Source organism: Balaenoptera acutorostrata, chromosome 2 (genome assembly GCF_949987535.1).
Source record: "Balaenoptera acutorostrata chromosome 2, mBalAcu1.1, whole genome shotgun sequence".
NCBI lineage: Eukaryota > Metazoa > Chordata > Mammalia > Artiodactyla > Balaenopteridae > Balaenoptera > Balaenoptera acutorostrata.
In genome coordinates, this window is record NC_080065.1 from 180898593 (window position 1) to 181005819 (window position 107227).

Consider the following 107227-nt stretch of genomic DNA (forward strand, 5'->3'; position numbering starts at 1 on the left):
CCAATGAAGTGCAATAAATCCTCAGAATAACCCAAATGAGCTTGGTACTGACTGAGGCATCCAGAATTTAAGTTGCATCCAAGGTTTATAAGAATAGAGTCAGGATTCAAACCCAAGACTATCTGATGCTCTAATCCAGGGGTTGGCAATTTTTTTCTGTAAAGGGCCAGATAGGAAACATGTTTGGCTTTGTGGTGAGATGGGGTCTGATGCAAATACTCAACTCTGCCTTTGCATTGTGAAAGCTGCCGTGTAGACAATACGTAAATGAAGGGGTATGGTTGTGTGCCAATAAAACTTTATTTGCAAAAACAGGCAGCAAGCAGGCTGGGATTTGCTGGTCCCTGCTCTAAGCCTGTAACCACTGTGGGGCAGGTCTCTATCCCCAGAAAGGGCTTGGGGTCTACACCTGTCAAGAGAGGCACTGCTGGGGCTTGGACCTGATTAAGGATATTTCTCCCCATTTACTGGGTGACTTCAGGCAGATGTCAAGTCACCTTCCTGAGTTTGACCCAGAGGGTGTACCCTGCTATGAATTGAGCCCTTTGCAATGATCTGTTTATACCTCACAATGACCCTCTAAGGGAAAATCTGCTAGTGTCTCCATTGACGGCTGAGAGAATGGAAATCTGGGGAGCTGAATAGACTTTCTCAAGGTCATACATCCAACACTCAAACCCAGATCCTTGGGCTCTGGCGCCTGCCATCGGCAATTAAGGGTGATCACGTTGATCAGAGGTCATTTTCTGTGAGGGGCCAGGGAGTTCATATTTTCAGCTTTGGGAACCGTACAGTCTTGGATCAACTGCTCAACTCTGCTGTTATAGCTCCAAAGCAGACACAGACAATATGAAAATGAATGGGAGTAGCTGTGTGCTAATAAAACTTTATTTACAAAATCAAGCAGTGGAATGGATTCAGCCTGCGGGCTCTAGTTTGCCAACCCCTAACAGAGGTTGTAGCAAAACCGTCCGACTTCTTGGAACTTTGAGGGAGAGTCATCCTGTAACCAGGTGGGCAGAGCTTGGCTTCCCCAAGCCAGAGAGGACAGATGGACCTCTCTCTGTTGATCCTTCCTGGGACCACATCTCTTGATGTCCAAATATTCAGCTTTGATGATGATTTAGAACTGAAATCTGCAAACTATCATCTGTGGGCCAAATCTGACCCTCGGCCTGTTTTTATATGTCCTGCAGAGCGTTGTCAAAAGAAACAAGGAAAAATGTGCACCAGCGTGAGTCCAGTGGCCAAGCCCAGCATCAGTATAGGAGGGGAGCCCTCAGGGGTGTATAAAGAGAGACATGATTCATAGAGAGCCATTATTGCAGAGTTTATTTAATATCTTATCCCATATATATCAATCCCATATGTTCTAAGGAAATAATTCAAATTTGGGGTGGTGGTAAAGCTTTATGCATAAGATTTTCACCACTAGCAAAAAGTGCATGCCACTAGATGTCTGTCCATTGGAGAACGGATACATAGAGGATGGTATATCCATGAAACTCGTGGATGTACAACCCTTTAAAATGATGTTGGGGGTGACCATTGTCCAGTATAATGTAGAGGTTGAGATTACAGGCTCTGGATTTTAGATCTTCCAAGCTGTTATTCTTCATCTTCCACCAGCAGCCAAGAAACACCGCTGCCCCCCCCCCCCGCCCCATCCAAAGTAGCTTATGACAAAAGGGAAGCTTATTAGCTCCCATAACTGAACAGTTGAAGGAGATCAGGCAGAGCTGGATCCAGAATTCCTTTGGATCTGTTGCATCTCAAGGGGTCCCTGCAGTGATCCCAGCAGCTCCTGGTTGTCCTGTGATTTTAGTGGTTCCAATCTTCATATCCTCTCAGTGCCAAGCCTAGAGGAAGAGAGAGTCTGTGTCCCAGCATTTCCAGCCATGCTGAGGTCACGTGACACCCAATCATATGACCATGACAGTGCTGTGTGCTGATTGGCTCAGTCATGAGGGTTTTAAAATAACAGCTTAATTGAGGTACATTCACATACCATAAAATACACCCATTTAACACATACAATTCAATGATTTTTAACATAGTCACAGTTGTGCAACCATCACCACAATTTCAGAATATTTTCATCACCCAGCAAAGAAAGCCCACCTCCTTAGCCATCAACCCCCAATCTTCCTTGCTTCCTACTCCTCCGGCCCCTGGCAATCACTAATCTGCTTTCTGTCTCCATGGAGACAGGTCTCTGCTACTGAGGCCAACTCATCCCCATTTGCCTGGAATTTCCCAGGTTTGAGCTTTGAAGTCCTGCATCCCAGGATAATCTGGGTAAACTGGGACAGTTGTTACCGTACTGGCATTGGACCCAACCCTAACTTCTTGCAGCCGCCTTCACTGGCCTGCCTCTCTCGTTCCTGTTGCCAGTAGGAATCCTCATCACCAATCTCCACCATCACCTCTGCCCTGCATAGCCCGACCCTGATCCTAGACAGACGAGCCCTATTTGGTCTTTAGGGGAACAGAGGGATAGAGGGAAAATTAGGAGTGAGAGGTTACAATATGTTAAAAGAAAAAAAAACTTATAAGCAAAACTGGGCGATTATCTCCATTTTCCATAATTGTCTAACATCGCTTTGATAAAGTAAAAAGTAATATTAAAAAACTATTTTTATACCGTTTGTACTGCTGGGATATGATTTTGCTAGTTTTACAAAATTCTCTCCAGCATTTGGTGGGAGGTCCTTTTTTCCCCTTATTTGCTAGTTTAACAGCCAAAATCACCTCTAGCTGCATTGTTTTTGATTCTGCCTCTCCTTGAACCTTGCATTTGAGTCATTTTCCCCCTCACCACTTCCCTTCCCACCTTGGGGGACCCTGGTACCAGGGACCACCCCCATCCTGGAAAGAGAATCGATTTTCAGTTTTTGTGCACTTATATCCTTTGCTTCAGTACGTTTTTGCAGTTTTGAGCTGTTTGTTTTTTCTTTTTTTCTCTTGTTTGCACAAACTTCTATAATTGGCTTCGTCACTCTTCATCAGATTTGCTTCTTGTTTTGCTTTTTTGGTGTCTATGGAGAGAGCTGCCTCTAGATCCTTCCATCATGCTCCCTTCTCCGTCCCCACCCCTCGAGGTACATGACCAGCACTGTAGGATGTATTTCCCCTTTATCCCGGATAGTAGCTACCTTTGGTTTCTATATTTGCTTATTTGTCCCTTTCCACTTGGTGACTCATTCTACTTGGAAGAACCTTTGGACTAGACTTCCCCACCCCTGCCGCCAGCACGATCTGTTTTCTTGCTGTTATTGTCACATGATAAGCACGGGAGTTTTTATGTTTCTCTGTCTCTCCACTCCTTCCTGAAATTTTCCAGTCCAGTTCTCTGCATGCACTATTAGCCTGGAGCTGTTTTGGAAAGTTTTCAAAATCTGGCCGATGTTTGCAGGTTTCGTGGTCATATTTCCCAGTGAGCCTCACGCCTTTCCTAATAAGCTCTGGGTTTCTTTCTTTTTACATGTTTCTTGCTGGGACATGTATGCTTTACTTATCTCCTCTCTTCTTGCCAGACATTTAAGTAGATCCCAACTCTTTTAATGATGGTAAAATAAATCAAAAGGCTAGGAAGGTGTTTTAAAATTTGTCCTTAAGACATTAAGCCCATGTAACCGGTTGGCTCTTAGGTGATTTAGGTGATCTGGGTCCCTTTTTTTCTGACCTTCTGGAGTCCTGGTGAAAATACCCCATGGTGGTTTCAAGGAGAGGTTTGGAGCCAGACAGTTTTGGGTTCAAGGGCTTCCCTGCCACTTACCAGCTATGAGATCTGGGACAAATCATTTCAGCTCCCCAATCAGGGGAGGGCAAACTATTTATGTAAAACCTGTTTTTGTGCAGCACGTGAGCCAAGAATCACTTCCACATCTTCAAATGATTGAAAAGAATCCAAAGAAGAATAGCATCTCTTGACATGTGTAAATTTCTACGAAGTTCAGCTTTCAGCATCCACCGTGTTTTGTGGGCACACAGCCACGTTCATTTGTTTACGGATGTTATAGATTCAGGATTCAGGATCCATCTCTGGCTGCTTTCGAGCTATGATGGCCGGGTTGAGTTGGTGACAGTGACCGTCTGGCCCCCTTGAAGCCAAAAATATTTACTCTCTGGCCCTTTACAGCAAACGTTTGCCAGACCTCCACCCCAAGCCTCAGTTTTCTTGTTTCTAACATAAGGCTAAGCATGAGGTGGTTATAAGAATTAAATGACATGATCTGAGCCACATGCTTGGCTGTGGTTTAGGAAGATTGGCTGTTATCACGTATCATGTATCAATGGTAACCTCTCTCTCTGTGCCTTACCCATAGAGCTAAGGTTCTGTAACTCCTCGAGTCTCAAAGTCGCTTGCCTATTGCAGTGTTTGTGCCTAACTCCGTCCGTGTCATTTCTGAGTGGGATCCTTGTCTTCTAGGAGCTGCATCTCTGCGTCTCCCGCAGGCATTTTGCTCTGGAGCGGGGCTGCAGGCTGCGTGGTCTGCCACCCGGGAATTACAGTGTGCGAGTTCGGGCCACCTCCCTGGCGGGCAATGGCTCCTGGACGGAAGCCACCTATTTCTACGTCACAGACTATTGTAAGTCTGCACGGCCACTTCGACTGGTAGGGTCTGTGCTTGGTGCTGAACACGGCAGAACATTTCAAAGGATGGTTGGGGAAGCATGGAGGCTGTGGGTACTGGCTCTGTCTTGACTCCTGGGTCCAACGGCTGCTGCTGTGTGACCAGGGCAAGAGGCATGCCCTCTCTGAGCCTACACTTCCTCATCTGATCATGGATATAATACTAGGACCACCTCTGGAGGTGAAGGGATGTTTCAGTGACATCATGAATGTCAAGTGGCTGGCACAGGGCATATCTGGTAAACACATTAGCTCCTGTTACTGGTGTCTTCATCTTTGTTTTTAGGTAGGCCATGCCCTCCAAGGGAGGATGTGGGCGCTTATCTGCTCAGCCTTGGGTGTGCTCTTGGCCTGCAGGCAGGAAGTGCTGCCATTGGGTGAGCTGGACATGCTGTGGACAGTAGGGTGAGGAGAGGTGGGGAGAGCTGAGCTGGTTAGGGAGTGCTTCCTGGAAGTGGTGCTATCTTGGCAGAAACTAGAAGAATGTATGAGTTGGGGCAGAAGATGTTCAGCCCGACATGCGGTAGGAACCCAGACACTTGGAAGGAAGGGAGATTCTAGACCAGGAGGAGTGGGAACTTGGGTGGGAACGTCAGTGTTCTGACACCACCCAGATACATAGCACTACAATTCTGATGCTTTCCACTGGAGTTAGCACAGACTCTACAAATTAAAAAGAGCATAGTTCCCACCAAGACTGCCCTCACCTCAGATGCCAGATGCAAGTTTTGGGGGTTCTCCAGGCCACCTGCACTTCTGACTGGCTGGCTACAAATTCGGGTGTTATCACAGCCCCATCAGATTTGATCATTTGCTAGAATGGCTCACAGAACTCAGGAAAATGCTATATGACAATGACAGTTTTATTACAAAGGATGTAAGTCAGGACCACCCAAAGAAAGAGCCACATAGGGTGGAGGCTAGGAGGGTCCTGGACACGGCTCCTGTGTCTTCTCCCCATGGAATCAGGACACATCACGTCACCTCCTGGTATACTGATGTGTTCACCAGCCAGGAAGCTCCTCTGAGCTTTGGTGAACTGAGTTTTTATTGGGGTTTCACTACACAGATGTGATCGGTTGAAGCACTGACCACATGCTTGAACTCCATCTCCAACCCCTCCCCCTGTCTGGAGGCCACCCCACCCCTCTAATCACACACTTGGTTTTCTGGTGACCAGCACCCCCATCCCGAACCATGTCATGTCTTAGCATAAACTCAGGTATGTTCCAAGGGGATCATCAATAACAAAGACATTCCTAAGACTCAGGAGTTTTCAAGGATTTGGAGGGACACCATGAATAAAATTCAAAGGAACATATCAAAGTGGGAAAAACATTTGTAACATCATTGACAGAGTTAATATCTTTCATATAAAATGAGTATGTATATATGTCTCCTATGAGTTAAAGATATATGTCCTCACACAAAATAAGCAAAGGATGTAAATAACCTATTTAAAAAGAAATAGAAAAAATACAGAATGTAAGGAAAAAAAGGTCCAGCCTCACTCAAAACCACACCAAAAGAAAAAAAAAGCAAATCAGGGGCTTCCCTGGTGGCGCAGTGGTTGGGAGTCTGCCTGCTAATGCAGGGGACACGGGTTCGAGCCCTGGTCTGGGAGGATCCCACATGCCACGGAGCAGCTGGGCCCGTGAGCCACAATTGCTGAGCCTGCGCGTCTGGAGCCTGTGCCCCGCGACGGGAGGGGCCGCGATAGAGAAAGGCCCGCGCACCGCGATGAAGAGCGGTCCCCGCACCGCGATGAAGAGTGGCCCCCGCTTGCCGCAACTGGAGAAAGCCCTCGCACGAACCGAAGACCCAACACAGCCAAAAATAAATAAATAAATAAATAAATAAGAAAATCCTTTAAAAAAAAAGCAAATCAAAATGAGATACAATTTTTAGCTTATCAAACTGGCAAGGTTTTTGTTTGTTTCTGTTTTTTAATTATGTACTTAGTGTTGTCCAAGAGTGCAGACACACGGACATTCTGTCTCATGGTAGACGAGTCCTAAAATGTAGTCCTTTAATAGTATGTATCAGAAAAGCTTACAAAGGCTTTTACTATTTCAGCCAGCAGTGCTGGCTCTAGACATTCATCCTAAGAAAGTGATCAGAGATGTCCAAAAAAGATAAATGTTCAAGGAAATCCAGCACTGCTTACTAACAATAGCAAAAAATCTGGAGAATTAAATGTTTGACACATTAGATTACTTTAAAAAATTCTTTCTTAAATAACAAGGAGGCAAGCAAGACACCTAGGGTACAAAATTTAAAGAGGCACTCACCCTCAGGCGCTGACTCTGCCCTGGCATGGCCAAGCGCAAGAGTTCCTCTCAAATTTTGCACTCTGGATGCTTCCCTTCCCGCACCCTAATTCTGGTGGCCACTGGAATCTAAGGACTGTGGGATCTGGGACACAGAGACGGGGTGGGGCAGGCAGCATGGATCTCGGATTCTACCCTGAGATGTGTTGGGTTCCGAACAATCAGTAGCCTCCAGCTTCCCCTGCCAAGGGATGGGGAGGAGGGACATTGCCGACCACGGCATGTGACCAGACGGTTTCCATTTTTCATGTCCCATTCAATCAGCAAATATTTAGGGAGGGTTTCTCCATGCCATGAGCCACCAGAGGTGGGAGGAGGAAGTTTGCTGTCAATTCAGGGAGGTCCAGGAGGATGAGATGTCTCTGGATAGAGATGGCCACCAAAGGCAGCATGGAACGGTAGTCAAGAACTTGCTCAGATGGCCCGAGTTCAAATCCCTGCTCCACCGTGGATCAGCTCTTGGACTTGGGCATGACCCCTCACCTCTCTGAGCCTCTGTTTCCCAATCTGTTAACTGCCGTTGATCATAGCACCTCCCACCTCGGCTTATGGGATGATTAATTAAGATCTCCCAGGCAAAGCACTTCAAACAGTGCCTGGCGTGTTCCCAAGTGTTCAGTAAACTACTATTATTAAAAACCTGCAGGACGAGGTTCCTTCTCTGGCTTCCCAGAACTCACTTTCTTCCTTGGCTTGGAAGAGTCAGAATACGTGGATGCATTTGTAATTATAGACAACTCAGCCTTGTGTGTGAATTAAAAAGAATTAAGGCTACATAGCATTTCTTTAGTTGGTTTAGTTTTTTGGGACGACCCCCAGCAAACACAGGGCACTTCTGGTGAATTTTTCATCTGCCAGAGGTGCTGTTGGGATTAAAATAAGCTATTTAATTTGTAGGGTCCAGTGCAGAGTGAAAATGCAGGGCTCCTTCTTTAAAAATTATTAAGACTTTCCAGACAGGGACAATAGAGCATTAAACAGAGAGCAGAACCTTCTGAGTGTGGGGACCTGCCTGATGGCTTGGGTTGTGTGCCTGTGAAGGTGGCCTTCGATGGTGAAGGGAGAAAAGCTGGTGATGGGCAGTGGTCTGGGGTCACCGCAGGAGGGGTTCAGGGACTGGAGAAGGGGGGCAAGTGTGTGTGGCCCATTGGACATGTAGATGTGTTTTCCGGTGTGACCTTTGATGTGAACACATTTTGATGTGAAACCTGTATTTTCTTATTCTATTTCAGTAGACGTACCATCAAATATTGCAAAAATTATCATCGGCCCCCTCATCTTTGTCTTTCTCTTCAGTGTTGTGATCGGAAGCATTTATCTATTCCTGAGAAAGAGGTGAGCACGGAGGTGTTCTGGTAAATGGTTAACAACCAGCTCTCTCGGGGAAAAGTAGGCCTACACGTAGATAGAGTTATATCTAAATTTCCTGTAGGTACTTCCCTGGTGGCGCAGTGGGTAAGGCTCCACGCTCCCAATGCAGGGGGCCCCGGTTCGATCCCTGGTCAGGGAACCAGATCCCACATGTATGCCGCAACTAAGAGTTCACATGCCACAACTAAGGAGCCTGCCTGCCTCAACTAAGACCCGGTGCAACAAAATAAATAAATAAATATTTTAAAAATAAATAAATAAATAAATTGACTGTAAATCTTACTGATCTAAAGGATGCATAGCATGCAATTTACAGATAATGATCATAATACAATATACGATACTCGCTATCATAAATTCCCTACAGCCAGTTGATCCTCACCAAATGTTTTTGTCAATTTTTTCCCCCTGAACCTTTGTATCTATAACCAACCTATGAGTGCAACTGATGAATGGCTGTAGTTCCAAGATGAATGTTGATTTTTTGTTTACATTAAAGAGCAAAATAAAAATGAAATAAGGCATATACGTTTATCGACAATAGGAATGACTTTTGCAGAATCAGATAATAATTTTTAAATACTGAAAGCACATTTCCTCAATTTTTGTGCCATTGGCAATGTCATGGCTACAGAGATGACACACGTTTAAGCTTAATCCGCATTACTGACATTTTTGCCATCACTTTCTCAAGCCTGGATGTACAGCAGAACAATAAATCGGTCTTGGTATGTAGCATTTGCCTATTTATCCCCGCTGTGAATATTCCCACCATGGCCAATTGCAAGCTACAGACATGACGTCACTGAACGCAGAGTTGGGAAGAGATAGGCAGTCAATCACAGATATATAGTATTTCTGCCATATGGATGCAATCATATAAATAAATAAGGTACAGAAGGGCTGAAGAGTGTCCAGTCCATCAAAGTAAGAGGTAGTATGATAATTGGTTTTGAATATTCATTACCTTTGCTTTGAATATAATGTATTTAACTGTAAGCCTGTGTAATTTAATTTTAAATGGTGGTTGTATTTAACAACTGGCTTGCAAATTTCCTGAAAATTCAACAGTTGTTTCTTATAAGCTGGAACGAGATGGTTCCAGAACAGCAGTGGATGAGCAGTTTTTAGATGTTATATTGACAACCATAAATTGTAGTTTATGAGTGAGCAGTTCCATGGTGATGCACTTAAGTAGCCATCTGATGGGCTTCTGCTAAAAAAAATAAGGGTCTCCCATCCTCACCCCAAACTGTATCCAGGATTACATGCATGCTGTTAATAAGGGTGGCTGTTTGCACTGGGGAGGCTGTAACCTCCCGCTAATGACCCACAGAGTTCTGTAAGGATATCAAGATGGAATGTTTCCATTTTTCTCATCCAGGCAGCCGGATGGGCCACTGGGACCACTGTATGCTTCTTCAAACCCCGAGTACCTCAGTGCCAGCGATGGTGAGTATGATCCTCTCCCTTGTGGGTGACCAGAATCCCGCTGTTCAGTTTCCTTTGCCATCACTGTCAAGTGACAGTCAAGGGTTGATACCCTGGGGGGCTGAGAAGAGTCCTTTTGTTCAGTTGAGTCTGCAGACCTGCCCCTTGCTGCAGAAACCCTGTTACCGGGAGCAGTCGGACACCTGCCGTCTGGCACTTGTTTGAATGGGCTGACCTAGCTGATCTGGGACCCATGCGTGGGCTTGGCTGAGAGGCCATAAACTTGGTGCCCCAGCTGTGGGGGTATAGAGCTTGGATCCTGTGCCAGAGAGAGTGCCGAGGGTCAGAGCCAGAAAGTGGTGACCAAACTGGTCATCCAGGCTCGGAGGTGGGAATCAGAAGCCAAGGTGAGAGACTGGGGATCAGGGATGGGGCAGGCAAGAAGCAGGGACAAGATGGGGAAGGTGAGAGACTGGGGATCAGGGATGGGGCAGGCAAGAAGCAGGGACAAGATGGGGAAGGTGGGAGACTGGGGATCAGGGATGGGGCAGGCAAGAAGCAGGGACAAGATGGGGAAGGTGGGAGACTGGGGATCAGGGATGGGGCAGGCAAGAAGCAGGGACAAGATGGGGAAGGTGGGAGACTGGGGATCAGGGATGGGGCAGGCAAGAAGCAGGGACAAGATGGGGAAGGTGGGAGACTGGGGATCAGGGATGGGGCAGGCAAGAAGCAGGGACAAGATGGGGAAGGTGGGAGACTGGGGATCAGGGATGGGGCAGGCAAGAAGCAGGGACAAGATGGGGAAGGTGGGAGACTGGGGATCAGGGATGGGGCAGGCAAGAAGCAGGGACAAGATGGGGAAGGTGGGAGACTGGGGATCAGGGATGGGGCAGGCAAGAAGCAGGGACAAGATGGGGAAGGTGGGAGACTGGGGATCAGGGATGGGGCAGGCAAGAAGCAGGGACAAGATGGGGAAGGTGGGAGGCTGGGGATCAGGGATGGGGCAGGCAAGAAGCAGGGACAAGATGGGGAAGGTGGGAGGCTGGGGATCAGGGATGGGGCAGGCGAGAAGCAGGGACAAGATGGGGAAGGTGGGAGGCTGGGGATCAGGGATGGGGCAGGCGAGAAGCAGGGACAAGATGGGGAAGGTGGGAGGCTGGGGATCAGGGATGGGGCAGGCAAGAAGCAGGGACAAGATGGGGAAGGTGGGAGACTGGGGATCAGGGATGGGGCAGGCAAGAAGCAGGGACAAGATGGGGAAGGTGGGAGGCTGGGGATCAGGGATGGGGCAGGCAAGAAGCAGGGACAAGATGGGGAAGGTGGGAGGCTGGGGATCAGGGATGGGGCAGGCGAGAAGCAGGGACAAGATGGGGAAGGTGGGAGGCTGGGGATCAGGGATGGGGCAGGCGAGAAGCAGGGACAAGATGGGGAAGGTGGGAGGCTGGGGATCAGGGATGGGGCAGGCAAGAAGCAGGGACAAGATGGGGAAGGTGGGAGACTGGGGATCAGGGATGGGGCAGGCAAGAAGCAGGGACAAGATGGGGAAGGTGGGAGACTGGGGATCAGGGATGGGGCAGGCAAGAAGCAGGGACAAGATGGGGAAGGTGGGAGGCTGGGCGTGTACCAGGGGCACATCTGCTATTGCTGGCAGCTGACCATGGGTGTGACGCTGATGCTGATATGGCAGGATCAATGGCCGTATTCCCCTGGATTGTACCAAAAGGCAGTGAGTGACCCCTGAAGAAAAGGCTTGGCTGTTCCTTCAGATGCGAAGGCAGCGGTTGCACTACAAGTTTCTAAAATGCTTCATGCAGCAATTTCAAAAAGCCACTTTCAAGGCATGAACACCATCGCCTGGCAGGATGCTGCCTTGGGGTACAGGGGGGGTGTTTTTAAGGGTACCTGGGATTTGTTTTAAATAAGTCTGATAAGAAAGACATGCAGACCTGCAAGTGACTATCGTGAGGAAGAAGTTTAGACTCACAGAGTCCGGAGAAACGGGAGGCAGGGCCACATGGGGAAGCACCAGGGTCGGCAGAGGGAGAGGAGGGAAAAACGTGGGCAAGAGGCTTTATTGTCTTTTCCATGGGAAAGGAGAGGTCAGGCAGGGTAAGACATAGGATGAGCTAGTTTGAACTGTTTCAGCAGGGTCTGGGGCATAGGGGCTGCCCTTGGTTGTCTGCAAACTGGCCCTGGGGTGATCAGGGCAGGGGGAGAGTGGCCCAGAGTGTGAGAGCCTGATCACGGAGGCGGTTGGGGTGTGGGCTGTGGATTGGTCGGGTTGCATATGAAAAGCGGGCTCACAGGCACGCCATTTACTGCCTGTAGGAATTGGCCACCCCTGGGATGGGCGGTCCTGGCAGGCTCAGCAAGACCTCAAAGCATCAGAATAGAGAAAGTAGACAAGGAGTTTATTCCAAGTGGGAATATGCACAGAGCCCAGGAGCAGGGCGGGGGGGGGGGGGACGAATGTTGATCCAGAGCCTCCTCTGCCTGTTTGAGAATGGCATTGTTAACCGTCTCGGAGATGGGGAAGCTGAACCTCAGGACCACCTCTCCACCCTACTGTCCTGCTTCCTTCCGGGGATGCAGCAGTGGCTGAGAGCACAGGGGTACTAAGTGGAAGCTAGAAATTGGGGCTCATGGGTCTTTAAGGCCAGGAAGTTCTGGGCCAAGGGATACACACAGGGAAAGGTCCAAGCTCAGAACCCTGAGGGGCCCCCAGTGAGCATCTGTGAGTTCATTTGGGTGCAGAAAGCTCGTCTGATCCAATGTCCTTGAAAGAGCCATTGGTGACCGTATCGTGTTGCTCAGACTGCTGTGATCAGACTGGGTGGCTTAGTAAACAGTTTGATTTCTTCACAGTCCTGGAGGCTGGAAGTCTGAGATCAAGGGGTCAGCAGGGTTGGTTTCTCCTGAGGCCTCTCTCCTTGGCTTGTAGACAGCCGTCTTCTCCCTGTGTCCTCACATGGTCTTCCCTCTGTGTGTGTCTGTGTCCTGATCTCCTCTTCAAGGACACCAGTCAGAGTGGATTAGGGCCACCCTAATGACCTCATTTTACCTCAATCACCTCTGTAAAGACTCCATCTCCAAATACAGTCACATTCTGAGATACCAGGGTTAGGATGTCAACATATAAATTTGCTAAGGACACAATTCAGCCCATAACAGGTGCAGAGGAGGGCAGAAAACATCTTGGCTTTTCTTATGAGGACTTTGCGTATTTGTCTGCAGATTATTTGCTGCGTAACAAACCACCCCAAACTTAGTGGCTTAAAACAAACACCATTTGGTGGGTTTGCCACCTGGGCAGTGCTTGGCTGGGTGGTTCTTCTGGTCTCACTTATGTGGCTGCATCCCATCTGCAGATCCACTGGCACTGGGTGGTCTTGGGTGAGCTCACTCACCTATCAGATAGGGTCATCCCCTATCCCCTTGGTACTTTGCAGAAACAACAGGCTCAGATGGGAATTAGCATCCTTTGGTAGCAGGGCTCTGAATCAGACAGAAAGGATGGAGATGCAGGCTCAGCTCAGCATTTACTGGCCAGAACCCTGGACTCCTTCCCCAGTCTCTGCCTGTCCTGTTCCTGGCTCTGTGCCCACTGCCCGGCACAGGGTCTAGATCACAGGAGTCACTTAGTGAACATTTGGGAGGGGGAGCAGGTGGGAGATGGCCAGGGACCCCTGAGGGATCCTCCAAGGGTACTGTGTAGATAAGTGAGGTGTAGTGTTTCCCTGCTCTGTGTACGTGCCGGATGAGTGGGAGGTGCCTCGAGAGAAGATCACGCTCCTGCGAGAACTGGGGCAGGGCTCCTTCGGCATGGTGTACGAGGGCAACGCCAGGGACATTGTCAAGGGCGAGGCGGAGACCCGAGTGGCAGTGAAGACGGTCAACGAGTCTGCCAGCCTGCGAGAGCGGATCGAATTTCTCAACGAGGCCTCGGTCATGAAGGGCTTCACCTGCCACCACGTGGTGAGTCCCGAGTTGGCTCCAGGAGCAGAAAAAGTCTTCCTTTAATACCTGTCCTTCCTCCTATTGCATAGAGCAATAGAGGTCCTATTGTGGACCTCCTGCCCAGCCCCGACTCTGCTGAACATCCAAAACAAGGGTGACCCTTCCCTTCTCATTTCTCAAATCCCATCCTCTCCCACCTCACTCAGAGCAAGAGCCTTTTCACTGTCCCATTGCTTTCCAGAATCTTCCATCTCTTCCCTCTTCCTGGCTCCTTTGTAACCTTTAAACACAGTGGTCCACTCCTTCCCTGCTCCCCCAAGTCAGCACAGACTCTCCCTGCCTTTCTGCTCCCACCACGGTCCCTTAATTTCTCCTTGAGCCTGTGTCCTTTCGTCCTTGCCCCACGCATATTCAAGGAGCACCTGCTCTGTACTGAGCTCCATTCTCCTCTCCGGGATGCAGCAGACGTCTGCCCTCCTGGAGCTCTCAATCCCGCGGGTGGAGACAGACTCTAAACCCAGTAGATTAATGATGTTGTCCACAAGGATATGATACTATGGCAACAGGGGAGCGGAGGGCAGAGTTGGGGAACTGGGAATGCAGCAGTGGCGAAGGTATATTTGAGCAAAGACTTCAGAGTGTAGGGACCGAGCTGTGTGGACAGATCAGCTGAGGACAGTCAGCTCAGGCGAGGAGACAGAGGGTCAGGCAGTGGAAACAGCTATGTGAAGGCCTGGAAGTGGGCCTTTGCATTCAGAGATATGAGGGTTTGCCTTGACATGTTGTGCTGTGTGGGGGCAGGTCTGTCTGCTTCCCCCCCTCCCACCAGACTGTGAGTTCTGAATTCTCCCACTCCCCAACCCAACAAGACATGGACCTTGGTGTTTCAGCCGGGCAGACCAGGGCTTTCCACAGTCCACTCAGGAGCAGGGTGCTGTGTGTGATGTAGGTCCCAGACAGGGAGACCCGGGTGAGTGGACATCTTCCCACAGACCCTCATCCAAGAACCACCCCCCCGCCCCTCCCCCCCATGCTTGTTCCACAGGTCCGCCTCCTGGGGGTGGTATCCAAAGGCCAGCCGACACTGGTGGTGATGGAGTTGATGGCTCACGGGGACTTGAAGAGCTACCTCCGTTCCCTGCGGCCTGAGGCCGAGGTGAGCTGCCTCCAGGTGCCCGGTGGGGTGTCCGCTGCCGGCCTCGGGCACTGGTGTCGCTGAACACGACCCCATGTTTCGACTTTAGAATAACCCCGGCCGCCCTCCCCCTACCCTGCAAGAGATGATTCAGATGGCTGCGGAGATCGCCGACGGGATGGCATACCTGAACGCCAAGAAGTTTGTACACCGGGACCTCGCAGCTCGAAACTGTATGGTCGCCCACGATTTTACTGTCAAAATTGGAGGTGCGTCTGCCTTTCTGCTTTGAAATGTCTGGGCCAGGCCTTCCGATTTCAGGAAGAGTTGTCTACAGCAAGTGCTTCAGTCTTTTCTAATATTGGGAAGGGGCAGGGTTCGGACGGGGACCTAATCCTCATGCTGTAATTTAATTGCATTGGTTCATTAATTCACTCGTTCACCTCTTTAAGTAGCGTTTGTGCCAGCCGCTGCAGGAGGTGTTACGGGGGCGAGGTTGAATGAGTCGCCGTGATTTTTCTGCTCTTGTGCAGCTTGCAGTTCTTATTTGCAGCTTGCAGTTTTTATCTGCACCATCCAGCACATTAGCCACTGGCCACTGTGTTTAATGTAAATTCAGTAAAATAAAATAAAATTTAGTAAAATAAAATAAATTAAATTCAGTAAACTGATTTAAACTAATTTAAATTCAGTAAAATAAAATAAATTCAATCAAATAAAATATATTCAGTAAAATAAAATAAATTCAGTAAAATAAAATAAAATAATTAAAATGTAGTAAACTAATTTAAGTTAGTTTAAATTCAGTAAAACAAAATGAAATTAATTCAGTAAAATAAAATGAAATTAAGTAAAAATAAATAATTTAAATTCAGTAAACTAATTTAGATTAATTTAAATTCAGTAAAATAATTTAAATTAATTTTTTTTAACATCTTTATTGGAGCATAATTGCTTTACAATGGTGTGTTAGTTTCTGCTGTATAACAATGTGAATCAGCTATACATATACAGATATCCCCATATCTCCACCCTCTTGCGTCTCCCTCCCACCCTCCCTATCCCACCCCTCTAGGTGGACACAAAGCCCCGAGCTGATCTCCCTGTGCTATGCAGCTGCTTCCCACTAGCTATCTATCTTACATTTGGTAGTGTATATATGTCCATGCCACTCTCTCACTTCGTCCCAGCTTACCCTTCCCCCTCCCCATGTCCTCAAGTCCATTCTTTACGTCTGCATCTTTATTCCTTTCCTGCCCCTAGGTTCTTCAGAACAATTTTTTGTTTTTTTAGATTCCATATATAGTAAAATAAAATGAAATTAATTAAGTAAAATAAATAAATAAATTAATTAATTAATTCAGTAAAGCAAAATAAAATAACTAAAATTCAGTGAACTAATTTACATTAATGTAAATTCAGTAAAATAAAATATTAAGTCCATCAGTCGAACTGGGAACCTTGAACAATATTGGACAGTGTGGTGTAGACCACGTTCATCATCACAGAAAGTTCTACTGGGCAGAGCTGTTCTGGGTGAACAGTAAAATAGTTGACGTGTAAATAAGATGATGGAGACTGGGAAGAGAGCGCTGAAGGAAGTAAAGGGTTCAGTTCCATGATGGAGAGGAAAGGCCTCTCTCTCTGTAAGGAGGCAACGTTTTAACCAAGACTTGCAGGGTCAGAAGTTGCCCCGAGAGATGGCGTCTCAGGGGGAGCTACGGCACGTGCAGAGGCTGTGAGGTTGGAAGGATGGCTGATGCGGTGTGAATAAGGTGAACGCAGAGGGGAGCAGAGCAGTGTGAGATGTGAGGTAGAGGAGAGAAACAGGAGCCACACTGGGAAGGTCCTTGTCGGTCATGGTAGGTCATCTCGATGTTATCCTACGTAGCCAGTGTGAAGCAGGAAGTGACATGATCCTATTTATGTAGCTTCTCTTGGGCAGTGGGCTGTCAGGGTCAGGATGGAGGGAGGGTCCTGCAGGTGAGAGATGGTGGCGGGCCTGGGGGCATCCAGGGCTGTGGAGAGGAACAGACCAGAGGGGGATGTGGAGGGCGAGGGGGCAGGACTCGCCACTGTCTTTTCTGTGGGGTGTGAGGAAAGGGGGTGGCCAAGGGAAGACCCAGCACTGGGTTTCTGGCTGGGCAGCTGGGTGGGTGGTGGGACCAGATCCAGTGGCGAACAGTAGGTTGGTTGCAGAGCGTGAAAAGTTCAGTTTGGGATGCCTGTGAGGTCATGGGTAGGAAGGGAGCATTGCTGAGGGTGAGATTCCCAAGCTCCAGGTCAGAACATCACTTCTTTGCTACTTGGTGGTTCTTTTTCTTTCCCTTTAAATGGTGACCCATCCTCTCCCTCCACATCCCCATGAGTACGCTCAGAATCCGTTCTCACTGGATCTGGATGTGACCCAGGTGAGCACACACCTGAGGCAGGTGAGCTCACACCTGGGGCAGGTGCCTTCATCTGAGGGCTCTACGAGGGGTGGGGCAGAAAAGATGGCAGACAGCTGGCCACAGGCGGAAGGCTAAGAACATGTGAACTACTGTTTGTTGTCAGACTTTGGAATGACCAGAGACATCTACGAAACGGATTACTACCGGAAAGGGGGAAAGGGTCTGCTCCCCGTGCGGTGGATGGCACCTGAATCCCTGAAGGACGGGGTCTTTACCACTTCTTCGGACATGTGGTGAGTCATGTGTGGGTTGGTGGACAGAACACTGCACTTGAATTCCAGGTTGCTCTGCTAGTATGACCAGTGCAAGAGGGGTCACTTAAAAACTGCCTTCCCTCAGGGCTTCTCCATCTAGAAAAAGAAGGGATGGCATGTCTGGGGACCCTTGCACAGCTACTGTGACATTCCAGTGGACACTAATCTTATAGGCATTTCTGAGCTGCAGCATGAATTGTTTCGTGAACTGGCCAACCAGGTTCTAGTAAACCAAGAAGGGGTGTGTGTGTGTGTTGTGTGTATTTTAACGGCTTCTTTGTTACTATTCTCGACTGTCATTGGCAGGTCCTTTGGCGTGGTCCTTTGGGAAATTACCAGCTTGGCGGAACAGCCTTACCAAGGCCTATCAAACGAGCAGGTGTTAAAATTTGTCATGGATGGAGGGTATCTGGATCAACCCGACAATTGTCCAGAGAGAGTGTAAGTGTAGAAATGGGGTACAGCGTGTGAGGTGCTCATTCAAAAGTCTTTGCCCTTTTGCCTGGATACTCATGTTTGTGTATCGTATGTCTACATGTCTTTGTGTTTGCAGATTTTTTTCTTCGCACGCACACTTGTGTTTGTATTCCATTTATGATGTCTGTATGTGTGCTTGTGCTTGCCTGCTGCATCTTTGCATGCACGCTTGTGTTTGCATATTGTGTCTACATACATACTTGTGTTTGTGTATTATATCTTTAGATGTATGCTCTATTGCGTTTCATATTTTTGGAAGGTTGTATAGGAAATTGCACAGCAGTGGTTACTTTGGGAAGGAAACTGGGGAGCTGGAGTGGAGACTTAGGTTTAGCTCTCTATTCTTTATACACTTAACATTTTTGTCAGGAAAATAATACAGTGGTATATGTCAATTATATCTCATTAAAAGTGGAAAAAAGAAATCACCGAGCATAAACACTAAAAAAAAAAAAATTGTCAGGGGTATGTATGACATATTCCCCTCCCAATATTTGTCTTAAATTTTTGTTGTAGGAACAACTGTACAACACAAACACCAAATGCACATCATTAAACACTTACCAAATTATCCAGCGTCATAATAGTCCAATAAATGTAAAGTAAAATAAAGAAAGTACTATCTTCCTAAACTAGCAATAGAAGGAAGGAAGAAAGGAAGGAAGGGAAGGAGGGAGGGAGGGAGGGAGGAAAGAAAGGAGAGTTTCAATATTCAATTCTGTCAGTGGTATGGTTAGATAATCTTTCTTATCACCCTGTTGTCATAGCTACTCACAGCAATGTTATTTAAATCTCAAAAAAAAAAAAGAAATGATCAAAACATCCAACAATATGAGAATTGCCAAGTAAATTGATAAAATAATACGATACAGAAATTGACATTTCAGATGATGCTTATGATATATTTTATAACTCAATGGATTAGCTTATGTTAAAATAAGTGTAATAAATGTGTGTAAATTACATTTCCAAATGTATCCAGATAGAAAAGACAAGAGGTTATATCTGAAGCAGAGTTGTGCACAAGCTGTATTTTCTCCATATTTTTGGGTGTTTTCTAACTTTCTACAATAAGCATTTACTACATATAAATTCCCTTATCAGTGTTTCTTAAGAAAAAACTTTGTCCTCCTGAAAAAAATCCATGGAGGGAGGCCATTTTGATGCTTCATCCTCAAAAGAATAAGATAGCTGTTTAGAAACGTAGTTTGAAGAAACCTCATATGCAAAAAAAAAAAAAATATGAAGCAGAGTTACTTAGAAACTCTGAGTAAAATATTTTTAAGCATCTCTTCATGAAGGGTCTTTCCTTGCCAAGCCAATTAGCAGCTAGGTGTAGTTCCAGGACCAGGGAAATTACATGTAGACCCTAGGGTGGGGGGCCTGCAAACTTTTTCTCTAAAGGGCCATAGTGTAAATATTTTCAGCTTTGTGGGCTGGGTGGCTCTCTGCCTTGTAGCTGGAAGCAGCCGTGGATGATGGATAATTGGATGGGTGTGGCTGCGTGCCAATAAAACTTTATTTACAAAAACACTCAGGGGGCCATATTTGGTCCAGGGCTGAAGTTTGCCACCCCCTGCCCTAGAAGAAGTTACAGTGGGGAAAGGAGGAGGTAAACTGGAAATCCCAAGCCCTCGGGGCCTGTCCTAGGTAAAGTCATAGTCTCCACCCCCCCGCCACCCCCCACCCTCCAGAGAGCGGGGGCTGGGCCTGCAAGACAGCCACTCAGAACTGGCCCTCTAGGGTCAGTCCACCCAGCTGCCCTCATCAGGTGCAGGGATGTACATATAGAGTGAGGAGCCGACAGAAAACAGACCCACAGACATCGAAAACAAACTTACAGTTACCAAAGGGGAAAGGGGGAGGAGGGATAAATTAGGAGGTTGGGATTAACAGATACACACTACCATATATAAAATAGATAAACAACAAGGACCTACTGTATAGCACAGGGAACTATACTCAATATTTTGTAATAATCTATAAGGGAAAATAATCTTAAAAAGAATATATATATTCTTTTATATATATGTGTGTGTGTATATATATATATATAACTGAATCACTTTGCTGTACACCTGAAACTAACACATCATTGTAAATCAATCATACTTCAATTTTTAAAAAAATGATGGGGACTTCCCTGGCGGTCCAGTGGTTAGGACTCCATGCTTCCACTGCAGCGGGCACGGGTTCGATTCCTGGTCGGGGAACAAAGATCCCGCAAGCCGGGTGGCGCGGCCAGAAACATAAAAATAAATAAATAATACAAATTAAAAGAAACAAACGATGAACCCTGGTCTTCAGCATGTAGTAACATCAGGAGAGGCCCTTCTGGATCTGGTTTGGGGATGAGACAGCCCCCTTGACTCTCGTTAGAAAACCATCTTTCAGCGCCCCTAGAATCGCTGTTTCTGCTTGACTGTCGCCTTTCCGGTGCTGGGCACTTGTCCCCGTGGGTGTGGGCCACAGGCGAGGGGTGGGGAGGTGGCCGGTTGGCGGGGGGCCCCGCGCCTCACTCCCCACGTGCCCTCTGTCCTGCAGCACCGACCTGATGCGCATGTGCTGGCAGTTCAACCCCAAGATGCGGCCGACCTTCCTGGAGATTGTCGACCTGCTCAAGGACGAGCTGCACCCCAGTTTCCCCGAAGTTTCCTTCTTCCACAGCGAGGAGAACAAGGTGCCCGAGAGCGAGGAGCTGGAGATGGAATTTGAGGACATGGAGAGTGTCCCCCTGGACCGGTCGTCACATGCGCAGAGGGAGGAGGCCGGGGGCCGGGATGGAGGGTCCGCGCTGGGGCTAAAGAGAAACTATGAGGAGCACATCCCCTACACCCACATGAACGGGGGCAAGAAAAACGGACGCATTCTGACTCTGCCCCGGTCTAATCCTTCCTAACGGCCCCTGCTCGGGGGAATGGTTCCTGTGTTCACTTTCCTCTGGTTTGAAGGCCTTCAGAAAACTCAGGATTTTCACACGACTCAGCCGCAGTGTCAAACGGAGCTCAGAGATCATACCTATCCATTTCTATTCCTCTTCTGACTTAAGACACATTGGTTTGATTGCCAATTTGACTAGTCATCTGAGAACTTAACTGTGAACCTAGATGGGAAAGGGCTTTCCACGGCTGCTGTCCTTTTGGACCACCGAGGTTTTAAGCCCGGATGTTACTTTTTTTTTTTTTCCTAGCAGATTGAAAGAAAGCACCTGTTTTTACAAAGTTTTTTTTTTTTTTTTTTTGCTGGTGTCTGAGCTACAGTGTAAAACATAAATCTTGTTTGTGGAACAAAAGTTAGAAAGAAAGAAAACAAACAAACAAAAAACAAACCCCCCCCCCCCAAAACCCTGTCCTAGTAGAATTCCAAACTTTGCAGAGTGGGCTTCAGGAAAGTTTTTTTCATCCAGAAGGATTTTTTTTTTTTTTTCCTTCACAAAATCAGTTCCTCAAATTGACCAATAGCTGCTGCTTTTGTACTTTGGATATAGTTTTGCAGTCCTGGGGTGTGGCTCACGTGCGTACTCGTGCGTGTGCATGTGTGTGTGTGTGTGTGTGTGTGCAAATCATGCGTGCTGAGTGGCCGCTTTGGGGGTCAGCCCATGAAGGTTCTGCTCTTCTGGAGTGTGTGAGCCCCTGATCTGCTCCCCCCCCCTTCCTTCTTATCTACTGGGAGACTGTGCCCTCAAGATTCTCCTTCAGTCCCAAGTTTAGCCTCAGGAGTCTTCTCTCCCTTAACTTTGGTGAAAAATGTTTTCCAGGAGACATGGGAGTCGTTTGGAGTGATAATGGATCTTTTCAAGACCAAACAAAGCCAGGACATAAAAAAAAAAAAAAAAAAGAAGAACTGAGATGATGAAGAGTTTTGAGAATATATTTGTAACATATTTAATTTAAAAAAAAAAATCTCCAGCATCAGCCTCATAAGTTATTGACCAGTTCCCGGGGGGCGGGTAGGGCATGGGGCTCTGTCTGCCTGTGTGGGGAGGCGGAGCCAGGAACCAGTGGCCTCTTTCCTTGGTCTTCAAGGCATCCATTTTTCTGGGACTAAAGCCACGGTAGCTGCTAAGCCTTCTGGACGTCGTGATCAGGCCACGCTGAGCATGTGGGTGATGGTGTTTGATGGATGGTTTGGTTTCTGGTAAGCTGAGCCCTGCCTTCGAACACACTTGTGGCTCTTGGATCTTCTGGTTCCCTGTATGCATGTACCTCTCGAGCTTCCTCAGCTGTGTGTGCACGTCCTGCGGGGATCGTGCAAACACAGCACAGTCAGATCCCAAAGTGGGACAGCACAGGGGGACTTGGAGAACACTAGCGATGTGAAGACGTGCCTGTTGGTCCCCTCCGCCCTCAGGGCATCCGACTGTCCTCAGAGCTGACTTCCCAGAAGCTGCTTTGTGCCCAGTGACCTCAGCTGGGCCAGGTGTGGGGCCTGAGCTGAATTCTCAGGTACTTACCGATCTTGCAGTCCCTAAGAGAGTACAGTCTGGAGGAGAAACTGCTAAGGACCTTCACACTACCAAGAACTTGCGAAGGAACGTGATGCCACAGTTGCTTCCCTTTGGGGAAAGAACTACAGCTGCTCAAATAAAGACCACGGTGAACTCATCACTTTGGTTCATCCAGATCATCACCCATGGGTTATCCATTGAGTGCATTTTCTCACAAGTTTTTGATTGCTTCCTTCTTTTCTTCTCTTAAGAGTTGTGGGCTTAAGAACAGGATAGAGATGCCATGGTGACCTCCGAACCTTCTCAATTCTTGATGAAGAACACAGGTAGACACACATCCTAGTTGCCTCTGGCTATCTTATTTATATGATTTGAGAAGTGACAGCATGTCAGACTATTTCTGGGGAGCCTCAGTGATTGGGTACAAGGAGCACAGAAATTATTTTCGCCAAATTTATTTTGTACATAAAAGAGGGTCTGTACGTAAATTAAAAAGAAGACAAAACACGTAGATCTAGGTATTTTGTTCTTTTCGCAGTAAATTTGTAGTGGCCATATAGTACACTAGCAGCAATTTTCACATTTTTCTAATTCAGAAAGGTTTTCTTATATTAGGGGAAAATTATTTATTTTAATATATAAAAATCACTGTAAAAAATCACTTTCGTAAGAAATGGAGTGCATGTAAATTTTTTTTTTCAAAGAAAAATAAACAGGTGAATGTGGGGTAATGATTTTTTTTTTCCCAGCACAATCTACCTCAGTGTATTGTTAGGATGTGATTCAATAATGGACATCTTTGAGACTTCAGAATTCTGCCTGGATCCGATCTGAATCAGGGAAAATTTGTATCAGCTGATTCTGAATGCCAGGGACCAGTAAGAATTTTGAGGGAGGGAGTTGGGCTGAAGTATGGCTTTCATGTGAGCATAGATCCTTTTTCTGGCTGATAATATTCTCCTCTGAATTTAATCTTCCTTTTTTTTTTTTTTTTGATGTTCCATCCATTGATACCGTGGCCCTTGAAATGAACCAAGTTTCAGGCCATCACGATGTATCTGACATAGGGGGGGCATGCAGTCCTGAGTTACCCTTCTTTGGTGAGGGAAGTTCCCCTGTTGGGGCAAAGACAGGCTTTGGTACAGAGCCAGTGTCCCCATGGTCCCATGGCATCCCCCTGGTGTGAGCACCTAGGTGCCCTGGGCTCTCCATGGTTTATTTCCACTCCTTTCAGATTGAGATGCTTTTCTGGGGGGGTGGGGGTGGAAAAAATCACTGTCATGGGCACCTCGCACACAAACACCCAATGCAGAGTCTCTTTTTATTCTCTGAGTGGGAAGGGAGCATGTTGAGAAACCTCAACCCCAAACCCACCAAGATGCTGAACACATCTTTTAGCAACAAAACCTTGGACCCCCCTGTGTTTTGGTTCGGTTGACCTCAAGCTGATACTGTTTGACCTTGGGGCACTTTGATAACCCGTGTGTAAGTCTGGGCAGGGCCAGCAGGAGTGGTGTCATACTCAGCAAACCTCGCTGCCCTTCCCATACCTATAGGCACCACCCCTGCAGAGTCGCCTTTCTTCCACTTGCCCTGGAGAGGTACTGTAGAGTGCTGAGCCCGCCCGTTGTAAACTGGAGTTCCCCAACTTCACTTAGCTGTCTCTGCTGCTGCAGTGAAAGAGGAAGCAGGCTTGGGTCACAACCTCTTTTTGCATCAGATAATGTTGACTCTGTCACAACAGAACTTTAGTCCTAGAAATGGATGTCCTGGAGGATTGTAGTGATGGGTTACAAAAAAAAGCAACAAAGCCAGCTTTGGATGACACTTTTTGTTGTTTGTGTGGAAAGGTGTCTCAGTATTTTAAAACCCCTTTTTATTTATGTGGAAAATCCACATAGTTGTTTCTCTCTGGACCAGTGATGTCAAACACACGTCTGGAAATGTTTGTATTCTGGGAGCTGTTCTGGGTGATTTTCTGTCCTTTTAAGCTAGTAAGAAGCAAGAAGTGCTGCTGGTTCTCTGGATAGACGTTGAACACAACTGAAAGAAAATGTGGGAATTGGTGCAAAGATCTGCACCAACAACGCCGAGACCATTGGAGACTGCCTCTAACTGATGGACAGGTCTTCCACTCTTCTCCAACCAGAGTGGATGGTCTGCCATGAAATGTGCTTGTTGGGTTGGGAGGTGTTTATTTGTAGCCGTCATAACATTGGTCAGTGGGCAGGAAGACCATCAGGGCTTCTTGGCCCATGCTCGCCATCTGGGTACATGATGGGATGTGCTGTAGTCCCCCAAACGACAATCTTTTTCTACTTTGTGGCGGGTGGAAGTTTGGGGTTCGGATGCCACTTGGCACATAGGCGATTCAGAAATGATGGTTTTGTTGGGAGTGGGGAACAGGGACATGCTGACTGTATATAAATGATACCTGTAGAATGGTGTCCCTTCAGAAAATCTGGAATGTTCTTCAGAATATTGATTTATACCAGAGTTGAGGTTGGATAGAAAGAACAGATGGGCACTTGTTCTTTCAAAGACATGAGAGAATGCAATGGACATTCAGAGGCTGTGCCTGGAAGTGAATGTTTCCTTAGGGGTCTCCCAGAAACAGAGGGAAACAATGACTTTTTGAGCTCGCTGTCATCTTCTCATACCAGCCAAGGTCCAGAACCAGCCTCCAGCCGCGTTTTAATCTGGGTGTGGGCCCTAAAAATCCTTGTTAAAACTCAGACCAGGGATCTGGGGCTCTCGGTCCCGTTTGAGAAGAAAGGAAGAGCCTCCCCCAACCCAAAGCGTGTGTGTCCACACACACATTCAGGAATGGCTTATTTACTCTCTGCCTTGTGGGCCTGGGGGTCCCAGGCCCTGCGTATCAGCGGCAGACACCTCCCGTCCAACATCAGCCATGCAGGATCAAATGTGCCTCGGCTTATGCAGAAATCAACTCGGAGACGCAAAACCCACCAAGAGATCAATTCTTATTTTTTCAATGTTTTCCTACAAGAGCCAAGTACCACCATGTACAGAATTTGCCTTTTTTTTTTTTTTTGGAATATCAAAATTGCTCTGCATGTAAAATATGGGATAATTACCTGTTTATATGAAAATTCAGAATAAATTATCTGAGAATACTCTTGTTTCTGTGTGGTGTCCAAGCGAGGACCTATGAACTGGGTGGGGTTGTGACTATGGGGTGGGTGAAGGGAAATCTCCCGGGATGTTGTGGGGATCTGTTTTGAGAGGGAACAAACCTCCAGGTTCTTCATAACAGTGAAGCCGGAGGTTAAATATTGTTAGCAGCAGGGCTGATGATACACTGATACACACCTGTAGAGCTGAACCAATGCTTTAAATATTGAACTATTTCTATACTATTTGGTAAGTTACTGCTACCTCAAGGACCCAGACCTCCCCAGGATCCAAATACTAAGCAGCTCACTGCAAGAATACAAGGGGACCCCCAAGACCTTGCTGCATTCCACCATGCTGGAGACTTAGATGCTAAGGTATTGTAAATGTCTTCCTGGGAACATGGACCTGCCCCAGGGTGAGTGGTCAGTGCAGTGTTTGCTACTGTCCTGTTGCCCAAAGGAAGTCACGTAGATGACCCCAGAGTCAGCATGGGGGGAGGGGAGGACTGCCCGAGGGTTTACATTCGGGGAGGTGGGGGAAGCGTGAATGAACCGAGAGTCAGTCCTGCAACAATTGCCCACACGTCTCACTTTACCCTTCTATGATTGAGGATGATAGACCTTCCTTCATATGACCATAGTGAGGATCAAATGAAGTAATGTTTATCCTCCATGCTCCCTCCAGGGTGTCCTTCCCACACCCCCTATATCCCTCCAGGTTCCCCGTCCTCCAAAAAATTGACGCCACTGCTAGGTGGTAGCCTGAATTGTGCCTCCCTGGGCTTGTGAAATTCAATAGAAGCCTTGTGGAAAAGGGAAAATGCTTTCCTCCCCAGGAAAGAATCTCAAGGATGCTTCAGCCTCAGGTGAGCAGGTGGGTGGGTGGTCTCTTTGCCCAGGTGGGCCACACAGACTCCTCAAACTTGTGGCCAAGTGACGACAATGCAGCTTAGGGTCCCTGGGGCCCTGGCCCTGGCTCCGACTCAAGTGTGAGCAGCATGACAGATGAGACGGTTGTCACCAGCTTAGTACACAAGCAAAAGGAAGCACATGGAAGCTTTGGTATCTCTGAAGTACTCAACAGAAGAGGGAGGTGATACTCTTATCAGGGATAACAGGGTTGGAGGGTGGTCTAGACTCTGAGATGTGATGAGATCCAAGTTTTCTAGCTCTTGATCTCCAACCTCCTTGACGGCTGCTGACCCAATCCCCTGGGGCATGGTTTCACCCCTCCCCCTGCCCCATGAAGCTGACTGTTCTGCCTGGGATTGGGTCCTCAAGGTGACTCACCCAGAATCTTCCACCCCAGGCACCTCTAGAAGTCCTCGTTACAATCAGAGACTCACAGGGGGCCACCGTGGTTGATGCCATGCTGTACCGCCCACGCCATCTCTTTGGAACCCAGGGGCTCACTCTTCCAGCTAGCAGGGAGGTTGTCTGCTGGGGGCTCACAACTGAGTCCTTTTTGCCAGAACTTTCCTCAGCTTAAGGGAGATGCTTGGTCCAAGGTTATGTCCCCTCCCTAGGGGCGGTCACATCTGACAACCGGCCAGGGGTACAAATGCCTGACCCCTGCGGCTAAATGCATGTTATGGGTTCAATTGCGCCCCCCTCCCCACAAAAAGATACGTTTAAGTCCTAATCTCCAGTACCTCAGAAAGATGATCTTATCTGCAAAGCAGAAAGAGAGACACAGACGTAGAGAACAAATGTATGGATACCAAGGGGGAAAGAGGTGGGAGGAACTGGGAGATTGGGGTTGACACATATACACTACTGATACTATGTATAAAATAGACAACTGATGGGAACATGCTGTATAGCACAGGGAACTATACTTAATGTACTGTGTGACCTAAATGGGAAGGAAATCCAAAGAAGAGGGGATATATGTATATGTATAGCTGATTCACTTTGCTGTACAGTAGAAACTAACACAACATCATAAAGCAACTATACTCCACTAAAAATTTTAAAAAAGAATGTGACCTTATTGGGAAATTATATTGTAGATGTAATTCATTTGGTTAAGGTGAGGTGGACCTGGAGTAGCCTGGGCCCCTAATCTGATATGACTGGGGTCCTTACGAAAGGGGGAAATTTGGACACAGACATGCACACAGGGAGAACACCATGTGAAGATGAAGGCAGAGATGGGGGTAATGGGTCTGCAAGCCAAGAAATGCTAAAGATTGCCAGCAAAAAGTCACAAGCTAGGAGAGAAGCAAAGAACAGATTCCCTCTCACAGCCCTCAGAAGGGACCAACCCTGCAGACACCTTGATCTCGGACTTCCAGCCTCCAGAACTGTGAGACAATAAATGTCTGTTCATTCCCCCGGTCTGTGGAGCTTTGTTACAGCAGCTCTGGTAAACTAGTACAATGTGGGGCAACTCTGATGAATCACCACCATTTTAATGCTCTGCAGGAGATCAGGTAAGGTGCTGGTTGCAGCTGCTTCGAAGTTTAATCCGTCCCTCGTTCAGACTTATTTCCCTTACTTATGTTGATCCCAAGTTATCCCAGACAAACCTCCTCCATATAAACCTCCATCTCTGTTTATTGCTGTGTAACAAACACTCCAATACTTAGTGACTTAAAACAAGCAACAGTGATTATTTCTCACTACTCCATGAGCCACCCAAGCAGTTCTTTTAGTCCAGGCTGCCGTGTGTGATCTCTTGGGTCAGCTGATGGCTTGGCTGGGTGAAAGATTTACCCATCTGTCAGATGATGGCAGGCTGAAAGATCTCAGAGTCTTTTTCTCAGAGAACCCAGTCTACCACAACCAGAGATGTTGGGACCTCAAGGAGCTTCTTCTCATTGGCAGATTCAGAAATTGAAACAGAGAGGGACAGTGAACTCCCAAAGGTCACACAGCAAGTTACTCTGTCTCACACTGGGCTGTTTGATACACCTATGGGTAAACGTGGCATTCCAGCATTGGGAGAGACAAAGAGATACCCTTGTGAGATTTCTGAGCATAGCCCCTCCCTGGATGTCCTGGAAAATACAGAATGCTGAACAGTAACCCACAGAGGAAGGGAAAGGAAGTGTTCCCATGGTTAAGGGTATCACAGAGGTATGAACTGGTTCACCACAAGTCTTTAAAGTCAGAGATCTGTGAATTGCCTGGTTTTTTTCACCAGGTGATCTTAGACAACTCATTATACTTCTCTAAGCCCCAGTTTCCTCATGTTTTAAAAGGAGGTCATCATAGAACCTCCACTGTAGGGTTGTTATGAGATTAAATTGGATAAGACAGAAAAGGCATTAAGCACATTTTTATCATTGATAAATACATACTTTCAAGCCTCAGGGAACGAGTACCATGGTGTGTGAGGTCGTTGCATGAACCGCGCATGGTGGAATGCTCAGGACAGCCCTGTGTTCCACAGATGGGGGACCCCAGCCTCAGAGAGTTGAAAGAGCATCACCAGGACACCCCTTTTCTGTGTCCTGTCACGTTGGGGATTATAGCTGTGATGGACACACTTTAAGGTGACCTCCGATCAATAATTCCCACTTTCTGGTATCCACAGTTTGTATAATCTCCTCCCATTGAGGATGGGCAGCATATATGACAATGAACTGTGGGAAAAATGATGAGATGCCTCTCTCATGTTTATGGAACATTGTATGAGTCTAATCTTAGCAAGTTGGACACAGAGATTTTACTGGTGGCCTTGAAGAGGCTATGAAAAGGGCTACTCGTAAGGAACTGTGGCAGCCCCAGGACCTTAGAGTGGCCTCCAACGAATAGCTGGTACAAAGCTGGTGTCATCTGTCCCCAAACCAGGGGGTAATGAACTCTACCAACAGCCTGAATGCACTTGGGAGCCTATTCTTCCCCAGTCGAGCCTCCGTATGAGGATGCAGCCCGGTGGACAACTTGATTGCAGTGTTGAGAGACGATGAGACCTAGCTAAGGGGTGCCCAGATTCCTGCCTGGTCCACAGAAATTGTGTAACAATAAATGTGTGTGTTGTTTCAAGTTGTTAAATTTGTTACACAGCAATAGGAAACTAATACCAATTAGGAGTTTGGGATTAATTCCTAGCGTGTATACATAGATACACACGACTATGTATAAAATAGATAACCAACAAGGACCTACTGCATAGCACAGGGAAATATACTCAATATCTTCTAATAACCTATAATGAAAGAGAGTCTAAAAAGAATCTATCTATCTATCTATCTATTACCTATCTATCTGAATTATTTTGCTGTACACCTGAAACTGACACAACATTGTAAATCAACTCTACTGCAATAAAAAATTTTAAAAATTTTCATGAGAAAAAAAGTAGAAAACGAATACAATAGCAGAGTTACCCGATTCGAGGTATCGTGTAGATTAAGAGTTATTTTGTGTAAGGGGCATAGAGGGTCCTTGCTAGGTGTTAGCTAATATTCACCACCAGCGTTGATATTGTCAAGATGCTCCTGGCAGAAGAAATCCTCATGTGCCAGTCTTTTTTTTTAAAAATGTGAATCCTAGTTTTCTTTTAAATTGATGTATAACTGACATACAGCATTATGTTAGTTTCAGATGCACAACATCATTGTTCAATATTTATATATACTATGAAATTATCACCACCATAAATTTAGTTAACATCTGTCACCATACATAGTTACATTTTTTTTTTCTTGTGATTGAGGACTTTTAAGATCTCCTGTCTTAGCAACGTTCAAATATACAAGAGTATCATTAACTGTATCACCATGCTGTACATTACATCCCCAGGAATTATTTATTTTATAGCTATAAGTCTGTACCTTTTGACCCCCTTCACTCATTTCACCCACCCCCACCCCTTTATAGGTTATTAAAAAATATTGAGTATAGTCCACTGTGCTATACAGTAGGTCCTTGTTGTCTATCTATTTTATATATAGTGGTGTGTATATGTTAATCCCAAACTCCTAATTTATCCCTCCCGGTATCTTTGTTTTAAATTTTTTGCTTTGTCGTCTTTATTATTGCCCTCATTCTACTTGTTTATTGTGTTGTTCTGTTTATAATTTCTTAAGCTGGCTATTGGTCTCATTTGTTTTCAGCTTTTTTTTTCTTTTCAATTGTAAGCATCTCAGGTGGTACATTTCTGACTATGAAACCAGAAATAAGAAAGTTATATACAGTATGTTAGAAGTTATCTGTTCTAGGAGAAAAATACAGGGAAAGTGGGTATGGAGTGTATTAGTTTGCTAGGGCTGCCATAACAAAATACCACAGACTGGGTGGTTTAAATCACAGAAATCTTTTTTCTTACAGTGTTGGAGGCTGAAGGTCCCAGATCCAGATGCTGGCTGATTCAGATCCTGGGGAGAGCTCTCTTCCTGGCTTGCAGACGGCTGCTTTCTTGTTGCATCCTCACATGGCCTTTCAGTGGTAAAGAAAGTGAGCTATCTGGTGTCTCCTCTTATAAGGAAACAAATCCTCCTGGATTTGGCCCCTGCTGACCTCATTTAACTTTAATTACTTCCTTAGAAGCACCATCTCCAAATACAGCCACACTGGGGGTTAGGGCTTCAACATATGAATTCTGGGGGGACACAGACATTCAGTCCATTACAGCGGGGCCGAGGGGTTGCCGTTTTAAATAAGATGACCACAGAAGCAGTGACTGTTGGGCAAGTGATCATGATTTTCACAAATGTCAAGGCTATAATGTTTGTGATGTTTAAGAAATTTCCCTTGTTCTGAGTGAATCATTTTGTAGTTGGATTCTAGAAGATCAATTTATGGTTCTAAATGGGAGGATGAAAGAAATCAAGCGCTAATTGACTTAAATGTCTAATTGGTGATGGTGGGTTTCAGAGGATGGACATATGTTAGTCATCAGGGGAGGCATTTTAACAAGAGCTTGAAGCCACAAAGAGATGAAAAGATGATTCTGCTGGCCAGCGCCAACAGAGAGTTCACTGCAATCATTAACTGTTTTTGCTCTCTTATCTAGGTTGTGAACAAAGAAATGAGCCTGAAATGTAGATGCTTCTCATATATTGTAACCAGGCTGTTTGACACCATACTAGGATCCCAGTTTCTTTTTAGCCACCCCATGTCCATGGGGACCACCTGTTACGGGAACAAATGTGAATTAACGTCTCTCATACTGATGACTATAGAGAGCATTCCCATTTCTTGCTTTTACTTTGTTGCTATTTTGTAAAAGTCACAACCAGTATTCTGGTGCACAGAGAGATGAGGGGGATGGCAATTTCATCTGGCATTTTGTAGCTCTGGGTTTGGGTCCTCTGGTCAGTTGATACATATGCTGAAAGAGAAAGAAACTCATTCCTGGGTTAGTTAACCAATGTGTACTCTACAATCAGTATCTGCAGGTTACAAAACAAAGTACTGCCTCACTGGTTACTACCCTTGGTTCTAGAAACATTTTGGTTTGTGGGTTTAGAGTGGTGAAACACTGCCATCTTCAGGGCGTATTTTGGAATTAAAAAGCAGGATGCTCTACAGGTGTTTTTGTTTTTAGCCTTTGGAAAAATGGATCAAAGTAGCAGAAAATCCTAATTCAAATGGGCTAGAGAGATTACAAAATCATGATGATAAGGAGACTTTCAGATGTTTTGCTTCTCTTCTGTTTCTCTCTCTTTCTCTTTCTCTCTCTGTCTCTCTGTGTCTGTGCCTCTCTCTCGTAGCAGAATGCTTAAGAGTACTGATTCTGGAGTGAGATTGTCAGATTTTTAATCTCTTAGGAGCTGCGTGACCTTGGGCAAGTCACTTAATCCCTCTGTGCCTCCCTGTCTCGGTTTCCTCATCTGAAAAATCGCATCCTAACTCAGGTTCTCTGAAAAGCGGACACCAAAACAGACTCAGATGTGTGGATAAATGGGAAAAGGAGCTGTCAGCGCAGTGCTGAGAAAGTCTCTGTAAGGCCATTGGGGTGCCCCAGGGCAAAGAGTGCCTGTCAGAGGGGTCCTGCATTGGGCAGAAATGACCTGGCTCTGGTCCTCCCATCCATCAGGCTCAGGCATTAGTTGGGAGCAGCCCAGGGACAACGTGGCTTTGGTGTGAACCCTGAAGCAGGTCTGAAGATGCAGCAGCTGGAGGTGGTCAATTTATTGTATCCCCATGACAGGTTCTCAAAAAGGGAGATCTGAGCAGCGCATGACGGCTGAAAACAGGGATAATGATATCTTCCTTATAGGGATCCTGAGAGGGTTAAATGAGTTAATACCTGAAAGCCCTTAGCACCATGCCTGGTGACTGAAGTGTGAATTTATATGCTTTTCTAGCACATTGGGGAAGTAGTGCAAATTCCTATTTTATTCACTGTTTGTTTATCAGGAAGGGAGTTTGGATTTGGATCAAATGCTAAGCTGATGGCTTCTGTTTGTCCCTCCCCAGGACCACGCTCCATGCAATTTCACCATGTTCTCTGCCCACAAAGGCCGACCTATGTGAGCTGCAACAGGCACCCTTGCCCTCTGGCTTCAGTGTGTTCTGACAGTAACATTGCCCTCATTGCCAAGGTGGAGACCTGGAAGGGTGGAGAGTGGGGAGAGGGAGGAGAGGGAGGGCGAGGTGGTTATTCCCTGGGCTCATTTCTTGTGTTACCGAGTCCAAGCTCATACTGCTTGCTGCACGGCAGGCCAAAAAAATCGAGAGAGGAGGTGTTGGGTCAAGGAATAGCGACTTTATTCAGAAAGCCAGCAGACCGAGAAGGTGGTGGACTAATGTCCCAAAGAACCATCTTGCCCAGGTTTGGATGTTAGTTTGTTTTATAGAACAAAGAGTGGGAGGTGAGGCGATAAAGTAAAAAAAGGCAGTAAGTTGTTGCAAATATCAACATTTCCTGGTTCTGGCCAGATTCCTGAGGGGATGTGTTAATTTCTTCCTTCCTGAAGCCATTCACGGGTGAGACTGGTCAGGAGGTTTCCTGTGAGCTTAAAAAAGAGGTAGAATATTTTGGCTTACTGCTCTTCACCTGGGAAGCAGGGTTCCTGGAGATGGGCCATTATGTATAATTTAAGCTTATAGGCAACATCCCTTTGTAATAGAATACAAAGGTTCTTCCCTATTACGACACTGAAGCTTACTCTTTGGTCTCTTAAATTGCTGCCTTTCTAGGAGAAGCCATCCACCATGCCATGAAGATACTCAAGCAGCCCCAGGGAAAGGTCCATGTGGAGGGGAACTGGATTAATTCACTTCCCCCCTTATTGTGGTATGTGAGTGCCATTTTCCCCCACATCCTGGCCATTACATGATCCTATTAAACTTAAAAAAAATTCTCATTGATAAATGATGAAAGGAATTTTGGTCTTTCACTTTATATTTTTCTTTTTACGAGAGCCATTTGAATTTTTTGGTGAATTGTGTGTTCTTAGAATTTGCCCTTTTCTCTCATGGATTCTTGGTCTTTTTCTTATTGCTTGGTTCATTAATATTAATAAGTTATTAATATTAACTTATTAATATTAATAAGTTCATTAATATTAATAAATTAGCCTTTGTGATGAGTTGCATTTTCCTCTATATTTTGTCTTTGCCATGTGGGGTTTTTTTGGTTTGTTTGTTTGTTTGTTTGTTTTTTAAACATCTTTATTGAAGTATAATTGCTTTACAATGGTGTGTTAGTTTCTGCTTTATAACAAAGTGAATCAGTTATACATATACATATGTTCCCATATCTCTTCCCTCTTGCATCTCCCTCCCTCCCCCCCTACCCATCCCACCCCTCTAGGTGGTCACAAAGCACCGAGCTGATCTCCCTGTGCTATGCAGCTGCTTCCCACTAGCTATCTATTTTACATTTGGTAGTGTATATATGTCCATGACACTCTCTCACCCTGTCACATCTCCCCACTCCCCCTCCCCATATCCTCAAGTCCATTCTCTAGTAGGTCTGTGTCTTTATTCCTGTCTTGCCACTAGGTTCTTCATGGCCTTTTTTTTCTTTTCCCTTAGATTCCATATATATGTGTTAGCATACTGTATTTGTTTTTCTCTTTCTGACTTACTTCACTCTGTATGACAGACTCTAACTCCATCCACCTCATTACAAATACCTCCATTTCATTTCTTTTTATGGCTGAGTAATATTCCATTGTATATATGTGCCACATCTTCTTTATCCATTCATCCGATGATGGACACTTAGGTTGCTTCCATGTCCTGGCTATTGTAAATAGAGCTGCAATGAACATTTTGGTACATGACTCTTTTTGAACTATGGTTTTCTCAGGGTATATACCCAGTAGTGGGATTGCTGGGTCGTATGGTAGTTCTATTTGTAGTTTTTTAAGGAACCTCCATACTGTTCTCCATAGTGGCTGTATCAATTTACATTCCCACCAACAGTGCAAGAGTGTTCCCTTTCCTCCACACCCTCTCCAGCATTTATTGTTTCTAGAATTTTTGATGATGGCCATTCTGACCGGTGTGAGATGATGTCTCATTGTAGTTTTGATTTGCATTTCTCTAATGATTAATGATGTTGAGCATTCTTTCATGTGTCTGTTGGCAATCTGTATATCTTCTTTGGAGAAATGTCTATTTAGGTCTTCTGCCCATTTTTGGATTGGGTTGTTCGTTTTTTTGTTATTGAGCTGCATGGGTTGCTTGTAAATCTTGGAGATTAATCCTCTGTCAGTTGCTTCATTTGCAAATATTTTCTCCCATTCTGAGGGTTATCTTTTGGTCTTGTTTACGGTTTCCTTTGCTGTGCAAAAGCTTTGAAGTTTCATTAGGTCCCATTTGTTTATTTGTGTTTTTATTTCCATTTCTCTAGGAGCTGGGTCAGAAAGAATCTTGCTGTGATTTATGTCATAGAGTGTTCTGCCTATGTTTTCCTCTAAGAGTTTGATAGTGTCTGGCCTTACACTTAGGTCTTTAATCCATTTTGAGTTTATTTTTGTGCATGGTGTCAGGGAGTGTTCTAATTTCATACTTTTACATGTATCTGTCCAATTTTCCCAGCACCACTTATTGAAGAGGCTGTCTTTTCTCCACTGTATATGCTTGTCTCCTTTATCAAAGATAAGGTGACCATATGTTCGTGGGTTTATCTCTGGGCTTTCTATCCTGTTCCATTGATCTATAGTTCTGTTTTTGTGCCATTACCATACTGTCTTGATTACTGTAGCTTTGTAGTATAGTCTGAAGTCAGGGAGCCTGATTCCCCCAGCTCCGTTTTTCTTTCTCAAGTTTGCTTTGGCTATTCGGGGTCTTTTGTGTTTCCATACAAATTGTGAAATTTTTTGTTCTAGTTCTGTGAAAAATGCCAGTGATAATTTGATAGGGATTGCTTTGAATCTGTAGATTGCTTTGGGTAGGATAGTCATTTTTACAATGTTGATTCTTCCAATCCAAGAACATGGTATATCTCTCCATCTGTTTGTATCATCTTTAATTTCTTTCATCAGCATCTTACAGTTTTCTGCACACAGGCCTTTTGTCTCCTTAGGTAGGTTTATTCCTAGGTATTTTATTGTCTTTGTTGCAATGGTAAATGGGAGTGTTTCCTTAATTTCACTTTCAGATTTTTCATCGTTAGTGTACAGGAATGAAAGAGATTTCTGTGCAATAATTTTGTATCCTGCTACTTTACTAAATTCACTGATTAGCTCTAATAGTTTTCTGGTAGCATCTTTAGGATCCTCTATGTATGATATTATGTCATCTGCAAACAGTGACAGCTTTACTTCTTCTTTTCTGATTTGGATTCCTTTTATTTCTTTTTCTTCTCTGATTGCTGTGGCTAAAACTTCCAAAACTATGTTGAATAATAGTGGTGAGAGTGGGCAACCTTGTCTTGTTCCTGATCTTAGTGGAAATGGTTTCAGTTTTTCACCATTGAGAATGATGTTGGCTGTGGGTTTGTCATATATGGCCTTTTTTATGTTGAGATAAGTTCCCTCTACCTACTTTCTGGAGGGTTTTTATCATGAATGGGTGTTGAATTTTGTCAAAAGCTTTTTCTGCATCTATAGAGATGATCATATGGTTTTTCTCCTTCAATTTGTTAATATGGTGTATCACATTGATTGATTTGCGTATATTGAAGAATCCTTGCATTCCTGGGATAAACCCCACTTGATCATGGTGTAGGATCCTTTTAATGTGCTTTTGGATTCTGTTTGCTAGTATTTTGTTGAGGATTTTTGCATCTATGTTCATCAGTGATATTGGCCTGTAGTTTTCTTTCTTTGTGACATCTTTGTCTGGTTTTGGTATCAGGGTGATGGTGGCCTCGTAGAATGAGTTTGGGAGTGTTCCTCCCTCTGCTATATTTTGGAAGAGTTTGAGAAGGATAGGTGTTAGCTCTTCTCTAAATGTTTGATAGAATTTGCCTGTGAAACCATCTGATCCTGGTGTTTTGTTTGTTGGAAGATTTTTAATCACAGTTTCGATTTCAGTGCTTGTGTTGGTCTGTTTGTATTTTCTGTTTCTTCCTGGTTCAGTCTCAGAAGGTTTTACTTTTCTAAGAATTTGTCCATATCTTCCAGCCTGTCCATTTTATTGACATATAGTTGTCTGTAGTAATCTCTCATGATCCTTTGTATTTCTGCAGTGTCAGTTGTTACTTCTCCTTTTTCATTTCTAATTCTATGTATTTGAATCTTCGCCCTTTTTTTCTTGATGAGTCTGGCTAATGGTTTATCAATTTTGTTTATCTTCTCAAAGAACCAGCTTTTAGTTTTATTGATCTTTGCTATTGTTTCCTTCATTTCTTTTTCATTTATTTCTGATCTGATTTTTATGATTTCTTTCCTTCTGCTAACTTTGGTGTATTTTTGTTCTTCTTTCTCTAATTGCTTTAGGTGTAAGGTTAGGTTGTTTATTTGAGAGGTTTCTTGTTTCTTGAGGTAGGATTGTATTGCTATAAACTTCCCTCTTAGAACTGCTTTTGCTGCATCCCATAGGTTTTGGGTCATCGTGTTTTCATTGTCATTTGTTTCTAGGTATTTTTTGATTTCCTCTTTGATTTCTTCAGTGATCTCTTGGTTATTGAATAGTGTATTGTTTAACCTTCATGTGTTTGTATTTTTTACAGATATTTTTCCTGTAATTGATATCTAGTCTCATAGCGTTGTGGTCGGAAAAGATACTTGATACGATTTCAATTTTCTTAAATTTATCAAGGCTTGATTTGTGACCCAAGTTGTGATCTATCCTGGAGAATGTACCATGAGCACATGAGAAGAAAGTGTATTCTGTTGTTTTTGGATGGAATGTCCTATAAATATCAATTAAGTCCATTTTGTTTAATGTATCATTTAAAGCTTGTGTTTCCTTATTTATTTTCATTTTGGATATCTGTCTATTGGTGAAAGTGGGGTGTTAAAGTCCCCTACTATGATTGTGTTACTGTCGATTTCCCCTTTTATGGCTGTTAGCCTTGGCCTTATGTACTGAGGTGCTCCTATGTTGGGTGCATAAATATTTACAATTGTTATATCTTCTTCTTGGATTGATCCCTTGATCATTATGTAGTGTCCTTCTTTGTCTCTTGTAATAGTCTTTATTTTAAAGTCTATTTTGTCTGATATGAGAATTGCTACTCCAGCTTTCTTTTGATTTCCATTTGCATGGAATACCTTTCTCCATCCCCTCACTTTCAGTCTGTATGTGTCCCTAGGTCTGAAGTGGGTCTCTTGTAGGCAGCATATATACGGGTCTTGTTTTTGTATCCATTCAGCCAGTCTATGTGTTTTGGTTGGAGAATTTAATCCATTTACATTTAAGGTAATTAACGATATGTATGTTCCTATTACCATTTTCTTAATTGTTTTGGGTTTGTCATTGTAGGTCTTTTCCTTTTCTTGTGTTTCCTGCCTAGAGAAGTTCCTTTAGCATTTGTCGTAAAGCTGGTTTGGTAGTGCTGAATTCCCTTAGCTTTTGCTTGTCTGTAAAGGTTTTAATTTCTCCATTGAATCTAAATGAGATCCTTTCTAGATAGAGTAATCTTGGTTGTAGGTTTTTCCCTTTCATCACTTTAAATATGTCCTGCCACTCCCTTCTGGCTTGCAGAGTTTCTGCTGAAAGGTCAGCTGTTAACCATATGGGGATTCCCTTATATGTTATTTGTTGTTCTTCCCTTGCTGCTTTTAATATTTTTTCTTTGTATTTAATTTTTGATAGTTTGATTAATATGTGTCTTGGCATGTTTCTCCTTGCATTTATCTTGTATGGGACTCTGTGCTTCCTGGACTTATTAACTATTTCCTTTCCCATATTAGGGAAGTTTTTAACTATAATCTCTTCAAATATTTTCTCAATCCCTTTCTTTTTCTCTTCTTCTTCTGGGACCCCTATAATTCAAATGTTGGTGTATTTAATGTTGTCCCAGAGGTCTCTGAGGCTCTCCTCAATTCTTTTCATTCTTTTTTCTTTATTCTGCTCTGCAGTAGTTATTTCCACTATTTTATCTTCCAGGTCAGTTATCCGTTCCTCTGCCTCAGTTATTCTGCTATTGATTCCTTCTAGAGAATTTTTCATTTCATTTATTGTGTTGTTCATCATTGTTTGTTTACTGTTTAGTTCTTCTAGGTCCTTGTTAAACGTTCCTTGTATTTTCTCCATTCTATTTCCAAGATTTTCTATCATCTTTACTGTCATTACTCTGAATTCTTTTTCAGGTAGGCTGCCTATTTCCTCTTCATTTTTTGGTCTGGTGCATTTTTACCTTGCTCCTTCATCTGCTGTGTGTTTCTCTGTCTTCTCATTTTGCTTAACTTACTGTGTTTGGGGTCTCCTTTTTGCAGGCTGCAGGTTTGTAGTTCCCGTTGTTTTTGGTGTCTGCCCCCAATGGCTAAGGTCGGTTCAGTGGGTTGTGTAGGCTTCCTGGTGGAGGGGATTAGTACCTGTGTTCTGGTGGATGATGCTGGATCTTGTCTTTCTGATGGGCAGGACCGCATCTGGTGGTGTGTTTTGGGGTGTCTGTGACCTTATTATGATTTTAGGCAGCCTCTCTGCTAATGGGTGTGGTTGTGTTCCTGTCTTGTTAGTTGTTTGGCATGGGGTGTCCAGCACTGGAGCTTGCTGGTCATTGAGTGGAGCTGGGTCTTAGCGTTGAGATGGAGATCTTGGGAGAGCTTTCACCGTTCGATATTTCATGGAGTGGGGAGGTCTCTGGTGGACCAATGTCCTGAACTCGGCTCTCCCACCTCAGAGGCACAGGCTTGACCTGGTTGGAGCACCAAGACCCTGTCAGCCACACGGCTCAGAAGAAAAGGGAGAAGAAAGAAAGAAAGAAAGAGGAAAAAAAGAAATAAAATAAACTTATTAAAATAAAATATAAAAAATAATTATTAAAAAAAATTAAAAAGTAATTTTAAAAAAAGGAAAAAAGAAGAGAGCAACCAATACAAAAAAACAAATCCATCAGTGATAAGAAGCGCTAAAAACTATACTAAAAAAAACAAAGGACAGACAGAACCCTAGGACAGATGGTAAAAGCAAAGCTATACAGACAAAATTACACACAGAAGCATACACATACACACTCACAAAAAGAGAAAAAGGGAAAATATATATATATATCGTTGCTCCCAAAGTCCACCGCCTCAATTTGGGATGGTTCGTTGTCTATTCAGGTATTCCACAGATGCAGGTACATCAAGTTGATTGTGGAGATTTAATCCGCTGCTCCTGAGGCTGCTGGGAGAGATTTCCCTTTCTCTTCTTTGTTCGCACAGCTCCTGGGGTTCAGCTTTGGATTTGGCCCCGTCTCTGCGTGTAGGTCGCCTGAGGGCGTCTGTTCTTCGCTCAGACAGGATGGGGTTAAAGGAGCAGCTGCTTCGGGGGCTCTGGCTCGCTCAGGCCGTGGGGAGGGAGGGGCACGGATGCGGGGCGAGCCTGCGGCGGCAGAGACCAGTGTAACATTGCAACAGTCTGAGGTGCACCGTATGTTCTCTCGGGGAAGTTGTCCCTGGATCACAAGACGCTGGCCGTGGCGGGCTGCACAGGCTCCCGGGAGGGGCGGTGTGGAGAGTGACCTGTGCTCGCACACAGGCTTCTTGGTGGCGGCAGCAGCAGCCTTAGCGTCTCATGCCCGTCTCTGGGGTCCGCGCTGATCGCCGCGGCTCAAGCCCGTCTCTGCAGCTCGTTTAGGCAGCGCTCTGAATCCCCTCTCCTCGCGCACCAGGAAACAATGGTCTCTTGCCTCTTCAGCAGCTGCAGACTTTTTCCCGACTCCCTCCCGGCTAGCCGTGGCGCACTAGCCCCTTCAGGCTGTGTTCACACCGCCAACCCCAGTCCTCTCCCTGCGATCCGACCGAAGCCCGAGCCTCAGCTCCCAGCCCCGCCCGCCCCGGCGCATGAGCAGACAAGCCTCTCGGGCTGGTGAGTGCTGGTCGGCACCGATCCTCTGTGCGGGAATCTCTCCACTTTGCCCTCCGCACCCCTGTGGCTGTGCTCTCCTCCGTGGCTCCGAAGCTTCCCCCCTCCGCCACCCGCAGTCTCCGCCCGCAAAGGGGCTTCCTAGTGTGTGGAAACCTTTCCTCCTTCACAGCTCCCTCCCACTGGTGCAGGTCCCGTGCCTATTCTTTTGTCTCTGTTTTTTCTTTTTTCTTTTGCCCTACCCAGGTAGGTGGGGAGTTTCTTGCCTTTTGGGAGGTCTGAGGTCTTCCGCCAGCGTTCAGTAGGTGTTCTGTAGGAGCTGTTCCACATGTAGATGTATTTCTGATGTATTTGTGGGGGGGGGGGGAAGGTGATCTCCGCGTCTTACTCTTCTGCCATCTGAAGATCTCAAAGGTATCATCTTTTAAGAGATACACTGCAATAAATGAGCAATTATAGCTTAAGATTCCAAACTTTCCCTCCGTAATCCAATCATGAGATTCTAGACACCATCATCAGTTTAAAATGCAAACCTAATCAGTTACCTTACTTTAAAAAAAAATCTTAAATATCTTTTTAAAAAACTTTTAATTTTACATTGGAGTATAGTTGATTAACAATGATGTGTTAGTTTCAGGTGTACAGCAAAGTGATTCAGTTATACATATACATGTTTCTATTCTTTTTCAAATTATTTTCCCATTTAGGTTGTTACATAATATTTGAGCAGAGTTCCCTGTGCTATACAGTAAGTCCTTTTTGGTTATCCATTTTAAATATAGCAGTGTACTTTTAATCTTTCATTTCTGTCTTCAACACATATTTACCCTGTTGTCCTATCATAATTATTAATACTGCCCTTTTCATTCCCCAATATATCCCAGTTGAGAGGGACAATTATTTGGTGTCCCCTTTTATAGAGCACACACATTATGTGCAAACTCTGGGGTAAAATCTGTGACCCAGAAATAAACTAAAGAGACTCCCTGCCCCTGTTGAAGTTAATCTTACTGAGAGGAAAGAGTTATAAGGAGCACACAGAATTTATAACATGCTATATAGAAATAACCTCTGTGATGAACCGCAAGGTTTTATCCAGCCAACAGCAATAGAATTAGAACAACGTGGCCTACATAATTTTAAATTTGGTAGAACACACATTGAGGAAAGTAAACACGAATAGAGGAAACTGTTTTTTAACCCTTTTATTTAACTGAAGAAATTTAATATTATCATTCCAAAATGTAGTCCCCATCAGAATGAAGCACAAGATATGTTATATCCTTTTCTTGTTTCTGAGCCTTGAAATAGTATTTTAACATTACAGCCCATCTAGTTCAAAAGTTAAATTTGATCTGTATCTAGATTTTATAAGATTTCCAGTAGTAAGAAAGATTCACACAAAGTATTTTTTAATCCTCTTTTATGGATGTCTATTCTAGAGTTTGACTCATTTTTCTAGAGCAGTTTTAGCATTCTGTTTCATGACAGAATTACTATATTTATATAATATCTTGATGTACTTTACCAGATGAGGTTAACCCAGAGAATTCCCTGGCGGTCCAGTGGTTAAGACTCTGCCCTTCCACTGCAGGGAGCATGAGATCAGTCCCTGGCTGGGAAACTAAGATCCCACATGCCGTGCAGTGCAGCCAAAAAAAAAAAAAAAAAAAAAATAGAATGTGATTCTCCAGATGTATGTAACTCAAAATTTTTTCCCACTCATATTTTCCATCCCTTCTGTCTTCCTAGTAAATTTTGGTGAACTTTGACTCCGAACATAGCTTAACGTGATGGAAGTTACAATTTTTTATTATCTGTTTGCGTTTAATTGTATTAAAAGGAATAATTTACCCCTTCATTGTGAAACTGCTCTATCTTTTCTTTAAAAATAAAGCTATATATTTTGTTTTTGTTAGAGTGAAATTAAGCATTTAAGTGATTATGAAGGTGTTGATTCCAGCAAGAGACTGGATTAAAACTGCAAGAGAGTTCAAGAGCAAATATCCTAACAAAAGCACAGTGTGAACAATATTGGAAAACTCAGGACAGAGTTTAAAGAGAAGTGGGATGTGATTAAAAGGGGGAGCAGAGGGAATTTGATGAGGAATTGATATCACAATGAAAATGTACACAAGCATGTTCCAAACGGATGAAAGACATCAACCCACAGACGCAATTAACTCAACATTCTTTAAGCAAAGAAAATATATGGGAAACAATAATGAGCTACACTATGGTCTAAAAATCAGAGTCAATATCAAAGATTTTAGAGAATGCAAAGGCCAAATAAGCAAGAAAATGCTAATTGGGGATGTCTAAACATAAATAAGATAGAGATCAACAGAGTACCATTTTTAAAGTGGTCAGAAATCATATCAAATCAGAATTCTATACCCAGCATCAATATTGCCCCAAATTAAGATTCTTTAAAAACTTAAAGTAAAACATTTCATTGTTAGTGGTCTTGAATTAGACAAAATACTAGAGTGAGTTATGAAGTCCAAAGGAAAATATCTCAGATCAAAAGCCAGGAATGCAGGAGGAAATGAAGAGAAAAGGAAAGAATAATTTAGAAATAAATATAAGTGAAGTTTGTTTCATAAAGCAATTCTGGAACTCTCTCATGGAGATTAAAATACATGTAGAATTAAGATGCATGACAACAGTAGCAGAAAAGTCAGGAAAGCTGAAATGGAAAGTGTTCTAAGGTATTAGCATTTGGGAGAGGTGGTAAGAGCAATTAACTGTATTAGTCTATATTAATTAAAGGAGTCAGAATTTGATCACTAAAGTAACTTCACAAGTTCTGTATATGACTGCAACTAGCAAGTTTATAGAGAGAAAATGTAAAAATAAAAGAATTAAATGATAGTGAAATAAAGACAGTAAAGAGACTGTTTATGTCAGAGGGTAGGAAAGGAGTAAGATGGTTGAAATAATCTCGAATTTACCGGTAATTAGGTGAAATGTAAATATACAAAACATTGAGTTCTTTTCAATGATTCTGTGATATAGACTTCATAGACTTGTTAGTAAATGTTTTGGACACTCTTTATTGATAAACGTTTATACACTCTGTAGTTTTTTCTATGAAAACATAAGTTGTGTGGAAATTTTAGCATATAGAAACGTCCATAACTATTTTTGTAGAAGTGAAAAAGGAAACATTAAATTATTGATAGAAAGTACAAATAGCACCCCCATTCACAAATGTATTAAATTTTTTCATATAGTATTTCATATTATTCAATAGTGTCTAATATTGTCAATAGCCCCAAATTCTTGTGTTTGTGTGGAAAGATTTGGGAATCTCTCCAATGCCTCTGATCTGAGATACAGTGCGTCCTCTGGATTGGGTTATCCCCTGATTGGGTTGTCCACTCTCTTCCCCTATAAAAGGGGGAATCAGATGCAGAAGTCACTGCACTTTCCAGCAAGACACAGGCTGTCTGCATCTCAGGGGTGGGTCCGAGGACAGCTCTCAAAAGATGGGGGAACCTGAATGGACCAGTTTTCCAAGCCAGCCTCTTCTGGTGAGTGTGGAATCCATACTGATGGCAAGAGTGTCCATTAGGATGTTTTTTTCTTCTGTAAAATCTAAGTTAGCAGAATTTAGCTCTAAAAACAAGAAGGTATCTTATTGAAAGTTATTTCCCAGGTCTTAATGTTTCTTAAGAAATAGTCAAGATTGTGTATATTTTTGTATATGAAGCTTTTTTTGGATAATAGATGAAATGTGTGTGTGTATGTTTTTTTTAACCAAAATCACTAGGTAGTGGAAGTAGTATTTGGCCGTAGAGTGTTTAAATCGTTCTCCTCTATGGACAATTATTTGCCCACAATGTGTTTGGTCTTTTTTTCTTCTTTTTAAAAAAATTCTGTTCTCTGCTTCAAATAGGGCTCTCCAGTTTCTTTGTCATCCATCATTGTAGTTAATTTCTTTTTCTTACTCTCCCTTCTTACTTCTGTTCCTGTCCTGCTCCTTCCCTCTCTGTCTTTGTGTTGGCCTTGCTGTTTATCATAGCACCTAATTATACCTAACGCTATTACTAGACATTCCTTAGTCTATAACCCTTTTCTCTCATCAAGATTAAAATAATCTAGGGCAATAACTTTGTTAAGTTAAATTCCGAGTAGTGTGTTTTAGTACACAACTTGGCATATAACAGCTGCTCTATAAATAGGCAGATCAAGTCATTTTTCTATCAAGCATTTCATTACATTTTGAGTAATGAAAGAGGTAGTGTTAATTATAAAGTCAGGACAACAGGAATAAAGTGAGTTTTATGTTTTCCCTTTAAAAAAATATCTTCAGAAGACAGAAATGTGAGATTTAAAAGGAAAGGTGCACTGATTAGGTTTACAGTTTAAACAGTTTATTGTGAGGAGACTTATAATCGATCACAGAGAGAAAGGATTGAAATCTTAGTGACAATTGATAGCAGTCCACCACAAAAGATAGTAACTCATTTTATAATTGTAGTTGTGTGCATTTATTAGAAAAATTGGGAAAGTAGTTTTTGGAGTTTGCATAACTTCTCTTAAAAAAAGATATCTGAGCACCTTGGAAAGCCAAAGCAATAAATGACTATATCAGTGGAAATATTAAAATTCTTATTATCCTCTCTTCATTGAGTACCCAACTTAGCGAGAAAAGCAATCTCAAATAAGTAGATAATATTACACATAAAATTAAAATTAAAAAAATTTACACAGAGAAAATGTAAGATTAATTTTTATATGGGAACAGGAAGGGTCATTCTGTGGCATTTTGTAGGTCAAATGAAAGGTGCTCAAGAATTATTCAAAAGTTGGGAATCTTCAGGTGGATTCAGGAGGGCAAATGGATGGCTAATTGGTATAAGAATGTGGGGTGGTAGGGCGTCCAGAATGCCATTCAGGGGCAAATGCGATATTAGTTCCAGCAAGTGAGTTTGTGGAGACATTGAGATAAGGATGAACTATTTGGGGAATTGGCTGGTTCAACTTGGGACCTGGTCACGGTGAGTTGAGTCATAGATATTATCACTGATATGGTGGGTAGGCAGGTGGATATTTGGGTCTTAGAGTTGAAGCCAGATCGGTGAATCTGTGAGCATTTCTAGTTCATTAATGGTATTTGAAGGCAGGAGAATGGATGGGATTGCCTAGAAGAAGGTTTGGATGTAGAACAGATGTGAGAGCAGGACCGACTTCTAAGAAGCATCGATTGTTGTGTTGAGATAGTAGAGAGAGGAGTAGGAGGAGGGGAGGACGGGAGTCAGGGAGTAAAAATTGTCATTTACAGTGGAAAAAAGGAACTTTATGATGAGAATGTGGTTTTCCTAAGTTATGTTATGAGCAGGAGAATATTTGAGTGAAGATGGGACTTGGCTTTGAAAGAAAAGTATCAGAGTATTGAGAGGTACATGATCTCACTGAAGATGAGGCACTAAAGAACTATGAAAACTAGGTGATTGCATGTCTTAAAGCAAAGTAAAAAAGAGATAGCAAAGTAAAAAAGAGATATCAAAAAATTTAATGTCTTGGTATTCAAAGAACCCTGTGATCTCTTTGTCCAGATAATGTTGGATTAGGGGGTACCAGCATGTGCGGAGTTGACAGTGTCAGGTATGGTAAGAGGAAAACATCCTCAAAGGAGGATGGTGGAGGGGAAAGTCTGGAATTGATACTGGGTAATGACCTGGAGCTTTCTGTCCTTGACTCCTATCTGTTTGATGTCGCAGGCTTCAGTTCTCAATGTGTGGTATCTGTACTAGCAGCATCAGTTGGAATCACCTAGAAATGCAATTTCTTGTCCCCACCCCAGACTGACTTGCATTGAGATCCAGAAATCTGAATTCTAACAACCCTCTGAAAGACTGTCATGCACAGAGTAAATTGAGATTCATTTCTCTAGGGAGAGAGGAGGGTGGTTATCCAAACGAGCTGAGAACATTCTCCATGACTGGCAGTGGTTTCATCCCCCACTTTGTTCAAGTGTTACATTTCATTTTGTTTTCATAGGGGAAGAGCAAAAGAAATATGATGCCTGAGACGTTGGAGAAGAAAAGACAAGACCATTTAGCCAAGGCCAAGCAGAGACATCGTGACGGAACTGCACTTCCTATGAGGCTGACCAGCTGCGTTTTCAGGACGCCAGTCACAAAGATAACTTCTCATCCTGACAATGCGGTCAGGCGCCGTCAATGTGAGGGGACCTTGGAGAAGCCCCAGCAAGTCTGTGCATTCAGGAGACTGCAGGGGCTCCAGGTCTACAGCCCTGAAGGAGAACCTTTCAGCACGTTGGACAGCGCAATTATTTTCGGAGCAATTGCCCTGCGTGGTGCAGGTGAATCCCTGGGCCGTGCTGGTGCCAGGTCTCTGCACACCAGCCCTGAAGCCATCACTACCCAGTTTTCAGACGGGGCAGAGATGATCCCAGGATTGGGTCTCTTCCTCCCACAGACCCTCTGCAGGCAACGAGTAACATATGCAGATATTCGCCGACAGTCTCGGAAAGTGAAAAGAGCAAGGGAGAGACTGGATATGGCCTTGAGGGCAGACAGGCTTGCCAGGAAGACAGAGAGAGCCAGGAGCCCTGAGAACTAGGTGAAAAATGGAGAAGACTGTCCTGAAGAAGCCGAGCGCTGCGGCCCCTGGGAAGTGGTTCACTGCAGGACAGCCCTCTGTTCTACTTGCCTCTTTAAGTGTCAACCCTGTTTCTGGAGTGAGATGCTTTGTTAGATTAACATTGTACTCTATTAAACTCTTGGTAGACAAAAGCGACAAGAGTAAACGTTTTTGTGAGTGAGAGACTGGGTTTCATGTGGCAAGAAAAATGATTTTTCCTTATCTTTGTACACTTCAATCTCTGTCAGGATTTCTCTATTGAATTCTACAGAGGTAATCTAGTCTGGGGGGATTACTTAATGTTTTTAGTTACAATATTTTCTTACATTGCTTACACTTAGGCAAGAAATGATACCTAATCTAGAGATTATTTTTTAATATTAATGCTATAAAATTTTATTAAGCTTGCTTTTTACTTCTCATTTTAACATCTTTTTTTGTCATTATTGTGTCAAATGCTAAATCAGACATAAGACTTTTTTTTTTTACATCTTTATTGGAGTATAATTGCTTTACAATGGTGTGTTAGTTTCTGCTGTACAACGAAGTGAATCAGCCATACACATACATATATCCCCATAACCCCTCTCTGTTGCCTCTCCCTCCCACCCTCCCTATCCCACCCCTCTATGTGGGCACAAAGCACCGAGCTGATCTCCCTGTGCTATGCGGCTGCTTCCCACTAGCTCTCTATTTTACATTTGGTAGTGTATATAAGTAAGTCCATGCCACTCTCTCACTTCGTCCCAGCTTACCCTTCCCCCTCCCCGTGTCCTAAAGTTCATTCTCTACGTCTGTGTCTTTATTCCTGTCCTGCCCCTAGGTTCATCAGAACCTTTTTTTTTTTTTTTTAGATTCCATATATATGTGTTAGCATACGGTATTTGTTTTTCTCTTTCTGACTTACTTCACTCTGTATGACAGACTCTAGGTCCATCCACCTAACTACAAGTAACTCAATTTCGTTTCTTTTTATGGCTGAGTAATATTCCATTGTATATATGTGCCACATCTTCATCCATTCATCTGTTGATGGACACTTAGGTTGCTTCCATGTCCTGGCTATCGTAAATAGAGCTGCAATGAACATTGTGGTACATGACACTTTTTGAATTGTGGTTTTCTCAGGGTGTATGCCCAGTAGTGGGATTGCTGGGTCGTATGGTAGTTCTATTTGTAGTTTTTTAAGGAACCTCCATACTGTTCTCCATAGTGGCTGTATCAATTTACATTCCCACCAACAGTGCAAACGGTTCCCTTCTCTCCACACCCTCTCCAGCATTTATTGTTTGTAGATTTTTTGATCATGGCCATTCTGACTGGTGTGAGATGATGTCTCATTGCAGTTTTGATTTGCATTTCTCTAATGATTAATGATGTTGAGCATTCTTTCATGTGTTTGTTGGCAATCTGTATATATTCTTTGCAGAAATGTCTATTTAGGTCTTCTGCCCATTTTTGGATTGGGTTGTTTGTTTTTTTGATATTGAGCTGCATGAGCTGCTTGTAAATTTTGGAGATTAATCCTTTGTCAGTTGCTTCATTTGCAAATATTTTTACATACTCTTTTTAAATGTACTTTTTAAAGGTTCATTTTTTTCCCTAGAACTTGATTTTGAAAATATTACTGATGAGTTTGCTTCTAGTAAAACAAAGAAAGTAAAATTTTCATAAATTCTGGTTAAGGGATAAATAAAATATTTAAATTTGAAATAATATTTTACATTCTAATATCCTTACATTTCAACTTTTCAATTTTTTTTCAACTACTTTAATGTTCTGGTGTAAGAAGGCACATTGTCAGTGGTCAATAAATATTTCTTGACTGGATGGATTTGTATTTTGGTGGCGGGGGGAACACCATAAATTATTTGGATTGTAAGAGGACAATGTTATTGCACTTTATGGGATTTAAGAACTATGCAGGTTTTATCCTGAGTCTCTTTTCTCCCTCTAGTGGAGGCATATGAGACATGGGGGTGAAGAAATACACCAAGCTTGATGTTTATAGTAAGAAAAAATCCTATTGTGGAGATCACAACTTTACCCACTTACTTTAGAAATATAGGATTCCTGAAGGTGACTGTATTTTAGACCAACATGTAACACTGTTGCAGAAACAGATAAAGCCTTGCACAGATCTTCTTCAGAAAGAACTTTAATTCAACCATTATAGATTCATAGATCCTAATAACTAAGAGGAAATGGAGATCCAACCTCTCTGTCTATTTCAAGTTGTTGCAATCAAATGCCAAAGGTTGACAACCCATTGGCTACTGTATCAGTTGGGGCAATTGCCGCAAGTAATGTTTCATAGCAAACCACTTATGAAACTAAGTGTCTGAAGTAAATGAGGCATGATTGTTGCTGCTAAGTCTGTGGGTTGCCTGGGGCAGTGTGCTGATCTTGGCTGGGCTCACTCATATGACCACAGTCAGCTACAAGTTGGCTAGGTGGCTGATTATGGACAACCTCAGCTGGTATAATAGGATGACTAAACTCTCTTCCATATGTTTCTCACATACATCCAGCAGGTTATCCTGGGCATATCCTCATGGCAGAGGCAGGGATGCAAAATCAAGCAAGATTAATCACATAAAGGGCAAAAAGGATGGCACACTCACTTTTGAAACCTCTGAGTCACACTTGCTAATATTCCTTTGGCCAAAGCAATTCTCAAAGCCAAGTCTGAGTCAGAGTGGGAAGGAGTTACAAAGTTGCAGGGAAGGGGTGTGGAGACATGGAGACCCATCTTGAGGCCACTGATGCAATCAATCTACCTGTATTGGCTAAAGGTAAGAGCTGTGCAGTCTCATTTCAATACCCCCTAGAACTGTCACCTCTGTACTGAACACTCTGGATAAGCCAAGCATTGAAGACCCACCTATCATAAATGAACCCTTGTTTGTAAACATGTGTCAGCTCCCTCCCAAGTTGTGGCTGCCACAAATAATAAAAACCAAGCCTCTGACAACGAAGTTTAATGTTGCTATCAAATTGTCCAACACATGATTATTACTGAGCGAATTGAATCCTAAGTGGTAAGTTGATTCAAAGTAAATATTTAGTCTCTTCTCTGTGTCCCCAAGAATTCCTGTGGTCAAAGGAAGAGAAGGCGAGGGGCCAGGGGTCTGGAAGTGGAGCTCTGTTATCAAGAGCTCAAAGCCCATCTCAGCCACCTACACCTGTGTAATGCTGAGAAAGGTACTTAAGCTCTCTGGGTCTCAGGTTCCTCAGCTTCAAAATGGAGAGAATTCATTCATTCTCTCATTCATTCAACATATTTATGGAGAACTTACTAAATACAATTCTCTGTACGGATGGAGTTCAGAGTTTGTTGGAGACACCCAAGAAAAAGGGAAATTATAGTACAGGGCTAGAAAGCATGAAGTTGTAAAAAAAAAAAAATTAATAAACAGAAAGCTAAAGTAAATAGATTTGGGAGGTAAGAAAAGGGAGTTCTCAAGTCCTGTGTTGATAGCAGAGCCCAAGCAGAAGAAAGACTTCTCTTCTTTCCTGGCAAGGACTCAGCCAATAAAAGCCTCGGACTCTTTGTTTACTATAGCCCTCTTAACTTCCTTTTCCTCTTTTTAAAAGAGTTCTCTTTCCCTTGCCGTACAGGAACTTGCATGTGGCTCACCACATGTTGCATGTTGCAGACCCTGAATTGCAATTCTCCACTGATACCAAATAAACCCATTTTTGCTGGAGAAATATCTGGCAGCCTATTTGTTTCAGCTCAACAAAGCCTTAGAAGACACACAGAGATGATATCTAATCCTACTTCAAGAGAGTCAAAGAATAATATAATATAGTAAATCAACTATACTTCACTTTTTTAAAAAAGAGAGATTCAAAGAATGTTTCCTAGTGGAAATAATGACTAAGCTGAGACTCAAAGAGAGGATAACAATGAATCAGATTTTGAGGAAAAATGTCATAGGAAGAGGGAATGGCAGGTGTAAAGTCCCAAAATAAATGTTTCCTTTCTGGCTTTAAAGACAAGCTGAGCTATCAGCATGGCAAACAGAAGAATATTCTAGAATATTCTAGAACATTCATGAGTACAACACAAATCCCCTGGGGATCTCATTAAAATGCAGGCTCTCTGTGCTCTAGAGCCGGCAAGCCACAACTACTGAGGCCACACACCACAACTACTGAAGCCCACGTGCCCTAGAGCCCGCGTGCTGCAACTACTGAGTCCATGTGCTGCAACTACTGAAGCCCGCGTGCCTAGAGCCCATGCTCCACAACAAGAGAAGCCACCGCAATGAGAAGCCTGTGCACCACAACGAAAAGTAGCCCCCACTCACCGCAACTAGAGAAAGGCCGTGCGCAGCAAAGAAGACCCAACGCAGCCAAAAAAGAAATAAATAAAACAAAATAAAAAGTAAAAAAAAAAAATGCAGGCTCTGATTTGGCAGATCTGGGGTGGCACCTGATGTCCTACTTTTCTAACAAGATGAGGCTGATTCTTCTGGTCCACGGACCACACTTTGGTTAGGGAGGTATTAGAGTGGTCACAGAGGGGAGATCTACATGTTGAATTTTCACTTCCTTCTTTTTTTTTTCAATTGAAGTATAGTTGACTTACAGTATTATGTTACTTTCAGGTGTACAGCATGGTAATTTGATATTTTTATAGATTATACTCCTTATAAAGTTATTATAAAATATTGACTATATTCACTGTGCTGAGCCTTACATTTTTGTCACTTATTTATTTTACACCTAGAAGTTTGTACCTCTTAATTCCCTTTGACTGCTCCTACTTACCAACATAACTGTTTTAAGCGTTTCTGCCTATAAGTGTGTGTACTTTATTTATCCCCTGAGGCTCTCCTTACAATTTTACTGACCATTTCTATAAAAGCAGGAGGGTTCTTTGTTGAAAGGTAAGCCAGTCAGTCAGAAGACACATCATTTATTGAGGGCTACTCTCTGTGTCAAGCATGTGATAGATGCTGGAGAGGCACTCTTGAAGCCACACATCAATGGACTTAGGACAAAACAAAATGGTAGCCAGAAGTTCTTGGTCCAGCCATTGCACTGCGATCTGTTATCTCCGCAAAAGTCTGGAAAGTCAAAGAGTTGCAGAACACAGAAGATAAAATGGTAAGCTGGAACAGAACCTCTTGTTTCTCAGCAGGGCATGAAGCCATGGAAAGACCATCCCACATATCTGTCCATGATCCGAATTTCCCAGAGAGTTCTGTGGCTGGCGGGATCCTGTATATTCATATTAAGCCGAGAAGAGGAGATTTCAGAGAAGGCTCCTGCAGGCACCTGCTTTCCTGAAATGTTGTTTCATAGTGTATTTGAAAGCAAGAAAGGACTTCAACCCTGTGAGAGAAATTAGAATCAGAAACAGTGGCAGGATTAGTACAAATGTGAGTCCAGGGGTCAGATCTATGTGGGCATGGGTCTTATAAATACAGACAGAGATAAATATGGCAACAAAAACTAGAAGGATAAACATTTAAATGTTAACAGTGATTACGCCTAGTGTGGCAGGCACTGTTGGCAGACTCAAAAGCTATTCTCAACCTCTTTACTATTGATATTCCCATTCTAGAAGCTAGAAAGCAGAATACTTGTTTTTTCAAATTCCTTTGTAACTATGAGTGGTCATGTGATGCAGTTCTGACCAATTAGGTGAAAGGGAAATTTGCTAAGGGGCTTCTGGAAAAGCTTTTGTTTCCTGTTAAAGGGAGAAGGTTGAAAGGAGAGTTTACCACTCTGCCCCATCCCTCTTCTTCCTGCCTTGAACAAGGTCACAATGTCTGGAGCTATGGCAGCCATCTTGCAACCATGAAAATAATTGATGAAAAGCCAACATGCTGGGCTTCCCTGGTGGCGCAGTGGTTGAGAATCTGCCTGCTAATGCAGGGGACACGGGTTCGAGCCCTGGTCTGGGAAGATCCCACATGCCACGGAGCAGCTGGGCCCGTGAGCCACAATTGCTGAGCCTGCGCGTCTGGAGCCTGTGCCCCGCGACGGGAGGGGCCGCGATAGAGAAAGGCCCGCGCACCGCGATGAAGAGCGGTCCCCGCACCGCGATGAAGAGTGGCCCCCGCTTGCCGCAACTGGAGAAAGCCCTCGCATGAACCGAAGACCCAACACAGCCAAAAATAAAAAATAAATAAATAAATAAAATCAAGTAAAACTTTAAAAAAAAAAAAAAAAAAAAAAAAAAAAGCCAACATGCTGTCAGTGGAATGGAAAACTAGGGAGAGCTTAGATCATTAACAACACCACTAAGCAACAGAACCAATACCAGCAACACCTAACTCTGGGCTTCTATTCTTGCAAGAAAAAGAATTTCCTATTTATTTAAGCCACTGGATCTTAGTTACTTGTGCTTGGAATACATCAGTGAAAAAAAATAAGACATTCTAATGGGGGATGGAAGACCATAAAAATTAAATGAGATGAATAAGGAAATTATAGTGTTAGAAAGTGGAAAGCATGGAAAAGAAAATCAAGACAAGGTGCGTGGAGGAAGCATGAATACCAGGGTAGGGGAATAGGAGGCTGCACAAAATACAGGTGTCAGAGGAAATTTCATTGATAAGAAATGACTGGAACAAAGATTTGAAGGATGTGAGGGAAGTGAGGGAGTTGTCCATGCAGGTATCAGGACAAAAACATTCAAGGCATTCAAGAGCATTCAGTTCAAGGTTCCTAAGGAGGAAGTGAGCCTGGCATGTTTGAAGAATCTTGAGCAGGCCAGTGAGGGTGGAGCAGAGTGAAGTGAGAGGTCAATTAATAGAAGACAAGGTCAAAAAGGAAAAGAGAGTCAGATCAGACAAGGCCTTGTGGGCCACCCGGAGGACTTTGGCTTTTACTCTAAGGTGGGAGCCATGGAGTGTTGTAGGCAGAGAAGGAATGTGACCTGACTCAGGAGTTCACGAGTGCCCTCTGACTTTGGCTTTTACTCTAAGGTGGGAGCCATGGAGTGTTGTAGGCAGAGAAGGAATGTGGCCTGACTCAGGGGCTCACGAGTGCCCTCTGGCTGCTGTAGGGAGAATAGACCAAAGGTAGGGCAGGGAAAAGGCAAGAGAGGCAGCAGGAAGAACGCTTTTGAGGTTATTTCCATCATCCTGGCTAGAGACTTGTACTTGGACCACAGTGGAAGGAATGAAGGGAAAGAGAAGCGATCAGACTCTGGATCCATTTTGAGAAAGGGTCATCAGGATTTGCTGATGAATCAGAGATGGAAGAGAGTGAGAAGAAAAGCAGAGTCAAGGTTAACTTCACACCTTCACTCCCGAGCAATAGAAAAATAGAGGACCCTATGCGGAAATGAGAGGTGGGGGAATCAGAAGCTCATTTGGAACATGTTACGTCTGCGATATCAGACGTCTAAGTGGGGGCATTTGGTAGGTGGCAGGTTATATGAGTCTAGAATTCAGAAGAGGGGGCTAAACTGCACATTATTTATAATTTGGGGGTCATTGCTAATAGATGGTGTTTGTAGCCATGAGATTGGATGAGATCCATTGTGTAGAGGAAAATGTGTGCTTCAAACAAAAATAATGCGTTGTTAGAGGATACCCCTTTGGGTATTATCTGATCTATGGTGGAGCTATTTTACAATTCTGTAAATTTTAAATAACTGACAGTGATGGAAAATAATTTCATGGAAAAATCTGTTTTTCCTTTACTTGCACTCTCATTTCAATATTATCGATATTATATATGTATTTAATTCACATATATTAATGCATAAATAATACACATATATGAATTTTAAATATATTATATAATACTAATAATTATATATGTCTGTATATTTATAATTATATGTATGATTATATTATATAATGTTAATAATTATATATAATTGCTGTATATAATTATGTATAAAATACAATTATGTATAAAAACAATTATGTATAATTATGTATAATTTATAGATATTATATATGAAATTTATATATAATATATATTTATATATTATATAATATAAAATTTATATATTATAATGTGAATAATTGTATATAATGTCTGTATATTTACAATTATATGTATAATTATATAATATATAATTATATGTTCTATATATTACATATAATTATCAATGAGGAAACCAGGCAGATGTTATAATTGGTTCAAAAGAGAACACAAAGAACATACATATATATAAAGTAATAATATTATGTATTATGTATACATTGTGAACATTGTATACATTATATGTGTGCTATGTATTATGTGTACATTATATACATTGTACACATTATATGTATGATGTAATACACATACACGTCTGTTCTTTGCATTCTCTTGCGAACCAGTTATAACATCTGCTGCTTTCCTCACTGATTAATGAGCAGAATAAAATCCTTGACATATGCTTATTTTATATCTGTGAGTCATGATTTTATCTTTTTTAGTTTGCATAGCTACTGAGGGGCGGAGCTGGCGTTTAAACTTCCCTCACTGATTAATGAGCAGAATAAAATCCTTGACATATGCTTATTTTATATCTGTGAGTCATGATTTTATCTTTTTTAGTTTGCATAGCTACTGAGGGGCAGAGCTGGCATTTAAACCCAGGCAGCCTGGCTCCCGAACTCCCACCCTTAAACCCCAAACTTTATCAAATGAGTTAATACCCGTGTACGTGTTTAGCTCACAGTAGGTACTCAACATACAGTGCTGTCTAGTATTGCTAAGAAGCAGACATTCTGTCTGACCAGAACCTGCATACAACATGCAGACTCTCACCGTTTTGGAAGTGGAGGGAACGGATGACAGTACGATCCCCGAGGTCTCGGACTGGGAGCTGGGTTTGGTCTTCCTGGTCATGCATCTTCTGTATTCTTCCCGTACCTGAAGGTGGAGACATATCATGGGGAGACGAATCACTCTTAGATGCAGGGGCATGTGTGGGCAGAGGCATGAGCCCTGGAAGGAGGGGGGCTGGGAGGGAAGCAGCTACGTACCTGGCGGTTGAGCAGACAATGAATGAGGAAGATGAAGGCTCCTTGCAGGCTGTTGATGATGGTGAACAAGTAAGCCATGATATTGGCCATGGGTCCAATCTGGAAAATGCCCAACACCCAGGAACACCCCAAGATGAAGATCTGGGCAAAGGCTTTGAATGTCAGTAACCTGGAGGGGAAGATTTGCAGAGGATAAGGTTCTAGGAGGTGGCTGTTGTCCTCATGGGCCACCACTCTCCCAGGTTTAGCCTGAGGCTGCCACCATGTGACCCGTCACCTGGGTGAGAATAAACATGGAACAGAGGTTCCAAGCCTAGAGGTAGGAAAATCAAATCCTACAGACGTTGAAAAGGCAACTGGCCTACAGATACACATGGACACAAAGATGTGTGGACACATGTATTTAATGCAATATTGTCTGTAATAATAAAAGGTTAGAAGGCACTATTTACAATAGACAAGACATGGAAACAACCTAAATGTCCATCAACAGATAAAGAAGATGTGGTTTGTGTATATATATATATACACATACATACATATATATCTCACATATATGTGTATATATACACATATATGTATATATGTGTACATTTCTATGTATATATATATACACACACACACAATGGAATATTTACTCAACCATTAAAAAGAATGAAATAATGCCATTTTTATCATACTAAGTATGATAAAGTATGTAAGTCAGAAAGAGAAAGACAAATACCATATGATATCACTTACATGTGGAATCTAAAATATGACACAAATGAACTTATCTACAAAATAGAAACAGAGTCACAGACAGAGAACAGACATGTGATTGCCAAAGCGGGGGGCAGGGGAGGGATGGATTTGGAGTTTGGGATTAGCAGATGCAAACTATTATATATAGAATGGATAAACAACAAGGTCCTACTGTGTAGCACAGGGAACTATATTCAATATCCTGTGATAAACCACAATGTAAAAGAATGTGAAAAAAGAATATATATATATATAAAACTAAGTCACTTTGCTGTACAGCAGAAGTTAACACAACATTGTAAATCAACCATACTTCAATAAAAATTTTTTTAAAGGCTAGAAGGACCTACCTGTCCAAGAATTTGGGACACATTAAGTGAACCGTGAAGCCATCATATGAAATACTATGAAGTCTTCCTTATTATTGGAGGCAAAACTCACATACCATAAGATTAACCATTTTGGCCACTGAAAGTGTGCAATTCAGTGGCATTGAGCACATTCACAACGTACAAACATCATCACCATCCGGTTCCAAGACATTTTTTTTTTAAGTATTTGTTTATTTATTTATTTATGGCTGTGTTGGGTCTTCGTTTCTGTGCGAGGGCTTTCTCTAGTTGCGGCGAGCGGGGGCCACTCTTCATCGCGGTGCGCGGGCCTCTCACTATCGCGGCCTCTCTTGTTGCGGAGCACAGGCTCCAGATGCGCAGGCTCAGTAATTGTGGCTCACGGGCCCAGTTGCTCCGCGGCATGTGGGATCTTCCCAGACCAGGGCTCGAACCCGTGTCCCCTGCACTGGCAGGCAGATTCTCAACCACTGCGCCACCAGGGAAGCCCCCCAAGACATTTTTATCACCCCAAAAAGAAACTATGTACCTATCAAGCAGCCATTCCCTATTTACTTATCCCCCAACTAAGACAACCCAAATGTCCATCAACAGATGAATGGATGCACACAATGTGGTCCATCCATATGGTGGAATATTTTTCAGTCATAAAAAGTAATGAAGCACTGACACTTGCTACAATGTGGATGAACGTTGAAAACATGTTGCTCAGTGAGAGAAGCCAGACACAAAAGGCCACAGAGTGTATGATTCAATTGATAAGAAATGTCCAGAATAAGCAAATCTATAGAGATAAAGAGTAGATTATAAAAACAATTTTTAAATGAGATGAGAGTCACAATGTACTAGAGTGGATAAGGATACAGGCTCTGGGTCAGACTGCCCACAAATAAATTCTGACTGATCCATTCACTAACTTTATGGCCTTTGTAAGTTACTTAACTTCATTGTGCCTCAGTTTCCTCAAATTGATATAGAGATAATAATACAATACCTATACAGGGGTATTGCTTGCTCTACAGATTAAATAATGAGATGGGAAGACACTAAGGGTGCTTAGAACAGTGTCTGGCACAAAATAAATATTTTCGTTAGTTGTTTTTTGTTTGTTTGTTTGTTTTTATTTTTTGGCCACGCCATGTGGTTTGCAGGATCTTAGTTCCCCAGTCAGGGATGGAACCCGTGCCCCCTGCAATGGAAGCATGGAGTCCTAACCACTGGACCACTAGGGAATTCCCTTGTGTTAGTTGTTTTTAACCTTAAGTATTGATATGATTTAAGCTACATAATATGTGGAAAACACAAAGTGCAGAATAATACGTACAGTATCCTATCATTTATGTAATGGATATATAAGTATAGAATATTCTGGAAGGAAGGTCAACTTAAGTGATAATGGTTGCTTAGGGTTGGAGGGATCTGGGGACCCAGGGGGTCAGGGGAGAGATAGAGAATGACTTTATATGTGTTCCCTTTCTCACTACTTAGTTTTTCTTACCATTGTATGTATTAACTTTGTTTTAACTTTTTGCACTTTTAAAAAATAACTTTAAAAAAATATTCAAGATGAGTGAGGGATTGGACACTGACAGGAAAATAAGTAAAGGACGTCATCAGTTTACTGATGATAAAAGCTAGACAATGTCTGGTTTTAGTAGGTTCTTAAAATGAACTTTAGTTGAATGATGAAGTTAAGAAAACAAATGGCCTATAAGAATATGAAAAAGTCCCACATCTGTAAGATAAAAAATATATATATGAAACTAAAATAATGAGCTTGTAAAATTCATATATTAATTCAGCAAAACAATAAAAATGATAAACACTAGTGTTGGCAAAGCTGCAGGTAAACAAGCACTATTGTAAATGGAAACATTTTCTGGAAAATGATTTGCAATATATACTAACAGTGTTACAATCCAACCTACTCTTTGCTCAGGCAATTTCATGCCTATTATTGTATTTTTTTTGAATTTATTATTTTATACAGCAGGTTCTTATTAGTTATCTATTTTATACATATTAGTGTATATATGTCAATCCCAATCTCCCAATTCATCCCACCACCATCCCCCCCCAACTTTCCACCCTTGGTGTCCATATGTTGGTTCTCTACATCTGTGTCTCTATTTCTGCCTTGCAAACTGGTTCATCTGTACCATTTTTCTAGATTCCACATATATGCGTTAATATATGATATTTGTTTTTCTCTTTCTGACTTACTTCACTCTGTATGACAGTCTCTAGGTCCATCCACGTCTCTATAAATTACCCAGTTTCGTTCCTTTTTATGGCTGAGTAATATTCTATTGTACATATGTACCACATCTTCTTTATCCATTCATCTGTCGATGGACATTTAGGTTGTTTCCATGACCTGGCTACTGTAAATAGTGCTGCAATGAACATTGGGGTGCATGTTTCTTTTTGAATTATGGTTTTCTCCGGGTATATGCCCAGTAGTGGGATTGCTGGGTCATATGGTAATTCTATTTTTAGTTTTGTAAGGGACCTCCACACTGTTCTCCATACTATTATTGTATTTAATAACAACAGATGTGTAAGAAGATTTGCCTACAAGGGTATTTCAAGATAGGATGGTTTATAATAGTAAAAAAAAAAAAAGAAAGGAAAAAAAAAGAAACAAATGTGCATAAATAAGGGATGATTTAAATAAATTGTGCTAGGTCTTTACACTGAAACACTATATATAAAAAAAAGAGGGCTTCCCTGGTGGCGCAGTGGTTGAGAATCTGCCTGCCAATGCAGGGGACACGGGTTCAAGCCCTGGTCTGGGAAGATCCCACATGCCACGGAGCAAATAGGCCCGTGAGCCACAACTACTGAGCCTGCGCGTCTGGAGCCTGTGCTCCGCAACAAGAGAGGCCGCGACAGTGAGAGGCCTGCGCACCGCGATGAAGAGTGGCCACCGCTCACCACAACCAAAGAAAGCCCTCGCACAGAAACGAAGACCCAACACAGCCAAAAATAAATAAATAAATAAATTGTTTTAAAAAATCAAAAAAAAAAAGATATTGTCAACAAATTTCTAATTAAATAGAAAAATATTCATTACATGTTGTTAAGAGAAAAATGGTTATAAAAATAAAATAGTATGATTCTGGTTTTGTAAATATGTACATATAAGTATGCACAGTAGAAGAATTAGAGAATATATTAATAGTTCTAATACAGGAAACACTCACTCCTCCTAGGAACTGTACTAAATGCTTCGTAGGCCACATGAAATGGGCAGTGTTAGCATCCCCATTCTACAGATGAGGAAACTGAGTTTCAGAGAGGTTATGTAACTTGCCTAAGGTCACACCGCTTTTAAGTGCTGAGGTTTGAGATGGCCTGATCTAGACACTGTGCTATTCCATTTGGGGCACAGGACCAGGCTTACAAAAGGTACTCAATGAACATTTGGGGAAAGAAGGAAAGGAGACTAGAAGAGGATGGGAAAGGAAGAATGGACAGTACCTGGTGTCTTTGAGCTTGGAGACTTCAGCACTGACACTAGAAAGCCTCTGCCTCAGGATCCACAGTGTCCCAGTCAGGAGGATGGAATTGATCTACAGAGTCAAGCAGAAGGGATGGAGAGATTGGATATATAAAACAGATAATGGCCAGACCATCTATAAAAATAGAACTCTGACCCACAGTCTACAGTAACCACTGCAGGAAGCCACACAATACTTGACCCCAAATGACCAGGACTTGACTAATAATTGACAGCCTCCCTCATTTCTGCCCCTGCTTCCAATTTAGGGCCACAAGGAGAAAGCCAGTATGTAACCCTAACCAATCACATAGAATGCCTTGTTTTTAGTTAGCCTACCCATAGGGTCCCCATGCCTGCAGCCTCCAAGCAGGGCACACATGAAACCTTCCCTTTTTTCCTCTATAAAGCTTTCCCACTCATCTGCCTGCTTTTTAGTCTCTGACCAATGCAAGAGATTTGACAAATGCAAGTGGTTGACTCCCTTACCATAGCAATCTCCTAATAAACAGCCTTTGCTTGCTCTTGGATGATCTTGGTTTATTTCCACTGGATGCATCTGGGAAGTTAGTATCAAGACCAGTGCCCCATCATGGGTTGAATTGTGTCCCCCCCCCAAAAAAAGATATGTTGAAGCCCTAACCCCCAAGACCTCAGAATGCTACCTTATTTGGATATAGGGTCTTTACAGAGATGATCAAATTAAAATGAAGTCATTAGGGTGGGCCCTAATCCAATATGACTGGTGTCCTTATAAAAAGGGGAAATTTGGACATAGAGACAGACATGCACAGAGGGAAGGCAATGTGAAGAGATACAGGGAGAAGACAGACATCTACAAGCCAAGGAATGCCTGAGACTACCAGAATTTGGAGAGTAGACGGGAAAAGATTCTTCCCTAGAGCCTTCAGATGGAGCATGGCCTGCTGACCCCTTGATTTCAGACTTCTAGCCTCCAGAACTGTGAGTCAATAAAACTCTGTTGTTCTAAGCTACCCAGTTTGTGATACTTTGTTATGGCAGCCCTAGGAAACTAACACATGGACCCCCAAAACCTGATAGAAGTAAGCAAAACCCCTCTGGAGGAATAAAACCTCAAGAATTCCCAAGATTTAGATCAGTCAAATATGAGCTCACAATTAACAATTACAAATGACTCAAGGAAACAAGCCACCATGAGTGAGAGTCAGAAGACTCTCATCCTGCAGGACTGTAGAATCTAGATTGGAGGCAAGGAAGCAAGGAGATGGTACTCAACCTCCCCAGGCTTCCCAGAGAGTAGAATGGTGGCTCCCAGGGGATGGGAAGATGTTGGTCTAAGGGTACAAAGTTTCAGTTATGCAAGGTAAGTTCTAGAGATGTAATGTACAGCATGGTGACTTCTGTTAACAATACTGTATCATATACTTGAAATTTGCTAGAAGGGTAGCTCTTAAGGGTTCTCACAACAAAGAAAGAAAAGGGAAAAAAATGGTAAGTATGTGAGGTGATGGATTTGTTAATTAGGTTGATTGTGGTGATCATTTCACAGTGTATACATACGTCAAAACATCAAGTCGTACACCTTACATATATATAGTTTTTGTCGATTAAACCCCCATAAAACTTTTTTTTAAATCTCCATGGGGCTTCCCTGGTGGCGGAGTGGTTAAGAATCCGCCTGCCAATGCAGGGGACACGGGTTCGAGCCCTGGTCCGGGAAAATCCCACATGCCGCGGAGCAACTAAGCCCATGCTCCACAACTACAGAGCCTGTGCTCTAGAGCCCGCGAGCCACAACTACTGAGCCCGCGTGCCACAATTACTGAAGCCCGTGCACCTAGAGCCCATGCTCTTCAACATGAGAAGCCACCACAATGAGAAGCCTGTGCACCGCAACGAAGAGTAACCCCCGCTCGCCACAGCTAAAGAAAGCCTGCGTGCAGCAACAAAGACCCAACACAGAAAAAAAAAAAAAAAAAAAAACTCCAGGCTTCCCTTTGCCTCTTTCCCGCCATTTCCCTCTCCAACCCTTCCCCCCCACCAACCAATTGTTCTTAATTTCTTCCTATCTTTTCTCTTATTCAACATCTGTACTCAGAAGAGATCAATAGACCCATTCTTACTGAAACACAAAGGATTGATAAGATTGTGGTCCCTTCCAGGGGATTTGCATGCTGGCATTTAAAAAAATATATTACAAATCAAAGAAATTACACTCTAACTTGGAAATCTCAGGAATCAAGGATCAGAATGGAGAACGTTTTTGAGGAATAAGTGACCAGAGCTTTGCAATATCCACTGGCACTTCTAGATCCCTTGGGTCTCCTTGATCTTCCTCCAAAACACACTGCAACAAGCAATCAGCTTACCACTATAATTGTGCACACTGGCCCCAGGAAACTCCAGATGAACCCTGTCTCTGTATTCAGCCAGCAGCTATGGAGAAAAACAGGAGTCAGTGATTGTCTCAGAGTCCTGACCCTAAAATTACTCACACCCTGCCAGATGTGCTAATGGGAGAGAATATTGGGAGGTGAGACTGACATGAAAAATTTTCATGATGGACCAGGTCACATTTCAGTTTTCCTCTTTCAGACCTTCTTCCTGGGTGAATGTTCCTGAAATATTCACTTAATACCTTGTGTAGAGCTCATTTCTCAATTCATAACCTCTGTAACCCCTTTATCCAGAACTCTCCACTAGTATACCTTGTCATTCAAATCTCAGCTCGAACATCACCTCTGAAAAGCCACTACCCTGGTCCTTTCCTAACAGAGCTTGCTGCTTTTTTAATAGCACCTATCATAAATTATCTTGTTCAGTTGTTTATTTATTATAAATTGTCCTTCTTTCCCTACTAGACTATGAGCTGCATGAGAATTTGGACTTTGAACGTTTTATTCATCTCTGAATACCCAGCACTCAGTGCGAATCCTGGCATGGATGAGGCATTCCATAATTATTTGTTAATAGGAATGAAGCAATAAAGGGAGGGAGGGAAGGAAGGAAGGAAGGAAAGAAGGAAGGAAGGAAGGAAGGGAGGAAGGAAGGGAGGAAGGGAAAGGAAGGAGGGAGGGAGAATTAATTGCCTTTTTCCATCATGTCTCTAGTAGATATTTGCTGTTTTCACCACCTGACAACTATTCCGCCATGTTTCGTAACAGCACCCCAATATTCCTTTAGCAGAAGTGTGCCTTCCCCAGAAAGAGAAAGAAAATAATCAAGTTTGGCCAACCAGATGTTCTCTCCCTGGAATGTAAGTCACCAGTAGTAGAGTGATCAAAAGGCAAGAAAATGTTTGCATCATGAGAAAATGCTGCCCATATCCTTCCAAGGATAACTACTTCAGTAAATACGGGCCAATTTCCTCATTAGCATCTGCATCTCTGCTTGAGGGCATCAGACTAAAAGCTTTAGAAAATTTGTTCCCCCAGGGAGCAGCCCTCAACCAATGGCTGATGGGAGGGAGCTGGATAAATATGCCAGCTCCCTCACCTCGTGGGTGGGATAACTGTGGTATGTGCCCTACACAGTCCCCCAGAGGTACCTACTGGGATTGAGCCCCAGTTACCCACAGCAGGACCTGCTCAGGAATGCACCCTGTATTTCCTCCTTCTCTTCCCTGTCTCACTTCCCTACTCCCTAGTGCCTCCTGAGATCATTTCAAATCCTTGCCAATGCTACTCCTCTCTTCCAAAACTTTCTGTGGTTCCTACCACCTAGAAGGTATTCACCAAATTCCATGCCCCCCCCAATTTCCTCTTCTTCCACTCCAATCCATCTATTCTCCAAATACAGCTTGAGCTCTCCCTTAGGCAAGATTTGTCTTCACTTATGTGTACATTTCAGCAGAGCTTTCAAGGCTCATTCAAACTCTACCTCCTCCAGGAAGGCTTCCATGAACTTTCCAGCTCCCATATGCCCTCATCCTTCTCTGGTCTGTGTCAGGGCTTATACTACCCACACCAACATCAGGCACTTCATCATGGTGGCCTTGCATTGTCACCACTATCTCCTGACAAGATAGTCAGACCTCACAGACATAAAAAACAAACTTATGGTTTCCAAAGGGGAAAAGGGGGGAGGGATAAATTTGGAATTTGGGGTTAACAGATACACACTACTATATATAAAATAGATAACCAACAAGGACCTACTGCATAGCACAGGGAACTATATTCAATATCTTGTAATAACCTATAATGAAAAGAATCTGAAAAAGGATATACATATATATTCTTATATATAACTGAATCACTTTGCTGTACACCTGAATCATTGTAAATCGATTATACTTCAAAATAAATAAATAAATGAATATTTTTTTAAAATGCAGTCAGACCTGAACTCAACTTGGACACTTACTAGATATGTGACCCTGGGCAAATTCTGCAACTGTGCTGAGCCTCAGTTTCCTCTGTGGCTACCATTTATTAAGCTGTTACTTTAGTCACTGTTGGTCTTGGGGCCGCCATGTACCGCAGCACAGGTTGTGCACTGCACAAATCTAGAGGGCACTATTAACACTGTAGTGTCATTGAATGGTGTTGCTGTACACAGTGGAAACATAGGAATTTTGTTGAGAAATACCAGAGATAATATATGTTTGTAGAGCTTACAGGGTTTAGGTAACGAAGGGCACTCCTTTAACATGAATTCCATTCCCTCACCCCTTATCTCATGACCTCACCTGAAGTATAAGCCATCAGCAGGCAGGGAGGAAACCTAGATATTTAATTCCCCAAACACAGCTCAGCAAAGTGCCTATAGCACCAGGGTGATAAACAGGGGCCCTGGGATTGGAAAGACCCAGATTCAAGTACTCACCCTGCCACTTTTTCACTGTGTGATAGTGAGAAAGTCTTTTCACCCTTCTGAGGCCTCACTTTCCTCATCTGTAAATTACAATAACAAGGGTCCATCCTAGGATGAAATGAAGTAACTCACTGAATTACAGTCTCTACCCTAACCACATACTACTTGTCCTGTCACTTACCTAATTTTTTCCCTCAAAATTGACTCAACTTTTTACTTATACAATGGAATCATGTCTATACAATGGAATCATGTCTATGAAATCATGAGTTTGATATGCCAGCAATTTTTTTCTAACGTCCTACAAAGTAAATACAAAAATATTGTTTAATTAGGGCTCACTAGCATACTACCTAAAATCTTCTCACGTAGAATCATGTGATAAACCTACCTCACTTTAAAACAGTCCATGGCAATAATGATGGTGGTAAAAATAACATGTATAATGCTTTACACTGTGCCCAACACTGTCTAAATGTTTTGCAGATAATAACTCACTTAACACTCACAACATATGATACAGGCATTGTCATTAGCTTGCATTTAATAGATAATGAAATGAAAGCATACAGAGTTTAAGTAACTTGCCCATGGTAACATAGTGGTGGAGCCAGGATTCAGACCCAAGCAGGTTGGCTCCAGAGTCCACGAATTGAAACCTGTGCCACCAAGTTCATTGTTTACATCGCCACCATCCACTGATACTATAGTGCAAACAATGGCTCCTGGATTTGTGCAGTGCACAACCTGTGCTACTGTATATGGCAGCCCTGAGACCAACAGTACATAAAGTAAGAGCTCAATTAATGGGAGTCACAACTACTGCTCCTGTTATTGCTCTTCTTGAGTTCATATAATTATCATCATGGGATAATTAATAATAATAATAATAATAATTTTCAGGGAGAGAGAAGGATGTCACTTACCGATTATATATCCCATAACCTTGTGGTTGTATGATGGCGGAGACAGCCACCACCAGCGCCGGGAGCCCATAGCCAAAGGCACAGAGGTACCGCATCTTGATGTTTCGAGAGCTGAAGTAATTCACCACTTTCAGGTTCCTGGCCATAAGGAAGAGCATCACAGCCTCCACCAGCATCCAGAAGAAGCAAGCGAGGAAAAGGTAGTGCAGAAAGCCCGCGATGATGGCGCAGCCCATCTGCAGGGAAGAATTAGGAACGTTCAGGATCCCCTACTCCTGAGAGCAGGTTCAGAGGAAGAGGGCAAAGGAGAAGCTACCTTTTTTCTTATCATTGTATTATGGTGCTTATTGATAACACACATAAGGGATAATGTTTAGTGATATGGTGTTTATTTCTGGTGCTATAATAGGTGTCATCAGAACAAGCATTCCCCAACTTTTAATTTATAATTAAATCTCAGAACATGGAGATAAGCTAAATTCTTTATCATGTCTCTGTTCTTGGAAGTTGTCTGTATCATGAAGAGGAGCAGAAGTTAAAAAAATAGGCTACTTAATTTATCTCTTCTCACCTCCTATTTAATCTATCTTAGTTATAATACAAACAGTGGAAGCTGCTTTAATGAGTGCTACCTCCTCTAGGTGACTAAAATTAGGAAACTAGTTTTGCAAAACAAACTTACCTTGTACCAAGAGTACAAGGTAATGTACTAAGGACTCTTTCCAAAATTTCCTAATACATCTGTAATCTCAACAAATCTTTTGTAACTGGCACTTGATGTTGTATACATTATCAGGAGAAGCTACTTTGATTGGAGTTCCCCAAACACGGCCCCTTCATTCATTCCACAAATACTTATTCTTCACCAAGGTGGCTTCATCCTTTTGGTAGGGTAACCAATCATCCAGCTTTGCCTGGTTTTCTCAGGACGTATAACTTTCAGTGCTAAAACTGGGAGAGTTTGGGGGGAAACAGATATATGATCACCCTTCTTTAGGGGATGGCTGAAGATATGGGGGAGGGGAAGGGGGTCCACAAACTACAGCCATGGGCTGGCTGCCTGTTTCGTAAATAACATTTCACTGACATACAGCCACCCCCATTTATGTATTCCCTATGGCTGTTTTCACACTAAAACAGCAGAGCTGAATAGTCACAGCAGAGACCATAGTATCTGCAAAGCCAAAAATATTTATATCTGCCTCTTTACAGGAAAAGTTTGCCCACCCCTGGTCACATGATGAGAGTGAGGTGCGCCACTAGCCTTTAGTTCTCAAGGGGTCTGGAAGGCGAAGCATCGCGCAGTGAGAGGGGTAGTTCTGCATCAAGAATGATCACCCCACTTGAAATGTCAGTAGCGCTCCCTTTGGAAAAATCCTGAGAGCCTACCGTTTCTGGCACAGTTACTGGGGGTAAATTGGCCAAAGTTCTTGTTCTCACGGGGCACACGGTCTCATGGGGGAGGTAGATACACCATAAGTAAAAGAACCCAAAAAATCAATATGGTTTCAAATAGGTGCTGAGAAAGGAAGCAAAATAGAGTGACAACTGGAGATTATCATACTAAGTGAAGTAAGTCAGAAAGAGAAAGGCAAATAACATATCACTTATACGTGGAATATAAAATATGACTCAAATGAACTTATCTACGAAACAGAAACAGACTCACAGACATAGAGAACAGACCTGTGGTTGCCAAGGGGGAGGAGGGGAGGGAGAGGGATGGACTAGGAGTTTGGGGTTGGTAGATACAAACTATTACAGATAGAATGGATAAACAACAAGGTCCTAATGTATAGCACAGGGAACTATATTGAATATACTGTGATAAACCATAATGGAAAAGAATATAAAAAAGGATGTATATATGTGTAGAACTGAGTCACTTTGCAGTACAGCAGAGATTGGCACAACATTGTAAATCAACTATATGTCAATTTAAAGAAAAAAGAATTTCTCCACTGTAGCATCACTGATATTTGTAACACTACTGCCAGATTATTTTCTGCTGGGGGCGGGCAGGGGGCAGCTGTCATGTGCATTGTAAGGTGTTTACCAGCATCCCTGGCCTCCACCCGTTAGATGCCAGCAGCCTCCCCTCCCAAGGGTGACAACTAACAACGTCTCCAGATATTGCCACGTGTCCCCTGGGTGGGGGTGGAATCATCCCAGGTGAGAACTAATGGCTTAAAGAGTAATAGGAGGGACCACTACAATATATAACATGATCAGGGAAATGATTTTAAACTGAGACCTATCACAAGAAGGAGTCAACTAGGTGAGAAGCTGGGGGACGAGTATTGAAAGAGGGCACAGCACATGCAAAGGTCCTGAGGTGGGAACTAGCATAGAGGGAGTTAGGTAAGGATGAGCAGAGGCAGATTCGGAGATGATGGGGCTGGATGGGGATACAGCCTGAGGGATACGAGACCTGATTGCTGGTCTTGTCTACACCGGTGAGGAAGAGAATCTTGGCCAAGAAGAGGCACACGCAGAGGTGCAGGTGGAGGTAGGTGTTGTGGTTTCGGATGGTGCGACACAGCAGGAAGGTGATGATGGCCACGGTGAGACACACCAAAGAGATGATCATGCCCACGTGGCTAATGATGTACAAGGTGAACTCCATCTGTCAGGGAAGAGATACACTGTTGGTGTCAGAGAAGGACCAACATACCCCCCAGGCAGGAAAAAGAATTATCCAGACTCCTGGCTTGGGTATATAGAGCTTGGAGGCCTTTCCTCCCTCCGACACTCAGCGTGAACTAGATATTGTTCATCATTATTCTTTGGCATCCATCAGTACCCATTCTCACCCCTGTCCTATGCCCCGTTCCAGGAGGGCAGGACATTTATGAATGACATTTCTCATAATCTCTTGGGGTTAAGGTCCTGAATGTCATTTAGGTTCTCCAGTGAGATGTATGCATGAAGGTTTTGAAAGGCAGGATGGAGGCAGAGACCAGCTTTCTGCAGACAGGAGTGAGCTGTGGCTGGACCCCACCTTCCGACTATCCGACCTTTAATCTTTAATTTCGTGGATGTGGGGTGAAATGACAGCTGCAATTTTTGACCTCTGGATTATGGCTGCAGAGGGGTGATCTTGAAGCCAAAATCCAAATGGCAGCCCCCTGACTTCAAGTCCTCCATCCCTTCCTGTGATTCTGTGAGCATCCAAGTCCCTGTATTAAATACTTTTCTGCTTGAAATACCTTGAGCGGTTCCTGTTTCCTGCTCTGAACCAGGACTGATAATAGGTGTTCAGAGATGCCCCAACTTCTGGGAGTAGAAATGACAAGTTGAGTCCTTCTCTAGGCCATAATTTATAATTAATTTTAAGTTTATTTGGGTGCTTTCTGTGTGTTAAAGATATGCCAGGCACCATCTCATGAGCTCTTCTCTATGATATTGTGATGTAGCGGTTAAGAGAACTGACTACAGTTTTAGCTGTTTGAGCTTGGGCAAGATACTTAACTGCTCTGTGTCTCAGTTTCCTCATCTGTTAAAAAGAGGATACTAATAGTAACCACCTTATGGAATTGTTCTAGGAGGATTCAATGAAAATATTTAAAGTACTCACAACAGTGCAGGAAACATGTATGATATAAGTGTTAATTATCATCAGTCTTTTTTCTTTTTTTTTAATGAAATGTTGATGCTTTTTATTTTTTGTTTTTATTTTTGGTTTTTGGCTGCACCTTGTGGGATCTTAGTTCCCTGACCAGAGATTGAACCCAGGCCATGGCAGTGAAAAATGCCAAGTCCTAACCAGTGGACTGCCTGGGAGCTCTCACATCATCATTTTTTACTTGTTCTCATTTATTTATTTATTTATTTATTTATTTATTTATTTATTTAGGCTGCATTGGGTCTTTGTTGCTGCACGTGGGCTTTCCCTAGTTGCGGTGAGTGGGGGCTACTCTTCATTGCGGTGCAGAGGCTTCTCATTGTTGTGGCTTCTCTTGTTGCAGAGCATGGGCTCTAGGCACACGGGCTTCAGTAGTTATGGCATGTGGGCTCTAGAGCGCAGGCTCAGTAGTTGTGGCACAAGGGCTTAGTTGCTCCGTGGCATGTGGGATCTTCCTGGACCAGGGCTCAAACCTGTGTCCCCTACATTGGCAGGCGGATTCTTAACCACTCCGCCACCAGGGAAGTCCTTATTGTTCTCATTTTTAAGGTGAAAGAACTGGGCTCAGCTCAGAGAGGTTGAGTGACTTGCCCATGGAAACACAGCTAGGAAGTGATAGAGATGAGGCTTGAAACTAGACTAATCTTGCTTTGGATCCAATACTCTTAAGTTCTAAGCCTTACATTCCTCTAAATAGCATTTAGGACCTCCCTGGCAGGGAGATTACCTCCCACCTGGTAATATAGACAAGGATACTCACCACAGCACTAATGTCTATTCTGTCGACCGAATCTAACCCCTCACCAAGGCTTATTTCAGGTTCCATCTCCTCCCTGATCTACAGCACAAATTTGTTCCTACAGCACAAATTCTTGCACCATTTACAGGCAGACCTCAGAGATATTGGAGGTTCAATTCCAGACCACCACAATAAAGCAAATATTGGCAATAAAGTGAGTCACACGAATTATTATCCCCAGTGCTTATAAAAATTATGTTTACACTACACCATATTCTATTAAGTGTACAATAGCATATGTCGAAAAAATGTACATACCTTAATTTAAAAATATTTTACTGCTAAAATATGCTACCATCATATGAGCCTTCGGTGAGTCGTAATTTGTTGCTGGTGGAAGGTTTGAAATATTGTGAGAATTACCAAAATATGATGCAGAACATGAAGTGAGCAAATGCTGCTGGAAAAATGGCTCCAATAGACTTTCTCAGCGCACACAGGGTTGCCAAAAACCTTCAATTTGTTTTTAAAAAAAAAAGTATCTGCAAAGTGCAATAAAACGAGGTTTCATGACTAGACTGGCTGCTGAGCTCCAGTCTCCCATCCTGCAAAATGGGTCTAAAAACACTTAAAACAAAGGGTCCAGGGTTTCCCTGGTGGTACAGTGGTTAAGAATCCACCTGCCAATGCAGGGGACACGGGTTCGAGCCCTAGTCCGGGAAGGTCCCACAGGCTGCAGAGCAACTAAGCCCGTGCGCCACAACTACTGAGCCCGCGTGCCACAACTACTGAAGCCCGCGCGCCTAGAGCCCGTGCTCTGCAACAAGAGACGCCACCGCAATAAGAAGCCCGCGCACCGCAACGAAGGGTAGCCCGCACTCGCCACAACTAGAGGAAGCCCGCGCGCAGCAACGAAGACCCAACGCAGCCAAAAATAAATAAATAAAAATTTAAAAATAATTTAAAAAATAAAAAATAAATAAAGGGTCCAGCCCATAGGAGGTGCTCAGTAAGTGGGGTCCGTGATTGTCATCGTGTGTGCACCTGTTTAGGGTCATTTATCATTTTATATACGAGAGTCATGGCTTCCCAACCAGACCGTGAATTCTCTAAGGGCAGAAGTATAGCACACACCCCTTCTATCCCCCATAACCCCTTCCCACGACACCCGGTGCCACGAGAGGCATACCATGGATGTTTAGTCAATATTTTCCCATTGGGTCTGGGGAGCTAGAGTACAAAGTATCAGTACTGACCGTGAGCTCCCCAGCAGCCATGATGACGGCCAAGTTCACCATTCGATTACAGCTGCAGCCAGTGTGCGTCTCAGAAACTTCAAGGATCGCACAGCCAGACGGTGTCCATCTACCTCCTTCCACATCTGTGCTCCAGGAAACGCAGATGGGACTCTCAAAATTCTGCTTTGGCTGAAAATTCAAAGGCTTTGGTTACCTGAGAATCCCTCTATTCAAGAATCCGTTCAGGATTCAACTTGATCAACCTCAAGAAGATGTGGGTATGTTCTGTAGGGAAGGGAGAAAAATGCTGATATTTCAATGTGCAGTAATGAAAAGAAATGTCTTGGGTGCCAGACCTGTCTCTACCACTAACTTGGTCATAACTAATGTAAATATCCGTGTAAATGTTCCTGCATCAACATGACTTAATCTAACCTAAACCTTGCCCGCTGATGAATGGGAAAATGCCACATAGAAATAGGAGAGCTCATTTTTCTAGTGGTGGATTTTGGGAAGTGGCTTGAGTTATCAGAAATTGTTCACACTTGCTGCTTTAATGGGTCCCCATCAAAAATGAGAGTTAAGCCCACTTGAGGATGAGGAATTCTCAGAATGCAGATGGGGGTCCAACGGAAACCTCTTCACAAACCTCAATGTTCTCCAGGGTGTAGATGACTGGTTTAGAGAACCCATCTTTCTTCTCTCCTGTTATGATACCCCCAACAATGCGAGAATTCAACTTCAACTTCCTCTTGGAGTTGGCCAAGGGGATCTGAGGGTCTTGGAAGAAGCGCTCATCCAAAATGGACTCCATACCCGCCAAGGAGACAAAAGCCACCCCGTTGATCCCTGCAATTTCCCCCAAAAGAAAAAAAAGGGGGGGGGAATCATTTGCTCAGTAGTTATTATAGATGACCCAGCCCATACACACATATACACACTTTCATATCCCATGCAGCTCTGCACCACTGGCTTGCTCTGAGAATTGAAACACCAGTGGACTTCCAGGTAGGTGAGCCTCACCAGAACCTTTAAAAAAAAAAAAAAAAAAAAAACTCGAGGTGCTATCACCTGGAAAAAATCTTGGCTACATTTAAAAATAAATTTGAATTTGTGTTTCCCACTCAGCAGTGGGAAATAAGTTCCCCTCCCACATTTATGGTTATTCTTGTTCAGTCTCTTTGGTGGGCTTCCGCTTTCAATGTTGGTGGTCTCCAGGGATGTGTCCTAGCCTGTTCCTTGTGCCTGCCAGAGAGCATATAGATCAGGGAGTGATGAACAATGATCTACAAGCTAATCTGGCCATTGCCTGTTTTTTGTAAATAAAAGTTTCATTGCAACACAGCCTCACCCATTCATTTACATATTGCTTATGAATGCTTTTGCACTACAACGGTAGAGCTGAATCGTTGCGACAGATTGTATTGCCCTCAAAGCCTAAAATATTTACTAACCATGCTCTACGGGAAAGGTTTGCCAATCCCTGATACAGATTAGCACTGTCTGCTAGAAATATTGTATAAGCCACATATGCAATTTTACATTTTCCAGTAGCCACATTTCAGAACAGTAAAAAAAAAAAGGTCGTTTTAATTATATATTAACTCAATACCTACAAAATATTACCATTTCAACATGTAGTCAATATAATAATATATTATAATATATAATATAATAAGATATTTTACATCCTTCATCTTGGGCACCAAGACTTTGAAATCCAGTATGTATGTCACCCTCACAGCCTAACCACACTTGAAGTGCTCAATAACAAAACATGACCAAGGGCTGCTGGATTGGACAGGAAATGTCTTGGCACTCCTGTACTGTGAGATTATTTTTTTTAATTAATATTTTATTGGAGTACAGTGGATTGACAATATTGTGTTAGTTTCTGCTGTACAGCAAAGTGAACCAAACATACATATACATATAGCCACTCTCTTCTAGACTCCATTCCCAGAGATTATTTATTTAATGTCTGACTTCCCTAGCAGATGGAAAACTCCCTGAGGGCATGGGCTATTTCTGCCTCTACCATCATTTTTTTTTTTTTTGGCCACGCCTTGCGGCATGTGGGATCTTAGTTCCCCGACCAGGGATCGAACCCGTGCCCCCTGCATTGAGAGTGTGGAGTCTTAACCACTGGACCGTCAGGGAAGTCTCCCTCTACCATCATTGATTCCCTCACTTCTTGGCACAGTCTTGGCACCTAGGAGGTGATCAATAAATATTTGCTAAAAAAATTAAAATTAAAAACAAAATAAATACATGCACCCACCCCAATGTTCATTGCAGCACTGTCTACAATAGCCAAGACATGGAAGCAACCTAAATGTCCATCGACAGATGAATGGATAAAGAAGATGTGGTGCATATATACAATGGAATACTACTCAGCCATAAAAAAAGAATGAAATAATGCCATTTGCAGCAACATGGATGGACCTGGAGATTATCATACTAAGTGAAGTAAGTCAGACAGTGAAAGACAAATATCATATGATATCGCTTATAGGCAGAATCTAAAAAAAAATGGTACAAATGAACTTATTTACAAAACAGAAACAGACTCACAGACTTAGAGAATGAACTTATGGTTACAGGGGGTGGGGGAAGGGCGGGGAGGGATAGATTGGGAGTTTGGGATTGACATGAACACACTGCTATATTTAGAATAGATAACCAACAAGGGACTGTTAGAAAAAAAGTTTTTTAATTTAAAAAAGGTTTAAAAGGTAATAAATAAAGAAAGAAAGAAATATTTGCTGCTTGAATGCACCATAACCACCCTCTGTGATTCTCAGGAGTGGGTCTGTACCTGTGGATTCAGATTGTTCGACTGTGGAGCACCAAATCCTCATCTCATCCCCTTTCGCTTTCAACTGAAAGGCCTCATTCTCTTCAGTACATCCTCTGTTGATAACTTTGCTCTCAATGTCTAAAAGGGAGAAAGGGAGAATTTGCAGGAGGTCACCCAGAAAGTGGGTCTTGAATTTGGTTTCTGGCCAAGAAAGGGACGCATCCCTGGTTGCAAGAGAAGGAAAGGACAGACAGAACGATTGGTCATGGGAGAGATCCTGAGGCCCTTGATGAATGACAGGAGGATGGTAGCACCAAATAAATGAGAAACCCAGTTGTAATTCTAGGAGTGAGGGCTCCCATCTTAGGGGATGCATCAGGGAAAGATGGGCTTGAAGTCAACAATGATGGAAAGCAGCAGAGTCATGACCCTCTGACTACTCCAAATTTAGACAGGTTTTCCAAAGCCAGAGGAAATTGAAAGAGTCTGGAGCATGCCCAGCATAGCAGACAAGAAGGGTCCAGGTTCCACAGTCACTAACTAGGTGGTCCAGCTCCGCCACTCACCAGCTGTGTAAACTTGACCAGTGACTTAACACAATGCCAGGCACTCGATAAATGGGAGATGTTGTTAAGATAATTGGACTTGCTTTGCTGTACGTTCAGAGGTTTGAAACAGCTGGGGAAATGGTATATGAGAAAGCCATGGAGAATCACATTGCCACAGTCACCCGTCTAAATCAGCCCCTAGGTGTGACCTTGACACGAAGGATATGTCCTACCTAAGTAGTCCGTCTGAATAGTCTGACTGACATTCGCTGAGGGTTTCAGCAAAGCTGCCAAAGCGGTGCTTTCCACGCTCTCCAGTAAGACTGTGGCCAGGGTAGATGTCTTCTCTTTGGTGAAGTTGGACCATGTGGATGTTTGTTCAATCACAGAGGCAAAGCTCTCAGCCGTACTCTGCAAGGAAATGTGTATTTGCTCTCTCTCTCTCTCTCTTTCTCTTATCAATGAAACAGCAGCTGTTCCCTCTCTCATCAAGAGAGATGGGTTGACAGTCTAGGATAATGAAGAATGTAAAAGGACATTCACTCAGCCTCCTTTTCCTGATTCAAGAAGCCCCACTGGGAATGCAAATTGGTGTAGCCTTCATGGCGTGCAGTAAGTCAGCACTTGTCATGACATAAATTGCACATACCCTTTTGACTCGGCAATTTCCCTTCCAGGAATCCCTCCTGCAAGAAATACTTAAAAATTGTGCAAGGATCTTGTCTAATGATGTTCATTTCAGTGTGGTTTGTGACAGCAAGAATTTGGAAAGCCTGAATGTCCAACTGATTGGTTAAATAAAAGATGATAAAATCAAATCATGGGATAGTATACAGCTGTTAATAAAAGAATGGCTTAGTATATCTATATATATTAACAAGCAGAAAGGTCCATGAGCTACGATTAAGTAAAGCAAATTGCAGAATCACATGCTATATTATCTCCTTTCGTTTAAAAAGAACAAGTACTTTAATTTAAAATTGTATATTTATGGTATTTATGTTTCTGGCACTAACTGAGATTTTAAAATAAATATAATTAATACTTATTATGAGCCAAGTATTAAGTGCCTTATATATACTAACTTATTTAATTTTATGAAGATACTTATGAAATAGAGGCTATTATTATTTCCATTTTGGATGAGAAAACAAAGATACATATCTAGTAGGTGGGAGAACCAAGATTTGAACTTTGGCAGTCTGGTATCAGAGGTGGAATCCTTAATCACTGCTCTAAACCACTCATAGTAGGTACTCAATGTGTGTTTCAATGTGTGTGTGTGTGTGTGTGTGTGTATGTGTGTGTGTTATACAAGCATTCACAAAGTAAAAAAAGATATGGAAAAATATGCATCTAAATGTTAACATTGGTTATGTCTAAGGAATAGAGTTAAGGAAAGACTAGCAATAATAATATTAATATTAATGCTGATACTGTTCCCTTGATTATTGATTATTGTCAATAAACTGACTATAAAAATGTAATCCCAACAAAAGAATATGAAAAGAATTCACAAGCTCACAACCTAATAAATGAAGGGAAGAAATTAGTTGAATCCAATCCAATGGTGAAGGAAATTAACTGAAATCTTAGCAGGGAAACCAATTTCTATGTATCCAAATTTGATGATAAGAAGATGAAAAGAATTTCAATAAAAACTGGATCAGAGTGAAACTTGAGAGATGTTTGTCTGGGAAAAACAGGATGCACTGAGTTTTGTAACCATATCCCAAATGAAAGGCATGAGTTTGGGGTCCCTCCCCACCGACAGAGCAGAAAAATCTCAGCTAGAATCATCCTGAAAAGCTGTGGTTCTCAATTCTGTGGCTGATGAAATGTCATCAAAATCCCCTTTGACATTAAATCTATTCTTCTTAGCTAGGAAGTTTATTTTATATCCTCAGGAAAGAAAAAAAAATTGCAAGCAAGCTAAAACTTCATAGTGGTAATACTTTTGTGTTAATTTTAGAAGATTTTGTAATCTTTGGCATAATTTGGAAATCTGTTCTTTAAAGGGCTGGAACAATTTGACACATTAGAGAAGCAGACCAATTAACCACATGATTTCATGGCAAAAAAGCAATTAGATGTGATTTTAATATGAACAATTTAAGAGAACATGACTGTTGATACACCGTATTACACATTTTTTAAAAACTCTGAATTATTATATTTATGCACGTGACTGAGTGGATTTATGAATCCCTTAAGGGCATAGTGACCTTGCCTTTTAGGTTTGTAAATCTTCCTCATTAAGTCCTTAAAATCTGGGGAGAAATGAGAATATTTGTAAACATGGTAGAAAATGTTTGAGGGAATTTAAATAAATTTGTTGAAATGGTTCATTGTTTATACAAATTTAATCTGAAAACCCTGTGAATGAGTGTACACTTCATGAATAAATATGTTATACTAATAAATTAATTTAAAATTCACCAGAATACAAATGAAAGTGTTATTCTTATTTTCACACAGATTTATAAATGAAATAACAACATCCATAAGTTGCAACTTAAAGTCTTAAGAGAAACTATTTTTTAAAATCTGCAATTGTAATGACCTAGTCATCCCACTTCTAGGTATTTACCCTAGAGAAATGAAAATTCAAGTACACACACACACACATACACACACACACACACACAGATAAATGTTTTTAGTAGGTCTATTGATAATCGCCAAAAGCTGGGGTGGGGATGGAGGAATGAAGACATCTTGGTCAAGTGGAAACAGCTCAAATATCCTTCAAAGATGAGTGGATAAACAAACTGTGGTCCATCCAGAAAATGGGACACTACTCAGCCATGAAAAGGAGTGAAGCACTGACACATGCTACAATGTGGATGAAGCTTGAAAACATGGTGCTAAGTGAAAGAAGCTAGACTCAAAGGGCCACTTATTGTGTGATTCCAATTTATCTTGAAAAGACAAAACGATAATGACAGAGAAACAGATCAGGGAGTCACAGGAGCTAATGGTGGAGGGAGTGAATATCTGACTATAAAGAGGAAGCCCAGGGCTTCCCTGGTGGTCCAGTGGTTAAGACTCTGTACTTCCACTGCAGGGGGCACGGGTTTGATCCCTGGTCAGGGAACTAAGATCCCACATGCCCCGCTACACAGCCAAAAAGTTAAAAAAAAAAAAAAAAAGTTAAAAAAAAAAGAGGAAGCCCAGTGGAGTTGGTGGGGGTGGAGGGAGGAGAGGAGGGTCAGGGGAGAGGGACGGAACTGTTCCGTTGTCCGACTGTGGTGGTAGTGACACAAACCTACTCAGGCAATAAAACTCACAAAACTGTACAGTAAAGGGCAATAGTCCTGCATGTTCATTTTTCAGACCTTACAACTGGAGTAGATTAAACGTTAACTCACAACCCATTCATGATAAAGAGGATTTTGTGCACCCGAAGTGTGCCCCCAATATGTTTGAAACTCGAAACATGATTATGAAGACTTCATTGTTACCTTCAGAGAGACGACAGTGGTTTTGTTTTTACAGACATCATCCAGAATGCTGAGGGTGGCATTCATCAGTGCACAGTAGGAAACCTGTATCCCAGAGGGAAGAGCATTTGTGAGCATAGATCAAGTGTGCAATGTACAAACTGAGCCATCGAGCCCACCACATGGGGTGGTCCTGAATTCCTGATGTGTCACAAGTCTCTAGAATTCTCAGGGAGATAAAAACTCACCTTTTGATCAGAATTGGAATCATAGCATCTTTCTCTTCCATAAATAAGAAAAGAAAACATCAACCAACAGCAAAACTATTGAGTGGGGTGAAAAGACCAGTGGTCCAAGTGGAATATAATTCAGCCATGAGAAGGACTGAAGCACTGACACAGCTACAACACGGACGGACCTTGAAAGCACGATGCTCAGTGAGAGAAGCCAGACACAAAATGATACATAGTGTGTGATTCCATTTATATGAAATATCCAGAATAGTTAAATCAATGGAGATAGAAATTAGATTACTGTTTTTCGGGGGCTGATGCCAGGGGAGAATACAGAGTAACTGTCAATGGGTACATAGGGTTTCTTCTGGGGGTGATGAAAATGTTTTGGAGATAGAGGTGGTCGTTGCACACCATTGTGAGTGTACTAAATGTCTCTGAATTGTACACTTTAAAATGGTGAATTTTATGTGTATTTCACAATTTAAAGGAAAACAACTGTGAACCAAAGTGCATGGGAATTCCAAAGCTAATTTACAAACTCATATTTAATATAGTGACATCAATACCTGAAGATGCTTCTGGAGTCTTTACTTACTAGAATGACTTCATTAGAGAATCAAGACATCCAAATTCCTCTGCCTGGCCTGGAGGCTGTGTATCACCCATCCCATATCACACAGATGCAGCACATACACCTTCACTAATAGTGAGACTCCAATACCATTTCTTCTTGTAGTAAACAAATCCCCAAGTTTTAGATAGACAAATGTCCTTCCTTTCCAGTTTTCCTTGAAGCTATGTGTAAGCAAAAGTGATACTGGGTCATACTCTTAAAGGGAAGGACTGTGCCTTTCACTTCCCCTTCTCTTCTGCCCACCAGCTGGATTGCAGACTTGATGTCAGGAGCTGGAGCAGCCATTTTGGACTAAAGTGAGGGAGACTTGTGTTGGTGATGGCAGAGTATTACGAAGCCATCATGTCAGCTCTCAGCAGCTTATACTCAGACTGTTACAAAGAGATAAATAAATTTATATCTGGTCTAGGTCACCGTATTTTTTGACTTTGTTAAAGCTGCAAAACAACATTCTACCTAAGTGCCTTCTGGGAAAACTTCAAGAACTAGGAACCTTCAAAAATACTTACATATTCAGGCTCCACTGCTGCTCCCACTTGGCATAGCTGGACCCACTCATTGTTGGGTATCACATCTTCTTTACACTTGAAGGGAACCCCTAAGAAGAAAAAACAAAAACAACCAAATCAAACTTAACCACAGCAAGATATGATTAAAAGGCAAGTCTGATTTCTTCACCCCCTGCTTGAAATCCATCCATTGTCATATTATACAACAGTGGAAATGAACAAACTACAGCTACACGCTACATCAGCGACTCTGAGAAGCATGATAGTAGGTGAAAAAAGCAAATCAGAAAAGACTATACATAATATGATACCATTGTTATAAAGCCCCAAAGCAAACCAAACTAAGCAAGGAATGTTTAGAGGGGGAATATTTTAAGTAGGGGAATTACAAAGTTCCATGTGGTTCCCTCTGGGGAGGAGTCAGGGATACGGAGCAGGGAAGAAGCATGTAGGAAACGCAATGGCATTGATGATGCTCTAGTTCTTATGTTGCCAAGGGCCTCAGATATACTCATTTTATTATTATACTTCATTGCCTCCATATAAGTTATCTATACTTTTAACATATCAAATAATCCATAATTTAAAAAAATTTAAACCTTTCAAACTTTCGCATGGATTGATGCTTCAAAAATAATTTATCGAATGAGTAATTAATGAATGAGTAAATGAACAGAAAAAGAGAGAATATGTGGACGAGGTAAAAATAAAGAAGAGGGTCCAGAGGTTGGGAAAAGTGAGGATTCTACAACCAAAGCAAGACACAGATTCCATTGCCAAGACATGCAAGGAGATGATTACTTTTGCAACTGAAGTTGCCATATTTCCAGGAGACTTCTGGATTGGGATGAAAGCCCACCATGCAGCCACAGCTGTAGGAGCCCAGGGTATTGGTGCAGACAGAATTTGGGCCACAGGGTGATGGATCCTGGAGGCATTCGTCAATATCTGCAAAGAACTCAAGAGTATCAAACAACTCAGAGGAGTAAGGAGATACTTCTTTCCAGGGATGTCCAGCAAACCCTCTGCTCACCTATGCAGTCCACTTTTTGGTCTATGGAGTTGAGCTGTCCATTGCTTGGTGCAAAGCCAAGGTGGCAGGTACAAAAGTAGCTCCCGGGGGTGTTGGTGCATGTCGCATTGAAAAGGCACTTATCAAGGCACTCATCAATATCTGTGGAGTAGAGAATGGGCATGAGGCCGAGTGGGCCACCAAGCCACCAAAAATCATGCTTCGTCTTCCAAAGCAGAGAGTGATCGCTAAAACATGGCATCCCAACCAGGAACTACATTTCCCAGAACCCTCTGCATCTAGCTGGGATCATGTGACTAGCTTTCACTTATGGGAACATGACACATGTCACTTCTGGGCCAAGGTGGTTAAGAAGTGGGTGTGCCTTTTCTCTCTTTCCCCACCGCTGGCTGGAACCAGGAATTCTAATGCCCTAAGGGATAGAAGAACCAAGAGATACAAGGAGACTGGACACCTATATCACCTTGTGGAGGAAAGCTGCCCTTTGGCCAAGTATATCCATATTGGATTCATATGAGAGTAAGAAATTTCTATTATGTTGAACTAGTGGTTCTCAACTGAGGGAGATTTGCCCCTCTGGGGACCTTGGTCAATGTCTGGAGACATTTTTGTTGGTCGCTGGGATCCAATGGATTGAGGCAAAAGATCCTATAATGCACAGGACAGTCCCCCAGAACAAAGAGCTATCCAGCCCCAAAAGTCAATAGTACCAAAGTTGAGGAACCCTGACCTAACTAATCTCCTTCAGAGGGTTTCTGAGCCAGCTGCCATGCTCTGAAGAAGCCCAAGCAGCCATGAGGAAAAGTTCATAAGAAAACTGAAGGGCCAACTGAGCTTCCAGCCAGAGACCAGTGCCAACTACCAGCCATGTAAGCAAGGTCATCTTGGACCTGCCAACCATCCTAGTGCCCCGGAAACACCATAGGGTCAACCCACAGAATCATGGGCAAGAACAATTGATTGTTGATATAAGCCACTACATTTCAGGGTAGTTTGACATCCGCTGAGAAGTCCCCAAAATGGCTGGAAGAGTTACCTGTACACTTGAAAGCCTCAGGTTTCTCAGGGCTCCACAAATCAGGTGAAAAGAACCCTGGCAGGCAGGAGCAACTGTAGTTTCCCAGGATGTTGGTGCAGACAGAACTGGGACCACAAAGTGTCGAATTCCTGGAACATTCATCCACGTCTAAGCAGAAAATCAAAAGGATGAAGGATGCTGAGGTTACAGCAGCAGTTCATAGCCCTACCACTGACCTAAAGCCAATGGGTTTCCCCAGCTCCTCCGGGCTCACCTTCTTAAACACATTTGCATCGCTATGAAAAGGAAACATTTAGAGGCATGTGTATGACCCATGCAAATCTTCTGATGGGGCTCCCCACAGCTCAGGATAGAATCCATTCTCCTCATTAGAACATATAAGACCCTGAGAATCTGTTCCCAGCTGAGCTCACCCTTTCCTTCTAATCCCTTCATAATTCATGATCTGGATTCATCAATTACCTGTAGGTTCACAAAGGCTCATTCTCTCTCACCTGTGTTCCCTCAGCCTCAAACTCGTTGATGAATCTCAATTCCTCTCCAAGAAATCACTATATCAGAGTGGAGGGGTAGAGAGCATGGACATCTTGAGTTCAAAGCCTGGCTCTGCCCCCTTATAATCTGCGTGTTACTGGGTGCTATGGAGTGAATTACGTCACCCCCCCACAAATTCATATGTTGAAGCCCTACCCCCCAGTGGGATGGTATTTGGATGTGGAAAATAATTAGGTTTAGATGAGGTCATGAAGGTGGGATCCTCATGATGGGATTAGTGCCCTTATGAAAAAGAAGAAGGAGGAGGAGGAGAGGGAGAAGGAGAAGAAACACAAGAGCTCTCTCTGCCATGGGGGAACACAGCAAGAAGGCAGCTGTGTACAAGCCAGGAAGAGAGCTGTTTCCAGAACCCTACCATGCTGACACCTTGATCTTGGACTTCCAACCTCCAAAACTGTGAGATAATAAATCTCTGTTGTTTAAGCCCCCCAGTCTCTGGTACTTTGTTATGGCAGCCTGAGCTGACTAATACACTGGACAAGAGAATTCATCTCCGTGTGTCTCTGTTTCCTCCTCTGTGAAATGGAAGTAATCATAGAACCCACCCCATAGTGTTGTTCAGAGGATTACATGAGATGATACATTATCTTTAAACACTCACAACAGAACCTGGGACAGAGCAAGTATTATGTTAAGTATTCGTTAACTAAAATAAAAAGTTAATGGCAAACGTGTTGAGCTTTCTTTGTGGCAGGCAATGAGGAAGATCCTTTACATGCATCCACTCAACAAATGCTCACAGCAGCCCTGTGAGGTGCAAACTAATATTTCCATTTTTCAGAGGAGGAAACTGAGGCTTCAAAATTGTGCAAAGTCACATGGCTTGTGAAAGGCACAACCGGGATTTAAATTCAGTTTCTGTCTGGCTCTGGAATTTTTGCATGACAGCTTTCCAGGCTGTCTTGCATCTCAGAGACTGGAAATTTGGTGATTAAATTGATATCTGTCCTGCACAAGCCCACCCTGAGTTACCAGCAGGTGTAGCCTCATTCAGAGGCAGCAGATCATGGTGGCTGAGTTATGAAGTCACGCTAGGCATAGTTCTACCATGACTCTCTTATTTCCTTTCTATCTGACCTTGGGAGAGATGATTCCACCACAATGGAGGCTCAGTTTCCTCATCTATAATATGGGTATAAAGTACCACTGATAGCATCAGGTTGTTGGGACGACTGAATGAGCACATATATGGAAGAGCTTAGTGCCTTGGCTGGGATCCTGACTTCAGGACTGTGTACGTGCTGTTCCCCCCTCCTGGAACACCCTTCCCCAGATTACCCGTATCTCACTCCCTTCAGGTCTTTTCTCAAATATCAACTTCTCAGCATGGCCTTTCCCTACCACGCTGTTAAAACTACAACTTCACCCTCGAGTATTCCTTACCCACCTGTCCTGCCTTCTTTGTCTTCATGTCCTTTAACTACCCCTGACACACAATATGTCCATGAACGTATTTTGTTTGCTCCCTGTCGCTCCCCACACTGGATGATAAGTTCCATGAGAACAAGTATTTTTGCCTGCATTACACACTGCTGTATCCTCCATCCCTGGAAGAGTGCTTGGCATGTAGTAGGTGTTCAGGAAGTGTTTGTTGAATGAATGCATGAATGAATGAATGATTATTGGCTTCAGCTTTGCAGATGAGGGCTTTGAATTCAGCTGAGACCCACCTCAAATCCTCCCCCACCACTGCTGTCTTTGCAAACAGATTGGACTTGATTCCCCAAGAGACCTATGAACCTACCTTCACAAGTCTCTCCCAGGCCCTGGAAACTCATCTTTCCCCTGCTGGATTCAAATCCTGGGTTGCAGACACAAGAGTAGCTTCCAAGACTGTTGTGGCAAGTTGAATGCTCTGGGCAAGTTCTGGGATCAGCACATTCGTCCACATCTGGTGAGTGGAAATGGAAACTCCAGTCAAGGCAGAGGAAGCAGCGAGGATAGGAGACTGCAATCAGGAGATTCACTCCACCTGTTCTCCACCTGATGCTCCCCAACACCCAGACTTTCCCCTTCTCTCTAACATCCTTGTAGGTAAGCATGGTCTTGAGAATAATGCTGGTCAACCGTATGCAAGCAAAAGGGTGGCAAATAGTCTCAAGCCACAATGATCATAGATTGCATAAATGGCTGTCATCCTTTACTCCTCCCTGTGTCCACAACTTGGGATGAGGTTTGTGCCGTACCATGAGACATTGCCACTCCTCTCTTTAAAATGTGGAGTTTGTTTCCCCAGCCCTTGACTGTAGCTGGCTCTATGACTTGCATTGGTCAATAAATATGGCAGAAGCAATGTGGTGCCAGTTCCAAACTTAGACCTCGAGAAACTTACTTGCTTCTGCTCATACTTTGGACCCCTTGCCTCTGCCATATGAACAAACCCCAAGTTAATTTAAAAAAAAAGAAAAATAAGACAAGGTGCAAGAGAGTTGGATCATCCCAGATGAGCCCCAGATATGTGAGACAGCCCAGCCAAGATCAGCAAAGCTGACCCACAGCTGTCCACAAACACTTGAACAAGCCCAGTGGAGACCCAAAGAACTGATCAACAGAGCCCAACCTAAACTGCCAACATGTGGAATCCAGAACTAAACAAATGGTGGTTGTTTTAACCACCAACTTCTGGGGTGATTTGTTACTCAGCAATAGCTAACTGCTACAAATAGATCAGAAAGTCAGAGATAACTTCAAATATCTCTAACTCCAAACCAAGGGGGTATGTTGAGGGCTTGATCACTCCATGCCTTGCTTGATAGAGTCACCCTCCCTTTAAATAAATAATAGTGCTGCAGCAAACTCAGGAAGATGGAGCCCTTGTCCCTTGGTGAGAATATTCTGGCTGCAGTGCAGAGGATAGATTCAAGGGATCAACGCTAGAAAAAGGGAGAGACTAGTGAGGAGGCTGTTGCAATAAGGATGAAACCTAAACCAAGGATGGAAAAGAGTGAAGAGATTCAAGACATATTTAGCAGGCATTTTGCCCAATGACATGATGACTGATTTAATATGGAAGGGGAGGGAGGATCAAGAATAACTCTCAGGTCTTCATTCAAATACCTTTCAGGGAAAAGTTCTGAAGTTTGGGTCTGAGCTCTCCCCAGGACAGAGTTTATCTCAGTGCTACTGACACTTCGGACCAGATCATTCTTGGCTGTGGGAGGCTGTTCTGTGCATTGGAGGATGTTCAGCAGGATCTCTGGTCTCTACCCACCAGTTGACAGTAACACAAACCACCCACCTCCACCACCAGTTGTGACAACCAAAAATATCTCCAGACACTGTCAATATCTCCCCCCCACAGGGTGGTGAGTGAATCACTCTAAGGATAGAGCCCCCCGTTACTCTCAAGTACTGCCTGACCCACTGCTTAACTCATAGTAGACCCTCAACGGGAGTTCAAATTCAAGTTCTTCTACTTAATAGCTGTGTATTCTTGGACAAATGACTTTACCTCTCTGAGCCTCGACTGGATTATTTCTAAAATGAGGATCATAATCCCTGCCCCATAGGATCACTATATGAAGTTCTTAATTAATCGAGTAGGTAAAGAAGATCAGGTTCTCTATACCTTCACAGCTGGAGTTGTTAGAGGTGAATCCAACTTGGCAGCTGCACCTGTAGCTTCCCAAAGAGTTGGTACACTCAGAGTGCTCTGGGCAGACCCCGCTGTAGAGGCATTCATTAATGTCTGAGGAGCAGTGGAGGACATTGGGGGGACAAAAGATTAGGTGTCTATGGTTAGAAACACAGGTACCCAACTCAATAGGCGCTGTCCACCAAAGACCCATGCCTGAGATCCTGAGCGCATTACCTGTACAGGTGAAATGACCTGGCTTTCCTGGGTTCCAGTTATTTCCAGTGGGAGAAGAGAAACCAGACAAACAGTTGCACTTATACCTCCCCGGCAGGTTTCTGCAGATTGAGTTAGGACCACATGGTGGGTGGCTTTGAGAACATTCATCTATATCTGGAGAGAAAAAGAGTCAGAGTGTTACAAATTTTCTTCATCTTGTGAAACACTTTGTATTTTCCAAAGTTGGTTGAAACAATGTCTTCCATCCCATATGCCCTTAATTCAATGCCCTTTCATTGGTATTCCCTCCATCAAGCCCTGGGGTCTATATTTCCTCCCCTTGAATCTGAGCATGCTTGTGACTATGGTGGTGGTGACACTAGGTCCTAAATATACCATGTAAGTCATAAAAATGTCACACACTTCCACCTTGTTCTCTTGAGATGCTCATGCTTGACTCAGCCGCCACACTGTGAGGAAACTCAACCAGCCATGAAAAAGCAGCCCATGTGGAGAGGAACTAAGACCTCCAGCCCACAGCCCTGGCAGAGCAGCCAGCCAACAGCCAGCACCAGCTCGCCATTCTTGTGAGTGAGCCCCCTGCAAAGTGGATCCTCTAGCCCCCAGTTGAGCCGACTCAACTAACAATGTGTAGAACAAAGTCAAGTCATCCTCAGCAAACTCAGTCCAAATGGAAGATTCATTCATGAGCAAAATAAATGATTGCTGGTGTTTTAATACACAAAGTTTGCTGCTCCCCAGCAATAGATAACCAGAACAGTTTCCAAACCCACCTCTAGGTATTTACTCATTGAAGCACCCATAGAATTGTGCAGTCATGGTACCATGGGGTGGTCCTCCCCTAATCTCCTTCAGCCCTACTCTGTCAAGTCACCCTAAATAAACACTTATGATGCACTTGTCGTGCAAATAGAACTTAAAGGCAAGTATCCTATAGCTCCGTCCCAGCAAACTGTGCCTCTCCTAGAGAGAAATCTGCACCTGCCACTATATATCAAGATAAGATCACAGGAATGTTCGTTCCAGCTTTAAGTAATGAAACATTAGAAAGACCTAGTGTCCATCAATTGCAGGGTGATTAGGTCTGGAGTTGACATAAAGAATAAGGTAGCATGGTCCTTCATTTGACAAATATCTATCAAATATTCACAATGTGTTAGGTACCACAGGTCAAAGACATAGAGCAGACAAGATCCTTGCTGTAGTATCTACAATTTTGTAGACGAGGAATGATGCTCTCACCCCTTATTTAAAAACAAGGGACCAACAAGACTACTGTGCTTACTGAATAACCCATGAACTGTAGCCTAAAGATTTTAAAAAGTATGTTTGTACAGATGGCCAATGAAAAGATGCTCAACATCACTAATTATTTGAGAAATGCAAACCAAAACTACAATGAGGTACCACCTCATACCAGTCAGAATGGCCATCATAAAAAGTCTACAAACAACAAAGGCTGGAGAGGGTGTGGAGAAAGGGGAACCCTCCTACATTGTTGGTGGGAATGTAAATCACTGCTGCCACTATGGAGAACAGTATGGCAGTTCCTCTTAAAAACTAAAAATAAAGTTGCCATATGATCCAGCAATTCCACTCCTGGGCATATATCTGGACAAAATCATAATTTGAAAAGATACATGCACCCCAATATTCATAGCAGCACTGTTTACAATAGCCAAGACATGGAAGCAACCAAAATGTCCATAAACAGATGAATGGATAAAGAAGATGTGGTCCATATGTACAATGGAATATTACTCAGCCATGATAAAGAATGAAATAATGCCATTTGCAACATGTGGATGTACCTAGAGATTATCATACTATGTGAAGTCAGACAGAGAAAGACGAATACCGTATGATACCACTTTTATGTGGAATCTAAAATATGACACAAATGAATTTATTTCCAAGCCAGAAATAGACTCCCAGACATAGAGACCAGACTTGTCATTGCCAAGGGAGTGGAGGGGAGGATGGAATGTGAGTTTGGGATTAGCAGATGCAAAGTATTGCACATAGGATGGATAAACAACAAGGTCCTACTGTACAGCACAGGGAAATATATTCAATATCCTGTAATAAACGATAATGGAAAAGAATCTGAAATATATATATATATATATATATATATATATATATATATATATATATATACACACACACACACATATACACAGACACACATATACATATATATACATATATATATATATAACTGAATCATTTTGCTGTACAGCAGAAACTAACACAACATTGTAAATCAACTACACTTCAATAAAAAATAATTTTTTTTAAAAGTATGCTTGGGGCTTCCCTGGTGGCGCAGTGGTTGAGAATCTGCCTGCTAATGCAGGGGACACGGGTTCGAACCCTGGTCTGGGAAGATCCCACATGCCGCGGAGCAACTAGGCCCGTGAGCCACAACTACTGAGCCTGTGCGTCTGGAGCCTGTGCTCCGCAAAGGGAGAGGCCGCGACAGTGCGAGGCCCGCGCACCGCGATGAAGAGTGGCCCCCGCTTGCCACAACTAGAGAAAGCCCTCGCACAGAAACGAAGACCCAACACAGCCAAAAATTTTTAAAAAATTAATAAAAAGTATGTTTGGGGCTCCGTGGGAACTATAATAATACAAATCAGTTATCTTGTTCAGAGCTCAGCAAATGATTTACAGCCCATAAGTCAAATCCAGCCTGCCACCTGTTTGTATAAATAAAGTTTTATTAGAACACAGCCCCACTCATTTATTTATGTATCATCTATGGCTGCTTTTGCACTACACCTGGAGTACTAAGTAGTCAAGAGAGATCATTCAGCCAGCAACCTCCAAAATATTTACTATCTGGCCCCTTACAGAAAAAGTTTGCAGACCCCTGCAAACTATGTCAGAGGCATAGTCGGACCTTTACAGTCAAGAGGAGAGTTTGGGTCTAAATATAAGGACTAAAAACCAAAAACTTAGCTTATTCTGGGAATTATTTTAGTTTCTATTATTTATGTTAATAGTAGCTCTTGGGACTGTACATGTGCCTAGCACACTGCATACACTACTGCATATAATCTCAAATATCCTTTAATGTAGGTACTCTTACACTCCCATTTTACAGATGGAAATAGTGAGGCTTAGAGAGATTAAATACAATTTCCCAACGCTTCACAACTGGACTGTGGCAAATAGGTAAGTGGTTGAGAGATCGCTGTTACACTCAAAAAGACCTGGGTTTGAATTCCAATTTGACTGATCCTAAAGAAGTCATTTCAGTTCTCCAAGCCTCGGTCTTCTCACCTGTATGGTGGAGATCATCACAACGACTACACTTGACATAATGTGAAAATGCACATAAAGCCCTTCACACAGGGCCTGGCACTCAGTACATGCAGAAATTCTTGTGATTTGCATGGAGAGGCGACCAGAAGGAAATCAGTGGTTATTTCTGGATATTGACAAATAGCATAATTTTGTTTCTTTTTATTCTAACACTTGTCTCTAATCATTGGAGGTTTTTGTGACCAGGAACAGAAAGAAAGAAAGAGAGAGAGAGAGAGAGAGAGGGAGAGTGAGAGGGGGGAGGGGGAGGGAGGGAGGGAGGGAGGAAGGAAGGAAGGAAGGGATTAAGAAAGAAAAGAAAGAAAGAAAGAAAGAAAGAAAGAAAGAAAGAAAGAAAAAGAAAGAAAGAAAGAAAAGAAGGAAGGAAGGAAGAAAGAAAGAAAGAAAGGGAGAGACAGGGAGGGAAGGAGGGAGGAAATAACGCTTGGGAAAAAAGAAAAAGTGCCTACATCTGCTGCCCAACCAGCTTCCAGCTGATTTTCCAACCAAATGCTAGGGGATTTTGAGGGGGCATGAACTCACCTTTGCATTCCACTCGTGGATCCCTGAACTTCGTCAGTCCATTGCTGGACAGGAAGCCTTTTTTGCAAGTACAGTAGTAACTTGTTGAAGTGTTGGTGCAGGTTGCGTACGCCGGACACATGGTGGTATCTGCACACCCATTCATATCTAGGCAATGGAGAAGAAAGGATTTGGGTTAGAGCACCGAGTGGGGCTGCAAGGGAAGCCAGCGCAAGAGAAGGAAGGTGACTGTTATGGGTTGAATTGTGTCCCCCCTCCCTCCCAAAATGTTGAAGTTATTGAAGTCCTAAACGCTGGTCCCTGAGAATGTGATCTTATTTGGAAATAGAGTCTTTGTGAATGTAATTAAGACCTAAATTAAGATGAGATTATACTGGAGCAGGGTGGTCCTTTAATCTGATATGACTGGTGTCTTTCTAAGCACAAGAGGCGAGGCACAGAGACAGGGAGAACAGCACGTGATGATGGAGGCAGAGATCAGAAGAATGCATCTACAAGCCAAGGACCACCAATCCTGACCGGCAACACCAGAAGCTAGGAGAGCTTGGAATAGATTCTCCCCTACAGCCTTCAGAGAAAACACCTTTATTTCAGACTTCTGGCCTCCAGAACTGTGAGAGGATACATTTCTGTTGTTTTAAGCCACCTGGTTTGTGGTAATTTCAGCAGCCCTGGGAAACTGATACAGCCGCCAAGGGAGCTCAGTGAAGGACCTTATAGACCCCAGACCCTTGCTGCTCCAAGTGTGGTCCACAGACCAGCAGCAGCAGCATTGATTGGCAGTTTGATGGACATGCAAAATCCCAGGCCCCGCCACCAACCTACTAAATCACAAGCTGCATCTGAGCAAGATCCTCAGGTGATTTGTGTGCACATGAAAGTATGAGAAGCGCTGCCCTGGATACTTGCTACTCCAAGTGGGGTCCACAGACCAGTAGCATCTGCCTCATCTGGGATTCCCAAGAGATCTTGGGAAATCAGATGCTGATTCGGGTCTCGGGATGGACCTAAGATTCTGCATTTTTAACAAGTCCCTGAATGAGCATCAGAGCTCTAGACAGAAGAGTTATGAGCGAACATTACAGCCCTGCAACTAATTTTATTGCAGCCCCTGCTGACATCTTGATTTTAGCCCAGTAGGACTCATTTCGGACTTCTGACCTCCGGAGCCGTAAGATAATGTTTTTGTTATTTTAATCCACCAAGTCTATGGGGATTTGTTAAGGCAGCCACAGAAAACGAATCCAGTTCCCATTATACAGCTGTGGAAAACTGAGGGTCAGAGATGTTCAGTGACTTGCCCAAGGACACACAGCTGGTGAGAGGCGGCAGCAGGCCTGTCAAAATCCAAAGCACGTGGTTTTCACTACTGCTAGGCAAGAAGAGGTGGGTCTGGCTGGAAACGCAATAAATCTTCAGGCAATTTCTAAGACAATTCTATGCAAAAACTTTTGCAATTGGTTGTTTCAAGTCTGTTGTCCTGACAGACTGGGAGCTCCCAGAAGGCAGGGGTTTGTGTCTGTCTCACTTACTGCTGTGTCCCGAGTGCATAGTGGGTGCTCGGTAATGAAGACCTCACTGAGAAGGTAACATCTGAGCAAAGACCTAAGGGAGCTGAGTGAGTGAGCTATGAAACTATTTAAGGCAGAGGAAACAGCAAGTGCAAAGGTCCTGTGGCAGGACCATGCCTAGTGATGTCATGGAATTACAAGACGGGTGTGGTTGGAGCAGAGTGGATGACGGGTGCGTAGGAGGAGGTGATATGACAAAATCATGTAGGAACTGCTGGACCTTTGTAAGACTTCAGCTTTTTATCAGAGACAGATGGGAGCCATGGGAGAGTTTGAGCAGAGGAGGAATACAGCATCACTTAGGTTTTAACATGATCCTTCTGGCCACTGGTTGGAGGATGAACTGTATCGGAGCAGAGGTAGGATGACCAGGTAGGAAGCAACTGCACTTGTCCAGGTGAGCGATGATGGTGGATACAGCCCAGGTGGGAACAGTGGCGCGCATAAGATTCTGGGTTTATTCAGAAGGTAATGCTAACGGCATTTGCCGATGGATTGGATGTGGGATGTAATAGAAAGAGAGAAGTCAACAAAAGTGCCCCCATCTTATTAGTGGGATGGGAAATCATGGGAAAGCTCTTTATAAAGTGCTGCAAAAACTAAAGGGACAGATTTTCATTACTAAGGTCTTGAGAGCCAGACTCTTAGCTGCCTGCACTCTGCCTTGTTTATTTCCCTTCCCTGCCCTATGCCTCAGATTGTAACTCTCTTCTCATTTCCAGCTTCCTCTTTCTTCTACAAAGGCAACATTTCTTTTTGCAGATTTACTGTGTATTACCATTTGTGATCTCTCAACTCTGAGTTTCCCATTACTTTCTTTCTTCCTCTAGCTCAATCTCTCAGGACTCAAATCCACCCCAAACCAGAATAGCAACACGGTCCTATGTGACCGGCCACCTGCCAGCTTCTCTGGCTCATCTTCTACCTGGTCCCACCAGCCACACTCACCTTTGCTCAGTTCTCCAAATTCTTTCTGGCCTGCAGATCTTGAGACTTGTCAGAATCGTGTGAGCCAATTCCTTACAATAAATATTTACGTATACTTATATGTAGCTATCCATTCTATTGATTCTGTTTCGCTGGATAACCCTGACAAATACAAACACCTACTATATGCCAGGCAATATTCTAAGCCCTGTGGATTCAGCACAGGAACAAGACATACAAAATTCCCCACCTTCACAGAGATGATAATCTGATGAGGCATACAATGTCAAAAATAGGGTAGTCACTGAGAAGATAACTCATGAGCTGTAGCATAGAGAAGGTGAGGGAGGAAGCCATGTATATATAGGGAGCAAAAGATTCCAGGCAGAAGGAACAGCACATGCAAAGGCCCTGGGGCAGGACAGTGCCTGGAGTGTTGCAGGAACAGCAAAGAAACCCGGGTGGCTGGAGCAGAGTGAGCAAGGGAGAGAGAGGGAGGAGGGGAGGGCAGGGAGGAGACAGGGCAGGTCATGCAGGACTTTGTGTGCAGCAGGGAGGACTCAGACTTTTGCCCTGAGGGAGGAGGGAGCCCTGGAGGGCTGTGGGCAGAGGTGGGGCGGGACCTGACTCAGGGGCTCACAGGCGACCTCTGGCCATTCTTAGAAGGGCAAGGAAACAGGAGACCAGGGCAGAAGCCACGTCAACTATCCAACTGAGACATACACATGATCCTCAACCGTGAGCAAAACATCTTAATAGATGGTCACTTAATTGACCAACATAGAAAATGAGACTCAAGGAGGCAAAGAGACTTTAAAAAATATTAACTACAACTACCATTTCCTAGGTGTCTTCCATGTGCTGAGCCCCTCCCTTAGATGTTCTGCAGTCTTCACGATAATGCTTTGAGGCGAGATGACCAAGCCATCCTGGTTTTCCCACGACTTTCCTGGTGTTAGCACTCAAAGTCCAGCATCCTGGGAAACACCTCTTCCCTCCAGTCTGGGGCAAGCCAGGATAGTGGGTCACCCTACTTCAAGGTAAACGTTAGGACTCCTTTCTACAGATGTGGAAAGGGAGGCCCAAGAGAGTTTGTAAAACCGTTCCCAGGTCACACCACGAGTCAGAATGCAAGAGAGAGCCAAGCAGAGTGGACAGATGTTAGGGGGGAGACCGGCTCATCCTCCTGGCTGTGCTCCACCACTGGCTACCAGCTTTGGCGCAGCTGCAGCTGAGCCAAGAAGAACCAGTTAATTTGTGATGCTTGGAGGAGGAGAGAGAGGAGGAAGGGGGGAAGGAAGAGGGGGACAGGGAGGAAGAAGAGGGAGGGGAGGAAGAAGGGAGAGGAGAAGAGGGAGGAGGAGGATGAAGAGGAGGGAGAGGGAGTGGAAAGGGGGAGGGGGAGTGGAAAGGGGAGGGGGAGGGGGAAGGGGAGGGGGAGGAGAAAGGGGGAGGGGGAGGGGGAGGGGGAGGGGGAAGGGGGAGGGGAGGGGAGGGGGAAAGGGGAGGGGAAGGGGAAATGGGGAGGGGGAGGGGAGGGGGAAAGGGAGAGGGGAGGGGGAGGGGAGGGGAAAGGGGGAGAGGGAGGGGAAAGGGGGAGGGGAGGGGAAAGGGGGAGGAGGAGTAGGAAGAGGGCTAACATAATTGAGCACTTACTATGTTCCAAGTATCGACTAAGCACTGCCTATATCTTCCCTCATTCCACCCTCATTAAACCCCTGTGGGATTAACTCCCCTCACTCATTTTCGTGGAACTGAAGCCTTGGGTAATTTACCGAGATACCCGAGATCCCCATGGCGATGAGCCCTGGAACCAAGATTCGAGCCCAGGAAGCGTGACTCCACAGCCCACCTCATAACAACTCCACATGGAACTGAGTCATCACTACTTTACTCCATTAGGTAGGGGTTGTCATTAATCAGGTGACAAAACCGAGTGACAGAGGCATTTGCCCAAGGTGGGGGAGTCTCTTACCAAAATTTGTCGACAACCGCCGCGTCCGCTCACCTGCAAGGAAAGAGAAGTCGATGGATCCCTTTGAGATCTGGCCATGACCCATCCTTTCAAACCAGGTTCCCTTTCTCTGTGGGTAACAATGATCACAGTGGTGAGTTATGAAAGAGGGAGTGAGGATGTGAAGACGAAAACCAGCCTCTTCCTGGGGATTTACCACCATCAGCTCACGAGTTCTTCACACCTTGCCAAGTAAGAAAGGATGGGATTCCAATGTTCATGGAAACACTTTTTATAAGAGCCAAGACATGGAAGCAACCTAATGTCCATGGACAGATGAATGGATAAAGAAGATGTGAGATAGATATATATACACATACACATACAATGGAATATTACTCGGTTATAAAGAAGAATGAAATAATGTCATTTGCAGCAACATGGATGGACCTAGAGATTATCAAATTAAGTGAAGTAAATCAAAGACAAATATCATATGATATCACTTATATGTGGAATTTTTAAAAAATGATACAAATGAACTTATTTACAAAAGAGAAATAGACTCAGATATAGAACACAGACTTATGGTTACCAAAGGGGAAAGGTGGCAGGGGGAAGAGATAAATTAGGAGTTTGGGATTAACATAGACACACTACTATATATAAAACAGGTAAACAACAAGGACCTACTGTATAGCACAGGGAACTATATTCAATTTCTTGTAATAACCTATAATGGAAAAGAATCTGAAAAAGAATATATGTACACGTGTGTGTGTGTGTGTGTGTGTGTGTGTATAAAACTGAATCACTTTGCTGGACACCTGAAACTAACACAACATTGAATATTAACTATACTTCAATTTTTAAAAACAGTTAAAAGAAAGGGGGGTGGGGGGAATTCTCTGGCGGTCCAGTGGTTAGGACTCCATGCTTCCCCTGCAGGGGGCATGGGTTTAAGCCCTGGTCAGGGAACTAAGATCCCTCATGCTGCGCGGTGAGGCCAAAAAAAAAAGTTTTAAAAATATGGGTGGAGGGGGCTCTCTCAGCCGCTCTCGGCCCTACCCCCATCCAATTTACCTGATTGGCATTGCATCCCCCCCCCCCCCCACCGGCTCGCTGACCTAGAAGTATTGCCTGACAGATGCAGGAGTGTAATGGCCTCTGAGCAGGTGAACCTCTGTGGTGTAATTCACACTCCAGAGCTCCCCCTGGGATCAGGCTGTGGCTGAAACTCTCCTGAAACACCTTCTGAGTGGTTGGTTCTTCCCCTATCCAATCCTGCTTCCCTCCCGCCCCGACAAGTGTCTCCTGAGAGCCCTTCCTTAATAAATTACTCACACAAGAATCCTCACCTCAGACTCTGCTTCTATAGAAATTAACCAAAAGCAGGTGGTGATCCTTATTTTTGTTTCTTTGGGTTTTTAAAAAAATTTTTTTATTGAGGTATAGTTGATCTACAATGTTGTATTAGTTTCGGGTGTACAGCAAAGTGATTCAGTTCATATACATACATACATATATATATATATATATATATATATATGTATATATATATATATATATATATATATATATATATATATTCTTTTTCAGATTCTTTTCCATTATAGGTTATTCCAAGATATTGAATACAGTTCCCTGTGCTATACAGTAGGATCTTGTTGCTTATCTATTTTATATATAGTGCTGTGTATCTGTTGTTTCATTTGTCTTTATCTTTTTTTAAGAAGGTAATAATTATAGTAAAAAAAATTCAAACAATGCAGAAGTATATAAAATTAAAAGTGAAGATTTCCCTGTGCCCCATCGTTATACCCAGGGGTCACCACTGTCAAAAGCTTAGAGTGACTCCTTCAAGGCTAGGTCCTATTCACAAACTCAATCATGTAAATATAACATTAAATATAAATGAATTTATCAATTCACACAATTTTCTGAACACAAATGGTATCACGCAACATACAGTCCGCTGTGCTGTCCAACACAGTAGCTACTAATCATATATGGCTGTTTACACTGAAATCTATTAAAATTAAATAAAATGAAGCACTGATTCTTCAATTGCAGTAGCCACATTTAAGTTCTCAGTAGCTCCATTGACTAGTGATTACTGTAGATCTAGAACATGTTCATTGTCATAGAAAGTTCTTTTGGACAGCTCTGTCCTACTATTACTTTCTTTTTTTTTTTAATATGCAATATTTTATTTTATTTATTATTTTTTTAACATCTTTATTGGAGTATAATTGCTTTACAATGGTGTGCTAGTTTCTGCCCTATAACAAAGTGAATCAGGCATACATATACATACGTTCCCATATCTCCTCCCTCTTGCATCTCCCTCCCTCCCACCCTCCACTATTACTTTCTTTTTCCTGTAACCAAGAGCAGCAAAATTTGCCAAGTGTTGAAGGTGAGCAATGGGTACATGGGAGTTTGTTATACTATTTTCCCTACCTTTGAACGTTTAAATATTTCTATAATTTAAAAAATTAAGAAAATAATGTTTGGGGCAACTTTCCAAGTCAGTTCACATGACCAAACTTAATTAAGCTTTTTATCAGCTGTATAGCATTCCATTATATCCATGGGCTCTAACTGTGCCCGAGATAGCTAGGTAGCCCAAGATCGAACAAAAACTTCACACTCTCCTTTCCATGGTGTAGAATTGACAGTAGGAGGCAACTACCCTGCCATGGACTACATTTCCCAGCTCACCTTGCATCCAGGTGTGGTCATGTGACCATGAACGGCCGTTGACGTGTGTCACTGCCGAGCCTGGGTTTTAATAATGTGGCTTCGCCGCTGTCTGCAGAGTCTCTGAGATACTAGTATGGCTGAGCCACAAAACAGAAAGCATCTGGGTCCCCGAATCACCACATGTAGGAAAACCACCCACCAGCCAGAAATATCCTCATTGGACTCTTACAAACGAGAATGAAATTTCTTTTTCTTAAGCCACTGACAGTTTGGGGTTTATTTGTTACAGTAGCTTGGGTTGGTCTCACAAATGCAACAATTTATCCAGCCAGTTCCCTGGTGTAAGCATACATTTAGTTTATTCCAAGTTGCTACCATGTTTTTTCCCCCCAGTGGACAAAACACCCCATTCAGAGCCCACACTTCACTGCTGCAAGATGCCATAAGCTGCCCCTACGCCAACACCCACACACCATCTCGGGAGGAACGAGAGTAGGGTGAGGAGATTTGAAAGATTAACTCTTCGTACCATAAAGACTGAGTTTCCCAAATAAGGCTGAGCCAGGAAACTGAGACACTGAGAACACAGAACTGGCCATGTTTCTCCTCCTGGATCCAGCAGGAGCTTGTGTGGAAGATGAGAATACTGAACGAAACATTTAAAAATGCACTTTTTTTCCCCCACGTTGAGTTGTAGTTTAAATAAATCCCATCCCCATCCCCACTGCCCCATCATTCATGAAGCTCTCCTCACACATGCCAAGTAGTATACAACGTTACCTCTTTGGTTTTAAGCTTCACAACATCCCTGTGACACAGTAACCCTCGTTACCTGTATCTCGCAGCTGAGGAAACTGAAGATCAAAGAGGTCGTGTGACTTGTTTGAGGTCACACAGCAAGTTTAAGGCACAAGAGAAAAAGCCTGGGTGGGAACCGGGAGACCTGGATGTTATCCCTTGCTCAGCCATGGACTAGTTTGTGGCAAGTGTCCAGCTGTGGCTCAGCTGCCTGGGTCAGAAGATTCTCCTCCCCACCATGCTGGGCATATAGATTCCCCAACTTACGTCTTGTCATTGGTTCCAGTGAGGGTAATGTGAACATTGCCCAGGTGTATATACCACAACACCCTGTGAAGAAAGAAAAGAAAAAAACACCATGACCCATCAAGAAGCTCTTTGGACTCAACCTGAAAAATTACTCTTGGTGTAGCCTCATAGAAACAGGTTTGATGAGCTTAGATGAAAACCCCAAGTGAGTGACAAGCATACATTATTTTATATAACCTTCACAGCCACCATTCCTGCTTTTCTGCACTTCATTTTTGTTTTCCATTTTGTTTGTATTATCTTCATTTTATTTTTAATTAACAAAGAGTTCCAGATGATTTTCAAAAACATACATTGAGGAAATTCCCTGGAGGTCCAGTGGTTAGGACTCTGCACTTCCACTGCAGGTGACATGGGTTCGATCCCTCATCAGGGAACTAAGGTCCCGCAAGCCGCGCAGCACGGCCAAAAAGAAAAAAAAAAAAAACTAATAAGAACCTACTGTATAGCCCAGGGAACTTTACTCAATATTTTGTAATGGCCTATATTGGAAAAGAATCTAAAAAAGAGTGGATATATGTATATGTATAGCAGATTCACTTTGTTGTACACCTGAAATTAACACAACATTGTAAATCCACTATACCCCAATAAATATTAGAAGAAAAAAACTCCCATACATTGAAACATGCATTCTCAAAAGAAATGATATCTCCCCCCAAGAGCAAAACTTGGTTCTTGGGGAGAGATGAAAAGAATCTTACTCTTCATGTATAAGACACATACAGATATACATATAATATATAAATAAGTATATAGTATATCTGTAGCATTAAATTTTTATCAGAGGGTAAGACAATTTTTTTAACATCTAAAAGGCAGTGCAGTCCCCCAGCATTTAGCTCCTCTCTATCATTACATTGTATCATAATCACCATCATCATCATCATATTATCTTCATCTTCAGCATCACCAACAGTATCACCACCACCATCAATGTTATCATCACCACTCTTTGCTTATTAAGGGCAGAATAGAGTGCCAATGGCCAGCACAAGTGCTGACAGCCCAAAGAAACAAGTCTGCATTTTAGCATTTGAGGTCCGCAAATTACCTGCTCCTTCTAATGAAACCTGCCAGTCGACAAGTCCCACAGACCCAAACTCCCAACTTTCTTATTATCACTAACTGAAATTCTCTTGCTCTTTCATTATTTTAAAGGCAACAGAACATTGTGTTTAAGCATACCAGCGCCAGGGTCAAAATGCTTGGGCTTAAAAATCTGGCTTCGCCAATTACAGACTACGTGGCCTTGGGAAAGTTACTTAATCTCTTTGTGACCAAATTTTCTCCTCAGTGAAATAAGGGAAACGGATCCAATGTACAACACAGAGAAAACCCACGCTTGTTGCTTAGATAAGGTCTCCCATTCTTAGATTTGAACCAAAGACCAAACCTCATGAGACCCGTGAAGGAAACCATGACATGAAAGATAAGCAAGACCAAGAAAAACTGACACCTGAAGAAAAAAAAAATTAAGAGAACAGACAGGATAGCTCCATCTCATTGTTCAGGCCTCAGCACAAACAACACTTCTTCAGAAATACCTTCCCCTGACTTCCCTCTTCTACGTAACCCCCAGTCACACTCTAGGACAATTTTTTTCATAGCGCTTGCCACTCCCTGAAATGCTTTTGTTTATTTGTTATTTGGAGAAGCATAGTTTAGAGATGTACAGACTCTGGATCCAGGATGCCTGTTTTTAAATCCTAGCTCTACCCCTTGCTAGCTAAGTGGTCTTGGGCAAGTTATTTAATCTCTTTTGCCTCATTTTTCTCCTCTGTAAAATGGGACTATTTTATTTTAATTGGGGTATAGTTGCTTTACAATGTTGTGTTAGTTTCTGCTGTACAGCGAAGTGAATCAGCTATATGTATACATATATCCCCTCTTTTTTGGATTTCCTTCCCATTTAGGTCACCACAGAGCACTGAGTAGGGTTCCCTGTGCTATGCAGTGTTCTCATTAGTTATCTATTTTATACACAGTAGTGTATATCTGTCAAACCCAATCTCCCCATTCATCCCACCCCCACCCTTTCCACCCCTTGGTGTCCATACGTTTGTTCTCTACGTCTGTGTCTCTATTTCTGCTTTGCAAATAGGTTCATCTGTACCATTTTTCTAGATTCCACATACATGCGCTAATATACGATATTTGTTTTTCTCTTTCTGACTTACTTCACTCTGTATGACAGTCTCTAGGTCCATCCATGTCTCTACAAATGACCCAATTTTGAAAGTAAAAACAAGAATAAACAAATGGGACCTAATGAAACGTAAAAGCTTTTACACAGCAAAGAACACCATAAACAAGACAAAAAGACAACCCTCAGAATCGGAGAAAATATTTGCAAATGAAGCAGCTGACAAGGGATTAACCTCCAAAATATACAAACAGCTCATACAGCTCAATATCAAAAAAACAAACAACCCAATCAAAACATGGGCAGAAGACCTAGACATTTCTCCAAAGAAGACATACATATGTCCAAGAAGCACATGAAAAGATGCTCAACATCATTAATTATTAGAGAAATGTAAATCAAAACTACAATGAGGTATCACCTCACACCGGTCAGAATGGCCATCATCAAAAAAATCTACAAACAATAAATACTGGAGAGGGTGTGGAGAAAAGGGAACCCTCTTGCACTGTTGGTGGAATGTAAATTGATACAGCCACTATGGAGAACAGTATGGAGGTTCCTTGAAAAACTAAAAATGGAACTACCATATGACCCAGCAATCCCACAACCCTGAGAAAATGGGACTATTAATGACCCAATATCAGAGGCATTTAGTGTAGATTGAATACATTCTCTATTTGAGGAACTTAGAACGGTGCTACTTGGGAGGTTGCTAGTGGCTTCCTTTCTTCGTATCTCCTCCCGCCGGTATGTCAGCCTCACAGGGGCAGTAACCTGTCTGTTTGTTCACTGCTCTATTCTCAGTGCCTAAAACAGCACCCAGCATACAGTGGGTACTCAGGAAATACATGTCAACTGAATGACTATAACGAAACTCTTCCTTGACAGATGAATTCCCTGAGCCGACTGATTTTGGTCAAAGGTTCCCCAGTGAAGATGTTTGCAGTGTCCAGCCTAGAATTACGATCTCTTGGCTGGACGGTCGAGGCCCTCCCTTTTCCTTACAGTCTATTTCCAGTGCAGGCTCTCCCCAGACCCCCTATTCAGGCTCATACGCACCCCAAAAGAGGAGAAAACGGAAGCTCCACATCGTGCAGGTTCTGTCATTCAGTGAAGAGCGCTTTCTCGCTGTTCCCAGGGTTCTCAGTAACAGGGGGTGTGGGGAGAGGGGAAGGGCAGAGCCAGAATTGCTCAACACAGCCAGGGCATCATGGTCCTTTTTGCTGAGTCGCCTCCACTCATAAAGGACAGTCTGACAAACCTCTCATCCTCTCCTTTCTCCACAGTGAAGAGAAGTTTGTCTGGCTGATGGGTCCCTGTGTGGGTCTATCTCCCTCTCTCTCTCTCCTTCCTTCCTACTCACTTTTTTCTTCCCCCAGCAACATCTATGTCCCATCTCTCATCACCTTATTTTATTGCACCCAATAATAAATAAGCTTCCACTACCCAATGAAGCAAGCCCCAAACTCAATGGTCTCCTCCCAGCCTGCCCCATACAAACCATCATCAGAGCCCTCAGGTACCAGGCAGTGTGCTAAACACATTTCCAATAAAATTTAATTTCACCGTCATGTCAACATCGTATACTAGGGATTCTTACCCTCACCTATTTCACCAAAAAACTACAATTAAAATGGAAACCAAGGCTTAGAGAGGAGATGTGACTTGTCCAAGATTACCTGGAGCCAAGCTTTGAATCCGGGACCCTCTGACTCCAAGGTCTAGAGCTTTCACCATTTCATTTGCCTTTAGCTCCCCATGATATCTGATCACTGGACAGTGACACACCCCATTCCCAGCACTGCCCCCAAATCAACCCAACACACATACACACACACAAACACACACACACGTGCCATCTCATAAACACGGTGGTCTAGGAATGTCTTAGTTAGGGTCCTCCAGATGCAGATGCTCAGACAAGGATTCTCGTGAAAGTAGTTCATCAGGGAGCTGACCCTACAAAACTCCAGCTGGGGATGGGGGAAGTGAGAGAGGGAAGGGAAAGAGCCTGCAGTGAGTGTTATCAAGCAAGTTACCCAGTAAGAAACTGAAACTTAATGTGGCTGGGAGCCTCTGGAAGGTAACCTAGAGCACACTCTTCAGAGTTATCCCAAATGTCAGGGGAGGGAGTTGGGGTATTTATCCACCAGTTACTGTCAGTCACTGATTGAGGCTTGTGTCAACCCAAGACCTCGCCTCCAAGCAGATAGAATGGGGTCCAGTTCATAACCCTGTTGATAACAAAATGCAGTGGCTGGCACATGTCAGTCTAGTGTGCCCTAAGAGTTGAAGGTCACAGGTGTGGGCGGGCACCAAGAACACCTGCTCCAAGCCAAAACTTAGGTGCAAAGACCAGCCCCAAGTTCTTGGGAAGAAGAGCCCCACTTGTTTTTATATTCTCCTTTTTTGCTCTGTGCAAGGCAAAATATCCACTTTGGACTTATGATCGCTGAAGCAGATTCATCAGTGGTTCCGTCTGTTCATCAGGAGACCCCACCCAGTGAGGCTGCAATTAAGAGCCAGCACAGAAATACAGTAAAGTTCACCAAGAAGGAAGATAAATGGAGCTATGTTAAGAGAAGCTCTGGAGGATAAACACAGACTCTATAGCACCAGGTCGCCAGGGGTCCAAATCTTGTCTCCACTGCTTGCTAGTTATGTGTGGTCCTGGGCAAGTTTTTTTTTAATTTTTATTGAAATATAGTTGATTTACAATGTTGTGTTAGTTTCAGGTGTACAGCAAAGTGATTCAGGTGTACAGCAAAGTGATTCAGATATATATATATATATATATATATATATATATATATATATATATTCATTTTTTTGCATTCTGTTCCATTATAGGTTATTGCAAGATATTGAGTATAGTTCCCTGTACTATACAGTAGGTCCTTGTTGTTTATCTATTTTATATATAGTAATGTGTATCTGTTAACCCCAAACTCCTAATTTATCCCTCCCCTCCCTTTCCCCTTTGGTAACTATAAGCTTGTTTTCTATGTCTGTGAGTCAATTACTGTTTTGTCAATAAGTTCATTTGTATCATTTATTTAGATTCCACATATAAGTAATATCATATGATATTTGCCTTTCTCTGTCTGGCTTACTTCACTTAGTATGATAATCTCTAAGTCCATCCGTGTTGCTGCAAATGGCATTATTTCCTTCTTTTTTATGGCTGAGTAATATTCCATTGTATAAATATATCACATCTTCTTTAGCCATTCACCTGTCGATGAACATTTAGGTTGCTTCCATGTCTTGGTTATTGTAAACAGTGCTGCTGTGAACATTGGGGGTGCATGTATCTTTTCAAATTATGTTTTTCTCTGGATATACGCTGAGGAGTAGGATTGCTAGATCATATGGTAACTCTACTTTTAGTTTTTTAAGGAACCTCCATACAATTCTCCATAGTGACTGCACCAATTTACATTCCCACCAACAGTGTAGGAGGGTTCCCTTTCCTCCACACCTTCTCCAGCAATTAATTTCTCTATGCCTCAACGTGGCCATCTGTAAAATGGGCTTGATAAGCAGGACATATTTCATGGGTTTGAGGCGAGCATCAGAGGAATGGCTGTATGTGACATGCTTAGAACAGAGCCTGACACACAGGAAAATCTCCAAGGCTTGGCTATTACTCAAATTCTTTGATAGTCCTCCCTTCAAGAGGGGGAAACCTAATTCTTCTCTCCTTGAGTATGAGCTGGACTTAGTGACTTGTTTCTAAGGAACAGAGAAAGGAAGATGTGACCTTGTGTGAGATCTGAGACATCTGAGGTCGTAAGCATCATGGTGGTTTTCCCCTCCCTCTTTCTTTCCAGGATCATTCACTGAAGGGACATCAGTTACCATGTTGTGAGGACCCTCAAGCAGTGCCATGGAGAAGCCCACATGAGGGGGAACTCAGATTCCAGACAACAGCTTGACTGTGACCTCCTGAGAAGACCCTGATCCAGCTCCACCCAGCTAAGCCACCCCCAGATTCCCAACCCTCAGAAACTGTACAAAAATTAAAAATGTGTTGTTTTAAGCTGTTACATTTGGAGAGTGATTTGTTACACAGCAGGAGACAACTGATACACTTAGAAGCAATTGTCCCTGTCAGTTAAAAAAAAAGGATCATCATAACCTCATAGGGTTTGAGGTTTAATGTGGTAAAACCAAAAAATCCTGCCTGGCAAAATTAATACTCAATATTATCAGTTATTATTGACATTGTGTCAATAATAAGTGGTCACAGCTACTCATCGGAGGCATGGTGCCAGCAGTGACTCAGAACAGTCAGCAAGTCCATTTCAGGCAGGACCTTCCATTGTACATGAAAGAGTTTAGACCGTCTCTGCAGGGCAATAAAAGAAATTTCAGCGAGGAAGTAACGGTCACATTGCTGTTTTACAACACTTGTGTTGTGTAGCATGGGTGTCAGACAGGATGTGGTCATGGTTGGGGAGATGGAGAGAAGAAAAGTGTGATGACCTGGAGGAGGGCAAGGGCTGTGGAGACGAAGAGGAATTTAGGACGCAGGAACGGCAGAATGGGGGGATGTCTGGATGTAGGTGGGGAGTCTGGGACCAAAGGAGGAATTGACCTTTGGAGGTAAGGTTTTTCAACCAAGCCCAGATTCCTCAGGGGGGCCTGGGGGCGGGATGAGGTGGTGGATGAGTTTCCTGATGCTGCCAAAACAAATCGCCACAAACGTAGTGGCTTGAAACAACACAAATTTATTACATTACAGGTCTGGAGGTCAGCGTCCCAAATGAGTCTTACAGGGGCTAAAATCAAGAGGTCAGCAGGGTTGCGATCCTTCTGGAGGTTCTAAGGGAGACTCCATTCCTTGTCTTTTCCAGCTTCTGGAGACAGCCGACATCCCTGGGCTCAAAGCCCCTTCCTCCATCTTCAAAGTCAGCAATGTAGTATCTCCAAAATCCCTCTCTCTCTTTCTCTCTCCCTCTCTCTCTCACACACACACTCATTCACTCCATGGATGGATGGGTAGATAGATAGATAGATAGATAGATAGATGGTAGATAGATAGACAATAGATAGATAGATAGGCGATAGATGGGTAGATAGATAGATAGACGGTAGATAGACAATAGATAGATAGATAGGCGATAGATGGATACATAGATAGACGGTAGATAGACAATAGATAGATAGATAGGTGATAGATGGATAGATAGATCGATAGATAGATCAATTGATCGATCGATAGACAGATAGATAGACAATAGATCGATCGATCGATAGATAGATAGATAGACAATAGATAGATAGATAGGCGATAGATGGATAGATTTGTCTCATTCCCTCTGTCTGCAGTCTCTCTCCCTCTCTCTCTCTCTGTCTCCTTCTCTCTCTGACCCTCCTTCCACCCCCCTTAAAAGGATTCTGTGATTACATTAGACCTACTCAGATCATCCAGAATAATCTCCCGTCTCAAGATCCTTCATTTCATCACAGCTGCAAAGTCCCTTTTGCGGTAGAAGGTCATATATTCACAGCTTCCAGGGACGAGGGTGTGGCCAACCTGGCGGGGGTTGGGGGGAGCCTCATTATTCTACTGACCGCAGATGGGGTCTGGGGGTCCTGGTGAGTGATTGAGGATGCAAGCTGCCAGTCACCCTTCAAACGCTAAAGAAGTGACCGAGGCTTTGAAATCTGGACGGCAGAGATCCTCCAGGGACGAGGGCTGGTGTAGGGGGAGAAGAAAGGGAAGGAAACGCACAATTCTAGTCAAGTGGCTTGTGGAAGACTAACCATTGTGACTTTCCCGGCAAAGGGGAAATTGAGGGACACGCAAGACTCCAGAAGTCAGTCTGGAGGAGCCCCAGAGACATCACTCATCTGTACTCTTTTTTTTCTTTATTGGAGTGTAGTTGCTTTACAATGTTGTGTTAGTTTC

At 43.1% G+C, this 107227-nt stretch overlaps 2 protein-coding genes across 3 annotated transcripts in view; one reads left to right on the top strand and one right to left on the bottom strand.

Annotated features, from left to right (window-relative positions):
* The window catches only part of INSR (insulin receptor), a 136876-nt gene extending 111248 nt beyond the window's left edge, over positions 1–25628 (top strand). Inside the window, 9 exon segments of the mRNA XM_057540888.1 lie at positions 4433–4592; positions 8199–8301; positions 9722–9789; positions 13499–13743; positions 14771–14881; positions 14970–15129; positions 17417–17546; positions 17874–18008; positions 20589–25628. Of these exon segments, the coding sequence (XP_057396871.1) occupies positions 4433–4592; positions 8199–8301; positions 9722–9789; positions 13499–13743; positions 14771–14881; positions 14970–15129; positions 17417–17546; positions 17874–18008; positions 20589–20943 (1467 nt within the window). The 3' untranslated portion in view covers positions 20944–25628.
* A 26870-nt stretch (positions 25629–52498) lies between these two features.
* On the bottom strand, positions 52499–102432 carry ADGRE1 (adhesion G protein-coupled receptor E1). 2 transcript variants are annotated; one of them, XM_007169077.2, is made up of 23 exons: positions 102370–102432; positions 99120–99182; positions 95370–95402; positions 90897–91043; positions 87042–87197; positions 86799–86918; positions 84975–85121; positions 82673–82822; positions 81637–81777; positions 81405–81551; positions 80604–80692; positions 79246–79329; positions 76015–76192; positions 75252–75371; positions 73080–73279; positions 72449–72619; positions 69260–69454; positions 66829–67064; positions 63457–63523; positions 61087–61178; positions 56510–56678; positions 56292–56396; positions 52499–52901 (listed from the first exon to the last, which is right to left on the bottom strand). In XM_007169077.2, exons 1-23 carry the CDS (start codon positions 102398–102400, stop codon positions 52896–52898), a joined length of 2847 nt encoding a protein of 948 aa, XP_007169139.2. In that variant the 5' UTR covers positions 102401–102432; the 3' UTR covers positions 52499–52895. The 2 variants fall into 2 exon arrangements, with proteins under 2 accessions (XP_007169139.2, XP_007169140.2); XM_007169078.2 differs by lacking the exons at positions 95370–95402; positions 99120–99182; positions 102370–102432 and adding an exon at positions 95403–95462.
* Between the last annotated feature and the right edge of the window lie 4795 nt (positions 102433–107227).

What these genes read in the sequence shown, in the direction of transcription:
- ADGRE1 (XM_007169077.2), bottom strand. Translation starts at nt 102,400, where the DNA reads ATGTGGAGCTTCCGTTTTCTCCTCTTTTGGG. An exon ending in GCGGTTGTCGACAAATTTTG is followed by an intron (nt 91,044 to 95,369) that starts GTAAGAGACTCC and finishes TCCATTGCCTAG; the next exon opens with ATATGAATGGGTGTGCAGAT. An exon ending in TGAGGCTTTCAAGTGTACAG is followed by an intron (nt 81,778 to 82,672) that starts GTAACTCTTCCA and finishes TCTACTCCACAG; the next exon opens with ATATTGATGAGTGCCTTGAT.